Below are 117,598 nucleotides of genomic sequence, written 5' to 3'. Positions count from 1 at the left end.
TTGGGGGCAATGGGGGGGGGGGTGGAGACCCCAAAATCCTTCCCAGTGTCCCTAACGAGGGGGTGAAGACCCCAAAATTCCCGCCTTAGGGACAACGGGGAGGGAGGGACCCCAAAATTCCCTTTCTGGGGACATTGGGGCTGCCGACCCCAAAATTTCTTTTCTGGGGACATTGGTGGGTCGGGGAACCCAAAAATCCCTCCAGATGCCCCCAAGGGGGGATGGGGACCACAAAATTCCCTCTTGAGGACAAGGGGGAGATTGGACCCCAAAATTCCTTTTCTAGAGACACTGAGAAAGGGAGGACCCCAAAATTCCCTCTTGGGGACAGTGTGGGGGGGGGTGGAGACCCCAAAATTCCTTTTCTGGGAACGATTTGGGGCTGTAGGGTCCCCAAAATCCCAAAGGTGGGGGTAGGGACCCCAAAATTCCTCTTCTAGGGACACTGAGGGAGTGGGGACCCCAAAATTCCTTCTTGGGGACATCTGGGCTGTAGGGTCCCCAAAATCCCCACGATGTCCCCAAAGACGGGGGGGGGTGACACCGCAGCCCCGCCCCTCCCCCACACCCGGGTCCGGGTCCCTTTAAGGGAGGAGGAGCCTTGGAGAGGGGGAGGGGGGGGGAAAATCCCGGGATTTTTTTTTTTTTTTTTTTTTTTTTTGGGAAGGAGGGGGGGATGCAGAGGGGTGGGGGGAGGGGACGATGCTCCGCGTCTTCGTCCTGCGGGCCGAAAATGTCCTCACAGGCGACAGCGACATCAGCGACACCTACTGCTCCTCCACATTCCAAGGTGAGGGGGGGGGAAAAAAGGAAAAAAAAAACGGGATTTGAGGGGATTTTGGAGGATTTTTTTGGGAATTTTGGGGGGCGGGGGAAGGGGTTCGACCACGCCCGGCTCGGTCCTAAAAGCTGGGATGGGGCTGGAAGCGCCTCGGGTCCCTCCTGTCCCCGTTCCAAAGCTCCAGAGGGAAGGAAAAAAACGGGATTTGGGGGAATTTTTGGGGAATTTTTGGGGATTTTGGCGGTCCCTCCTGTCCCCGCTGTCGCCGCCACCCCTTTGGTGTCCCCTCCCCATTCCAGCTCCAGAGAGGGGGGGAAAAAAAATCGGGATTTCTGGGAATTTTGGGTGGAATTTGCGGGAATTTTGGCCGGAAAAGTTGGGATGGGGTCCTCGCTGTCGCCGTTGTCGCCGCCCCCCCCCTTTGGTGGCACTTGGGGACCCCCCTAAAGCCACCCCTCCCCCCTCGCGGTTATTTTGGGATTTTCCGCGCGGGGCGGGGGGGGGGGGAGGGGACGATCCCAAATTTGGGAATTGCGGCAATTGTCCCTTCCCGGGGTCACCGCTGGGGACAGAAGTGGCACTGAGGGGACAAAGTGCAGTGACGTCACGGGTTGATTGGGATTTTTTATTTCTTATTTTATTTTGGATTTTTTTTGGGATTCCTCGGGTGTTCCTGGATGAGGGAGCGCTCCCGGTTTTCCATGGAATTCTCCCGCTGTGGGTGTGGCATTCCCGCTGCTCTCGCTCAGCCCCAATTCCCAGGTTTTTGGGGATTTGTTGTTCCCGGGATTGCGACATTCCCGAATTCTCGGCATCCCGGGGCTGCGGCATCCTCAGGCCTTGGAGAATCCCGAAATTCCCAGGGATTTATTTCCCATCCCTGGGGTTCCCAGCATTCCCAAATCCCAGTTTTTGGGCATCCTTGTGATTTCCAGCATTCCTGAAATCCCAGAATTTCATTCCCCATCCCTGGGATTTGCAGCATTCCCAAATCTCGGTGCTGGGTCATCCTCAGGTCTTGGAGCATCCCCAAATCCCAGGGATTTATTCCTGATCCCTGAAGTCTCTAAAATTCCCAAATCCCAGTGCCAGGTTATCCCTGGGCTTTCCAGAATTCCTGAATTCCCAAGGATTTAATTCCCCATCCCTGGGAATTGTGAGATCCCAGAATCCCAGGGATTTTTTCCCCATCCCTGTCACTCCCAGAATCCCTGGATCTTGGGAATTTATTCTCCATCCTTGGGGTTTCCAACATCCCTGAATCTCAGGGATTTATTCCCAATCTCTGGCGTTCCCAGCATTCCCAAATCCCGGTTTTTGGGCATCCTTGTGATTTCCAGCATTCCTGAAATCACAGAATTTCATTCCCCATCCCTGGGATTTGCAGCATTCCCAAATCTCGGTGCTGGGTCATCCTCAGGCCTTGGAGCATCCCCAAATCCCAGGGATTCATTTCCTATTCCTGGGACTCTCAGAATTCCTGGATCCCAGGGATTTATTCCCCATCCCTGAGGTTCCCAGCATTCCCAAATTCCGTTTTTTTGGCCATCCTTGTGATTTCCAGCATTCCTGAAATCCCAGGATTTCATTCCCCATCCCTGGGAATCGCAGCATCCCTGAATCCCGGGGATTTATTCCCAACTCCCGCCCTTCTCATCTCCCCCCAATCCCAGCTGATCCCGGTTTTTTTCCCAGCCCCTCCAGGGGCGTTCCCGTGCCGGGAAGGGCTGGACCAGGAAAAGGGGGGTGGGGAATGGGATAAGGGAGCGGATCCTTGTCCCGGCTTTCCCGGTCCCGGCTTTCCCGGTCCCGGCCATGCTCCGCTGCCTGCTCCAAAGGGCTTCCCAACTTCCCAACGCGGAAAAGCGGGATAGACAAAGCGATCCCGTGGCCAGCCTGACATTCCGAGGTGAGGGAATCCCGATTTTTTTTAATTTTTTTTTTTTTTTTTTTTGGGAAGGGAGAGAGGGTTTGGAATATTTTTGGCTGCTTTGGAAGCAGCTCCCAGCAGAATTTGGGATCTGGGAAGCTCCTAAATCTTTGGAAAATCCTTCTCTTTGCACTTTTTATCCCCCTGTTCCCAAATTGTTTAAATCCACGCTGGGATATCCCTGGGAATTCCGTCCCTTTAAATCCTTGCATTCTGGATTGGGATGGAGGCGAATAATCCCACATGCAGCAGGGGTTATCCCATTCCCGAGAGATGGATTTCCTGGGAAAACGGAGGGGTTTGCACTTCCGAAATTCCCGCTGGAGGATGGGGCTGCCTTGGGATTTCCCTGGAGTTTGAAAAAAAAATGGGGAAAAAAATTTTCCATTTTAAATAAAAATTAGGGAAAAGCCCGAGCGGCTCCCGATGCCGGTTTTCCATTTGGAATAGGGGTGCTGCTGATCCCATTCCCACCTGGAATTCCTCTGGAGAATGCCGGGAGCTCCATCTTCCACTAAATCCCGAGCCAGGGCAATTCCAGCGCTCCTGAATCCCGGGAAAAAAATCAGGAATGAGATGGGAATAAATCTCTGGATGAGAAAAAACAGCGGGATGAGTTTTCCATATTCCCGGAGCCGGGAAATTCGGCTCTTCCCAATCCCAAATAGGGAAGGAGTCACTGAACGGTGTGAAAAGAGCCGGAAAACCGGGAATATTTGGAATATCCCGGAGTCTCCCGGGATTTGAGTCACCTCCATTGTTTTGGCCTTTTCCTTTTCCTCTTCCCGCGGGGGTCCCTCCCTTGGGATGCGGCGACATTCCAGGAGGGATGGGGGGGGTGTGGCTTTGGGAAGGGGGGGTGGGGATGGATGGAGCATTCCCAGGATTGGGAATGTTGGGTTTGGGGGAATCCCGGGATTCCCATCATGAGGCTTTTGGGGTTTCCTGGGGAAACTGAGGCACAGTCCTGAGGTTTGGGAATGGTGGGAATGGAAGGTTTGGGATCTCCCGTGGCTCTTCCCACCCCGAATTCCCAAATCCCTGGAAAGCTTTGGATGCTCCTGGGTAAACTGAGGCACAGCAAGGAGTGGATTCCGTGGGATTTTCCAGCGTTTTTTCCAACCTTGGAAGGGTTGGGGATCCAAGTGGGATCCTGGATCCAATCCCAGCCCGGCTTGGGAACAGGGAATGGGGTCTGATCCTCATCCGGAGAATTGTGGGAATTTTTGGAAGTTCAGCCCCACCTGAGATCAGGGAATGGAGCCTAATCCTGGTCCTGGGAATTGTGGGAATTTCTGGAAGCTCAGTTCTAGCTGGGATCCAGGGTTCTGATCCTGCTCCTGGGAATTGTGGGAATTTCAGTTCTAGCTGGGATCCAGGGTTGGGATCCAATCCTGGTCCCGGAATTGTGGGAATTTCTGGAAGCTCAGCCCCACCCTGAATCAGGGATTGGGATCCAGTCCCAGTGTCCTGGGAATTTCTGGAAGTTCAGCCCCACCTGAGATGAGGGAATAGAGCCTAATCCTAGTCCTAGGAATTATGGGAATCCCTGGAAGCTCAGCTCCAGCTGGGAGCAGAGAATGGGATTCAATAATTTTCCTAGGAATTCTTGGAAATTCAGCTCCAGCTGGGAGGAGGGAAAGGGCCCTGATCCTCATCTTGGGAATTGTGGGAATCACTGGAAGCTCAGTCCCAGCTGGGATTGGAGTTTCATTCTGGAATCCCAATCCCGGTTTTTCTCCTTCCAGGTGTCAAGAAGAGGACAAAGGTCATCAAGAACAATGTGAATCCTGTCTGGAATGAGGTGAGAATTCCCAATCCCTGGATTTATCCCTGTTCCCAGAAAACAGCCTCGAGCCCAGGTGATTCCCTGGGGCTTCCACCCCATGGAAAGTTTGGGATCATTCCCTTTCTGCTCCAGAATTCCTGGAAGAATTCCAACTTCTTCCTCTTCCATCAAGGTCCTATCCAGACTTGGCATGAACTTTACAAGAAATTTCTATGGAATGGGAATTTTTCCAGCACCTTTTCCCATCCTTGTAGTCCCATGGGCCAAAATAAAAAAAAAAAAAAAAAAAAAAAAGGGAAGTTGGTGGGAAAATGGGCCCAGATTTGGGGCTGGAGCAGCTCCTGGGATTTGCTCCTTCCTGGTATTCCATGGCCAAGGAAAACCTTTTCCCAAGGCAACTTTTCCCGGTGGATTTTCTTGGAAAATCCGACTTTGGGAATTCTGTGATTCTGAGGGGGTTTGGGATTTGGGTTCTCCACTTCCAGGTGCTGATCCTGATTTCTCCCTCCTCTTTTTTCCCAGGGATTTGAGTGGGATCTGAAGGGAGTCCCTCTGGATCCCGATGCCGAGCTCACTGTGGTGGTCAAGGACCATGAAACCATGGGAAGAAACAGGTGGGGAAAAAATCCCAGAGCTGGACACGACCCCTTTTCCCTTTTCCCTTTTCCCATTCCCGGGATTCATCCGGCTCTTCCCAGACTCCGAGGTGGCCGTGGGAGGCTGGAGCCGCATTTTTGGGCTTCTTTGCTCAGAATCCGGGGGGGAAATTCCAGCGTTGGAAGGTCGGGAATGCACGGGGGGGGGGTCCTTGTTTGGGGATGGACGCTTTGGACGCTTGGCCGGGATTTGGGAAGAGTTGCCAAAATCATTCCCAAGGCGCCGGCAGCGCCGGGAAGGGCGGTGGGAGCGGAGCCTCCGGTTTCCTTCCTCTGGCTGATCCCGGTGCCCCCCGTTCCAGGGGTTCCCCATGGATTGGGGGGCTCCTGCTGCGTGAGGAACCAGGGGATTCCGGTGATTCCAGGCCTTTCCCGGCTCCGTGGGGTGGGAGAGCTGCTTGGAAAAGGGGGAAAAAATAGAGGAAGGGATTTATTTTTAGGGATTGGAGGTCGGGAATGTGGCCCTGAGTGGGAAGGATCCTGATTTCAGGGTTGGAGCCAAGGCTGGAATTGCTGCTGGGCTGAAATCCAAGGGAGCTGGAATTTGGGGCTGCTCCAACTCCTGAGTGCCCATAAATAGCCACGGGAAAACTGGAGGAGGGTCCTGGATCCCGGAGCAGGAAGACTCTGGCTGACAAATCCCCCTATCCCAGGTGGATCCAACCTGGCCTTGGGCACTGCCAGGGATCCAGGGGCAGCCACAGCAAATCTGGGAATTCTTTTCCCAGGAATTCCTTCCCAAGATCCCAGCCCAATCTCCCCTTTCCCAGTGGGAGCCATTCCCTGGGTCCTGTCCCTCCAGGCCTTGTCCCCAATTCCAGCTCTCCTGGAGCCCCTGCAGGGACTCTGAGCATTCCCTGCAATTTTCCCTTCTCCAGGGGAACATTCCCAGTTCTCCTAGAGCAGAGGGGCTCCAGAATCCTGGAATGGTTTGGGTGGGAAGGGACCTTAAATCCCATCCCATTCCCACCCCATCCATGTTCAGGGACACCTCCTGCTGTCCCAGGTTTATCCAAGCCTTATCCAACCTTGGGTGGTTGTTCCCCCGATGGAAATCCAAGGAAAACATGGACACCACAGTCCCATGGGAATCCTGGCTCCGACGTGGGCGTGAGCTCCCCAAAATGCTGCACCTCACAGGGACCATCCCTGCTCCTGGCAGGAAAAAATCCCAAATTCCCAACATCCACACCAACCTGCAGCCGGCAAATCCCAGAGGATCCAATCCTGAGCCGGAGTCGCTGGTGGAGTTCAGGACATCTCCGTGGCCTCCTCCGGGCTCCCATCCCTGGCTCTGGAATTTTTGGGATGCCCTTGGATCAGCCCTGAGCCCTCTCCCTGTTTCCCGCAGGTTTTTGGGAGAATCCCGGGTGCCGCTCCGGGATGTTCTGGGCTCTCCCAGCCTGGCGGCCTCGTTCAGCCTCCCCCTGCTGGACTCGCGCAAGGAGAGCACCGGGGTGAGTGCCCGGCTCCCAGTCTGGGCCAGTACGAGCCATGGTATGGCCAGTTTGGGCTCCCAATCTGGGGCCAGTACGAGCCATGGAGGGACCAGTTGGGGCTCCCAGTCTGGGACCAGTGTGAGCCTGTCCCTCCCAGTTTGATCCCAGTTCTAATCCCTCTCAGTTTGATCCCAGTCCGAATCCCTTCCCTCCCAGTTTGATCCCAGTCTGAATCCTGTCCTTCCTGGTTTGATCCCAGTCTGGTCCCTCCCAGTTTGATCCCAGTCTGAATCCTGTCCTTCCCGGTTTGATCCCAGTCTGGTCCCTCCCAGTTTGATCCCAGTCTGAATCCTGTCCTTCCCAGTTTGATCCTAGTCCTAATCCCTCCCATTTTGATCCCGTCCCTCCCAGTTTGACCCCAGTCTGAATCCCTTCCCTCCCAGTTTGATCCCAGTCAGAGGCAATACCTCCCATTCTGATCTCGGTCTGAATCCTTTCCCTCACAGTTTAATCCCAGTCCTAATTCCTCCCAGTTTGACCCCAATCCGAATCTGTCCCTCCCAGTTTGATCCCAGTCAGAGCCAATCCCTCCCAGTTTGATCCCAGTCTGATCCTGTCCCTCCCAGTTTGATCCCAGTCCGAATCCCGTTGCTCCCAGTTTGCTCCCAGTCCGAATCCCTTCCCTTCCAGTTTGATCCCAGTCCGAATTCCTCCCAGTTTGATCCCAGTCTGAATCCCTTCCCTCCCAGTTTGATCCCAGTCTGAATCCCGTCGCTCCCAGTTTGCTCCCAGTCCGAATCCCTTCCCTCCCAGTTTGATCCCAGTCTGATCCTGTCCCTCCCAGTTTGATCCCAGTCTGAATCCTGTCCCTCCCAGTTTGATCCCAGTCCGAATCCCTCCCATTTTGATCCCTTCCCTCCCAATTTGATCCCAGTCCGAATCCCTCCCAGTTTGATCCCAGTCCGAATTCCTCCCCTCCCAGTTTGATCCCAGTCTGATCCTGTCCCTCCCAGTTTGATCCCAGTCCGAATCCCGTTGCTCCCAGTTTGCTCCCAGTCCGAATCCCTTCCCTTCCAGTTTGATCCCAGTCCGAATTCCTCCCAGTTTGACCCCAATCCGAATCTGTCCCTCCCAGTTTGATCCCAGTCTGAATCCTGTCCCTCCCAGTTTGATCCCAGTCTGAGCCAATCCCTCCCATTCTGATCTCGGTCTGAATCCCTTCCCTCACAGTTTAATTCCAGTCCTAATTCCTCCCAGTTTGATCCCAGTCTGATCCTGTCCCTCCCAGTTTGATCCCAGTCTGATCCTGTCCCTCCCAGTTTGATCCCAGTCTGATCCTGTCCCTCCCAGTTTGATCCCAGTCCGAATCCCTCCCATTTTGATCCCTTCCCTCCCAATTTGATCCCAGTCCGAATCCCTCCCAGTTTGATCCCAGTCCGAATCCCTTCCCTTCCAGTTTGATCCCAGTCCGAATCCCTCCCAGTTTAATCCCAGTCCGAATCCCTTCCCTCCCAGTTTAATCCCAGTCTGATCCTGTCCCTCCCAGTTTGATCCCAGTCCGAATCCCGTCGCTCCCAGTTTGCTCCCAGTCCGAATCCTTTCCCTCTCAGTTTGATCCCAGTCCGAATCCCTCCCAGTTTAATCCCAGTCTGATCCTGTCCCTCCCAGTTTAATCCCAATCCGAATCTGTTCCCTCCCAGTTAGATCCCAGTCTCTGGAGCTCTCATTCCCTGTTTTCCAGGCCTGCCTGTTCCTGCAGGTTTCCTACCTCCCTCCTCCGGGGGCTCTCCCGCTTTTCCCGGCTCCGGCCCCTCCGGATCCGGCCCCGGCTGCAGCCGAGCTGGACACGGTCACGGGTAACCAAAACCGACCCCTTCCCATCCCGGCCTCTGCAATTCCAAAAATTCAAAATTTAGCATTTTTTTTTTTTTTCTGTGCTGACAAGAGTTAACACGCAAAAGATAACTCCGCCCACCCCAAAAAAAAAAAAATCCAAAAAAATGGAAAGAGTAAATTTAATTTTTTTCTTTAAATTAAAAATTAAATTTTCCCGAGTTAAAGAAGAAAAGTAAAATATTATGAGCGTATGGGTGAAAAAAATTTGTATGATATCACATATAAAAGAATAGAAAACATATATAAATAACATAGAAAAGAATAGAAAACATATCGAAATATATATAAAATACAATAGATATATTTTATATATAGAAGATATAAAATATAAATACAATATAAAACAAAACCTTCAAAATTTAAGGTTTTAAAGTATATAAAGCAAGATTGAAGTTTTTAAGGCAAAATTTTGTCCTTTTTTTAACCTTCTTTATAAGTCTAAGTAGTATTTGATAATTAATTTATCATTATAAAATGATAATAAATTAAATATTAAGTAATTAATTGCATACGATATATTATATTCGTATATAGAATAAATTATATAAATATTATAAATAATTCTAAAAATTAAATATTATAATATTTATATATTAATAAGCTATATATTACGCACATCAATAATTTATATATTTATAATATTATAGTATTAAATATTATAGTATTAAATATTATAGTATTAAATATAATAATTAATTAAATATTATTTAATTAATTATAATATGTATTTATAGTTAAAAAAATTCTGCATTGCAAGCCACAAGTAATTAGTTATTGAGTTAAGAATAAAAATAATTTAAGCGTCATTTTTAAATTAAACTGTTTGCCCTTTAAAAGCCTTGCAAATAAAAAAATAAAAGTCTTAATTTTTGACTAGTTAGCTTAAAATAATGTACAACTCATTATAATACAGATATAAAATAGATAATCCATAGATATTATGATCTGTGTATTTTATCTATAATATAGATAAAAAATAAGAAACTTTTGAGCCGAACCAAAAAAATTCCGTCTCATGCATTTAAGCCCAGCAAAAATGAAAGAAATAAAAAGAAAAGAAATAAAAATGAAAGAAATAAAAAGAAAAGAAATAAAAAAATAAAAATAAATAAATAAATAAATGGAAAGAAATAAAATTAAAATAAATAAATAAAAATAAAACTAAAAAATAAATACATAAAATTAAATAAAATTGGGAACAAATAAAATTAAAATAAATAAAATAAATAAAAATAAATACCTAAAATAAAATTAGGAACAAATGAAAAGAAAAGAAAGAAAGAAAAATAAAACTAAAAAATGAATACCTAAAATAAAATTGGGAACAAATGAAAAGAAAAGAAAGAAAGAAAAAAAAATAAGACTAAAAAATAAATACCTAAAATAAAATTGGGAACAAATGAAAAGAAAAGAAAGAAAGAAAGAAAAAAAAAAGACTAAAAAATAAATACCTAAAATAAAATTGGGAACAAATGAAAAGAAAAGAAAGAAAGAAAGAAAAAAAAAAGACTAAAAAATAAATACCTAAAATAAAATTGGGAACAAATGAAAAGAAAAGAAAGAAAGAAAAAAAAATAAGACTAAAAAATAAATACCTAAAATAAAATTGGGAACAAATGAAAAGAAAAGAAAGAAAGAAAGAAAAAAAAAAGACTAAAAAATAAATACCTAAAATAAAATTGGGAACAAATGAAAAGAAAAGAAAGAAAGAAAGAAAAAAAAAAGACTAAAAAATAAATACCTAAAATAAAATTGGGAACAAATAAATAAAAATAAAATTTAAAAATAAATAAAAATTAATTAAATAAATGAATATATGGGGGGAAAAAAAGATAAAAATCAGCCAGGATCCGAACCCATTCCCGAATCCCACATTTCCCTTGTCCCGCCGGGCAGAGGCGGCCGGCGAGGAGGACACGGAGGATCCGGAGGCCGCGGGGGACACGGAGCCCTCGGCGTCCCCGGGAGCGCCGGGCTCGGAGCCGCCCTCGCTGCCGAGGAAAGCGCCCGGGATCGACTTCCAGGGGATGAAGAGGAGGAGGAGGAGCTCTCCCAAAAAACCGTTATCCAACAAACCGCAGGATTTCCAGGTGGGATGAGCTGATCCTGTCCTGGGGGTTGGCCTCGTGATTCCCTGTCCTCCGTGATTCCCTTTCCTGCATCCCATCCCAGATCCCCGTGATTTCTCATCCTACATCCCATGGGATGATCCTGGTGATTCCTTGTCCTCCATTCCGTGGGATGATCCTTGCAATTACCATCCTGGTGATTCCTCATCCTCCATCCCATGGCATGGTCCTGGTGATTTCTTTTCCTCCATCCATTGGGATAATCCTGGTGATTCCCATCATGATGGTTCCTTGTTCTCCATCCCATGCTTGCTCCCAGTGATTCCCTGTTCTCCATCCCATGGCATAATCCTGGTGATTTCTTTTTCTTCATCCATTGGGATGATCCCAGTGATTCCCTGTCTTCCATCCCATCCCAGATCCCGGTGATTCCCTGTTCTCCATGCCATGGGATGATCCCTGTGATTCCCATTCTGGTGATTCCCTGTCCTCATTCCCATGGGATGATCCCGGTGATTTTTATCCTGGTGATTCTGTGTCCTCATTCCCATGGGATGATCCTTGTGATTCCCATCCTGGTGATTCCCTGTCCTCCATCCCATGGGATGATTCCAGTGATTCCGTGTCCTCATTCCCATGGGATGATCCCGGTGAATTTTATCCTGGTGATTCCCTGTCCTCCATTCTGTGGGATCAGGGTGATTCCCTGTCCTCCATCCCATGGGATGATCCCTGTGATTCCCATCCCGGTGATTCCCTGTCCTCCATCCCAGATCCGGGTGAAGGTCATCGAGGCCCGGCAGCTTCCCGGGATCCAGATCCGGCCGGTGGTGAAGGTGACGGTGGCCGGACAAACACGGAGAACACGGATCCGGAAAGGGAACAGCCCCTTCTTCGATGAGGTCAGCAGGAATTCCCACTCCAAGGATTCCTGGGAGAGGCCAGGATATAGAAATCCAGAGGGAAAACTGGGATAACGCCTCATCCTGGTTTTCCACAGACTTTTTTCTTCAATGTCTTCGAGTCCCCATCGGAGCTGTTCGATGCTCCCATTTTCCTCACGGTGAGTGCTGGGAAATCCTGGAATTCTCCCCTTCCCAGGGAAGCACCCCCTGCTCCCCAGGATCCTCGGTCCCAGCAGGATTTGGGTTGGATCACCTATTTTTCCTCATTTTCAGGTCGTGGATTCTCGATCGTTCCGCACGGATTCGGTGATCGGGGAATTCCGGGTAAGATCCCATCCCCTTTTCCGGGCGTTTCCTGCTCTGGATGAATTCTGGAATCTCCTTTTCCTTTAATCCCACAGATGGATGTGGAGACCGTTTACTCCGAGCCAAGTGAGCTTTGGGAAACTCCTTTATTTTATTTTTTTTTTTTTTTTTTTGGGAAATGTGCCCACACATCCCCGCTCTTCCCATATCCTTGATCGCAGAATCCCGGGATGGTTTGGGTGGGGAGGGACTTTAAGGATCATCCAGTTCCATCCAGGGAAAAATTCCACTATCCCAGGTGGATCCAAGTCCATCCAGCCTGGCCTTGGACACTTCCAGAGATGGAGCATCCACATTTTCTCTGGGAATTCCATTCCTAAGACCCCTCCCTCTTCCCTGCTCCCTTCCCGGGAATAGAACTGAAATGTTCCCTTATCCCATTCCATGATTTTCATTTAAACCCCATCCAGGGGCATCCCTGACCTCCCTGTGCATCCAAGGACTAATTCCCAGTTTTCCATGTTTTCCTGCAGAGCACGCTTTCCGCAGGAAGTGGCTGCTCCTCTCGGATCCGGAGGATTTTTCCGCGGGAGCCAAGGGCTACCTGAAGGTCAGCGCCTGCGTGCTGGGGCCTGGAGACGAAGCTCCTGTGAGTATTCCTGCTGGGAATGGGGGCACATTCCAGCCCTAGGATATTCCAGTTCTGGGATATTCCAGCTGTGGGATATTCCAGTTGTAGAACATTCCAGCCCTGGGATATTCTGGCCAAGAGCCACCAACCCCCAGGGCCACTCCTGGCCTTGGGCACTGCCAGGGATCCAGGAGCAGCCACAGCAAATCTGGGAATTGCAGTCCAGCCCCTCCCCACCCTCCCAGGCAGGAATTCCTTCCCATGATCCCAGCCCAATCTCCCTTTTCCCAGTGGGAGCCATTCCCTGGGTCCTGTCCCTCCAGGCCTTGTCCCCAATTCCAGCTCTCCTGGAGCCCCTGCAGGGACTCTGAGCATTCCCTGGAATTTTCCCTTCTCCAGGGGAACATTCCCAGCTCTCTCAGAGCAGAGGGGCTCCAGAATCCTGGAACGATCTGGGTTTGGAGGACACCATAAATCCCATCCCATTCCATGTTCAGGGCCACCTCCCACTGTCCCAGGTTGCTCCAAACCCCCTCCAACCTCACCTCGGACACTCCCAGGGATGGAAAATCCCTCCAGCCTCTCTCTTTTGGGGATTTTCCTGCTCATTCCCGAATCCGGGGTGACTTTTCCCGTTGTCCTCTTCCCACAGCTGGAGAAGAAGGAGGCGGCCGAGGACAAGGAGGACATCGAGGCCAACCTGCTGCGCCCCACTGGGGTCACCCTCCGGGGGGCCCAGTTCTGCCTCAAGATCTTCAAAGCCGAGGATTTGCCCCAGAGTAGGTTTTCCCTTGGGATCCCTCGGAATCGCAACATTCCGGGCGGGAATTAGCGCCCGGAGAAGGGAACAATCCAAGGGAGAACCTCAGTCCAAGGATACCAAGCAGTTTTATGGGAGAGGAGTTTCTTACTGGTCCAAGCTGGTTTTGTCTTCCTGCTTTTTCCACCTGGAGAGCGCCTCCTCCATGGGAACCGCGACATTCCGGGCAGGAATTAGCACCTGGAGAAGGGAACCATCCATGGGAGAATCTCGATCCAAGGGAGAATCTCAATCCGTGGATACCAGGCAGTTTTATGGGAGAGGAGTTTCTTACTGGTCCAAACTGGTTTTATCCCCCTGCTTTTCCGCCTCCTCCATGGGAGTGCTCATCTCGCTGGTGGGACAGCTGGGAGCCTCTGGATGCTGCGGAATTCCAGGAATTTTGGCATCTCCCTCTTTTCCCAGTGGATGACGCCGTCATGGACAACGTCCGGCAGATCTTCGGCTTCGAGAGCAACAAGAAGAACCTGGTGGATCCCTTCGTGGAAGTCAGCTTTGCTGGGAAAACGGTCAGCGGGGCGGGATCCTCCGGATTCCGGGAATGGCAGCGGGAGGAAGCCGGGATTGGGATGGCAGTGGGGCGTTCCCGGGGCTGGGATAACAGCAGGATGATCCTGGGATTGGGAATGGCAGTAGGACATTCCCTTCCAGGTCCTTGGGATTGGGATTTCAGTGGGATATCCTTGAGGTTGGAATGGCAGCGGGATATTTCCTCCCAGATTTTTGGGATTGGGATAGCAGTGGGATATCCTTGAGGTTGGAATGGCAGTGGGATATTCCATCCCAGATCTTTGGGATTGGGATTTCAGTGGGATGTCCTTGAGGCTGGAATGGCAGTGGGATATTCCCTCCGAGATATTTGGGATTTCAGTGGGATGTCCTTGGGATTGGGATGGCAGCAGGACATTCCCATCCAGATTTTTGGGATTGGGACAGCAGTGGGATGCCCTTAGGATTGGAATGGCAGCAGGGTGTTCCCGGGGCTGGGATAACAGTGAGATGATCCTAGGATTGGGAATGGCAGTGGGACATTCCCTCCCAGATCCCTGGGATTGGGATTTCAATAGGATGTTCTTTGGTATTGGGATTTCAGTGGGATATCCTTGAGGCTGGAATGGCAGTGGGACATTCCTCTAAAATAACTGGGATTGGAATTTCAGTGGGATATCCTTGGGATTGGGATGGCAGCAGATATTCCCACCCAGATTTTTGGGATTGGGATGGCAGCAGGATGTCTTCAGGGCTGGAATGGCAGTGGGACATTCCCTCCAGATCTTTGGGATTGGGATGGCACTGGGATGTCCTTGGGGCTGGAATAGTAGTGGGATATTCCCTCTCAGATATTTGGGACTGGGATTTCAGTGGGATGTCCTTTGAGCTGGAATGGCAGTGGGACGTTCCCTGTGGATCCCCAGGCCTGGAATGTGGGAATTTGGTCCTGGAATGAGGGAATTTTCTCCTGGAAGGGGGTAAAATGTGATCCTGCTGATCCCAAGGTGGGAAGGTCCTTAGGAAATCTGAAACATCCTCTGCCTCCTGCACCAGGGGGTTTAGGAACCCCATGGAATGGAAGATGGATTTTGGGGAATCTCAGCCTGGATTTTAGGGAACCTGAGACTGGATTTTGGGAAAACTGAGGCTGGATTTGGAGGAATGTGAACCTCAAGCTTTGGGAATCTAAGGCCAAATTTTAGGGAATCTGAGGCGGGATTTTGGGGAATCTGAGGCGGGATTTTGGGGAATCTGAGGCGGGATTTTGGGGAATCTGAGACGGGATTTTAGGGAATCCAAGGCCAGATTTTAGGGAATCTGATGCCTCCCAACTCCACGGACTGGGCCAAGAGCCGCTTTCCTGGGACAACACCAACTTTTCCCTCTTCCCATCCCTCCCTTCCAGCTCTACTCCCGCATCCTGGAGAAAAACGCCAACCCCCAGTGGAACCAGTGCCTGACGCTGCCGGCCATGGTGAGCACCGGTGTCCCCAAGGCCCCCTCCCGGTGTCCCCAGTGCCACTCACCCTCTTCCCGTCTCCCTTTTCCCAGTTCCCTTCCATGTGCGAGCGGATGAGGATCCGTGTGACCGACTGGTGAGCGGGAAGGGCATTCCCAGTGCCTGGAGGGGTGGGATGGGCATGGGGACATCCCCTAGGGACATCCCCCTCCTCCCTCTGTGGTCCCCAAAGTGATGATGTCACCTCACAGGGACCGTCTGACGCACAATGATGTCATCGGCACCGCTTTCCTGGGAATGTCCAAGATTTCGGCCCCTGGCGGGGAGCTGGAGGGTAAGGGCGGGAAGCAGGCCGGGATTTGGGATGCATGGCCTTGGAGGAGCTGCATGGCGTGGCTGGAGGTTGGTGGTGGCCTTGGGGATGTCACAGCTGTCACTGCCCCAACCCGGGGACACGGGATGGGGTCCCACGATCGCTCTGAGCTGTGCGTGCTTTCCAGATGGATCCAATGCCTTTGGATTTAGGATTTGGTGATTTAGGATTCTTGGGAATGGGGCTATGGAGGAGCTGGAGGTTGGTGGTGGCGGCTTTGGGGACGTCACAGCTGTCACTGTCCCCACCTGGGGACACAGGATGGGGTCCCACAATCACTCCGAGCTGTGTGTACTTTTCGGATGGATCCAGCCCCTTTGGAATTAGGATTTGGTGGATTCTTGGGAATGGGAGAGGGAAGTTACAGGTCCATGGTGTGGCTGGAGGTTGGTGGTGGCCTTGGGGACGTCACAGCTGTCACTGTCCCCACCTGGGGACACGGGATGGAGTCCCACGGTCACTCCGAGCTGTGTGCACTTTCTGGATGGATCCAACCCCTTTGGATTTGGGATTTGGTGGATTCTTGGGAATGGGGGAAGGAAGTTGCGGGTCTGTGGTGTGGCTGGAGGTTGGTGACACGTTATGGTGGTGGTGGTGGCACCGCTGCTGGCAGAGGCCACGTCCCCCCTGTGGCCCCTCTGAGGTGACATTTAAGGGCTGTCACAGAGTGGGAATTCCCATCCAGCGCGTTCCAAATCCCGGGAATGTTCTGATTTTAAGGACCCCCAGGCATGGCAGGGCTCAGCTGGGTGTCACTGTCACCAGTGCCAGGTGGGAGGGTGGGAATTTGGGACACGGCTTTGGAGCTTCCACCTGCATGAGCTTTTCCTGCTGCCAGCGCTTCCATGGAATCCACGATCCCAGCGGGAATTCCGCACTTGGCTTTGAGCTGTGGGGACACGGGATCGCCACGCTGGAAAAAGCTTGGAGCACCCTGGGATGGTGGTTTGTGTCCCTGCCCATGGAATGGGATGAGCTTTAAGGTCCTTCCAAGCCATTCCATGATTCCATGGATCAGGATATGATCCAGTGGCTCTGCCTGTGTCCCACCCCCGGTACTGTCCAGTCCCCTCTTCCCAATCCCAACACAGATCCTGGGATGGGCTGGAGAGAGAGAGAGAGAGGCTGGGAGGGAGGATGGGAATGGGAGGATCCAGGATTGGCATCTCCCTTTCCACCACTGGGATCTGCTTGATCCCAAAGAAACGTCTGGGAATGCAACTCAGGGATGCTCCAATCCTGCTCCACCCCAATCCCACATCCTCTGGAATTGGCCAAGGCCAGGTTGGAATGACCTGGGATAGTGGGAAGTGTCCCTGGATGCACCTGAATGGGCTTTAAGGTCCCTTTCCACCCCAACCATTCCATGATTCCTTGATTCCACGATTCCATGATTCCATGACAAACCTCTCCCTTTCTCTCTCTGTCTCTCTGCACTAAACCCTGTGGGAATCCCCACCCTCATTCCCATCTCCATCCCTTTTCCATGCTCCCCTTCCAACCTTTCCCAACCTCTCTCCCTCTCTTTGTGCCTCAGATGAGTTTCCTGCTCCTGTGAAGCCTCTGAATCCCTCGGACCGTACGTTCCCAGTAACATCCCAGTTTTCCAGCGCTTCCCGGGACTGGTTTTACTGGTTCCACTCTCTGGACTGGGGGAGGATCAGCCGGGATGAGTTGGGCCCCTTGGGAAAAGGGAATGACTTCAGTTTGGCCCTTTGAGGATTCCCAGGATGCCGTCGTGTCTGGAATGCAGAGTCAGCCAGGCACATGGAGCTCAGGGCAGGATTCCCACTCAAAATTCCATTAAAACGAGTGGTTCTCCTCATGGAATCACAGGATTGGAAAATCCTTCTGATCCATTGGCTGCCGAGGCCACCCCATATCCGTGTCCCCAAGTGCCACATCCCTCCAGGGATGGGGACAGCCCTTTCCAGGAAGGAATATTCCCAAAATTCCAACCTAAACCTCCCTTGGCACATCCTGAGGCTCTTTCCTGTCTCCTGTCACTCTTACTCATGTCTGACCCCTCTCTGACCTCACCTTTTTCCATGGGGATTATTTCTGGGATTGGGAATTCCCAGGATTCAGCGCCACACCCTTTCTGTATCTTTCTGCTGCTCCAAGGTGAGGTCATGGGATTCAAAACGGGTGGAAATTCCAGGATTTTGGTGGCTTGTGTGATCCCCGTGATCCTACAGCGAGTGTGACACATTCCCAAGGTGCCTCCAGGAATCCCTAATCCCTCTTTTCCCTGCCATTCCCAGTGGATGACGGGCTGGGATTCCTGCCGACCTTCGGGCCCTGCTACATCAACCTGTACGGCAGCCCCCGGGAATTCACCGGATTTCCCGATCCCTACGAGACGCTCAATTTGGGAAAGGTGACATCGGCTGCTTCCCGGCACATCCCAAAATAACTCTCCGGCTCCTCTTTTCCCAAAAAAAGCTTCTTCTAACCCAACCTGGCTTTGTCATCAGGAGCCTGCACTGCGTTTCCCGCTCCCGCCTATTCCTGCTAACGCCTCCCGATCCCGCTCTGCTCCCAAAATTCTGCCTTGGAAGTGCCGGCTGGAATTCTTTGCCTGATCTCGCTGCTGTGCAATGAAGCTCCTGGGAAGCAAAGGCCTCGGGAAGGGAATTTTGGGATCCTGACTCCTGTTCCTGGTCTATCCCAAGGGCGAGGGGGTCGCGTATCGGGGCCGGATCCTGGTGGAGCTGGAGACCAAACTGGTGGAGCACATGGAGCAGAAGGTGGAGGAGATTCCTGCGGATGACATCCTGAGGGTGGAGGTATTGGAATTTCCAGAAAATCTCTGGGATCGGCACGTGGGACGCTATAGAAGGGATGTTGGCCATGGGTGGGGGTTGTCCCATGGTCTGTGAGCTCCTGGAGGGGTTTCCAAACCTCCCTGGGCAATTCCAATCCCTGACCACCCTTTCCATGAGGAAATTCCTGCTGGTGTCCAACCTGAGCTTCCCCTGGCACAACCTGAGGTTGTTCCCTCTTTTTCCATTATTCCCTGGGGTCAGATCCCAACTCCCACCTGGTTCCAACATTCCAGGGAGTTGTGCAGAGCCACAAGGTCCCTCTGGATCCTCCTTTTCTCCAGGCTGAGCCCCTTTCACATCTCCCTCAGCTTTTCCTGATTTTCCAGCCCTTTCCCACTTCGCTCAGCTTTTCCTGGTTCTCCAGCCCCTTCCCAGCTGTCTCAGCCATTCCTCAGGATTTACCCTCCAGACTCTTCCCACTCAACCTCCCGGAGATCAATCTCAGCATCTCCTCCACGTCCCAATTCCCGTTCACATTCCAGAAATACCTGCGCCGACGGAAATATTCCCTCTTTGCCGCCTTCTACTCGGCCACGATGCTCCAGGGCGTGGACGGCGCCGTCCAGTTCGAGGTCAGCATCGGGAATTACGGCAACAAGTTCGACAACACCTGCCTGCCCCTGGCCTCCACCACCCAGTACAGCCGGGCCGTCTTCGATGGTGAGCGCGGCACGGATTCCGTCCTTCGGGATGATCCAAACCCGGCTGGGGGGAGAGAATCCTGGAATCGTGGAATGGTTTGGGTTGGGAGGGGCTTGAAGGTTGTTCAGTTCCATGGGTATGGGAGTGTTCCATTGTCCCAGGTGGATCCAACCTGGCCTTGGGCACTGCCAGGGATCCAGGGGCAGCCACAGCAAATCTGGGAATTGCAGCCCAGGCAGGAATTCCTTCCCAAGATCCCAGCCCAATCTCCCCTTTCCCAGTGGGAGCCATTCCCTGGGTCCTGTCCCTCCAGGCCTTGTCCCCAATTCCAGCTCTCCTGGAGCCCCTGCAGGGACTCTGAGCATTCCCTGGAATTTTCCCTTCTCCAGGGGAACATTCCCAGTTCTCCTAGAGCAGAGGGGATCCAAAATGCTGGAATGATTTGGGTGGGAAGGGACCTTAAATCCCATCCCATTCCCACACCATCCATGGGCAGGGACACCTCCCACTGCCTCAGGTGGCTCCAAGTCCCAATGTCCAACCTGGCCTTGGACACTTCCATGGATCCAGGGGCAGCCAGAGGTTGTGTCCAGGTGATCCTGCTGAAGGTGTCCCTGCTTGGACCAGACAGCTCCAGAGGGTTTTCCCACCTCAGCCATGGGGAATTTGTGTCTGGGAAGGAGCAGGAAAGCCAGGACTTTTCTCGGCTCCATGAGTGGTTTTTTGGGGAGCACCTTTCCCTGGCCTTTCCCTGGCTCCCATCCTCATCCCACCAGGAATGCTGAGCTGGTTTCTGGCCTTGCTGCTGGAGCCGTGGAATCAGATCCCGTTGGATCTTGGTGTGATCTCAAGGATTTGGGGAACACCATTCCCATCTCTCCCCCAAACACCTTCCGAGACAAATTCCCATCCCAATCCCGCCCTTCCCCCTCCATCCCCGCTCCCGAGGGGCGTGTCCCGTTATCCCGACACGCCCAGGTGATGCCGTGCTGCCCCCCAGGTTGTCACTATTATTACCTGCCCTGGGGGAACGTGAAGCCGGTGGTGGTGCTGTCCTCGTACTGGGAGGACATCGGGCACCGCCTGGACGCCCAGAACCTCCTGCTCTACGGAGCCGAGCGGCTGGTGAGTGACCGGGACATCCCTGGGGACATCCCTGGGGACACTGGGAAGGGACAGAAGTCACCTCCAGGCTGGTGAGTGACCGGGACATCCCTGGGGACACTGGGAGGGGACACAGGCCACCTCCAGGCTGGTGAGTGACCGGGACACCCCTGGGGACATCCCTGGGGACACTGGGAAGGGACAGAAGTCACCTCCAGCCTGGGAGTGTCTGGTGGCACAGAGCTGTGCACCCACTGGATGAGGAGCTTCATTGGAATGCTTTGGGTGGGAATGGATCCTTAAATCCCATCCCATTCCCACCCCATCCATGGCAGGGACACCTCAACTGTCCCAGGGGGATCCAACCTGGCCTTGGGCACTGCCAGGGATCCAGGGGCAGCCACAGCAAATCTGGGAATTGCAGCCCAGGCAGGAATTCCTTCCCAAGATCCCAGCCCAATCTCCCCTTTCCCAGTGGGAGCCATTCCCTGTGTCCTGTCCCTCCAGGCCTTGTCCCCAATTCCAGCTCTCCTGGAGCCCCTGCAGGGACTCTCAGGATTCCCTGGAATTTTCCCTTCTCCAGGGGAACATTCCCAGCTCTCCCAGAGGAGAGGGGCTCCAGAATGCTGGAATGATTTGGTTTTGGAGAAAACCTTAAAACCCATCCCATTCCATATTCAGAGACACCTCCCGCTATCCCAGTTTTCTCCAAGCCCTGTCCAATTCCAGGGATCCAGGGGCCGTCCTTCAGCTCCTGAGCTATTTCTGAGATCTCCTGTTGGATTTCCCTGTTCATTCCCCTGGATCTCCAAATATTTGGATACAGATCCCTGGTGGGATCCAGAGTGGAATCTCTGATCCCAGGGACCTTCCCCAACCTCTTGCTGGCAATGTCCTGGAAGCGGGATTGGATTCTGTGGAATTCCACAGCTCCTGATCCCCATTTTTCCCCACAGGAAGCAAACCTGGAGAAGATCCAGGTGGCCCTGAAATCCAATCGCTCTCCTATCGAGCTGGAGGCCCTGGGATCCCAACTGCTCGATGATGTCATCGCTGACTGCAGGTGCTTTGGGAATTCGGGATGGGGAACTTTTCCCGATGTTTCTTCTTGGTCTTGGAAGAGAACACTGCCTCTGCCCCTCTTCTCCTTTCTTTCCCCCCTTTCTTTCCCCCCTTTCTTTCCCCCTTTTCTCTCTATTTTCCCGTTTTTCCTCCTTTTTCCTTCTCCTCTTTTCCTACCCTTTTTTCACTTTTCCCCCTTTTCATCCCTTTTTTATTAGTTCCCTCCTTGTTTCCCTTTTTCCCCACCTTTTTTCCTTTTTTTCCCCTGTTTTCTCTCTCCCTTTTCCACCATTTCCCCACTTTCCCGTTTTCCTTTTAATCATTTCTTCCTTTTTGCCGTTTTTCATTTTCCCTCTTTTTTCCCTTTTTTTCCTTCCCCCTTTTTCTTCTTTTGCTTTTTTCTTTTCTCCTTTCCTCCTTTTTCCTATTTCTTTATTTTTCCTGTTTTTTCCTGTTTTTTCCCCCTTTTGTCCTCTTTTCCAGCACTGCCTTTTCCCTTTTTTGTTTTTCCCCTTTTTCTTAATTTTTTCCTTTTTCCTCTCTCCCTACTTTTCCCCCTTTTCCCCTCTTTTCCCCTTTTTTTTTCCATTTCCCCCCTTTTCTTCCTTCTTTCCCTTTTCATCTCTTCCTCCTTTTTCCATTTTTCCTTTTCCTGTTTTTTCTTTCTTTTCATCTTTTCCCCCTCTTTATTCCCTTCCCCCTTTTCCCCATTATTTTGCCTTTTATCTCCTTTTTCCTTTTTTATCTTCCCTCCTCTTTTTTCTTTTTTTTTCTTTCTTTTCCTCCATCCTTTTCTCCCCCTTTTCCTCCTTTCCCCCTCTTTTCCCACCTTTTTCCTGCTCATTCCCCCTCACTCCAAATCCTCATCCCTGGAAGTGTCCAAGGCCAGGCTTGGAGCAACCCGGGACAGTGGAAGATCCCAAACCATTCCATAATTCCATGTTCTCCCTATTTACCACATAAAAATGTGATTTACATATCCCAATTCCCGAGGTGGGAATGTCATATCCTAAAAAAATCTCCTTCCAAACCTCTCCACTGCCTAAAAATAAATTTATCTTTCTCTCCATCTATTTTTTCCGGAGGAAATCCTGATTTGTGGCTCGGGAGCTGGGAGCAGGAAGTTCATTTATAGCAGTGCATCCATAAATCCTTGAATTTTACAGGAAAAGCTCCCAATTTGGCACCTGATCCATTTTTCCAGGAGCTTGGCTCAATGGATATTAAAATGTGGGTGTGGCTCATTCCCATCCTGATTCCCAGGGGAATTCTGGCTGTGGTTTGAAGCTCCTTTGCTCTTCCTGTTCCCAAATATCTTTATCCCCAGAAACTCACTGAAAATATGGAAAAACCGTTAAAAAAGGCCGGAAAATCCCACAAGAAGCTGGATGAGCTATTGGGGGTGGATTTGGGATGGATTAATGACCATTAATGATGATTATTGACCATTAATGATGACTGGTGACCACTAATGACCTTTAATGGTCATTAAGAAACATTAACAACCATTGATAATTGGTGTCCATTAGTGACCATTAATGATGACTGGTGACCACTAATGACCTTTAATGGTCATTAAGAAACATTAACAACCATTGATAATTGGTGTCCATTAGTGACCATTAATGATGACTGGTGACCACTAATGACCTTTAATGGTCATTAAGAAACATTAACAACCATTGATAATTGGTGTCCATTAGTGACCATTAATGATGACTGGTACCCATTAATGACCTTTAATGATCATAAACAACCATTAACAACCATTGATGATAATTGGTGTCCATTAGTGACCATTAATGGGCATTAATGTTGACTGGTGACCATTAACGACCATTAAATGATGATTGGTGACCATTAATGACCATTAATGATGACTGGTAACCACTGATGACCTTTAATAATCGTTAACAAACATTAACAACCATTGATGATAATTGGTGACCATTAGTGACCATTAATGAGCATTAGTGACCATTAATGATGACTGGTGACCATTAGTGACCATTAATGATGATTGGTGACCATTAATGACCATTAATGACGATTGGTGACCATTAATGATGATTGGTGACCCTTAAAGATCATTAATGACCATCAATGATGATTGGTGACCATTAGTGACCATTAATGATCATTAATGATGACTGGTGACCATTAATGGCCATCAATGATGTTTGGTGATCATTAATGACCATTAATGACGATTAGTGACAATTAACAACCTTAACGACCTTCTGGGTCCATCCCAATCCAGCCCAGTCCCTGATTCCCACCTGTCCCTGCAGCCTGAAGCTTCCCGATGTCCTGGCGAAGGCGTCCAGCACCCACCTGGATCAGAACCTCTTCCGCTTCCGGAGCACCCACCTGGAGCAGATCCTGAAGGTGGCCCTGAGGCTCAAGCACGACAATTCCGGCCTTTCCCAAATCCTGGATCAGGCGGAGGATTGGCTGTGCCGGCTCCGGGCCATGGCGGAGGAGGTGACTCTTCCTGGTTTTCCCATCGTGGTTTTTGTGGGAAGTGATGGTGGTGGTGGTGGGGGGATGTTCCATCCTAGCTCCCAAATCCATGGATTCTCCCATGGTGCCAGGTTTGGCTCCGATGGTTGAGGTTGGTCTGGCTCGTGGATGAGTTGAGGTCAACTCATGGATAGGGAACAGCACTGGGAGAAGGACTGGGAATGTGGGTGGGTGGGAAGCTCCACACGCTCCAGGCTGATCCCACAGCAGGAAAAGGGAAAATTCTGCCTCTCTGCAATGGAGCCAGGCTGGGAATGCTGGGAATGTTCCCCTGGAAAAGGGAAAATTCCAGGGAATGCTCAGAGTCCCTGAAGAGGCTCCAGGAGAGCTGGAGAGGGACTGGGGACAAGGCCTGGAGGGACAGGACCCAGGGAATGGCTCCCACTGGGAAAGGGGAGATTGGGCTGGGATCTTGGGAAGGAATTCCTGCCTGGGCTGCAATTCCCAGATTTGCTGGGGCTGCCCCTGGATCCCTGGCAGTGTCCAAGGCCAGGTTGGATCCATCTGGGATAATGGGAGGTGTCCGTGCCCGTGGAATAGGATGGGATTTAAGATCCATCCCATCCCATCCCAAACCATTCCACGATTTCACGATCCCATTCTGGGCTGTGCCGGTGGATCCCTCCCAACAGGATCTTATGGATTTGTGTTTCCCAGCCCCAGAACAGCCTCCCAGACATCGTCATCTGGATGCTCCAGGGGGACAAACGCGTGGCCTACGCCCGTGTCCCGGCCCACCAGGTCCTGTATTCCCGGAACATCTCCAACTGCTGCGGCCGGAACTGTGGGAAGCTCCAGACCATCTTCCTCAAGGTACCTTTGGAAGCGTGTCCAAGGTGGAATCTTGATTTTCCAAACAGTTTTTCCACTAAAAATAATTAAAAAGAAAAAAAAAGATGGAAAATTCAGGAGGGAAAGCTCAAATCCCAACACAGCGTTCAACCCCAGTTTCATGGAATCATGGAAAGGTTTGGGTTGGGAGAGACCTTAAATCCCAACAATTCCACCCCAATCCATGGGCAGGGACACCTTCCATTATCCCAGGTGGATCCAAGTCCATCCAAACTGGCTTTGGACACTTTCAGGGATCCAGGGGCACCCACAGCTTCTCTTGGAATTCCACCTGGCTGAAACTGCTGGAAAAATTCCAGGTTGTGCTTCTGATGGAGTCCAGCTCCTTCTCCATGGATCTGCAGCAGATTCCTTGGATGTCTCCCTGTATCCTGCAGTTCTAAGGCAGGGAAGATTTTTCCCAGTTTGTGTTTTTTTTAGGATTTTTTTTTTCTATTTATTATTTTAGTTTTTAATATTTTCACAAATTTCTGACTCTTTGCCACTCCAGAAAATTTTGGCTGCTGACTCCTCTCCCAGGCACTTCCCAAGCTTTTCCTGTCTCCAAGGATATTTCAGGTCTGGAAAATATCAGGAGCAGAAAACCAGCACAGAACAAGCTCAAAAAAAAAAAAAAAAAAAGGAAATGAAATACAAACCCAGCTGGCACAAAAAATGAACTCAAATCCTCAAATCTCAAAATTGGGATTTTCCCTTATCTGTGATTTTTGGATGGAAAACCAGCAGTGCTTGGAGTGGGGAAAAGCAGCTGGGAGAGAGGGAAAAGGGCTGTGAGGAAAAGTTCCTGGAGATTGTTCCTGGTTTGCTGAATGTGTGGGTTGGGTTCGGTGTCCTGAACCCAGAGGGTGTCCCTGTCCTTGTCCCTGTTTTTGTCCATGTCCCTGTCCTTTTCCATGACTTTGTCCCTGTTCTTGTCCTTGTCACTGTCCTTTTCCATGTCCTTGTCCTTGACCTTGCTTGTGTCCCTGAACTTGTCCCTGTCCCTGTCACTGACTTTCTTCCTGTCCCTGTCCTTGTCTCTATCCTTGTCTATGTCATTTCCCCTGTTCCTGACCTTGTCCATATCCCTGTCCCTGACCATGTCCATGTCCTTATCCCTGTCCATGTCCTTGTCTCTGTCCCTGTCCTTGACCTTGTCCTTTTCCCTGTCCCTGACCTTGTCATGACCTTGTTCCTCTCCTTGTCCCTGACCTTGTCCCTGTCCCCAACCTTCTCCATGTCCTTCTCCTTTTCCCTGACCTTGGCCTTATCCTTGTCCCTGTCCCTGTTCCTGACCTTGTCCCTATCCATGACCTTGTCATTGTTCCTGGTCCTATCCCTGATCCTGCCCCTGATCCTGTCCACTGGAATTTTGAAGCTCCTCAAGGTCGTCTGGGGACACATTTTAGGGATGTTGATGGTTGGGATGATCCTGAAAGTCTTTTCCAACCTCCCTTCCATGATCCCAAAGCGCTCCACCCACTCCTGACATTATCCCAACTGCTCCATGTCCCACCTGCCCCATCCAGGGATCTTCATTCCCACCCTTCCAGCCTCCAAGAATTCCCAATAATCCCTTCCTGGGATCTTTTCCTTGGCAGTACCCACAGGAGGAGGTGATGGGGCCGCGGATCCCGGCGCAGATCCGGGTGAGGCTCTGGTTTGGATTGGCCGTGGATGAGAAGGAATTCAACCAATTTGCCGAGGGAAAACTCTCCGTCTTTGCCGAAACCGTGAGCATTCCCAAGGGATCCCCATCCTGCCGGGAAAAAGGGGTGGGCTGGACCTAAATCCTCATTGTTCCCTAAAAACTGTGGGAAGGAGGAGATGTTTCCACCAGCTCAGCCTGGAATGCTGAAGGGGAAAGTTGGGAATGATCCATGGAGCTGTGTTGTCCCTCACAAAGGGAAAATCGGGATGCTGTGGAATGGGTTAGGCTTTTCCCAGGAGGTTTGTCCCTCTGCAGGGATTCTACGGGATTTTTCATGGAGTTCTGTTATTCCAACCCCAAATCCTTCTTTTTTTGGCTCTCTCAGTATGAGAACCAGACCAAGCTGGCGCTGGTGGGGAACTGGGGCACCACCGGCCTCACTTATCCCAAATATTCCGACGTCACCGGCCGGATCAAACTTCCCAAGGACAGCTTCCGGCCTTCTGCAGGATGGACCTGGGCTGGGGATTGGTTCGTCTGCCCAGAAAAGACGTGAGTGGGGCTTTCCTGCCCGGAATTCCTGGCATTTCTGCAAAAATCCTGTGGCAAAATCTGGGATGTCCCTGAGGTTCCTCGCCCACGATTCCCCCTCATCCAAATCTTGGGATGCTTCAAAACTGAGGAGCTTTGGGATGGGATTTTCATCCTGGTTTGGGTTTTTCCTGAGGGGAAACTTTGCTTGGAGGGGTGGGAGAAATTTGGGAGCGCTGAGGATGGCACAGGAGGAAGGTGGGTTGGAAATTCCCTGATTTTTGGGAATTCCTGGGGTTCAGGTTGTTGCACGACGTGGACGCCGGACACCTGAGCTTCGTGGAGGAGGTGTTTGAGAACCAGGTCCGGCTTCCCGGGGGGCAGTGGATCCACATGACCGATTCCTACACGGACGTGGTGAGGGAAAACTGGGAATTCTGGGAGCTGGGCTGGAATCCCAGGGGAAATCTTAAGGATTGGCTTGAATGAAAATTCCCTGTGTCCCACAGAACGGGGAGAAGGTCCTGCCCAAGGAGGAGATTGAGTGTCCTCCAGGCTGGAAGTGGGAGGATGTGGAATGGGACACGGATCTCAACAGGGCTGTGGATGAGAAAGGTACCAAAGATGGAATTTTGGGATCTGGGATTTGGGAACTTTGGGATCCTGGAATTTTGGAATCTGGGATTTGGGAATTTTGGGATTTCTTTCCGTGGTCTGTGGATGAAAACATTCCCACAGCTGTGGGAACTGTACTGGGAGAAGGGATCAGGCTCTGGGGATCCTTTTCCCTTGTTTCTGCCTGGAGCTGTGGGGTGGGAATTCCCAAAGGCAGTGCTGGGATAATCTGGGAAGATCCTGGTGGAAAAGAAATGGAAAACACTGAGCTGGAGAGTGCTGGGATGGTTCTGGGGGTTGGAATGGCTGGAGGGAGGGAGGGAGGGAGGAAAGAGTCCCCAGGATGGGATTTGGAGCCAAGGACACCACGCATCCATCCCTGGGCATTCCAGAGGGATGGATTGTGCCGTAAGGAAGGAAATCCAACTGGGAAATCTTGCTGGATTCAGCCACGCCTTCAATGTTGGAAATTCCTGCTGGGAACCAAGGTTGCTGGGGGGAGGCTCTTCTCCCACCTCCACCGGGGATTCCCTTCTTCCCAAGGTTGGGAATACGGGATCACGATCCCGCCGGAGCGCAAGCCCAAGGCCTGGGTGCCGGCGGAGAAGATGTTCCACACGCACCGGCGCCGGCGCTGGGTGCGGCTCCGCCGGCGCGACCTGGAGCACATGGAAGCCATGAGAAAGGTGGGAAAAGGTGCCACGGGATCAGGATGTGGCCCTGTCCCTCCGGGTGGGTGCCTGGCTTTGGCAGGATTTGCTTTTCCTTGGAGGTTGGGGTGGGGCTCGTCCCGGTTTCCAGTGGAAAACGCCGCATTCCCAGGGGTGGAGAATATTCCGGAGGGATTGAGTGGGATGGGGACGTTCAGGAAAATCCCAGAGTGTGGGAAATGGGGGAGGGCCGATGTCCCTAGCCTGTCCCTATCCCGCTTCCCTCTAGATGGTGCCATTGTCCCGGGAATGCCGCTTCTGCTCCTCCCTCCCCCCCGCTGCTTCCCAGGGCCACTTGTCTCCCTTCCCAGAAATTTCTCGGGATAGTTGTGGCCACTGTCACCCCATTTGCTGTGGGTGTCACAGGGAGAAAAACCTTCCAGGGCTTGGGGTGGATGATCCAGGGAGAAATTCCAGAGGTGGCAGAGCCATGGGGAAGTTGGGGATGATGGCAAAGGGAAAAGGGGAGGTGGTAAAAAGTGGGATGTGGAGCTGCTGGAGCTTCACAGGATCTGGCCCCAGTCCAGCGATCCCGCTCCAAGTGGGATTCACCCCAGGGATTGGTGAAGGGCTGAATTCCCAGGGGTGGATTCAGCAGTGTTAATGGTTGGATTGGGAGAATCCTGCTTCATCCTGGGAAGTGTCCAAGGCCAGGTTGGACACTGGGGCTTGGGCAACCTGGGACAGTGGGAGGTGTCCCTGCCATGGATGGGGTGGAATTGGATGGGATTGAATGTCCCTTCCCACCCAAACCATTCCAGGATTCTGGAGCTCCTCTGCTCTGGGAGAGCTGGGAATGTTCCCCTGGAAAAGGGAAAATTCCAGGGAGAGCTCAGAGTCCTGAAGGGGCTCCAGGAGAGCTGGAGAGGGACTGGGGACAAGGCCTGGAGGGACAGGACCCAGGGAATGGCTCCCACTGGGAAAGGGGAGATTGGGCTGGGATCTTGGGAAGGAATTCCTGCCTGGGCTGCAATTCCCAGATTTGCTGTGGCTGCCCCTGGATCCCTGGCAGTGTCCAAGGTCAGGTTGGATCCACCTGGGACAGCAGGAGGTGTCCCTAGAAGTGGCTTTAAAGTCCTTGTATCCCAAACCATTCCATGATTCCATGATGATCTCCAGGGCCTTTCTCAACCTCAACCAAATGACCTCCGAGATCTTTCCCAACCTGAATATTCCTATGATACTCTGAACAATTCCATTACTCCATTCCATGACTCCAACCTGGGGGAGGCACAGTGAAAACCTGGGGTGGAACAACCCTATCCAACAACATCCCGAAAAACCTAAATCCAGCTGTGGGGTCAATCCTGGAAAAACCTGATCCCTGTGATCCCTGTCTGGCAGCACAAGCAGGAGGAGCTGGATGGGGATGGTTGGGAATACGCTTCCCTCTTTGGCTGGCGCTTCCACCTCCAGCAGCGCCGCTCCGACTCCTTCCGCCGGCGCCGCTGGAGACGCCGGATGGAGCCTCTGGAACTCACCGGCCCCGCCGCAGTCTTCGCCCTGGAAGGGGCTCTGGTAGGGAACAGCTTCTCCCATTCCCAAATTTCCGCCTGGGAATGTTATCGGCCGCTCGTTATCAACTGCTCGTTATCGGCCGCTCATTATCTGCTTCCCGTTTTCCGCCCCGTTTGTTCCCGGCTTTCTCCACACTCTGGATTTCCCAATCTGCCTCTTTCCCGATGATTCCACATGAGCCAAAGCAGCACAAAGCTCCCATTCTGTGTTTTTATGGATTTTTTTTTTCCTCTCCTGTTTGGCTTTTTTCCCCCTCTTTCCTTGCTCTGTCTTTCCCTCCAATCCAGAGTTGATCCCTTTGGGATAAAAGTGGCTCTGTTGTGTTTTCCATGAGCTGCTCCCATCTCAGATCCTGCTGCCTCCCACCTCCAGAGCTCCCAGTGGGATTGTTCCTATTCCCCTTTTTCCCCATGGGATCAGCAGATGGGAATTCTCAACTTTGGAAATCACTCAAATATTCCAAGGCCAGCGGGGAATTAGGAGAACTCGGGAATCTCCAAGAGCTTTTCCAAATTTTAAATTCTAAATTCTAAAAAATTCCAGCATTCCCTGGAATCCTAAAATATAGAAGCCCAGACTCCTCTTGGGCAGGCACCCCGGAGAATTCCATCACATGGAGAATCCCAGCTCTGGAGGTGATCCCAGCATTCCCAACTTTCCATTGTTCTCCTTGCAGGGAGGAGTGACAGATGACAAGAGCGACGATGGAAAATCCGATGGAAAATCCGCATCCACCCTGAGTTTCGGAGTGAACAGACCCACGATCTCCTGCATTTTTGACTGTAAGAATCCCAGGGGAGCGGCAAAGGTGTTTTCCATCCTTATCCCAGAAAAAGATGGAAAATGAAAAGTGGGAAAAGGGTAGAGACGAGGACAGTGCTTATGGGAACATCCACAGGCTATGGGATCGGTGCTCGGGATATTCTGGGGGGATTAAGCTGGGATTCCCTCAGATGGGAGACTGGGAATGATGGAATGCCATCCCTGGGATCTTCTCCATGTTTCCTGTTCTTCTGGCAGCCGGGAACCGATTCCACCTGCGCTGTTACCTGTACCAGGCACGGGATCTCATGGCCATGGACAAGGACAGCTTCTCCGGTGAGTCTGGATCTGCACCGGGATGGAATTCCGGGAGCAGAGGGACATCCCATGGCAGGGACACCTCCTGCTGTCCCAGCTGGATCCAGCCTGGCCTTGGGCACTGCCAGGGATCCAGGGGCAGCCACAGCAAATCTGGGAATTGCAGCCCAGGCAGGAATTCCTTCCCAAGATCCCAGCCCAATCTCCCCTTTCCCAGTGGGAGCCATTCCCTGGGTCCTGTCCCTCCAGGCCTTGTCCCCAGTCCCTCTCCAGCTCTCCTGGAGCCCCTTTAGACTCTGGAATGTGCTCCAAGGAATCTCTGGAGCCTTCCTTTTTTCAGGCTGGATATGATGGAGCACAGGGAGAAACTTCCATGGCATATATCCAGGGAGATTTCCAGAGGGTGACAGGATTTATAATCAAGACCTCGGCACAGTCCGGCCCCTTCTCCAGCATCCTCAGGAAATTTCTTGTTGGATTTGAGCCAGGGGAAAGTTCCCAGCCTGTGGGGTTGGATCCGGATGGTCCCTAAGGTCCCTTCCATCCCAAACCAGTCTGGAATTCCACAATTCCATAATTCCTTAGCATTCCTCTTCTCCCAGCTGGGCAGTGGCAGTCCCTGGGGTTTGGGATTTAGGAAGGGGATTTCCCTGGAAAAAAGGGAATCCAGGTAGAAAACAGGGGCTGGCCTTTGTGAAGGAGTTTTCCACATCTTGCTGCTCCACTCATTCCCAGTATAACTCCAGGGATTTCTGAAATTCCCAGGATTGTGCTGGTGTGGTCAGGACCTTCCCACACTGGAGGTTTTTTTTGGGATAGGAAAGAAGTTGGAATAGGAGAAATCCTTTTATCCAAGGGATTTCCATACTGGAGGTGCTTGGATGCAGGTGGAACATCCCTTTGGAATGTGGTTGAGGGGGGATGGGATGCCTGGAATTATCTGGAAAATCCCACATCCCTCCTCATCCCTGGAGGTTGGGCCATCCCAGCTAGGTATTCCCATTAATGCTTCAGAGCTGGAAAAGTGGGGAAAGGGAATCAGAATCAGAATCTGGGAATTCAGAATCTGGATCAGAACTGGGATAATGTGGAATGTCCCAAATCCCAGGAGAAGAATCCACTGGTGGGAGAGATCCCACATCCCTCCAGGGCTATCCCTGCTCGATTCCCATAAGAATTTCCAGAAGGATCTGAGTGGGATTTCCCTCCAAGTTCTGGGATTTAAACACATCCCAGGAATGATAGGAAACAGGGACAATCTCAAAACTGGGGGAGCAGCTGGACCTTGATCCTAAGGGAACCCTGCTTTTCCCAGTCATTGGAATAATGTGATTTTTGGGAATAAACACCCCAGAGCATCCAAAAAAAAAAAAAAAAAAAATTCCCCAATGTCTGCTCCCACCTGGAATTCCCACAAAAGGCTCCTTGTCGGGATGAGGAGGTGGGAGCGAGGTGAGCTCATGGCCTGGGAGGGGAGTCCGGAATCGTTTTCCTTTGGAAAAATCTCGGCCAAGGACAACACGAGCAGCAACGTTCCACAATGTGGGATTGTGATTCCCGCTGCCGGGAATAAAGGAGTTCATTAAAGGGGCTCGGCAGTTGGAAAAATAAACATTCCCTGCTCCCAACAAAGGGGCTTTAGAGAGGCTTCCATGAAAAAAAAAAAAAAAAAAAAAAAAAAGGAGGAGAAGGGAGGGAAAAATGGGGGAAAAAAAAAAAAAAGGAAAGGCAATTCCAAATCCAAGGGTTTTTGTTTATTGTAATGGATTTGGCTGAGGAAAAGTGGGAAAGGCTTTTCCCAGAGTGGGTTGTTGGGAATGCCCAAGTGGTCCTGGTTTGTTAAGCATGGATAGAGGGGGAAATCCAACCCCTGGTGCCCCAATTCCTTGGAAAAGGGGGAATGCTGCTGGGATCAGCTGGTCCTGCTTCCAGGGAATCCTGGGATCTGAATCCAGTGGTTTGTGGGATAATCCTGAGATCAGAATCCAGGAATGTGGGATTTTCCTGGGATCTGAATCTAGGGATGCCTGGGATTTTCCTGGGATCTGAATCCAGGAGGGTGTGGGATAATCCTGGGATCTGAATCCAGGAGCATGGGATGTTCCTGGGAGCTGCATCCAGAGGGGTGTGGGATAATCCTGGAATTTGTATCCAGGAATTTGTGGGATAATCCTGGGATTTGTATCCAGGAATTTGTGAGGTAATCCTGGGAGCTGCATCCTTTGACTCCCATTAAAGCTCCTAGGGATGTGTGGGATGTTCCTGGAATTTGCATCCAGGGATGTGTGAGATGCTCCCCACCCTCCCAGACAGGAATTCCTTCCCAAGATCCCAGCCCAATCTCCCCTTTCCCAGTGGAAGCCATTCCCTGTGTCCTGTCCCTCCATGCTTTCCCCAAATCCCTGCTCTTCTGGAGCCCCTTCAGGCCCCGGAAGTGGCTCCAAGACTTCCCTGGATCTTTAGAACAATCCCAACTCTCAGGGAGAGCCTTTCCAGATGGCAAACCAACTGGAAAACCAGGCAATTTGGGCTTGGAATGCCGAATTCCAGGTGGGATAGACTGGGCAGCTCCTTTGTCCTCAAGCAAGACCTGAGGGACCTCAGGATGAGATGGAGCGAGCTGAGAATTCCCAAATTCTTTGGGAGCCGGTTCTAGATGGAGTTTGGAATTGTGGGAAGAGCCAAAGCTGGAATCCATCCCATTCCTTGAATCCCATTCCGACAGATCCCTACGCCATCGTGTCCTTCCTGCACCAGAGCCAGAAGACGGTGGTGGAGAAGAACACCCTGAATCCCACCTGGGATCAGACCCTGATCTTCTACGAGATCGAGATTTTTGGGAATTCTCGGGACGTGGCCGAGTCCCCTCCCAACATCCTGGTGGAAATCTATGACCACGACACCTACGTGAGTGCAGCAATTCCCGCCGGGGTTTCCCAGCCTCTGGAATGTGACGTTCAGGCATCTCTGGGGTTGGTGCAGGCTTTGGGGTGGACATTCCAGAGGGGAAAATTCCAGGGAAGGTCCTGTGGTGTCCTTGAGGTGCCATTCGTTCTGCTTCCTCACTGTCATTTAAAGTGGGAAAAATAATGGAATTTCCTCATGGAAAAAACTTGGGATAAAGTTGGAAGCGGTCATGGAAGTAGGGAAATGCCCTCTGCTGTTTGCTGTGTCCAAAGGGCTTGGGAATGATGGAATTTTGGGGGGTTGGTGGCAGGAACTTGAGGTTTTTCCCAGTAAAACCGGGCTGGGAAAAAAAAATCCTGGAAAAACAAAGTGCAGGAGGGAATGCTGCTGAAAAAAACACTTGGAATACACCTTGGGAGGGACTTGGGAATATCTCAGGAATCTTTTTCCCTCTCTCCTGCTCCTTCCCAGCAGGAAGCAGGAAAGATTCCAAAGATCCCAGTGCAGAGCAGGGAATGGGATTTTTAGGAGATGCCAAAGGCTCTGGAAAACCTGGGATAGGAATTCCACCTCCTAAGCCAAAACTCCTGAAAAAGTGTTTTTCCAGCATTAGGAATTCCAGGGAGGAGTTGGAAAACTGGGCATCAATCCATTCATTTTCCTGCCCTGATCCCATAACGGGATCACCCCTCGCTCCTGATTTTTGGCTGGGGGTGTGGGGTGATGGATTTCTCTGGGAATAGGGATGGGAAAGATGATCCCAATTCCGGTGGCTCCCAATTCCCTGGAATTCCCTTCCCAGGGCGCGGATGAATTCATGGGGCGCTGCATCTGCCGGCCCAGCCTGGAGCGCTCGCCCCGGCTTTCCTGGTATCCCGTCCTCAAATCCGGCCGGAATGTCGGCGAGCTCCTGGCTGCCTTCGAGCTGATCCAGAGGGAAAAGGTGAGATCCATCCCTGAGCCTGGAATGCTCTGGAATTCTGGTTCTTCCCCAGGATCCAGCTTTTCCAGGTGTTGGGTTTAATGCATCCATTGGTGCCTCGGAAAAGCGGGAGGGATTTGGGATTTGTCCCTTTTTGTGGGATAATTCCATAGGATGAGGTTTTCCAGGTGGGTTTAGGGTTGGCCTGATGGAAAACTGCAGAATTCCAGGTGGGATGGGCTGGATGGATCCTTCTCTCCTCAGACAAGTCCTGGGGGGTCTCAGGGATATCGAGGGAGCTGGGAATTTCCAAATCCCTAAGGAATGCTGCAATTTCCTTGGAATGATATCTGGAGGGAATTTAGGAAGCTGAAGCCATTCTGGCTTTTCCAATGGCTGCATCCTGGATGTGCCAGGAAAAAGGAATGGATTGAGAAGCTCAGTCCCTGTATCCCATTCTTCTTTCCCAGCCTCAAGTTTTATCTGGGAATGGGAATCCCACAATTCCCTCTTCCCTGGAAATCCCAGCCCAAACACCAGGACAAGGTCCCAGATATCCACACGTGGCCTCTTCCTCCTCCTCATTCCCTCAGAACCGGGTGGGAAAAGCCTTGGGAAGGCCTTGGAATGGGATGTGCTCCCAGAGGAGCTGTTTGATCCCAGTGGGAATCATCGGGGTGGATTTGGTGCTTCCTGGCTGGATGAGAATCCAGGACTTTTAGAGCTGGGAATGGAAGGGGTTGAAGTTTCCCTGCTGGAAAAAGAGGAATTAGCACTGGGAATGTTAATGGGAATTGTGTTCTCTCCCTGCAGCCGGCTGTGCATCACATCCCTGGATTTGAGGTAATTCCCGACTCCTCCTTGCAAATCCAGCACCATTCCCAGCTTTCCCAGGGATTTGGAGCCCATTTCCAGCAATCCCTCCATCCTGTCTTAGGGAATTATTTTAGGATGAAGGAATTTCTGCTTGGAGATCCTGCTTTTCCCCAGCTGGGAATGGGGCAGCTCGTTCCTGACAGGGCAAATTTATCACATTCCAGGATCCACAGGATCCCATGGAGATGCTCCAAAGGCTCTGGAGCCAGGCTGGGAATGCTGGGAATGTTCCCCTGGAAAAGGGAAAATTGCAGGGAATGCTCAGAGTCCCTGCAGGGGCTCCAGGAGAGCTGGAATTGGGGACAAGGCCTGGAGGGACAGGACCCAGGGAATGGCTCCCACTGGGAAAGGGGAGATTGGGCTGGGATCTTGGGAAGGAATTCCTGCCTGGGCTGCAATTCCCAGATTTGCTGTGGCTGCCCCTGGATCTCTGGCAGTGTCCAAGGCCAGGTTGGATCCAGCTGGAATAGGGGAAGGGGATGGGACTGGATGGGATTTAAGATTTTTCCTGCCCAATCCATTCCATGATTCCCTTCGGTTGTCAGCTCCAATTACAAATCTTGGGATGGGTTTAGGGATGAGAATTCCTCTAATTCTGTCCTCTCCTCTTTCCCAGAGTGATCTCTCCTCCAGCCTGGATGAGGTGAGTCTTTGGGAATTCCTTGGTTTTAATCCTGGACTTGTTCAGATTTGCTTCTTTGGGAAATCCTCTTTTTCCTGGATGGGTCAAGCCAGGAGCATCAGGATTTTGGGAATATGAGTGACCCCTGGCCAGATGGGCTTTTCCCCATGGCCAGGAATGTTGGGATCCATTTACCCTCTGGAATGAGGCATCCCAAACTTTCAACCTGGGCGTGCCAGAGCTGGAATGCTGGGCTGCCCTGGGGAAATCCCAGTTCCAAACATTCCATAGGGAATTTGCAGTGAGGCAAGGATGTGCCAGACTGTTCCAGTTGTTCCGAAGGAAATTTTCGTCCCTCATCCCAGGAGAAGTTCAGGGATAGGTTGGATGGGGCTTGGGATAGTGGGAGGTTTCCTGCCCATGGAATGGGATGAGTTTTCCAACAGGAAATATTCCATGATTCCATCATTCCCATGATTCTGATTCCACACCCAGGATCCCAAGACTTTATCCTCCTGCATCCCATGGAGCCGATCCCAGGCTGAACTAAGAGGTGGAGTTGAGATCTTGGAACACTGCAGGCAGGGAAAGGGAACAACTCTTGGAATGTTGTGGTGGCCCTTGGAGATGTTAATCCCAAAATCTAGGAGACAAGCTAGGAAAGACCTGAGCCACATTCCCAGGAAAGCCTGGATTGGATGGGATAAACACATTTTTCCAAGATTTTTTTCCCACCCAAGCCTCCTTTCCTTGGGAGCTCATCCTGCTGTTTTGTGTGTCCATAATCATCTCTCTCCTCTTTTTTCCTCCATTTCTTCCCACTGCTGGAATTCCGGGATGGGGCATTCCACAGCTCTGCATGCCTGCCTTGTTCTCTGAGGGGCTCCTCCAATGGGTATCACTCTCTTCCCTTTCCTTCCCTTTTCCCAGAATCCAAGGAAATCCCAGCAGAGCCTTTCAGGGAGAGCAGGATTGCAAGAACCCCATCCCAATAAAATTCCTGGAGCTGCATCCCAAGGATTGGTGCTGGCCGGAGTCTCCGGTGCCTCATGGATGCTCCTGAAGGATCAGGCTGGCTCCATCCTTATCCATTTTTTTCTTGGGAATGGCCTTTTGGGGGCTAAATTCCCACCAAATGCTGGGATTTATCTTTGGATCACATCCCAGCTTCCATCTAAACCCGGAATCTTTTCCAGCCTTTTTTTTTTTTTTTTTTTTTTTTTTGCCTCATCCATGTCGATTTTCACATTGATCCAACCTGGATCCAAATCCGGATTGGAATCCGTGGTTTCCAGAGCTCCCTGCCACCGGGATTCCCTCAGATTTATCCTTGTTCAACCCATCCCAGCTCCCAGTAGGATTTTCATGGATTTTCCTCCCTCCAGCCAGCTTTGTCTGGGAATTGCTTTTTCCTCACTCCCATCCCGATCCCTCCCTGCTCCCGCCTCATCCCCGGCATTCCCTGCTCGTTCCCATCCATCCAGCAGAACATTCCATCCTCCAGGATTCAGCTGGAATCCAGGAGAACGCCTGGAAAACCACTGGGAGAGCAGCAGGAAGGAGCTAAAAAACCCTGGAATGATGCAGGGCTGAAATCCAGGTGGATCCTGGAGACGATGGGTGGGGCAGGAGCTCCTTCCCAAGGATTTCCCATTGGATTTGCCAAAAGACTGATCACTAAAATCCCTTCCAACCCAAACCATTCCATGATTTTGGGCCTGAACAGCCTGAAAGGAGGTTTTTTTTGGGAATTAGAGTTCCAGAGGTAACCCAGGGAATATGGGAATTCTCTGCAGCTCTCGCTTCTCCTTTGGGTTATCCCAGATAAAATTCCCGTTCCCTGCCAGCACTAATCAGCTCTGGGAGCACGTGGATCATGGGATGGAGGAGTGGCTGCTCCATGTGGGAATCCCAGGCACCTTCTCCCACAAGGAATTCCCAAAAACCTTTGGCTAACGAGCAACTGGACTCGGGAACCAGCAATTCCTAAGGAAAGTTAAAGCCTGGAATTTTATGGGAAGGGGAGTTGAAATGGGATGATCTGATCCTTAAGGTCCTTTCCAACCATTCCATGATTCCATGTGGAAAATCCCTTTGGAGAGCCAATCCCTCACCTAATCCCGTAATTAAAATACACCAATGTGCCATTGAATCCAATAAAATTCCAGCTGGGAGAGAATTCCATGCTCCTAGGATGGATTTCCAGAGGTTTTGCTTTCATTCCAGCCTTTCTGGGGGCTCTGGGAGATGCAGGAGAAGAAAAGGGGAAGAATTCAGTCTCCCACTTTCCTCCTTTGGGAAGGCAAATCGGGAATTCCGTGGCTGCCTCCCAGATTTGGGATGATCCCAATGGAATCCTTAGGTAGTTTCACCTGAGTCCTATCCCATGGATTTCTGGATTATCCATGAAGTGTGGGATGAACCACAGCCTCTTCCCAGATCCAGAGGTGATGCCAATCCCCCATCCCACGGTGCTGCTCCCACTACATTTTTTTGGGAATCACCCAGCTACGAACCCGCTGCTGCTTCATCCCTTTCCTCATCCCGCCACAATCCCAGGATGGGATAGAGGTGGTTCCATCCCATCATTCCCTAAAAAGGGTTGAACCTTGGAGGTTCAGATCCTTTCTATTTTCCTGGGAAAAGCTCAGGAATGTTGGATCTTTTCCAGGATGGATTAAAGAGATAAAAACCATTTTTCCGGCGCCTCCATCCTGCCATTCCTCATCTCTCTCCTCGGGCTGTCCTGGATTTCCCGGGAAAGATGAGTTTGGCAAAGATGGAGATGCTGGGTGGATCCAACATGGAAAGGGGTTTGATGTCCCATCCTGGCTCTTCCTGATGTTTTCCTTCCCCTCTCTGCTCCCGCAGTCTGCGGATTCCGACCTTCCCTATCCGCCGCCGCAGCGGGAGCCCAACGTCTACATGGTCCCGCAGGGAATCAAACCCGTCCTGCAGCGCACGGCCATCGAGGTGAGCCACGGATCCGGGAATGGCATCCCAGATGGATTCCAGGGTGGGATTCCGGAAAAAAAAAAAAAACCAAACCAAAAAAAGGAGACTCCAGGGGGAACTTCTGGCTCCTCAGAATTCCCTGACAGGAAGGTGGAGCTGGAGGTGTTGGGGGTCTGCTGCCAGGGAATGAGGGATGGGATAAGGATGAAGTTCAGGGAACGGGGTTGGGATAAGGATGAAGTTCAGGGAATGAAAGATGGGATAAGGATGAAGTTCAGGGAATGAGAGATGGGATAAGGATGCAACTCAGGGAACAAGGTATGGGATGATGATGAAGCTCAGAGAACAGGGGTTGGGATAAGGATGAAGCTGAGTTTGGAAATCAGGAGGAATTTCCTCATGGGAAGGGTGGTCAGGCATTGGAAGTGCCCAGGGAGATCTGAAATCCCCATCCCTGGAAGGATGGAAGGAACTCCTGGTGCCGAGGTGGGGATCGGTCACAGGTTGAACTCGATGACCTTGGAGGTCTTTTCCAACCTCAAGGATTCCATAATTCCCACCACTGCTTGTCCCACACGGTTCAACTTCCAGGTTCTCCTCCAGAGCCGAGGAGCTCCATGGAATCTTGGAAACAGAAGTTTGCCTCAGGATTTGGTGTCCCTTCATCCCACAGATCCTGGCCTGGGGGCTGAGGAACCTCAAGGATTTAGCTCAGGATTTGGTGTGCCCTCATCCCACAGATCCTAGGGGATGAGGAACCTCATGGATTTGGCTCAGGATTCGATTTCTCCTCATCCCACAAATCCTGGCCTGAAGGAACCTCAAGGATTTGCTCAGGATTTGGTGTCTCCTTATCCCACAGATCCTAGGGGATGAGGAACCTCAAAGATTTGGTGTCCCCTCATCCCACAGATCCTGGCCTGGGGGCTGAGGAATCTCAAGGATTTGGTGTCTCCTCATCCCACAGGTCCTGGGGGCTGAGGAACCTCAAGGATTTGCTTAGGATTTGGTGTGCCCTCATCCCACAGATCCTGGGGGATGAGGAACCTCATGGATTTGGCTCAGGATTTGGTGTGCCCTCATCCCACAGATCCTGGCCTGGGGGCTGAGGAATCTCAAGAGTTTCCAGCTGGCCAGCGTGACCTCGCCCAGCCTGCTGGTGGAGTGCGGGGGCCAGCGCGTCCAGTCCGGCGTCATCAAGAACGTCAAGAAGAACCCCAACTTCGACGTCTGCGTGCTCTTCATGGAAGTGGTGAGGTCCCAGTGGGACTGGGGTGGTGCAGGGGGAAGGGAAAATCCTCAAAAATGAGGTGAAACACTTGAAAATCCTATAAAAATAGGTCTGGTGAAGGACCTCGAAGTCCCATAGAAGGGGATCTTGTGAAGGGCTTTGGAGGTCCCAAAAAATGGATCTTGGGGTGAAGGACCTCGAAATTCCATAAAAATGTGTCTTGTGAAGGACCTCAAAGACCCATAAAAATGGATCTTGATCAAAATGATCCGGAGGTCCCATAAAATTGGATCTTGAGGTGAAGGACCTCAAAGTCCCCTAAAAATGGATTCTTTGAAGGGTCTGGAGGTCCTATAAAAATGGGTCTCATACTGAAGGACCTGGATGTCCCATAAAATTGGATATTGTGGTGAAGGACTTCAAAATCCCATGGAAATGGATTTCGTGAAGGACCTAAAAACCCATAAAAACGGATCATGTGGTGAAGGACCTGGAGGTGTCATAAAATCGGTTCTTTTGGTGAAGGACCTCAAAGTCCCATAAAAATGGTTCTGGTGAAGGATCTCAAAAATTCCATAATGGATCATGTGGTGAAAGACCTGGAGCTGTCATAAAATCGTTTTTTCTGGTGCAGGACCTCAAAATTCCATAAAAATGGTTCTTCTGGTGAAGGGTCTCAGAATTCCATAAAATTGGTTCTTCTTGTGAAGGATCTCAAAATTTTATAAAATTGGTTCTTCTGGTGAAAGGTCTCAAAATTCCATAATGGATCATGTGGTGAAGGACCTGGAGGCATCATAAAATCGTTTTTTCTGGTGCAGGACCCCAAAATTCCATAAAATCGGTTCTTCTGGTGAAGCTCCTTCTTCCCTTGTTTTTTTGGGGTTGGTGCAGAACCTCTGTCCTCCCTTTCCAGCCTCATTCCATCTTCCCTTCCCTCTTCCCGCAGCGTCTGCCCAAGGAGAGCCTCTACAGCCCCCCCATCATCCTGAAGATCATCGACAACCGCCCCTTCGGCAGGAGACCCGTGGTGGGACAGTGCACCATCCGCTCCCTCCAGGAATTCTACTGGGATCCCTTCCAGCAGGACACGGGGGCGTCCCAGGAGCAGCCAGGTCCGTGGGAATATTTGGGTTTGTGTCCTTCATGGAGTCATGGAATGGTTGGGTTGGGAGGGAATTTAAAGGTGATCCTGTTCCACCCCATCCATGGCAGGGACACCTCCCACTGTCCCAGGTGGATTCAACCTGGACTTGGACATTCCCAGGGATCCAGGGGTGGGCACAGCTGCTCTGGGAATTCCAGCCCAGCCCCTCCCCACCCTCCCAGGCAGGAATTCCTTCCCAAAATCCCACCCAGATCTCCGCTTCTTTCAGTTCAATCCATCCCTTGTCCTGGCATTCCATGTCCTTGTCCCAAGTCCCTCTCCTGACTCCTTGGAGCCCTGGATGAGGTTGGGATCATGGAGATCAGCTTTGGATGGTGGGCAAGTGTCTGTGAGATGTTGGGATCATGGAGATGACCTTTGGATAATGGTGGGAAGGGTCTGGGATAAGTTTGGGATCATGGAGATGACCTTTGAATGGTGGGGAGGCTCTGGGATGAGTTTGGGATCGTGTATATCAACTTTGGGTAATGGGAAGGGTCTGGATGGGATTGGAATCATGGAAGTGGAGTCTGGGAGAAACTAGGATCACTCCTGGAGGTCAATCCCAAGGTTTCTGGGCTCTGAGATTCCCAAATCCCGGGATCACGGTGCTGCCCTGCTCCGGTTGCAGATGACGTCAGCCTCACGCCCAGGGACGACGTCCTCATCGACATCGATGACAAAGAGCCCCTGATCCCCATCCAGGTACGGAAAACGCGGCCGCGCCGGGAGAATCCCGGATTCTTTCCGTGCTCCGGTGGCTCTGGTGGTTGGATCCGAGGTGCCGATGTGGGGCCGGATCCGGTTGGATCCATCCTTTTCCAACTTCCACGTGATTTCCCTTCCTTTCCTCACCTGCACAACCCCAAACTCCTCCTCATTCCCTATTTTGGGAATGCAGGGCTGGATTTGCTTTCCTGATGGAGAGAAATCCGTGCTGGGCTCTTCCCAAGGAAAGCAAAAATTCCCTGAGGCTCCGTCCTCCTTGATCCATGGCCAGGTCTCCTTGTCCCAGTTTGGCTCCTGGAATTTTACTGGACTGGGATTGTGGAATCCTGAATCCCAAATCTGTGGCGGTGGGAGCATGGAAAGAGGGGGAAATTGCTGCAGTTCCAGTGAATTTGAGGGATCTCAGCATTCCCTTGGGAAGGGATCAGGATGGACACACCACAGGAGCTTTTGTTCTTCCAGAAAATTCCCATCTCCACAGCCCTCAGGTTCCTTCTCCAGGAGAAAGGATCTTTGGGACAGAGCTGTGTGTGGGATCCATGGATCCAGAGGCAATGCTGCCTCTGGAGCAGCTGGGAATGATGTCAGGAATGTTTGGTGGAGCTTTTCCTGGTCTCCCATCCCTTGGTGGAATATCAAGGACTGGAATTTCCCTTTTCCCTATTTCTGGATGCCACAGGGCTGGAAAAGCTGGAGTTCTTGGAAGGAATCTGCCTTCCAGGTGTTTCCTGCCTCAGTTTCCCTGGCTTTGAGCAATTCCAGGGATGGAGGAGCTGCTAAATCCAAGATGTCCAACTTGGGCATGGATCTTGTTCTTTATCCACGTCCTTGGTGGCTCCTGGGGGTTTTTATTCCCAAGGATTTTCTGATGCTGTTGGCTATTTGTGGTGTATCCCAAGGCAGGCTCGGGGTGGGTCCCACATCATGCTGGGAATCAGGAATTTGGCAAATTCCAAAAATAAGCCTGTGGACATGGCCCTGCTCATCCCAAATCCTCATCCTTGGAAGTGTCCAAGGCCAGCTTGGAGAAACCTGGAATAGTGCCCACAGAAGAGGTGGAATGGGATGGGATTTAGGATCCTTCCCACCCAAATAATTCCATGATTCCATGATCCTATTCACAGCTCCATTGGGATCTTGTCCTGAAATCCTTCAGCCTCCATTAGGAACCAGACAGGAGAATTGGGAAAAGTTGGCTCCGGTGAAAAGTAGCTCCCAAAAATGCTCCTGGGAAATTGGGAAAGCAGCCCCATTCCCTCCTTTTCGCTTCCCATTTAAGGATTTATCCTTAAAATTTACGGCTGGGCTTTGTCTCTTATCAGGGCAGTAATTGGAGCATGTCCATGGAAATCACGGAATTTGGGAACAGGAATGTTTGTACTAAATTCCCCCTTTCTTTTAGTCTAGGACTAAGGAACTTGGGAGAAAATGGAGGGAATAATGTGGGAATCTTCTGGGGGCTGAACCCACTGCGGGATCCCAACTTGGGATGTGGAACTTGAGCCCAGTTTCCCATGATCCTGATCTGGGGTTTCCCACAATTTGGAATTGGGATTTCTCACAATCCAGTGCTGGAAGTACCTGGACAATGTGGTGCTGGTCATTCCCACCGGGAATTCCGGTTTGTCCCATTTTTCCGAGTGGTCAGGATGGAGGGAACACCCTGGGATGCCCAGAGTGGGATTGGCAGTGCCCATGATTCCCTGGAATTCTCTGCTCAGATTCCCATGATTTATTCATGGGAAACCACATTGGTGGCAAATCTCCCATTTTTTCCTTCAGAAATAAAACCTCTGGATAGGGACAAGCCTCCTTTTATACCCCCTGGAGCTCTGGGAGCTGCTCCTGGGAATGTGGAATCATCCCAAAGATTCCAGAGGAAGGAATGAGACGGAGCTTTGGAATCCTGGAGCTTTGTTCTCTGGGATAATTTTATTGGAAACTTCTCCAAGCTCAGATCAAATTTAGGGAAGAGTTTAGACAGCAGGGAAATGGAGAGAGGGATGTGACAAAACCATTCCAAAGTGGAAAATTCCGGCTTTTTTTTTTTCTGGAAGAAGCATCTTCCAAACAATGCCCCTTCCAATGGAGCTCTTCAGTTTGAGCCTGGATTCGTCCTTCTCCATTTGTTTCTCTCCTTGTTTTTCCCGTTATTTCAGAAAAGGAGGGAGCTTCTTCCTGGAAGGCCAACCCAAAAATTCCCACCTCGGAATTTTGGCCCTGGGAGCTGCTCCTGTCCTGGAGGTGGACATGGATTGAGGCGTGGATGGACCATTGGGATCATTCCGCCCATCCAGGGCCAGATTTGGGAGGCCAAGGAGCAATCCCAGCCCTCAGGGACCATCCTGCTTCACTTTCCCGGGAAAAGAGATGGATACCAAGCCAGCAGCTCGTGCTCAGGGCTCTTTGGAAGCCAGAGCCAGGATTTTTCATGGATGTGTTTCCTTGTGTGGCTCCGGAGTTTTTCTCCCTCCTTGCCAAGCCTGGCTTTGGTCCCTGCTCCGAAGGATGGTTGGAACAAAGGATCCCTTTGTTGCTTTCCTTGGAAAATCGGGAAAACAACCAGAGGTGAAATCCCTCTGCTCCAAGGTTTAGGAGCGTGTTATCCATCTCATCCAAGCGGGATCAGGAGTTCAGCTGGAGTTCAAAAACCAGTTTAAGTGCACAGGAATCACATCCTGGTCACACAAAGTGAGGAAAATCCTCCTAAAAGTCATGGAAAAGAGACTTTTCCCGGCTGATCCTGTCTAGTTTGGTTCTCTGGGAGAAGGACACGGGGTGGAGTTTTGGAAAGGTGGAATTTTTGGAAGAAGCTGCTGGATCAGGTCTTGTCCTGCCTGCTCTGCTCCCGGTGTTTTCCTGGGGTTCATTCCCATGGGAAGAGACTCGGGAAGGGAGCAAAGCTCCAGGATTCCAAAACTTTGTCTCATTCCTTCCTCTGGAATCTTTGGGATGAGATTCCACATTCCTGGGAGCAGCTCCCAGAGCTCCAGGGGGTATAAAGGGAGATGTGTCCCTATCCAGAGGTTTTATTCCTGAAGGAGAAAATGGGAGCAGGTTTACCCTCAACGTGGTTTTCCATGAATAAATCATGGGAATCTGAGCAGAAAATTCCAGGGAATCATGGGCACTGCTGATCCTAATCTGAGCATCCCAGGGTGTTCCTTCCATCCTGACCACTTGGAAAAATGGGACAGATTGGGAATCCCACCACTGGGAATGACAGCCAGGATTGTCCAGGCACTTCCAGCACTGGATAGTGGGAAATCCCAATTCCAAATTGTGGGAAACCCCAGATCAGGATCATGGGATGAGCAGGGATTTGTTCCGTCTCCTCATGGAAATCTGCTGGAAAGGAGCAGTTCCCAGCAGCCTCTGGGAGCTGTGAGGGAATCCTGGTGGAAAATGATCCTCAGGGAATTTTTTCTCTATGGAGCAGCTGGAAATGGTGGAGTTTGGCCCAAGGGTGCTGCTCTGGATCTGGTGGGATCAGAGCAGGGTTTTGGGAACAAGCCTGTTCTGGATAACCGGGAATGCTGTCAGGATCCACAAAGCTGGCTGTTTTCTGGGAAGAACCTTTCATTCCTCCCCCTTTTCCACCTCCAAGGGATCCTTGGAATCCCAGCGCCACCACTTCCTGCCCATGGAAGTGATCCCTGGTTTTGGTTTGGCCAGGATAATCTGGGCTTGGACCACGACCTTGATTCTGAACATTCTCAATCCCACTCTAAATCCCCCTGGCTCAGATCTTTCCCTGCATTCTGGGATAATTCCCTGAGTTTACAGCCCTGGGTATCCAGGAAAAAGCTTCTCCTCCTCTGGGAATTACTAACAGCTTTTCCATATTTTCCCCCTTTAATATCCCATTTTTCCTCTACCTCATTCCAACTGTTTGTTAAACATCCCTAAAAACAAACCCTGTGCTCAACCCGAATTTGCCTCGTCACGGTTGGGAATATTAGTTTGGATTAATCCCTTTAATTGTTGCTCTCGCTGCTGTTTGTTCATCCCCGTTCCCGGCATTCCTTGGATAACGGATCATTTTAATTTGTAGCTTTCCGAGGGTTTGACGAGCTCAGCACTAATTAACATCCCGGATTCCCGGGCCCCGCCTCATGTAGGTATCGCTTCCTTTCTAATTGCTAATTAATCGCTTGATTAATTAATCGCTTAATTAATGACCCGAATCCATGAGAATACGTGGATAAAGATGGAAGGAGGTGTTTTCCTTCTGGGAATGATCCTGCTTGCTGCTTAGGAAAATGGAAATTCCAGCCAGTGTGTCCTGGGTTTTCCATCCATTCCAAAGGGAATGAGGGTGGTTTTGAAGGAATTCTGTCCCCAGCTTCGAAGATTTTGAAGGAATTCTGATCCCAGAACAGGAAGGACATGGAAATGTGGGAGTGATCCAGAGGTGGGACCAGGATGATCAGAGGGATGGAGCAGCTCTGCTGGGAGAAAAAACTGGAGAGTTGGGAATGCTCCCCTGGAAAAGGGGAAAATCCAGGGAATGCTCAGAGTCCCTGCAGGGGCTCCAGGAGAGCTGGAATTGGGGACAAGGCCTGGAGGGACAGGACCCAGGGAATGGCTCCCACTGGCAAAGGGGAGATTGGGCTGGGATCTTGGGAAGGAATTCCTGCCTGGGCTGCAATTCCCAGATTTGCTGTGGCTGCCCCTGGATCCCTGGCAGTGTCCAAGGCCAGGTTGGATCCACCTGGGACTGTGGGAGGTGTCCTTGGGTGGGAATGGGTTGGGATTTAAGGTCCCTTCCCTTTTCCTGCTCCCTTTGTGTCTTTTCCATGAGAAAAGCAGATGTTGGGATTTTCCTAGATTTTATAGGGAAGGCAGTGGAGCTGCTTTGCCTTGTCAGAGATAACGCTCCAGAGGGGCAATTCCCTGCATCCCAAATTCATCCCAATCAGTTTCCTGATGGAATCATGGAATAGTTTGGGTTGGAAGGACCTTAAATCCTGTCCCATTCCACAATTTCCAAGGGTAGGGACACCTCCCACTATCTCAGATTGCTCCAAGCCCATTCCAGCCTGGCCTTGGACACTTCCATGGATCCAAATATTGTTCAATTAATGGATTTTTCCATCCCACAGCAGTGGCAATGCTGGGATCCTGACTATGGAAGTTAAAATTCCTGAAATAGTCAACCCACCCCCATCCCAGTCTCCATTTGCATTTTTAATTTCCACGGATGTGTTTTTTGTTTAGGACAAACAAAATCCAGGGGGAAAAAAAAAAAAAAAGAGAGGGAAAAGCTGCAAAGCATTAATTTAAAATCAAACTATGGTAGTATTAGGTGGGAATAAACCATCCCACCATCCCAGTTTTTTCAGGATCCTCCAGTAATGGGAGCCAATGTGATAAAAAAAGTTTGCAAAAAGATGGGAATGTTTCCTTAGGAAAAGCATCCCAGTTTGGAAAAACTGTGTTCCCATCTTCCTTCCCGGCTCCTTCTCCTTTATGGCTTGGGAGCTTCGAACAAAAGCAGGAGCTGGGAATGAGGCCCAGGGGCTGCAGCTGGGGAAATCTTGGAAAAAAGCTTTTCCAGCCAAAAAAATCCAGCTCAGTGTGGAGCGTGTGAGGGAGGTCCTGGATTTCACCGGGATCTGGGGTGTTAATGATGAGGGGGAAGAGCTTAAACTGCCAAAGGGCAGGGATGGGTGGGATTTTGGGATGGAATTCTGCCCTGGTAGGGTGGGGAGGGGCTGGAATGGAATTCCCAGATTTGCTGTGGCTGCCCCTGGATCCCTGGCAGTGTCCAAGGCCAGGTTGGATCCACCTGGGAAAGTGGGAGGTGTCCCTGCCCATGGATGGGGTGGGAATGGGATGGGATATAAGGTCCTTCCAACTCAACCCATTCCAGGACTCTGGAGCCAGGCTGGGAATGCTGGGAATGTTCCCCTGGAGAAGGGAAAATTCCAGGGAATGCTCAGAGTCCCTGCAGGGGCTCCAGGAGAGCTGGAATTGGGGACAAAGCCTGGAGGGACAGGACCCAGGGAATGGCTCCCACTGGGAAAGGGGAGATTGGGCTGGGATCTTGGGAAGGAATTCCTGCCTGGGCTGCAATTCCCAGATTTGCTGTGGCTGCCCCTGGATCCCTGGCAGTGTCCAAGGCCAGGTTGGATCCACCTGGGACAGTGGGGAGGTGTCCCTGTCCATGGAATGGGATGAACTTTCAGATCCCTTCCCATTCCATAATTCCATGATTCCTGGGCTCCTCCCAGAGGAGACGAGCTCAGGACGGACTCTCGGACACCTTTGCTCCTCCGTGCTCTGCTGAGGAGCCCTACAAGGCTGTTACTCCGCTGTTACTCCACTGTTACTCCGCTGTTACTCCGCTGTTTCTCCAGCTCGTGCTGCTTTCCAAATCCCCCATCCCAGGACACGTTAACGGAGCCGAGCGGAGCCAATTCCGGCCGATCCATGTCTGCAAACTATTTGGGATAATTGGTTGTTTGCTGTGTTTGCTCCTTCCAAATCCAAGCCCACATTTCACGGCTTCTCCGGTTACTGCTCCTTGGAAGAGCTCTGGGTGTTGGATGGCTCCTCCTGGGAATGGTTCCCATCCCTGCGCTGCCCCCCTGGAATGTTCCTGATGGTTTTGATATTCCCAGTTGGGAGCCAGCCCATGGCACTGCCACCGCGGAGGGGGGAAAGTATTCCCGGAGAAAACTCCGGGATTTTCACAGCCGGGGTTTGTGGGGTCATGGAATGGTTTGGGTGGGGAGGGATCTGAAAGTTCCATGTTCAGGGACAATTCTCACTGTCCCAGGTGGATCCAACCTGGCCTTGGGCACTGCCAGGGATCCAGGGGCAGCCACAGCAAATCTGGGAATTGCAGCCCAGGCAGGAATTCCTTCCCAAGATCCCAGCCCAATCTCCCCTTTCCCAGTGGGAGCCATTCCCTGGGTCCTGTCCCTCCAGGCCTTGTCCCCAATTCCAGCTCTCCTGGAGCCCCTGCAGGGACTCTGAGCATTCCCTGGAATTTTCCCTTCTCCAGGGGAGCATTCCCAGTTCTCCCAGCCTGGCTCCAGAATCCTGAAATGGTTTGAGCTGGAAAAGACCTCAAATCCCATCCCATTCCACCCCATCCATGGGCAGGGACACCTCCCACTTTCCCAGGTGGATCCAACCTGGCCTTGGGCACTGCCAGGGATCCAGGGGCAGCCACAGCAAATCTGGGAATTCCAGCCCAGCCCCTCCTCACCCTCCCAGCAAGGAATTTTTTCCATAAAGCAGAAATTCTCCTTTACTCCAGCTGGGCTTTGTTCCCGGAGCTGCTGCAGCTCCTGGGATGATGGGATTGGGTGAAATGATCCAGTTATTCCCAGGATATCCAAATGAGAGGTCCCTCCTGGGGAAAAGATTGGAATTCCAGGGTGATGAGAGGGAAGAGGGATGGAACAGGGATATGGAGACAGGAAACCTTTGGATCATCACGGCAGCAGCTTTCCAGGTGGGAATAAGCTCCTTTTCCAGGAAACTTTCAGGATTTGGTCACTTGAGTTTAAATTTATCCACTGGGGGTTGTGCCCAGTGGGATCCATGAAAAAGCTGGAAAGGGAGCAGAGATCCCGATCCCAGAGATTGTCTGTGCCCTGGATAAACCCCTGGAGGTGCTTTGGGATACCTGGAGGGAATTTTATCCATCCCTTGGATAAACGAAATTCCTCAATCCATCCTTTGGCAATCCATTGCTTTCCATCGCTTTCCCATTCCCAAATGGAATCATATCCATCACCATTAGCGTTCCAGCCATTCCCCTTCCCTCCATTTTCACCATTTTTCATTGGAATATCAACCAAAATCCAGCAAAAACCTCTAATCCAACTCTTTTCCTTGGGGCTGCAGAAGATTCTGTGGGTAAGTCCTGGGATGATTCCAAGTGTTTTCCTTGTATCCCAATACCTGTGGAATGTCACCAGGTCCAAATGGAGCCCTTGAAAGAATAAAATGGGAAGTGCTGAAAGGAAAAATGGGATTTTTCTCTTAAAAAAAAAAAAAAAAGAAGGTGGCAGAAGCCTCAGAGTGAATTTCCAGAATATTCCAATTAAATCCAATGTCTATCCATTAAATCCCACACTGTTGGCTTCAAATATAAATCCAATAAAAATGTATTTGGAATACCCTGTGAGGTCACTGAGCTGGGATTCTGCAGCCTCCTAAAAGGAGACACCAGGATTTTCCAGGAATTTTTCATAGGTTGCCAACAAAGTGATTTTAGAAGTGGGATTCCTATAAAATCCATGGAATATTGAGCCAGCGTGGCCGTTTATCCTCTTGGAATAGCATCCTTGGAGCTGGAATGGTTTGCACCAGGAATGAGGCAATGGGAGATGGTGAGAGCCGAGGTTTAGTGGGATTTTCCCAGATTTTTTCATCCGAGGGTTTTGTCCTTCCAGAGTTCTGAGCACTATTGGGTTTTAATGGAAAGATGGGAATTTCATGGATTTATTCATTTATCCGCAGGTTTTCTTGGGATGGGGAGGTTGGGAAGTGCTGGGATGCAACCAGGGAGTCAATCCCTGTCTCCCAAATCCCAAAAAATTTCCAGGGAAAGCCTAAAATTGAGGCATTTCAAGCTGTTAACACCAGAATTAAATGGATTCATTCCTTGCATGGAAATCCTGGGAAAACCACCCTCAGAGTGGCCAAAAATTCCCTAAAAATGCTCCAAATCCTTGGAATATTCTTCTTGGGACTCTACCTCATCTTCCCATGAGGAATAATCCTTTTGGGAATATCCACAGTGGCTCTAACACCCGGATCTGGGCTGGGAGCATCCCAAAAAACCTGGAAATCAGGGATGGGGTTTATGCAGAGTTCACTTCCCAAATCTGGGAGCTGCTGCTGTTTTCCTGGGAATTTTTTTTTTTTTTTTTTTTTTTTTTTTTTTTTGTGGAAAATGAGTAACTTTGGGATCTCTGGCTGCAGGAGGAGGAATTCATCGACTGGTGGAGCAAATTTTACGCTTCCACGGGAGAGAGGGAAAAATGTGGATATTACTTGGAAAAGGGATTTGACACCTTGAAGGTGAGTGGCTTCTGTCAGGTGTGGATCCTTGGAATTCCACTCTCCATGATTCCCTTGGGATTTTTGGTTTTTTTTTCCATCCAGGTTTAAAAAAAAACAAACAAATTTTCCCCAGGTGTGGAAAATTCCATTTCCTTTGGAAAAATCCTTTCGAGGAACTTCCAGAGATTTTCTCTTGGGAAGTGGTGGAAGCAGTGGGGAACTGCCACCCTGGGAAGGGTTTGGGAATGAGGAAAATCAGGGATTTCTCAGGGAAGAGGGAGATTTAGGCACAAGAAATGTTAAATTTAATGCAAACTCCCAAACAGGGAGGATTTTCCTTGGTTTTAAGGAAAACATTCCCAGCTGGAAGATCTCCATCCATGAAAAACCCACCAGCAGAACTTGGCTTTGTCTGGGTCATTGGGATGGACTGGAATTTCTTGTGGGATTCCCAAATTCTCTTCTCACTGCCCCAAAGGGAAATAATCAGGGGCAAAATTCCCGCAAGTTTCTCCCCGTGGGATGAATTTTCCCAGGATGGAGGAATTTGGTTGGAATTTTTTCCCTGCTCCATCTTTTCCTCCTCAGGTCTACGAGACAGAGCTGGAAAACGTTGAGGAATTTGAGCATCTCTCCGACTTCTGCCACACCTTCAAGCTGTTCCGGGGGAGATCCCAGGATTCCAGCGATGACCCCTCGGTGGTGGGGGAGTTCAAGGTGGGATTGGCCCTTTCTCCATGGATTTTATCCATAGGGGTGGGAATTGGAGGAACTTTGAAGTCCTTTTCAGCCCAAGTCGTTCTGTGACTCCAGGAATTGGGGGAGTTGTGGAATCCTCATCCATGGAAGTGGTGGGAGGTGTCCCTGCCTATGGAAAGGGTGGGAATGGGATGGGATTGAAAGTTCCTTCCCATCCCATTCCAGGATTCTGGAGCCTCTCTGCTCTGGGAGAGCTGGGAATGTTCCCCTGGAGAAGGGAAAATTCCAGGGAATGCTCAGAGTCCCTGCAGGGGCTCCAGGAGAGCTGGAATTGGGGACAAGGCCTGGAGGGACAGGACCCAGGGAATGGCTCCCACTGGGAAAGGGGAGATTGGGCTGGGATCTTGGGAAGGAATTCCTGCCTGGGCTGCAATTCCCAGATTTGCTGTGGCTGCCCCTGGATCCCTGGCAGTGTCCAAGGCCAGGTTGGATCCACCTGGGACAGTGGGAGGTGTCCTTGGGTGGGAATGGGTTGGGATTTAAGGTCCCTTCCCTTTTCCTGCTCCCTTTGTGTCTTTTCCATGAGAAAAGCAGATGTTGAGATTTTCCTAGATTTCATAGGGAAGGCAGTGGAGCTGCTTTGCCTTGTCAGAGATAACGCTCCAGAGGAGCAATTCCCTGCATCCCAAATTCATCCCAATTAGTTTCCTGATGGAATCATGGAATAGTTTGGGTTAGAAGGACCTTAAATCCCAGGGAGTGTCCAAGGCCAGCTTGGACACTGGGGCTTGGATCCACCTGGGATCAGGGAGCGTATCCCTGGCCGTGGAATGGGATGAGCTTTCAGCTCCCTTCCCACCCAAACCATTCCACGATTCCACGATTCATTCCAGTCATTCCAAGCCCGTTCCCACAGGACCCATCTCCACACGTTCTTCCCTGAATTCCCGTGTCCTTCCCAGGGTTCCTTCAGGATTTACCCTCTTCCCGACGATCCGCGCGTTCCGGTGCCTCCCCGGCAATTCCAGCAGCTCCCGGCCAGGGGACTGCAGGAATGTCTGGTCCGGGTTTACGTCATCCGCGCCTTCGACCTGCAGCCCAAGGATTCCAACGGCAAGGTATCCCAAAATGGGGAGGTGGGAAAGATCCGGGTTGGCTCCTGTAGCGGATCGTTGGAACAGCTCAGCCCTTATTGGTCAAAATTTCGTGAAGGTTTGGTCAAAATTGGGTCAAAATGTTGTTAGAATTGGGTCAAAATTGGGTCAAAATTGGGTCAAAATTTTGGTAGAATTGTGTCAGAATTGGGTCAGAATTGGGTCAGAATTGGGTCAGAATTGGGTCAGAATTGGGTCAGAATTGGGTCAAAATTTGGTCAAAATTTGGTCAAAATTTGGTCAAAATTTGATCAAAATTTGGTCAAAATTTGGTCAGAATTGGGTGAAAATTTTGGTAGAATTGGGTCAGAATTGGGTCAGAATTGGGTCAGAATTGGGTCAGAATTGGGTCAAAATTGGGTCAAAATTGGGTCAAAATTGTATCAAAATTTTGTTAGAATTGGGTCAAAATTGGGTCAAAGTTTGGTTAAAATGGGGTCAAAATTGGGTCAAAATTTACATATTTCCTCTAAAATTTAGGAATTTGTTTCTGTTTTCTGCCTCCATTGAAATATCTGGGAATTCCAGGAACCAGCTCTTCCTTTGTCCGCTGGGATTTTTCAGCATTGGTTCCATGAGTTTTGGGTTTGGTTTTATTTTGGCGTTGTTTTGGTGCTGAAGGAAATAAAATCCTGTTCTTCCCAAAATTCCTTCTTGCAAAGGTTTGCTGGTCTGGGAGGGAAATTCTGGGAAAATAGGAATTGTGTCTATCCACAACTCAGGGAAGGGCAAAACCCTTTTAAAGTCTCTGTTCCACTGGAAAAGAGGGGAAAATTTAAGGAACACTGTGGGAAATAGATGAGGAAATATACAGGAAAACAGTAAATACACATGGAAAACTTATGGGAAAATAAGGAATAGATATGGAAATATATGGAAAAACATATACAGAATACGGGAAATATAAATGGGATATATGGAAAAGTAGATTAAGAAATTCCAACCACTTTTGAATTTTCCCCATTTTTAAAAATGGATTTGGAATGGAAGTGTTCAATTCCTTAGAAGTCTTCCATGAGTAATTCCTGAGGACTAAAAAGATGGAGAAAAAAAAAAAAAAAAAGGAGTTTTTCCATTTAAAACCCCAAGCCAACCCAAATTTGATCCCAAATTTCCTCTGGAATGGGAATTTTCCAGAGAAAAAGTCCCAGCCCAAGAATACCTGGGTGGTCATTCCATTCCCTGAGAGCCATTTCCCATCCATTCCTTAAAAAACAAATCAGCAGGAAAAGGAAAATCTGGGAGAAGTGATGACAAAACTTGGCCTGAGTGATTTTCCAGGGAATTCTTGGATGTCACTGGGATGATGGATCCCTGTAGATCCAGGTAAAATCTTTTGGGTGGAATTGGATCTTTCCCTTGAATTTTTTTTCCTTCTCCTGGCAATAAAACCAACTCGAATTAAATTCCCTGCTTTCCAAATGGATGCTGAATTCCCAGAATCATTTTATTTGGGAGAGGGATGGGGTTTGGAACAACCTATGGAAAAGGATGGGGCTGGAATTCCATTTTTGGGTTTTTTGTGTTTCTTTCCGTGCCCACCTCCAGTGTGATCCCTACGTGAAGATTTCTGTGGGAAAGAAATCCATCAATGACCAGGAAAATTACCTTCCCTGCACTCTGGAGCCTGTCTTTGGGAAGTAAGTGTGGATTCCATTCGACATCCATGGAATTTTTCGGGAATTTAATTGAGGGAATTGTGCTGGCCAAGTGGAAATTCCCATTCCAACATCCAATTCCAGGCTGGAGCAACCTGGGACAGTGGGAAGCGTCCCTGCCCATGGCAGGGATTGGGAATGGGATGGATTTTAGGGTTTCTCCCATCCCAATGTATTCCATGATTCCCTTGGCTCTCCTTCATCAATCCCTGGGATTTCTGAGCTGTGGATTGCAGAGCTGGAATTCCGTAGTGGAGGAGTCTGGATCATCCCATTTGATGGGAAAGAGTTTGGGGAACGTCTCCTCATCCAGGAACTTTAATCCAATGTCTGAAGGAGAAACCTGAGGAATGGAGAGGAATGGGACACCTCCAAATGTTCTGGAAAAGGATTATCCATGGATAATTGAGTTGTTTCTCTCAGAAGTGGGATAAAATTCCAAGGATTATGGTTTATTCCAGGAAAAGTCTGGGAAAAGAGCAGGGAAACTGAGGAAAGCTCAACTCCATGGTCTCCCAGAAAATCAGAGAATCATGGAATACCCTGGGTTGGACAAGACCCACAAGGATCATTGACCTGACTCCTGCCAGGATGATCCCAGCAATCCCACCCTGTCCCTGGGAGCGTTGTCCAAACACCCCTGGAGCTCTGGCAGCCTTGGGAATGTGGCCATTCCCTGGGGAGCTGTTCCAGTGCCCCAGTACCCTCTGGATGAGGAACCTTTTCCTGATATCCAACCTAAACCTCCCCTGGAACAGCTCCAGCCATTCCCTGGATCCTGTCCCAGAAATCAGAGCTGCCCCATGGAATGAACTCCAGGCTGCCAAAATCTGGGGCTGGGGGCACAAACAGGGATCAAATCGCACTTCCCGTAAAAGCCATCGGATTTTCCAAGGCTGCTCCCACCAGTCCAGGCCACCAATGCCGGGACACCTTCCCAACAAAGCAACATGGAGAGGGAGATGAATTTAAATGGAATATTGGGATGGAATTCCTGCCTGGGAGGGTGGGGAGGGGCTGGGCTGGAATTCCCAGATTTGCTGTGACTGCCCCTGGATCCCTGGGAGTGTCCAAGGCCAGGATGGATCCACCTGGGATGGTGGGAGGTGTCCCTGGACATGGATGGGGTGGGAATGAGATGGGATTTAAGGTCCTTCCAACCCAACCCATTCCAGGATTCTGGAGCCCCTCTACTCTAGAACCAGGCTGGGAGAGCTGGGAATGTTCCCCTGGAGAAGGGAAAATTCCAGGGAATGCTCAGAGTCCCTGCAGGGGCTCCAGGAGAGCTGGAATTGGGGACAAGGCCTGGAGGGACAGGACCCAGGGAATGGCTCCCACTGGGAAAGGGGAGATTGGGCTGGGATATTGGGAAGGAATTCCTGCCTGGGCTGCAATTCCCAGATTTGCTGTGGCTGCCCCTGGATCCCTGGCAGTGCCCAAGGCCAGGTTGGATCCAGCTGGGACAGTGGGAGGTGTGGAATGCGAAGGTCATTGAGGTCTCTCCTGATCCAAACCATTCCATGATTCCTTGATAAACGAAGCCAGCAGAGCCCTGGCCCTGCTGGATCGCAGTGACATGGAAGCTTTGATCCGTCCCATCACCGGTGGGTTGGGATGGGGCGTGGATCCATTCCCGCGGAATTCCAGGCGCGCCATCCTCTTTTCCCAAGCGTTCCTTTGCCTGTTCCCGTTCCCAGGATGTTCGAGCTGAGCTGCACCCTGCCCCTGGAGAAGGACCTCAGGGTCACCCTCTATGACTACGACCTGCTGTCCAAGGACGAGAAGATCGGCGAGACCGTCATCGACCTGGAGAATCGCTTCCTGTCCAAATTCGGGGCTCGCTGCGGCCTCCCCCAGACCTACTGCGTGTGGGTACCTCCCTCCCCGGGCTTGGAATGCCCCAAAATCCCGGGATTGGGATGCTGAGGTGGCCAGGGGATGACAGCAGAGTTGTCCTGGGGGAAGTGGCTGAAACTGCGCTTCCCAGAGTCCTGGTTCTCTTCCAGGGAGATCCTGTTCCGTCCCAGGGGTCTCCTGGTGGCCTCGTGCTGAGGGCACCTCCAGAGATCCCCTGGATCCCAGGAACGGGAGATTGGGGTGGGATCTTGGGTAGGAGTTCCTGGCTGGGGTGGATCCATCCATCCCTCCATCCATCCATGACTGTGTTATCCTGGAAAAGGATCATTCCCACCCCAAAAGTGCCAGAGTTCGGAAAGTTTTGGAAGTTTGGGAATGGGGGAATGAGGTCAGGGATGATGGGAGAGCTGGGAATGTTCACCTGGAGAAGGGAAGGCTCCAGGGAGAGCCCAGAGCCCCTTGAAGGGCCTGAAGGGGCTCCAGGAGAGCTGGAATTGGGGACAAGGCCTGGAGGGACAGGACACAGGGAATGGCTCCCACTGGGAAAGGGGAGATTGGGCTGGGATCTTGGGAAGGAATTCCTGCCTGGGCTGCAATTCCCAGATTTGCTGGGGCTGCCCCTGGATCCCTGGCAGTATCCAAGACCAGGTTGGATCCACCTGGGATAGTGGAAGGTTTCTCCTCCCATGGCACTGGATGAAGTTTAACCTCTTTCCAACCCAACTCATTCCATGATTCCATGATTCTGTTTGGTTTCAGCTCCGGCCCCAACCAGTGGCGAGACCAACTCCGCCCTTCCCAGCTGCTCCACCTCTTCTCCCTGCAGCACAACTACAAAGCTCCCACCTACAAATCTGACCGGATCATTTTCCGGGATCAGGAATACGTCCTCTCCGAGCTGGGTAAGATCTCAGGGATGCTTTGGGATAGCAGAATTTCCTTGCTCCAGAGAAAAGGATGGAGCTGGATGTCATGGAGACATCACCAAGAGTGAGCGATGGCATTGTCCCCATCCTCCTCCTCCTCTCTGTCCATGTTGGCTCTGAACCATTCCCAAGGTTGTCCGTGCCTCAAATCCTGGGATTGAACTCAGATGTCAATCCAGGAATTTTGACCTTGAGTTGGACCAAACCAAACACCCCTGGATTGGGAGTGACACACTCCAACCTGATATTCCAGGAGCAGCTCTTCCATCAGAATCTCATTTTGGGAATGGTCACTAGAGGGAGACAATGTCCCACAGGCAGACCTGGGAATTCTTTTTGGGATTTGAGGGAATTAAGGGACAAACTCAACTTCTACAAAAGGAGAAAAGTCCAGGACTTTTGGGGAGGAGTTTTTTTGTTTGCCTGTGGCACCTCCCTCTGACCCAGCATTCCTGGGACAGGAGGATTTTTTTTGGGAAAACTCTGCTTTAAGGCACAAAAAGACAGTTTTTAGTCCCAGGAGGAGGTGAAATCCCACCAGGCCTGGCCCAGGAACTGCAGTTTGGAATCATGGAATGGTTTAGGTTGGGATCATAAAGATGATCCCGTTCCACCCCTTCCATGGGCAGGGACACCTCCCACTATCCCAGGTGGATACAACCTGGCCTTGGATACTTCCAGGGGCAGCCACAGCTGCTATGAGAATTCTCCAGGGCTTCCCCATCCTCAGAGCCAAGAACTCCCAATATCCCACCTAAATTCTGATTGGATTTTTTAAGGCCACCACCCCAAGGATGTCACCAGAGACACAAACACAAGGCACAAGCCAGCTCTGATCCCTCTCTGCACTCTTGGGAAACAAAGCGCAGATTCCTTCAGGAATTCAGGCTTTCCCTCAGAGGAGAAGGGAAGCGAGGAATCCTTATGGAAAAGTTTTCCAGGGAGAGCTGAGGAGGTGTTAAAATGTGTCCCCCCCTCCGTGCTGTCACCTTCTCCGGCTTTCACGGCAGCGAGTTCAAACAGCAGAGCAGAGCCCGAGGCTTGACCCGGAGCAGATCTGGAATCCAGCTGCGAGCTCCAGAGCCGGACCAGGAATAAACTGGAGCTGTTAAACACGAGAGCTGGGATTTTACAAGCCCCAAAGTTATTCCATAACTCCCAGATTTTGTTGTTCTCCGAGAGGGGCTCGCTCTTTTCCCGGCGCGTGAAGCCGCACGTGTGCGCACACGCCGGAATCCCAGGGTTTGGGAAATTGTTGGGAATTAGCCCAGCTGACTGGAGTTAAGCGTTGCCTTGCCAAGGGAGGAGCTGGGATATCTCACCAGGATTTGGTGGAGTTGGAATAATATTTATGGAATAATATTTATGGAGCACTTTTTGTTTCAATTGTCCTGGAAGGTTCATGAGCAGAGTGAAATCCACCAACCCCAGCCTGGAATTTTGGGATTGCTTGGGTTGGACTCAGAGAATCAGGGAATCTTTTAGGTTGGAAAAGACCTTGAAGATCCTGGAATCCCAGAATTCAGATTGGAAAAGACCTCCAAGATCGAGTCCAACCTTGTCCGAGTGTCATGTCTGGTTGTTCATTGGAAAACTCCAGGGGTGGGGACTTCACCACTTCCCTGATATCCAAGGATATGACATCATGTCCAGGAATGGGATGGGGAGGCAGGACTGGGATGGACAGATGGATGATGGATGGATGGATGGATGGATGGATGGATGGATGGATGGATCCTGACTGGGAACAGAAAGCAGGACTGTTCATTATTGAGGAATCTTGGTCCATTTGTGGCAGGATCAGGAGATGTGTGGAGCAGGTGAGGAGGAGGAGATAATTCCAAGTCTTCCGTGGATGGAGGACCACAAATATCCTGGTGGGACTGGAGCAGGGACTTGGACAGGAGTAGGAACTTGGAACAACCCCCAGGCTGTGCTGGTGGTTTCTCCATGTCCTTCCTCCTCCTCCCATTCCCATCTTTCACCCCAAATCCTGCAGAGAAGAAATGGGTTCCCACCAGGAGCTCATTCCTGTCTACCCAGCTGAAGATCCTGGATGGCTTTAAACTCTGGGATAAACTCTTGGGAGTGGGAACAGAGGGTTGATGGGAATGCAGATTTCCAGGACTTTAGGAGAGCTGGATCCAGGAATGGGATCCATCACTGGATTCTCCTTTCCATGGGATCCAACTGGATCCTTGCCAAGTTTCCCTGGCTGTGATTTGTGGGGTGGTTGCATGAGGGTCTCCATTGGTTTTCCCGCTGGGAATGGTATCCCTGTGCCCAGGATGGTTTGTGGTGATGGATTTGGGAATGGAGGCTGTGCTGCTCCAGCTCTTCCTGGCCAAAATCCATTCCTGTGGGATTCCCTGTTTTTTTTTTTCCTTTTCCCTGTGGCAGAGGATGGAAAACCCCCGAATCCGCACCTGGGGCCGGTGGAGGAGCGGCTCGCGCTGGCCGCCCTCCGGAAGCAGGGATTGGTTCCGGAGCACGTGGAGACCCGGCGCCTTTACAGCCCCCTCCAGCCCGACATCGAGCAGGTGGGTCCTGGAATGTGGCCGGGATGAGCCCAGGAGCGGCATCTCCCGATCCAGCCGTATCCAGGGGGAGAATCCTGCTGGGAATGTTTGCCCTGGGATAAGGGATGTTGCCAGGGAGGAGAGGTGGTCATTCCCTTCAGCATCTGCTCCCATTTTAAAATTAATTTAGTTTAATTTAGTTTAATTTTACATTTTTGGTCTAAAAGTCCTACTTAGAATTCTTCTCCTGGAATCCCAGGATTACTGAGGTTGGAAAATCCCTCCAGGATCATCCAGTCTGAGCTGTGCCCAATCCCCACCTTGGCACTGAGTCCACATCCAGGAATTCCTTGGACACCTCCAGGGATGGGGATTCCAAACCTCCCTGGGCAATTCCAAGGCCTGACCACCCTTTCCATGAGGAAATTCCTGCTGTGTCCAACCTGAACCTCCCCTGGGCCAGCCTGAGGCTGTTCCCTCTTTTCCTGTTATTCCCTGGGAGCAGATCCTAAATCCCACCTGGTTCCAACATTTCAGGAAGTTGTGGAGAGCCAGAAGGTCCCTCCTGATCCCTGTTTTTTCCAGGCTGAGCTCCTTTCCCAGCTCCCTCAGCTTTTCCTGGTGCTCCAGGCCCTTTCCCACCTCCCTCAGCTGCTCCTTAGGATTTACTTCCATCAACACATTCCCAACTATCCTTAAAATAATTTCAAAATAACCTTTAATGCCACTTTTCCATTGAGGAATCCTCCCCCCCCACCCAAGGATCTCCCTGGGGAGGTTCAGGAGCTCCAGTTTGGAATCTCCCAAATTTTCAGGGCTCTGTTTTTCCATGCAGGGAAAGCTCCAGATGTGGGTGGATCTCTTTCCCAAATCCCTGGGACATCCCGGCCCCCCTTTCAACGTCACTCCACGCAAAGCCAAGAGGTAACTTCCCATTTCTTCTGCATCTTTTGTTTGGGAAAGGAGTTGGGAATGCTTGGAAGCCTCGGGTGGGGATGGATTCACCCACCTGGATAAGGGACAGGTGTGGGATCATCTCCAGGGAAAATTGCTCCCACGGGGAAATCCCTCAGTGGGACTTCCAGCTGGATGAGTTTCCCACCTTCCCATGGTTTTATTCCCGGGATTTTCCAGGTTCTACCTGCGCTGCATCATCTGGAACACCAAGGATGTGATCCTGGATGATCTCAGCATCACCGGGGAGAAGATGAGCGACATCTACGTCAAAGGGTGAGTGTCCCGCTCCGGAGTCTCCCAGATTCCAGGGGCTGGAGGTGCAGGAGCAGCAGGGAAGGAATTCAGGTGGTCCCTGGGTTGGTATTGCTGGGATAGACCTGGATCCCGCTGGGATGGAGGGACCATCACAGCTCTCCAGTTATGGATCTGCAAATTTCCAGCTGTGGATTCACATCTCCAACCATGGATCCACATGTCTACAGTCATGGATCCACCTCTCCAATCGTGGATCCACACCTCTCCAACCATGGATTCACACCTTTCCAAATATGGATCTCATCCCCGACCATGGATCCAAACCTCTCCAATCATGGATCCACACCTCTCCAATCATGGATCCACACCTCTCCAGTTGTGGATCCACTCCTTTCCAACCATGGATCCCCACGTTTTCAAATATGGATCCCATCTCCTATTGTGAGTCCATACATCTCCAGCCATGGATTCACCCCTTTCCAAGCCATGGACTCACCTCTCCAATCATGGATCCAAACCTATCCAAATACAGATCCACACCTTTCCAAATATGGATCTCACCTCTGACTATGGATCTACGTCTCTCTGACCATGGATCCACACCTCTCCATCTGTGGATCCAGATTTTTGGAAGACAAATTTCTGCTGAGCTCCCAACCTTTTTCTTCAGATCTCTGGGATGATCCCATGGCAATATTTTTCCTTGGACTACTTGGATGTTCCTATAGTGGGATAAGATGTGGGAGCAGCCTGGCCATGGGGAGAGGAGCTCCTTGTCCATTCCCAGCTCCTCTCCCAGAATTTTTCCATGCTCATAGATTTGATTATTTTCTAGCCTGCTTTCTTTGGAATTCCCTTTATTCCTGGAAAAAGCTCCTCCACCACCTTCCCTTCCCTTCCCTTCCCTTCCCTTCCCTTCCCTTCCCTTCCCTTCCCTTCCCTTCCCTTCCCTTCCCTTCCCTTCCCTTCCCTTCCCTTCCCTTCCCTTCCCTTCCCTTTTTTAGGATTTATCTTCTGGCAAACGGTGCAATCCCAGACACAGGAGTTCCATTTTTTTGTGCCATTTTGGGATTTATGGGCAGGAAGAGGCGGGATTTGGGAACAGACTGTAAATCCCTGGTTTACAATCCCGATTTTCCCCCTGTAAATCCAGAATGCTGTGCGACTTTCCTGGTATTCCCATCAAGTCCCTCGTTATCAGCTCCAGTTGAGCTGTTCCGTGTCTTTTGGGGCTCCTAAAAAGTTGTGCTGCTGGAAAAGCGGGATCATCCAGGGATTGCTGAGATCCCTTTCCCAATTTTTAGCATCCAAGTGCAGCTTGCAGGGCTTGAAATGAATAAAACCTTGCTCAGCTTCCAGATCTTCCATCCCAAAGGAAAGTCATCCTGAAAAATCCTATTAGGAAAGGATGAAATGATCCTTTTTGTGCCTAAGGATCTGCCCTATGGGTCGGGAATCCAGTGGGGGCTGTTCCATCCATCCATTGTTGTCTCTGGAAAAGGCACCTGCCTGTCCTAGACTGGATATTAGGGAAAAATTCCTCATGGAAAAACTGTCAAGCAGTGGAATGAGATTCCCAAGAAGTTATGGACAGGCTGGGAATGCTGGGAATGTTCCCCTGGAGAAGGGAAAATTCCAGGGAATGCTCAGAGTCCCTGCAGGGGCTCCAGGAGAGCTGGAATTGGGGACAAGGCCTGGAGGGACAGGACCCAGGGAATGGCTCCCACTGGGAAAGGGGAGATTGGGCTGGGATCTTGGGAAGGAATTCCTGCCTGGGCTGCAATTCCCAGATTTGCTGTGGCTGCTCCTGGATCCCTGGCAGTGCCCAAGGCCAGGTGGGATCCACCTGGGACAGTGGGAGCTGTCCCTGTCCATGGAATGGGATCATCCTTAAAACCCTTCCATCCCAACTCATTCCATGATTCCATAGTCCTGGAATTGTTCCCCCCAGCCCTGATTGATTTCCCAGCTCTGGGACTGCTGCCTTCCCTCTCCCATCTCCAGCTTTTTCCCACCCCCAGCAGCCACCAGGATCAGGAATATTCCATTTCCCGCTCATGGATGTGGTGACACCGAGCGAGATCCCAAATCCTTGCCGTGATCCCAGTTTTTCCATGGGCTCTGTTTGTCCCTGCAGGTGGCTGGTGGGACACGAGGAGAACAAGCAGAAGACGGATGTCCACTACAGATCCATGGGAGGAGAAGGGAATTTCAACTGGAGATTCATCTTTCCCTTCGATTATCTCCCGGCGGAGCAGATGTGCCACGTGGCCAAGAAGGTGAGTGGTCCTGGGTGGAATTCCTGCATCCTCATGGGAATTCTGGGGTGAAATGGGAATTTTAGACCTTGACAAGTAGAGCCATGCAATGCTCGGACTCTCCATGGTGTTGACAGTGAAATTTCGGGAATTTTGTTTAAAAAAATCTGCATTTGGAAACAAAATGTGGTAGGAATTAGAGGTGTTTTTTTTTGGAGACACTGATCCCTCTGGGAAAGATTCATCCAGGCTGGAGCAGGAAAAATACTGGAGCAAGTGTCCAAATGCTCTTGGACAACAGGGATATTCCAAAGCTGGAGATGGCCATTCCATGGGGATGGTTTGGTGGGAGCTTCTGTTTTCCAGCATGGAATAATGGGTGTCGTGCCGTGCAAAAACTTCCTGGAAAGGCTAAAAATGGGGAAAGGAAGGAGCTGCCTCCAAATCCCTGATGGGAACATGGGTTGGGATGAAGAAAAGCTTTGGATACAGGGAGAGGATTGGATTGGGAGTTGAAGTGGATGGGGTTTTTTTTTGGATGGGATTTTGATCCCCTCGTTCCTCCAGCTGCTCCTGGTGTCCCTTGGATCAGTTCATGGATGGAAGGAAACAGGAATGGGGTTGGGATGGGTGCATGGAATAATGCAGGGGAAAACTGGATGGTGGAGATTATGGAAATTAAGGGAATTAGGGAAAATTGGACACCAAACAATAGAGATCAATTAATTTAAATTTCCTTCACCTGGAGATTAAAAGGATTAAGAGGAATAATCCAATGGAAGATTCCATATCCATGGAAGGGGGTGGAACTGGATCATCTTTAAGATCCTTCCCAACCCAAACCATTCCATGATTCCGTGATTTTTGGCTTTTTGTGGTTGGTGGACAACAGGGAAAATCCCAGCTTCCTGTGGCACCTCCCTGGAGGCTCAAAGTCCTTCATCCACCTCATCCTGAGCCTTCATCCCTTGAGGATGCTCAGATTTGGGACACCAGCAGGAATTTCCTCATGGAAAGGGTGGTCAGGGATTGGAAGTACCCAGGGAGGTTTGGAATTCCCATCCCTGGAGGTGTCCAAGGAATTCCTGGATGTGGCACTCGGTGCCAAGGTGGGGATCGGTCTCAGGTTGTGCTGGATCATCCTGGAGGATTTTCCAACCTCAGTGATCCATGATCTCTGCTTTAGCTCAGCCTGAATATTCACGGAATATGAGGTGCCCAAAGATTCCTGCTTGCAATGGGATCATCCCTGAAACTCACTGGGATCCCCCAAAATCCCCTGGGATCCTTAAAACCCCTCAGGATTTCTCAAACCCTCTGTGATCCCCCAAACCCATTGAGATCCCCATCCCATCTTGTTTTCCATGGAAACAACACCTTGGCCAGGAAGATGCCGAGCGAATCCCCCACCCCAGACAATTCCCAGCTTCCGAAACCCTTCCCGGGCAGTTCCAATGATCGACAGAATCCCAGCCAGGCCCATTTCACGCTTCATATCCAACAAATCCCAAGTACAGGGTGTACTACATCCAATTATCCCTCTTGGAAAAAGCCAAGACCCCCCTCCATAAACCCCTTTTAGGCAAATCCATCCCGCTGTGCCGATCTGGAATCTTTTCCCACCACATGGCTTCCAACGCTGCATCTGAAAATAAACACCTTGTAAAAGTTCTCTGTAAAGGCTGGAATAATGAAGGAAAAGCCGGGTGGAGCATTCCGGCTCCGGGAATTTTTTGATCTCGCCATGTGCTGTTTGAACTCCGGCTTGGTTCCTGTGGCCGTAAAAATCCCGGCTGGAAAGGCAGGGGTGGGAAGGTGGAATTTCAATCAAAAGTTGGGAGTGACTTTGGGGAATTGGGAGCTGCTCAAAACCACCTGTGCCCATCCAGGCTGGGAGGGAAAGAGTTTTCCAATGGTTCTCCTTTGTTTGCTCCGTGCTGGAGCTCCCCGGAGCGTGGCCAGGTGGATTAGGAATCATGGAATTATGGAATGGTTTGGGTGGGAAGGGAGCTGAAATCTCATCCAGTTCCATCCAGGGACACCCAAGTGGATCCAGCCTGGCCTTGGGCACTGCCAGGGATCCAGGGGCAGCCACAGCAAATCTGGGAATTGCAGCCCAGGCAGGAATTCCTTCCCAAGATCCCAGCCCAATCTCCCCTTTCCCAGTGGGAGCCATTCCCTGGGTCCTGTCCCTCCAGGCCTTGTCCCCAATTCCAGCTCTCCTGGAGCCCCTGCAGGGACTTTGAGCATTCCCTGGAATTTTCCCTTCCAATTCCATCAATCTCAGCCCTCCGAGCCTTTCCCACAGCAGAGCTGATCATCCCGGTTCCTCCTCTGGATCCCTCCAAGAGCTCCAGGTCCTTCTTGGAGGAGGCTCAGGTTGGACACAGCAGGAATTTCCTCATGGAAGGGGTGGTCAGGCCTTGGAATTGCCCAGGGAGGTTTGGAATCCCCATCCCTGGAGGTGTCCAAGGAATTCCTGGATGTGGTACTCAGTGCCAAGGTGGGGATCGGTCCCAGGTTGGACTGGATGATCCTGGAGGATTTTCCAACCTCAGGGATTCTGTGATATCCAAGGGGAATCTCCTGCATGTCCAAGCCCCCCAAATTCCTGCAGGATGTGACTGAAATGGGACTTTTTGGGAGTAAACTTCCTCTCCTTCCCAAAAACCAGATTTCCTCCTTTGGAATGGAGTACATTCACAATCCAGGAGAAATGCAGCCCTGTCAACACTTTCCCGGGAACTGGAGCCGATTTTTTCCCTGCCTTCTCTGCTGCTTTATCCACAAAAATCCATAATATATCCCTGAGCCTCCCCTCGCTTGGAAAACAAACCCTCAAACAATAATTCCAGCCTTTTTTCCCCATGGCTTGGACAAGGCCGGGATATAAATTTCACGCTCCGGGTTGTTTTTATAGGGAATGTTCGGAGCTCGATTTAATCATGGAAGCAAATTTCACGCTGCCTTGAAAGGGACCCATAAACTTCACTCGGCATCAAATTCCCCCTTCCCAATTCCCTTTTCCTGCCTTTCCAGAGGAGCTCTGGGTGTCCCCAGCTTGACAGGGCTCGGGGCAGGGAGGTTTTGTCTCCACCAAAATGATATTTTATGGTGTTTTTCCCTAAAAAAAGGGGGAATTTGGAGAGATGGAGCATCAAATTCCTACCTGGAAAGGTTTGAGCCCCACCTGAGTTATCCCTGGAATGCTGGGATGTTGTTCTGAGGGATTGGGATGCAGAGGGTACAGAGCCAAGGTTTTGTTCCCTTTTTTCCTTGGATGCTGCAGTGGGAAGGAGGGAAGGTAGAATCCTAAAGTCTGCTGGGTTTGCCAGCAGTTCCCTGGAATCATGGAATGGTTTGGAACAGGAAAGATCTTAAAGCCCATCCAGGAACACATTCCATGATCCCAAGTGGATCCAAGTCCATCCAACCTGGCCTTGGACACTGCCAAGGATCCAGGGGCAGCCACAGCAAATCTGGGAATTCCAGCCCAGGCCCTTCCCAACCTCATAGCCTGGAATTCTTTCCCAGTATCCCATCCAACCTTTCCTTCAGCTTCATTATCCTGAGGGACACAGATCCAGTTGGGATAGGTGAGAGATGATCCCAAGTGCGAGGTTTTTCTCAAGTTTGGCTCGGTGTGAATGGCCTGGGGCAATGAGAAATCCCAACAAATCCTTGGGAAGTTGCATCAACCCAGAAGGGAGTGTGGGATGCACCTGGAGCATGGATACACCCATGGATATATGGGAATGATTAGATGAACCTCTGTGCCAGGAATTCACTGGGAAGAAGAAACACCTGGAGGACATGGAGCTCGTGGAAGTTTCCTTTCCAGGGAATATTCCAGCTGGGAAATGAGATGGTCTTGAAGGTCCTTTCCAGCCCAAACCAGTCTGGAATTCCATATATTTCCCCCTTTTCCAAGCCAAGCTTAGATGGGCATCAGATTTCTCCTGGAAAGGACAATCCACAGGAGCTTGTGGTGTTCACCTTGGGGATGGATCTTCCACCACCTGGGAATTTTCCCGCTCCTCTAGGGGTCATCCCAGCTTTGTTGTCCATGGATCCGTGGCTCTTGGATCCCAATGGATCCCTTCTTTCCCCAGTTTCTGGGAAAGAGAAGAATTAACATCAACTCTTCCCGCTTTTTAACAGTTTTAATTTAAAACGGCTGGAAAAATTGGGAAAAATCCCCTTGGATAAACTTCCCCCTGGATAAACATCCATCCCAACCCACTGCAGCCAGCAGAGGGGAGAGAGGTAATTTTCCATAGATTTCATTTGGGATTTCTGGATTATCTGATATCTCAAATGCATCCATAAAATGCTCCAATGCAAAATTCCTGGCAAGTTTTCCCAAAGCCGAGCAGGGAACGGAGCAAAATTGAAACAGAACCATCCAGAGGGATCTCTTAAAATGAATCCAGTGGGATTGGAGTGCCCACGGACTCCCAGCTGGAATATTTATGTTCCTATGGAATGTGACACTTTTTTCCCCCCCCTTTTTAATAATTTAATATTGCATGAAATAATGAATCCGAGTCTTGGGGTGAATTTATGGAGCGACGGATGAATAACGCTGGAGTTTCCTGGTTTTAATTAAATCCCGTCATTTCTTACACTTCCAGGAGGAATTGCCACCAGGACACCCTCAGAGGGGTGTCAGGAATCCCACTGGGATTTTCCCTCTTTTTGCTGGAGCCAGGAATAACAATCCCAACAATCCCGTGGCTTTGGGGTGGGATTTTGCTTTCCTCCTTTATCCCAACGTTTCTTTTTGGATATCAGGTGGAATTTTTTTTCGTGGAAAGGGTGGAAGTGCTCAGGGGGGTTTGGGGTCCCCTTCCCTGGAGTTCTCCAAGGAATTCCTGGATGCTGAGGTGGGGATTGGGCACTGTTTGAACTTGCTGATCCTGGAGGACTTTTCCAACCTCAGGGATTCTGGAATTCTTAGTCCTAACTCACAGGCATCCCAACAGTGGTGTTAGATCCCTGTAGGAGAAAATTCCTGGTTTCACATGTGGAAATGGTGATCCCCATGTTGCTTCCCAGGCAGTGGATATTCCTTACTCTGGGGTGCCAAAACCGGTGGATAACTTGGGAATGTTCCCCTGGAGAAGGGAAAATTCCAGGGAATGCTCAGAGTCCCTGCAGGGGCTCCAGGAGAGCTGGAATTGGGGACAAGGCCTGGAGGGACAGGACCCAGGGAATGGCTCCCACTGGGAAAGGGGAGATTGGGCTGGGATCTTGGGAAGGAATTCCTGCCTGGGCTGCAATTCCCAGATTTGCTGTGGCTGCCCCTGGATCCCTGGCAGTGTCCTTGGACACTGAGGCTTGGATCAGCCTGTGTGTGACATCAGCAGATTCCTGGGATACCATGGAATCTTCCTTTCCAGATCAATGTTCCATGAATAAATTCAGGAGCCACGGGTGGCCTGAACTGGCATTTGATGGTCTCTGATTGTCCCACAAACCTGGGAGCAGATTGGAGCCATGTTGGATCTGGAAGGGAAGGGATCTTTGGGAAATCCCTGCTGGAAGTGCTGTTTTAGGTGTCAATCCCATATTTTTCCCTGAATTAAGAGGAAAGCAAAGTTTGGCAGCGCCGGCACTCAATGCTTGTTGCTCTCTTCTCCTTGGAGAGTTGCCTTCATTGGAGTTGTGGGAATTCCTGTCACTCCTAAGGATCCTGTTTGGGATGCCATGGAGCCTTTTCCTAAACTAAATTAAATTAAATTATTTAAATAAAATTAATTGCATTAATTAAAATCATTAAAGTGAGGCATAAGTTGTTGCCAGCACCTTCCAGAAGCATCCTGAGTTTCCCACTGATTATCCTTATCCAAGAGTTTTCCAGAGCCTGTTCTCCTGCAGATCCAGAGCAGGACACCCCAGGAATTCCAGGATTTCCAGAGCCAGGCTCTGCCTGATTCTCCTGACGAATCTTTCATTTTCCCGTGGTTTCTTTCCCTGTGGGATTTTAGGAACACTTCTGGAGCTTGGACAAGACGGAAAACAAGATCCCACCCCAGCTGATCCTCCAGATCTGGGACAACGACAAATTCTCCTTCGATGACTATTTGGGTAAGTTGGGAATTTTGGGATCCATCCCAAAAAAGGGGAAACATCACTGGCAGAGGTTGTCCGGAGAAGCTGTGGATGCCAAATCCCTGGAAGCATCCAGGGCCAGGCTGGATGGGACTTGGAGCAACCTGGGATAGTGGAAATTGGGAGTTTGGATTGGGATGATTGGGATGGCCCAAACTCCATTGTGGGATCTGGGAACATTCCACATTTTAAAGATTCTCCCAAGGGAGATGTCTCACCTGGAATATTCATCCTCACAGGATCCATCCAGATGGATCTCAACAGGATGCCCAAGCCTGCCAAGACGGCGGAAAAATGTTCCTTGGATCTTGTGGATGATTCCCTGTCCTCCGGCCGCTCCGTGTCCCTCTTTGAGCAAAAAACCGTCAAGGGCTGGTGGCCCTGTGTGGCTGAGCAGGACCAGCAGAAGATCCTGGCGGTAAAGTGGCCTCTCCATGTTTTCCCTTGGATCCTTCACTCCAATTCCCATCCTGGAAAAGTCCAAGGACAGGTTGGATGAGGATTGGAGCGCCCTGGGATAGCGGAAGTTTCCCTGCCCATGTCATGAGCTGGGGCTGGATGGGCTTTAAATTCCTGCCCAATCCAATCCGCTCCAGAATTCCTTGAAAGCTTTGGTCAATTCTAGCCAGGGCAAGAAATTCCATTTCCAGTGGGAAATTTTGTGGATCTGTGGTTGGCTGGAAGTTTTCCGGCACGGTGCAGGTTTTGTGGGATTTTCACCGTGGTTTTTGGAATGTGCCGCCAAATTTGATTCCGTATCACGGCTATTCCCAACAATCTTGTGTCCTAAACACCAGAAAAAAATTCCACCTGTCCCAGGTGTGTGGGCTCCTGTTCCAGGTTTTAGTTAGTGACTGTTCCATGCAGGTGAGGGAATCCAGACAGGGGAATTGGGTCAAAAAAATCAAAACCAAAAAATCCTGAGCTGGTTCCAGGGAAATCGGGAATCAGGAAATCAGGAAAGATGGGATGTGGCACTCAGTGATGATCAGTCACAGTTTGGACTTGATCCCAGAGGTTTTTTCAGCCTCAGCGATCCTGGGATTCTGTGTTTGCCCAAATTAAGGTGCCAGTGGGATCTGGGATTTCCTGGAATATCTCCAGTGACAGGTGAGGGATCTCTGGAATCCTGGGATGCTGGATGGTCGTTGCTGGGAGTGGTTTGGTTCTGCTCAAAGGACATTTTCTCTCCCAGATCCCTGTTTTCCATCCCATGTTCATTCCTCACCTTTCCCCCTGTTTTTTGGGATAATAAATCAGTTTTTGTTTAACCCATCCAGGGCAAACTGGAGATGACTTTGGAAATCGTGGCGGAACAGGAACACGAGGAGCGTCCGGCTGGGATGGGACGGGATGAGCCAAACATGAACCCCAGGCTGGAGGATCCCAAGTAAGAACATCCTGAACGGAAAAGCAACAACCAGGGCATGGAATTCTCGAGGTCCAAGTGGGAATTCTGGGTTTCCAGCTGGAGGGAACTGGGCTGAACTGGGTTTGCACCTGGGTAGGATCTACTAGGAACTGGTGGAGGAATGGAGATGGTCCAGGGAAATTGGGATGGTGCTCTGGAACAGCAATCCACTGGGATTGGGAGGTTGGTCTGGATCACCAATCCAGTGGGATTGGGAGGTTGGTCTGGAGCACCAATCCAGTGGGATTGGGAAGCTGCTCTGGACCATGAATCCAGAGGGATTGGGAAACTGGTCTGGATCAACAATCCAGTGGGATTTGGGAGATTAGTCTGGACCATGAATCCTTTGGGATTTGGAAGCTGGTCTTGGCCACCCATCCATTGGGATTGGGAGATTGGTCTGGAGCACCAATCCAGTGGGATTGGGAGGTTGGTCTGGAGCGCCAAGAAAGATGTTGGGAGGATGTTGGTGGGACATCCCCAGAGGGATGGAGGAGCTGACACATTCCAGTGGGATTGGGAAACTGGTCTGGAGCAGCAATCCAGTGGGATTTGGGAGATTGGTCTGGACCATGAATCCTTTGGGATTTGGGAGGCTGGTCTGGACCATGAATCCAGTGGGATTGGAAGGTTGGTCTGGAGCACCAAGGGAGATATTGGTGGGACATCCCCAGAGGGAGGAGCTGACACATTCCAGTGGGATTGGGAAACTGCTCTGGACCATGAATCCAGAGGGATTTTGAGGCTGCTCTGGACCACTGAGGTGGATGGGATTGGGGATCCAGGGGGATGAAATTCCGAGGTGACCTCCCCTTCCCTTGGCTCCAGGCGTCCCGAGACCTCCTTCCTGTGGTTCACGTCCCCGTACAAGACCCTGAAGTTCATCCTGTGGCGCCGCTACAAGTGGGTGCTGATCCTGGCCATCCTCCTCTTCATCCTGCTGCTTTTCCTGGGAATCTTCGTCTACGCCTTCCCGGTACGGAGGGGCTGGGAGAGGAGGATGGGGATTGGCCGAGGTCTGAGGGGTCGTGGATTCAGGGGGATGGAAAATTCTGTGCTGAGGAACACAATGGGTTAAAAAGGGACTTTTTTTGGGGGGGGGGGTTGGGATCCTCATGGGGAAAAGTGTGGAGGGGCTGGAGCGTGTCCAGGGATGGGAATGGAGCTGGGAGGGGGCTGGAGCACCAGGGAAAGCTGAGGGAGCTGGAAAGGGGCTCATGCCAGAGAAAAGCAGGATCAGAGGGGGCCTTCTGGCTCTCCACAATTCCCTGAAAATTTGGAGCCAGGTGGGATTTGGGATCTGTTCCCAGTGAACAACAGGGCAAGAGGGAACAGCCTCAAGTTGTTCCAAGGGAATTTTAGGTTGGATATTAAGGAAAATCCCTCATGGAAAGGGGTGTCCAGCCCTGGAGCAGTGGTGGAGTCCCCATCCATGGAATTATTAAAAAAAAATTCGGATGTGGCGTTTGAGGACATGGATAATGATGAACAAGGATTGGGACTCTTTACCAACCTCAACAATTCCATGATATCAGGAATGGTGGAGATCCCAAAAAAACATGGAGAGGTCATTCCTGGAGTGTCCTCAGCAACACAAAGTGCTGGCACTAGGACAGATCCTGAGGTTTTCTGGGATGCAGAGGGAAATAATCTGGGATAGCTTTGATTGCCTTTGGCAAAATTCCGTGGAGCTGCTGGCTGGATTTGTCTTTGGAATAAATGAGGATGAGGCAGGGCTGGAGGAGCCTCCTCCTGCTGGAAGGCTCTGCATTCCAGAAAAACCCTGGCACAGCTTCAGGAATGCTCCAGGACCTGTTTCCAAAGGGGCAGAACAGGTGATGTCCCAGATTTTGTGGAGTCACAGAAAAAGGAGCTGTAGGGATACAAGGCCTGGGGTTCGGTGGTGAATCCATGAGATTTGTGGGAATCCCAGAGGATGGGAAGGAACAGCGGGATCCAGAGGAGAGGAGGAGGCTCCAGCAAATCAGGGAAAACTGGGAATGTTTCCCAGTGGTTGGACACTGGGATGGTGCTGGAGGAAGGGGCCAAATTAATTCCAAGGGTTTGAAGAGGTGGGAATTTCTCTTGAAAAGTTTTGGGAAGGGAAATCAAAATCCAGGAATGATGCCCAGGGCTTGTTAAATTCTCCCAAAAAATTCCCTTATTTTTCCAGTGATTCCCTCATTCTTCCAATGATTCTCTCATTTTTCCAATCATTTTCTTATTCAATGATTTCCCTCATTTTCCCAATGATTTCCCTTTTTTCCAATGATTCCCATGTTTTTCCAATCATTTCCTTATTCTTCCAGTGATTGTCTCATTTTTCCAATGATTCCTTTGTTCTCCCAATGATTCCCTTATTCTTCCAATTATTCTCTAATTTTTCCAGCAATTCCTTTGTTTTTCCAACGATTCCTGTTTTCCAATAATCCCCTTATTTTATCAATGATTCCCTCGTTTTTCCAATGATTTCCCTTATTGTTCCAATTATTTCTTTATTCTTCCAGTGATTCTCTCATTTTTCCAATGATTCCTTTATTTTTCCAATGACTTTCCTCATTTTTCCAACGATTCCCATGTTTTTCCAGTAATTCCCTTATTTTTCCAATGATTCCCTTATTCTTCCAGTGATTCCCTCATTTTTCCAACGATTCCGATGTTTTTCCATCCTTCCAGAACTACGCTGCTATGAAACTGGTGAAACCTTTCAACTGAAGCTGTTCCTGTGCCTGCCTGGGAATTTTGGGAAGGAATTTTGCCTCTGGAAGTAGAGAAGGAAGAACCTCATCCAGGCCTCCAGCTGCTGCCAAAGACTCCGCTTCCCTTTGGAATTCCACCTGGGAAGTGGAACCCAACCAAAGCCTCCACCAAAATATTCCTGATTTTCCAGCCTTTCTCTGTTTTGATTGAGTTTTCCTGCTGCTCTGGTTGGTAAATCCCAAATTCCAGTGGAAATCCGAGGAGGGAGAGGGGAAAGGATCTTTCCATCCATGAGTTGGGAATGTGTGGAGGATCCTCAGGGCAGGATTTGGGATCTGCCGGCCTGAGCAAATCCCACGGATTCTGAGCACTTCTTGCACTCTGATCCAGCCTCAGTTTCCCTTTTCCCTGTATTATCCCATTTCTATATTGTAAACCTATGGAAAAACGTGTTGGAAAACCGGAATCCCTGGGATGACACATCGCATTCCCAAAGCTGAAATCACGGGAATGGGAACGGCTGTGGTGCAAAACCTGGGATTTGGAGTTGGTGCTCTGCGAAATCGCAGTTTCTTTTGGATTTTGAGGCCTTGGCATTCCATCATGGATTTCTGGAGTTGGTTTTCCCTTGGAACTGCTCCACAACCCCACAGGTCTCCCATTCCAACTGGGAGAGGAATCCCAGGAGCAGCTGGGCTTTGATTTCCTCCTCTCCCACTGTCTCTCTGCCACTTTTTTGGGAATCCTTGGTCTTTTTAGTGTCAGTATTTGCAGAATCCCGGGATCACTGAGGTTGGAAAAAACCTTTGGGATCATCCAGTCCAAGCTGTGCCCGATGCCCGCCTTGGCACTGAGTGCCACATCCAGGAATTCATTGGAAATCTCCAGGGATGGGGATTCCAAACCTCCCTGGGCAATGCCAATCCCTGACCACCCTTTCCATGAGGAAATTCCTGCTGGTGCCCAACCAGAGCATCTCCTGGGACAACCTGAGGCCCTTCCTTCTTTTCCTGTTATTCCCTGGGAGCAGATCCCAGCTCCCACCTGACTCCAAATTTTTAGGGAGTTGTGCAGAGCTGGAAGGTCCCTCCTGATCCTCCTTTTCTCCAGGCTGAGCCTCGCTGATATTCCTTTAAAATCCATAGTTTTCCCTTCTATTCCCAAAGATTCTTATGGAAAACATCCTAACCCATACTTGCCGCTGCAGGGCGTTAATGGAAGGAAAATCCTGACCCAGGACGGGATTTGTTTTCCAAATTCTGTGATTTGTGAATCAGCCTCCCATGGATCTGATGGGAATGCTGGGACATTCCCGCTTTTGCTGTTCCCTGCTCCTGTCCTTGGAGTGGGATCATCCCGTGGGATGTGGCACTTGGGGATTTGTGACCTTGGCAGGGTTGGATTTGAGCTCAGAGGTCTTTCCCACCCTGGATGGATCCATAATTCCATGATTCCCAGGGTTTCCCAGTGCTGGGAGGGTGCTAATCCTCAAATTCTCATCCCGTAAGGAATCATCTCCCATTTTTCCACCAGAAAAATCCCATTAATATCTGGCTGCTCCAGCACCTTTCCTGATTCGGGTTCTTCCCGTCCTCCCTTCAGCAGGATGAGACTTATCCTTGATTCCATGTTTTCCTTGGAGCTTTGGCTGCTCTGAACGAGCAAGGAGCTGGGAAAAGTGATCCCGAGGGATCAATTTCCCAGCAAAAACCGCTGATGGCATCTCCTGCCCCACTCTGGCCTGTGCTTCAAAAATAGGGAAAAACTTTAAAATTGCTTTGTTGGGTTGGGATGTAATCCATGGGGGATTAAATCCCGGGATTCTCATCGGAGCAGCTCCTGGTTTGCACAGGGAAACTCCTTCTCCGTGTTTTCCACACGGAAAACGCACGGCTTTGGGATTTATAGGGATTTATAGGGATTTATAAGCCCATCCCTGCTGCTGAGCTTTGGCTGATCCATGGCCCTTTCCCAAAAGTTGGAGTGGAGGAATCGGCTCTGGATTTGCACATCCCAGGGCGGAGGTTTCATTTTCCGTCGTTAAATGCTTCGTTTTCCTTCGTTTTTTTTCCCTGAAAGCTTCCCAACCCCATCCCAGTTTATAGCCACCATCAAACCACCAGGATCCGCTCCAATTTTCCAGAGGTTTTATTATCCCTGAAGAGCCGACGACAAAAGTTGCTTCTGTTTGGCCCTTGCTGGGATTGAGAATTTGGGTTTTATGGGAATGTTGGTCCCAGTACCTTTTCCACGAGGATCCAGCTGTGCCAGAGGGAATCTGGAATTCCCTGAGTGCTCTCCTGGAAAACACAGTGGGAATTCAGGTCCAGTATCTCTTGGATTTGCAGAGATTCTGGGTTTTTCCCATCCTGGTGTAATTCCCCCTGATCCCAACCCAAAGTCTTGGAGCCAAGAGCCCTAAATGGATGCGTGATCCATGTTGGAATGCCAAACATGGGATGCTCATCTCCCATCCCATCAGGAACACTGCTGTTGATCCCAGAAAGACAAGGAATCAAAATCCATTCATGGGTTACCTTTGGAATGCCCAAGGCGAGCTTGGATAAGGGCTGGAGCCACCTGGAATTGTGGAATGCCTGGAATAGGATGAGCTTGAAAGTTTGGGATTCACTCCAGAGACACTTCCAGTAGGAAATCCAATTTTATTCCCAGCATTCCCCTGGCAAACCTGGATCTGCAGGGATTGGAGAGAAGGATCCAGGGCATCCAATTCCATAAAGATAGGAATTTCCAGAAGGAAATCCGTTATCCCAGTGCAATTTTCATGCCAAGAGGATCTCGTGGGATTCCTGTGGGTAAATTCAGGTTGGAGCATCTGGAAAAACCAACTCCATCCCATTTTTTCCCCCTGAACAGCCACATCCAGCTCTGGGCCTGGTTGTGTCTCCTCCAAATCCAGGTGGGAGCTGTAGAAACGATTCCCTGTGGCTTCCGGTTCTCCAGGGAATTGGCTGGAATTTGTTCTGGGTCACCCGTGCCTGCCTTATCTGCAATAATGCCCAAAGCACTGTGATTCCCAAAGAAATGCTCTGAAACATTCCCGTTCCCGGTGTTTTGATTGTGGGGATGGAACTGCGGCTCCTCTTGGGAGTGGGAATGGGAAAATCGGGATTGTGGAGAAAGGAAAATTCCAGGGAATGCTCAGAGTCCCTGCAGGGGCTCCAGGAGAGCTGGAATTGGGGACAAGGCCTGGAGGGACAGGACCCAGGGAATGGCTCCCACTGGGAAAGGGGAGATTGGGCTGGGATCTTGGGAAGGAATTCCTGCCTGGGCTGCAATTCCCAGATTTGCTGTGGCTGCCCCTGGATCCCTGGCAGTGTCCAAGGCCAGGTTGAATCCCCCTGGGACAGTGGGAGGTGTCCCTGCCCATGGATGGGGTGGGAATTGGATGATCCTAAAATCCTTTCCATCCCAACCCATTCCATGATTCCAGCATTCCCTACCCATGCATGGAAGTTAATTGCCAAACGTTCTGCTCCTCAAGCCCTTCCCTGATCCCAGATTTCCTCGGACTGATGCCAGGAATAATTCCAGCCTGGAATTCCGAAGTGGGGCAGCTCCTTTGGGACCATCCTCACACAACACCCCCGTTGTGTTCCCATTCCCTCCGGCAGCTGGAACTGGAAAACTTCCATCCCCTACTCGGGCTGAATTCCCTAAATCTCCAGCATCCATCCCAAAAATCCCCAGGAATGAGCTGGATGGATTTTGCTCCCCAATAGGAACAATTTTCCAGGCAGTGCCTGGTTTTATCCACTCCGAAGGGAGAGTTTTCCATCCACAAACGTGGATTTTGCTGGAGCACATGGAAAAGAGGGAGGCAGCACAGGGAGAGGGACGTGACAGGTGAGATCCAGGTCAAGGCGCTTCCATAAAATTTTTTGGGAGCTGGGATTTGTTGGTTTAACCCCTGTGGATGGGGCCAGCTGTGGGTCCCCCTCATTCCCAGGAACACGGATCCAATGGGAGCACTGATCCAATGGGATGTTCCCTAAAAAACAGCCTTGTGGCCTCCTGGCTCCCAAATCCATGAGTTTTCCGATGGGAAGCTGGAGATTTCCCAGGATTTGAGTGGCACAACTTGTTCCATCCTTGCCTTGAGGCCTGACCCCTTCAGGCTTTTCCACGATGGTGATTCCTGGTGCTGGAATTTCCCCCCCTGGAAAATGCAGTCATGGAAAATGTGGTGATGAATTTAAAGGTGGATTAATAATCTGAAATTCCTGAAATCTGCTTTTTCCGTGGCTAACCCTGTGTTGTGGGACAGCTGCAGTCAGGATTCATCCCAGAAAATCCCAAATCCCAGGATCGAGGGATGGTTTGTGAGGATCTGTGGGGGACTCCCAAGAAATGAGCCATGAAACTGCTCCAGGTTTGTCTCCATCCCAAACCTGCTTCCAGAGGAAAATGAGTTGAATTTGCTTTTCCCATTCCCATCCCAGCCTTCCCAAAGGACCAATCCCTGAATTGTGCTGGGTATTTTTATCCTTTCTAAAAAAAGAGAGGAAAAAGCTCTGGATGCATCCAGGGTTTTATTCCAGCTGGAGCAGCAGCTGTGGTTGGATTGGGCCTGGATCTTCCTTCAAGGCTGGAACCTTTTCCATGATCCTTCATCTTCCCAAGCTTCCCCAGAATCATGGAATAGTTCAGGCAAGCTCCTCCCATTCCATGGGATCCATGATCCTTCATCTTCAAGCCACCTCAGGCCATGGAATTCTGGCTTTTGGGAGAAGTTCGGTGGGTATTTGGGATATTGGCTTGAATCATGGAAATCATGGAATGGTTTGGGATGGAATGGACCTTAAAGCCCATCTAGAACCTTTCCCTATCCCAGGTTGCTCCAAGCCTTGTCCTTGGACACTTCCAGGGATGGGGAGTCTGAACCTCCCCAGAAAACAGGATTTTGAAGGTTGGATTTGGAGATCTTTCCCAACTTTTAGGATTCCCTGAGTGCTCCTCTTTGCCATTTGGAATGATTCCAGGGAGACTTCCTGGCCCTTGGCTGCTCCATCCTGTTGGCATTCCTTGTCTCAGGGGTTGAACATCAGGAATTTTCCATGAAGGAATTCTTCCCAATATCCAATCTCAACATCTCCCAGTGCCATTTCCCTTTGCTTTCCCTTCTTTTCTGGTCTTTTTCCACTTTTCCCTCTATCCTCACCACCTGGATCCTCCATCCAGGTCCCAAGTCCAGCATCCCAGGAAGGGATGGGAATTACAGCCCAACAAATCAGGGAAGCATCACCTTTCCCAAATCCAGCCGTTTTTCCCCTGTTTTTCCTTCTTCCCAGAACTGCTGGGAATGAAATTCATCCATTCTCCAGCCTCAGTGTTGGGATCTCCTGGAGGTTTTCCCAGGAAACAGCCTAATCCCATGGTTATAAAAATCATGGAGCTGGGGTGCTTTAACAGGATGGAATTCCTGGGGCCAGCAGAGGAGGGAGAAGCCTCTTCATCCTTGTTTTTTCCACCCTTTGGAGCAGATTCCAGAGGTTGTGCTTCTGTCCCAAGAAAATAAAGACAAATAGGATTTGGTGGATACGGAAAAGTGGGGAAAAGAAATCCCAGGATAAGCCAGGGATTTACAGTTCCTCTTTGCCAACGAAAACAGCGGGGAGAAACATCCATTGGCAAATCCGTGGCTGGAAAACAAAGCCTGGATTCATGATTTGCCTCTATGGATCACAGGGAACAATTGGGATGAGTCATTTCCAAAGGGTGGGAATGGCCTTGGAGCTTCCAAGAGGGACGGGGAGGTTTGGAGGTCTCTGTGCTGGAATGCCGGGAAGAGCTCATCCCTCTTTTCACCCCAGGGACTGGGAGAAATCAGAGTCAGGCGCCTCCAAATCATTCCTGGGTTTTGTTTGTTGTTTGTTTTTTTTGGGAATTATGCAATCTGAGGGAAAACAAACAGAACAATAACACAAAGGCAGGTTGGACTCGATTTCTGTTTTCCAGTTGTCTGAATAATCAGGGATTAGGAATTCCATTATTTCCTTTGCAAGGATAAAACCCTAAAAATACTCCTATTCCCATGGGATAGTGGAAATTTCCTTCCATTCCAGCGTCAGTTATTTTAAGGAATACCAGAAATCCCAAATTTTGTGGGTGATGGGGAGATCTGGGATCATCTCCCTCATGGTCTGAGCTCCAGAAATCCTGGAGATGTTGAAGAACTTAATTAATTAATTAATAATCCATTTATTATTAATTAATTGGATCAATTAATTTATTATTAATTAATTTTAAAATTATCAACTCAATCCTAAAAAATTAACCCGGAGAGGATCATTCCCTCTTTCCAACCTCTCCCACTTCCATCCCAGCCAGGAATTAGCTCAAAACAGGGATTTGTCCCAAAGATTTAATTTCGGGGAATTCCAGCCTTCCCACAGAACTGGATGGGAGGGAATTGGACGAGGAAAAAAGCTGGAAAAAAGACAGGGAAGAGCACTGGGATATCTGGGAGAAGGGATGAGATTGGAATTCCCAGGTTTGTTTAACCCATCTAGAACAAGAAAAGACCCGGGAATAAATCCTGGCCACCCAACAGGAAAAGCAAAAATTGGGATAAAACAGAGAGGAAAAAGCTGTGGATGCATCCTGGATTTTATTCCAGCGGGAGCAACAGGTGAGGTGGGGCTGGGCCTTGACCTTCCCTCGAGGCTGGAATTTTTCCATGATCCTTCATTTTCCCAAGTCACAGGATCGTGGAATCATGGAATGGTTCAGGGAAGGGACCTTAAAGCTCATCCCATTCCATGGGCAGGGATATCTCCCACTGTCCCAGGATGCTCCAAGCCCATTCCAACCTGGCCTTGGACAATTCCAGGGATGGGGAGCCACAATTTCATGGAGAACCAAATCCCAAATTCCGACGGTTCAGCGCTCTGCTGGTGAGGAAAATTTTCCATCCTCTCCTCACCACGGGGAAAATTCCACCTTGGACAACTTCTGGGCTCCATGGAAAAATCCCAAACCTTTGTGTCCAAGTCCTCACCGTGCCAAGGAAAAGCCGAGGCTGGAGAGGGTCTGGAGCAGGAATTCCACTCCCGGTGTGCCAGTGGGTGGATGAGACATTCCAGGCTGGCTAATTCCAAGAGTTCTGCTTCCCATTAAAGTCCCAGAGAGCAGCTGGAGCTCTGGAGTCCATTAAATGCCACTTTTCGGGAATGGGCTTGGATTCCAGCTGTTTATTTTTACATCCAGGGAGCTGTGCAATGGATGCTGGAAAAGGAAAAAAAAAAACCAAAAAAGGATGATGGGATGCGAGATGGAAAAAAACCATCGGAATATCAAACATGGATTCCCTGCTCCAACATCCCGGGCATGGAAAAACCTTTTTAGAAATCGTGGCATCTTCAGCAGGTAGAAGTGATGGAGATTCCAGAATTCCAGGATTGGAATAGCCAGGATTTGTACAGGGAAATGTTTGGGTTTTTTTTAAAGTAGTTTTTAATTTACCTGGAATGGAATGCCTGGGAATAGGGATGGGAATCTTTCTTCCAAAGGTGCCACCTGGGAAAAACTGGGAGAAATGGGATGGAATGAACAAAACTGGTTCCAAGTCCATCGTATAGGAAGGAATTCTTGGCTGTGAGGTGAGTGAGGGGCTGGGATGGAGTTTCCAGAGAAATTGTGGAAGTTTCATCCCTGGCAGTGTCCAAGGCCAGGTTGGACATTGGGGCGTGGATCCATCTGGGACACTGGGAGGTGTCCCTGCCTATGGATGGGTTGGAATGGGATGGGATTTAAGGTTCCTTCCCACCCAAAACCATTCCAGGATTTTGGAGCCTCTCTGCTCTGGGAGAGCTGGGAATGTTCCCCTGGAGAAGGGAAAATTCCAGGGAATGCTCAGAGTCCCTGCAGGGGCTCCAGGAGAGCTGGAATTGGGGACAAGGCCTGGAGGGACAGGACCCAGGGAATGGCTCCCACTGGGAAAGGGGAGATTGGGCTGGGATCTTGGGAAGGAATTCCTGCCTGGGCTGCAATTCCCAGATTTGCTGTGGCTGCCCCTGGATCCCTGGGAATATCCAAGGCCAGCTTGGATGGGATTTGGAGCCACCTCCTTCACTAGCTCCATGCAGCTCCCACCACATTCCCAAACCAATCCCTTGGATCAGGTGATTGTCTGATGGACCAAATCCAGCATTTCTCTGCTCCAAGGATCCCTCCAGCAGCCGGGAATTGGGACAGCTCCGCTTTTCCACATCCCACAGAGCCAGGGTGAAACCCAGCAGCCGCTTTTCCCATAACGCTTTATGGAAAATCCATGGATTAACATCAAAGGATTTCTCCCAGCCAGGTGGGAAGGCCGAGCTCGTAACCTTTTATTGCTCCTGCTCCAGGGAATTGTTCTCCTGCTGCCAGGCCCTGGACATCGGGAATTTGTTAAATCCAGGCCCCTCTGGAGCACCTTCCTCTCCCTACCCCACCATCCCATTTGAACAGGACACAGGGAATGGCTCCCATTGGGAAAGGGGAGATTGGGCTGGGATCTTGGGAAGGAATTCCTGCCTGAGCTGGAATTCCCAGATTTGCTGTGGCTGCCCCTGGATCCCTGGCAGTGCCCAAGGCCAGGTTGGATCCACCTGGGACAGTGGGAGGTGTCCCTGCCCATGGATGGGGTGGGATCAATGGGATTTAAGGTCCCTTCCCATCAAAACCATCCCAGAATCCCAAGTCAGAGATCTCCCAGGTGCAGAATTCCAAAACTGGAAGGGGCTTCAGGCACTCCCAGAGGAAACAGAGTCATGGGATCCAAGGTGGTTTCCCAGCCATCATTCAGAACCATCCGCAGGGAAATTTGGGAAAATCAAAGAATCCTAAAATCCCAGATTGGCTTGGGCAGGAAGGGACCTGAAATCCCATCCCATTCCATGGGACACCTTCCACTGTCCCAGATTGCTCCGAGACTTTTCCAACCCGGCCTCCTGAACTTCTGGAAGCCTGGATCCATCAGCTGACGGTGACATCACAACCCTGAGCCGTCAGGACATTCCCGAATCCCAAAAATATCCCTTCTCCGGAGGCTGGGAAGCAGCAGCAACCCATCCATCCTGTCAGCACGGCTATTCCCAGTTTTCTTCTGGCTCTGGGAACACAGGGAGGGTGGGAAGTGTGAGGGAAGGGGGGGGTGGTGGCACATCTGGATGCACTCGGAGCCGGGGTGGTGGCAGCTGTTCCCTCATCCCGGTCGCTCCGGGGCTGGAATCAATTTCCAAAGGGTTTTTCCTGCCTAAATTGGAGCCCAAAGTCTGCTTGGCTCCTTCTCCCCCAGTTTTCCAGCTGGGATTTTATTCCTTGGCCTCAGGAGGCTTAAAAATAGAAGTGGTGGAAAAGGAGACTGAGCTGCTCTTCCAGAGGGAGGGAAAGGAGGGAATTCTGTGCTCCTTGGAGTGGGGAAGGGGAGAAATTCCCAGCAGGAGATAACCTCGAGCCGGGTTATTCCTAAAGAGATTGAAAATCTGCCTCTCCCGTTCCTGGTTTTAGCTGGAAGCCACTTAAAGTGAGGTTGAATTCTGGGAGTGAGGTGAAATCCGGGATTTTCCTTGGAAAAAAGGCATTGCAGGGCCTGCTGGTGGAGCCCTGCGCTCTGGGGAAAAAAATCCAGGATGGGATTTATTTAACGACGCCAGAAATTTGTCCTTGTCAATCCCCTGGAATTCCAGGGCGCTCCCTTGGTAGAAAAACTGGGAAAGGGGCACCCAAAAGCAGATTTTTGGGAAGGTGGGATATGATCCAAAGGCAGGAAAGGATCTTTGTGTCCGGATTCAGGTGGAATGTGCAGCTTTATGGGAAAAGAGCTGATTTATGGGATTGTAACCAGTGAGGGACAGGAAAATTGGGAATGGCTTCCCACTGCTGGAGGGCAGAGTTGGGTGGGATATTGGGAAGGATTTTTGGGAAGTTTATCCCAAAAAAGCACCAAAACTCAGGTGATTTCACAGGTTTTCCATATCCCAGGTCAGATTCCCGCTGGGAATTCATTCCATGGGTCCTTCTCCAGCTCCTGGGGAGGGATTAACCCCAACGGGGTTGGGAAGGGTCACCTGGAGCTCGTCAGATCCAGAGCATCCAGATTTTGGGAACAGCTCCTGGGACAGCCACTCTAAATCCTAAAATATCCATGAGGAGCCTTGGGAAAAGTTGGGTTCTGGAAAAGGGTTTTTTGGAAGTGCTGATGGAGCTTAGGATGGATTTGGGATCTTCACATTCCCACCTTTAAAAAAGAATCCCAAACAAAAAGCTCTCCCAAAAATCCCAAATCCCAACAAAAAAATTAGGTGGAAGTTCTGGAAATCAAAGGATTTTCCACCTTTTCCAGCATTCCAGCTTTTCTCTAAGAGTTAGGGATCCACATCCCATTTTAGGGCCTGAGAAAGGAATTCCCAACAGCATCCAATCCTCATTCCTGCACTTCCAAGTGTGGCAATTCCATGGGAAAATAGAGGTTTCATCCCAAAATCACTTGGAAGGGCAGACAGGAGTCTTGCAATCCTTAGGAAAACTTGGAATCTGTGGGAGAAAATCCGTGTGGAACAAAAACTTATTTTTAGCTGTGGTCGGGCTCCATCTGTTCCTGCCAGATTCGGGATTTAAAAATCCAGGACCTCTTTCTATCCCTGCTCCTCTCTGGAATTCCAATTTTTTTTTTTTGGCTAAAACCCCCATTTTTCCCAACAAACTTTTCCTGCTTTTTTGCCCCCAATCCAGCTCCACTTCTTCCCCGGGAAGAGTTTTCCCATCTCTGCTCCGCTTTATGGGATTTCCATGCCCTGACGCGACCCCCATTAATTCCCAAATAAAAATCTGGCTGAAGACAAAAACTCCTCTGGTTTTTCCATCTTTTTTTTTTTTTTCCTTTCTTTCCCCCCTTCCAATCCTTCTGTTTCTGGGCTCATAATTTTTTATGAGCTCGGTGATTCCAAGCGATTTCATTTCCCAGCTCTCTTCATTATTTCCATGTTGGGAATTTTATTGGCGGGGAAGGTAAACAAATAACATTTGTTTTCCCTAAAATCCACATCCCCCCCCCTTGTTTTCCTGGTTATTCCCAGTCTGGCTTCTGTTTGTCTCATATCCTGTGGCCACGTGGAAAGGATGGAGATGTTGGAATATTTGGGATCCTTTGGTTCGTGTTTGGAATGAAGGAGGGAAAATGGGGGTTTGGGGGAAAAAATATATTTGGGGGATACATGGTGGATCATTCCCAGAGAAATTGTGGATTATTCATCCCTGGAAGTGTCCATGGCGAGGTTGGACAGGATTGGGATCCACCTGGGATAGTGGGAAGTGTGGATTGGGTGGAATGGGATGGGATTTAAAGTCCTTTCCCAACCCAAACTATTCTGGGATTTTATGAGGGATAAGGAAAATTCTCCCCCAGCAGCTGGACTCCCAAAAGGAAGCAGCACATCCAGGGAATTCCAGACTTCCCACACTGAGCCAGAGCTGTGTGCACACCCTGGAGCAGGACCTGTCCATCCCATCCCATCCCATCCCATCCCATCCCATCCCATCCCATCCCATCCCATCCCATCCCATCCCATCCTCTATCCCATCCCATATCCCAATCCCATCCCATCCCATCCTCTATCCCATCCCATATCCCAATCCCATCCCATATCCCAATCCCATCCTCCATCCCATCCTATTATCCCATCCCAATCCCAGGATGGGCAGGGAAAAGCTCTCCATGGGGCATTCTCAGCATCACCCTATCCCAAAAATCCAGATCCATCCCTGGGAAGCAGGAAGGGAAAACTTTGGAGCGAGAACCACTCGGAGCAGTTTCCAGCGAGCCGCCCTCATTCCTGTGGCTGGAAATAAATCCATGGAGCACGAAAAAGCTCTCAGGGACTCACAGGTGCTCGGAGCCTGTTGAAATTTTCTGGGAATTGCTTCTTTTCCGTAAAAAATGGGACAAAAATCCATCCAGGGCAGGGAAGAGCCCTTGAAAAACGCCCACGGAGCGGAGACATCCTGCCCTGAGCTTGGATGAAAAGTCCTTGATTGGCGGCTTCTTCCCGTTTTCCCTCTTGATCCATAGGAAAAGCGGCTCCTTTGACGTGTTTGTCAATGCCTCAGGAAGAGGGAATGAGCGCAATTAGCTCGGGAATTGTTGTGGAATAAAGGTCAGCTCATTAGCGCAGGGAATTAATTCCCGAGTGTTTTTTTTTTTTTTTTTTTTTCCAGGAGGCTCAGCCAGGTGAGGCAGGGGAAGGAGGGAATTGTGGCTTCTCCACGAAACGGATCCGGAATTTTCCTCTCGGAGCAGCTGCACAAGGCAACACCGAGAGCAGCTGTGGGGGTCCAAAAATATCCCTGTTTTCTCACAATCCCAGGAAAGTTTGGGATGGGATGGATTTAAAATTCAGACAGTTCCACCCAGGAATAACTCCCAGTATCCCAGGTGGATCCAAGCCCCAATGTCCATCCTGGTCTTGGGCACTGCCAGGGATCCAGGGGCAGCCACAGCAAATCTGGGAATTGCAGCCCAGGCAGGAATTCCTTCCCAAGATCCCAGCCCAATCTCCCCTTTCCCAGTGGGAAGCCATTCCCTGTGTCCTGTCCTGTCCATTCCTTGTCCTGTTGCTTCCACTTGGATCCTGCTTGGGATCTGATCCCAGTCCTTGGAGCATCCCGTCCTCATGGTCAATGGCTCCTGCCTCTGGAAAAATGAAAGGAGCTTTATTCCCTCCTGGAATTTCGAGCTGGAGTGAGCAAAGTGCATTCTTTTTTATTCCCGCCTTTCCCACCTACTATGACTGGGCTGGGCTGGGATCTAAACCCAGCCTAAAGCCAGGCCTAACCTTCCACTGGCCAGCGTGGAAATTCCATGAGCTGCTCCCTCACACCTGCGAAATTCCTCCTTGGAATGGCCCATCCTGGTTTCAAAGTCAGCTCCGAAGTGGGGAAGGTGGAATTCAAATTCCCAAAACACCCCGGGATTTTCCAGCCACAAGGAGGAAATTTAACCCTCTTTATTCCCCCTCCTGGGGAAGTGGGATTGGGAGCTGGGATAAAGCCCTCATTCCTCACTTCTGCTCCATGGATTTCCTTCCTGGCTTTAAGGAATTGTTGTTTTCCGACAGCCCACAGGGACAGCAGAGAAGAATTCCCTCCAAATTCCAGGGAATGTTTTTCTGGGATGCAGCTGAGAGTAAAAGTGAGCAAAGCCCGGCTCACACCGGGAGCTGCTGACCTCGGAATTACCCGGGAATGTTGTCCTGAATTCCACCAGCGACTCCGGCTCTGGATTGGATCCTCTGGGATTTGCTGGCTGCAGGTTGGTTTGGATGTTGGGAGTTTGGGATTTTTTCCTGCCAGGAGCAGGGATGGTCCCTGTGAGGTGCAGCATTTTGGGGAGCTCACGCCCACGTCGGAGCCAGGATTCCCATGGGACTGTGGTGTCCATGTTTTCCTTGGATTTCCATCGGGGGAACAACCACCCAAGGTTGGATAAGGCTTGGATAAACCTGGGACAGCGGGAGGTGTCCCTGAACATGGATGGGGTGGGAATGGGATGGGATTGAATGTCCCTTCCCATCCAAACCATTCCAGGATTCTCGAGCTCCTCTGCTCTGGGAATTCTGGGAATGTTCCCCTGGAAAAGGGAAAATTCCAGGGAGAGCTCAGAGTCCCCAAATGGGCTCCAGGAGAGCTGGAATTGGGGACAAGGCCTGGAGGGACAGGACCCAGGGAATGGCTCCCACTGGGAAAGGGGAGATTGGGCTGGGATCTTGGGAAGGAATTCCTGCCTGGGCTGCAATTCCCAGATTTGCTGGGGCTGCCCCTGGATCCCTGGCAGTGCCCAAGGCCAGGTTGGATCCACCTGGGACAGTGGGAGGTGTCCCTGCCCTGGGAATGGGATGGGATTTAAGTTCCCTTCCCACCCAAACCATTCCATGCATCCCGAGCTGTGCCTTCACTTTTCCATCCATCCAAAGCCCTGGGTTATTCCCTCCTTTTCCCAGAAAGGCTCCATGGGGGTGCTGGGCAAAACATTCCCTCCTAAAATAGCCGGGAAAGGGGCCTGGGAAGCCGCAGAGATCAGAGGTGCTCCAAAGGAGCAGCTGTTGGGATGGATGCATCCCAGATGTGGAAGAAAATGGCTCCATCCCAGGAAAATTCCTTTTTCCCCTCCCAAAACCAACCTGGCAAAAGGAAGGTTGGAGAATTCCCAGTGGATTTTGTTGTTTGTTTGTTTCAGCTTTTATTTATTTATTTATTTATTTATGTTATTATTATTATTATTATTTTTAAACGAAGTTTCTCCTGATTACAAAAGCAAATGGAAAAACCTGGAATTCTGGATGGGTCCAGGGAATGGAGCTCTCAGAGAAGTCTTGGAAAAATCCTGATTCCTATTTTATCTGGGCCAGGAGAAATGTGCTGGATGAGAACAAATTCCATAATTATGGCCATGGATGGGACCAGGATTTAAAGAGACAGGAATGGGATAATTCCCATGGATGTGGTTCTCAGGGGGATCCCAGGAACTGCAGGAGGGAAAAAAATCTTTCCTGGAATTGTGGAAATCCAGAGTGGCTTGGGTGGGAAGGGAACTTAAATCCCATCCATTCCCATCCAGAGACACCTCCCGTTATTCCAGGTGGATCCAACCTGGCCTTGGGCACTGCCAGGGATCCAGGAGCAGCCACAGCAAATCTGGGAATTGCAGCCCAGGCAGGAATTCCTTCCCAAGATCCCAGCCCAATCTCCCCTTTCCCAGTGGGAGCCATTCCCTGGGTCCTGTCCCTCCAGGCCTTGTCCCCAATTCCAGCTCTCCTGGAGCCCCTGCAGGCTCTGGAAAAGGTTCCAAGTTTTCCTTGGAATCTTCTGAGGACGCTTTTATTTGATGACCTTTTGCCAGACACTTCTCTTGTCCCTGCATCCCAAAAAAACCTTGGATAGCTCCTCATTCAGAGGGCAGGAATCTCCTCCATCCACAGGTTGTCCTTGGAGATGATCCTGTGGCCATGGAAGCAGCTCTGGATCTGCTCCATCCCAAAAACTCTCTTTGGAGCTTTCCCCTCATTTTCCAGAGGGGACAACTCCAGCTCCTGTTGGAAAAGGACTGGGATGGAAAAAAATGCAGGATACAGGGTTTGGTACTGGGACATTTCCCAGCTCGGGTTCCCATCCTGCTGCACATGGATAAAATTCCCTGGATGGATTCCAAGCACGGAATTCCATAACATTCTCTGAGGTGGGGGGTCACTGCTCTGCTTTTTTAGGGAATATTTCCCTGGGATTTTGGGGTTTTGAATTTTGAGATTCAAGATTTAAGCCTCTCTTGGGGTGCCCATGGATATTTGGGATATTCCAATGAGGAATTGGATTTTCCTGACTCTGGAAAAGAATCGGGATGAGCTTTGCCCTTCCCTCTGGAGCGGCAAAGGTGTTTTCCTGGAAAAGAAATGGGGGGAAAAGGAGGAAAAACGGGAAAAGCGGGAATTCCTGGCGGCAGCAGAGGGAGCTCTTCCATTGCAGATGAGGCCAGAATCCATCGAATCCTTAATCTCCCATTCCAAGCTTTTCCAATATCAAATCTCACCTGGAACAGCCAGAGCCCCTTCCCGATCCCTGCATTTGAGGCTCCCAAAAAAACTTTATCCCTAAATTCCTGGAAAATTCTTCCACCTCCAGCCCTTCAAGGATCCCCTCTCCATATTCCCTCTAAAATTTCCACTCTGAAGACATTCCCAGGGTTTTTTTTGCCAGGTTGGAAAAAGGCTCTGAGGCTGATGGGAGAGAAAAATTCTGGAAAATCCTGGAAAATTTCCTCCCAATGGGACAGCTGGAGCCAAGAGGATTCTGAGGAAAAATTCCCATTCCCGGCTGAGTTTGGGATATGGGATCATATCCAGGTCCCTAAGGAATGCTGAGTGCTCAGATCCCTCAGAGCTTTTCCAGGGATTCCCTTTCCATTGTGGAAGCATCCCATAATTCCTACTTTGCTATTTCCAAGGAATTAAAGGGAAGAAGGATCTAAAAAAGGAAGGAGAGGAGATTCCTCTTTTCCTTTAGGATTTGAAAAAAAATTGGATTTGGTCAATTTTCCCAGTGGCTCAAATATTCAGGAGCATTCCATGGATCTTTTTTGGAATTGTTTTCCAAAGAATTTCCTCAGGAAGGGATGATGGGGGATCCCTGAGCATTTCCTGTTCCCTCCGGAATCCCTGCTCCGTATAAAAGATTTTTGGATCCCTCCCAAATGTTTATCCAAGTGTGGATCCATCAGAGGAATATTTTTTTCCAATGATTTCTCCAATTCCCTTCATCCCAAGATCATCCCGAGTTCCTCTCTCCAGCCCTTGGCTCATCCCTGTTCCCAAAAGTCCCAATTCCTCCTTTCCACGTCCTTTCCCTGATCCCTGTCCCAGAGTCCTTTCCATTCCGAGTATCCCAGATTTCCTGGGCCTTTTCCAACCTCAAGAATTCCATGATTTTATTCCTCACCTGCTTTATCCATCCTCAGGCACAGCTGCTCTCCCTGGATCTGCTTTTCCTTAGCAGGGAATGTTGGGAATAATGAGCTCTACCCGAATTTGGGAATTCCAACAGATTTGGAGCATCCTGGGAAATTGGGAATGCCGGCCAAGAACGTGGAAAAGTGACCTGGAAGAGCAGGAAAAGGATTCCACAGTCTCACTCCAAAGGGAAGCTCCCAAAGAATTGCCTGTGGATGGGATCAGCTGGGAACAGATCCAGGGGGGATGTGGGACAGGGAATCTCTTTGTGGTTGGATTGGGATCATTCCCAGCTCGCTGCTGTTACAGCCCCTGGGCTGGGAATTCTCCAGGGAATGTGGGAAGCTGCTCTGTGAGGTTTGGGATAAGGGGAAGTGGGGTCACGTGATCCCCATAAAATTAGGGATGAGGGAGGGATTGGTCCCCAGATTCCAGAGGGAGCAGAGCTGGGATGTTCCCATTCCCATGGGAAAATGTGGCTGCCAAAGGGCACAGGGAATTCCAGGAGAGCTGGAGAGGGAATTTTAAATGGGATGGAGGGACAGGACACAGGGAATGGCTTCCCACTGGGAAAGGGGAGATTGGGATGGGATCTCGGGAATATCAGTTTTATCCCATTTTATATCAATTTCCCCCCACACTTCCCAAAAATGCTTCAAGGTCTCTTTCTCATTCCCAAAATCTCCTTCCCCGGAGCAACCACCGTCCCTGGAAATTAATTTCTCCCACTTGAATCCCATTCCTGGAGATTTCCCTTTCCCAGCTTCTGGGTGCTCCAAGGGAAAACTCTCTGGAGCAGCTGATCCTGATCAATCCTGACAATCCCGGGAGTGATTGGAAACAGGAAATTGGGGAGGGTATTTAAGGATGGGCTGGGAAATTGGGATTTTAAAGGAAGGGGGATGAGGAGAGGGAGGAGATGGAAGGAATTTGAGGAGCTTTTCCTTATGGTGGATTTTTGGGATAAGAACTTCTCCAGAGGGGGTTTGATCCTTGAATAGTGCAGAAAAGTTCTGGAAAAGGTGTCAATTCCTGCTATGGGATGGGAATGATCCATGGGTATGGCTGCACCTGAATCCCTGGATTTGGATCCCGTGCTGAAGGATGGAGCAGCTCCTGGAATTCTCTGCTTCTGGTATCACTCATTCCTGGCAGGAATTTTATCCAGTCTTATCCATCCATGTATCCCCAATGTCTGGGAGTGTCCAAGGCCAGGTTGGACTTTGGGTTTTGGAGCAATTTGGGACAGTGGGAGGTGTCCCTGCCCATGGATGGGGTGGGAATGGGATGGGATTTAAGGTCCCTCCCAAGCCAAAACAATTCCAGGATTCTGGAACCAGGCTGGAAATACTGGGAATGTTCCACTGGAGAAGGGAAAAATCCAGGGAACCCTCAGAGCCACTTATAGGGCCTGAAGGGGCTCCAGGAGAGCTGGAGAGGGACTGGGGACAAGGAAGATCCAAAGATTCCACATGGACCGTTCCCAGATGAATCCAAGAGCACCATTCCCTGCTCCAAAGGCTCCTGCAAACCCCAAACCGCTCCTCCTGGGAATTTCCACTCGGCCAGCATCCCAAACTGAATTTATGGGAAAAACTCCAGCCCTGGAAGCATCCAGCTCCTCTAGGACTTGGAGCACACTCCAAGGAGTCGTTGGGAAAAGTGGGATCTCAGGAGCTGGGATTATTTCCAAGCCACACTGGAATCTTGGATACAATGGGAAGCTCCTGGAGCAGCGCACGGTTCCTTCGGGATATTCCAGCATCCATCTCCTGCAGCTGACCCGGATCCCAGAAATTGGAGCTGCCCCTGTGGAGAAGCTCCAGATCCCGATGAGTCTTCTCTCCAGCTGAACATTCCAAGGAATCTCAGTCACTCATCCTCTACACCCTAAAATTCCCTCAATTTTTTCCCCAAAAAACTCGGGGGAAAAAGCACAGGTGATGGGAATTGCACTCCAAAGTCAGGCAGGGACATTTGGACCTCTTTTACCTCTTCCTGAGCAGCTCAGAGAATTCTGAGGGAGATGCTAAATCCAAGGTTTTTCCTCAGAGCAAATCCTTTCCTGTAGGATATTGTAGAATCCCCATGGGATTTTTCCAAGGAAAAACCAGGATCAAAAAGGCTGGAGCAGCAGCAGAGAAGCCCCAGGGATTCCGTCCATCCTCCTCTGCTATCTCCACATTTCCCAGTTTTCCAATGGCTCAGATTCCCTTCCAGCCACTGGAAATTCCACCTGGAACACAGGGATGGAGTCCAGGCCTCATTAGGATTTGATATTCCCACTGTTTGTTTTTCCAGGATCCTGGATCCAGCTTCGATGGAGCCGAGGGTTCAAAGATCCAATGAATTCCCTGGCAGATTTATCAGCTCCCAAAATTCCTTTATTTTCTCCCATCCCCCTCATTCCCACCAGGATTCAAATTCAAGGACACTAAAAATTCCAACATCGCATCCCTGGTTTGGTCACATCCCCGATTTTTTTTTTGTTTTTTTTTGGGATGCTGCTCCAGATCCTGTCTGTGCAGCAGGAAGCAGGAGAGGGCTGGAAAAATCCAGGAATAAAGCTGGTAGACGGAACAGCAGGGGAAAAAAAAATCCGGGATAAAAAAGGAATTTCCACTCCCCATCCCACTGTTTTTCCCAGAGTTTTCCTCCGGTTTTACACCTCGGAGTTGGAGTTTCCAGATGCCAGATCCAGGCAGCTCGGATTCCAGGGAATCATTAATTCCAAGAAAAGCTTTTCCTGCTGTTCCAGCTTCCAGCACGCAGCTGGATGGGGAGATTTGGGAATACATCCCTTAATCCACCCCTAAAATCTGTAAATGTGAGGCTTGGGAAGTTCCCGAAATTCAACCATCATGGATACAAAGGAGAGGAGCAAGGAATTTCCTTTGTTCCCAAATTTTTTGGGATGAAACAGAATCAAGGACAGACAGGAAAACATCCTCAGCTTCTCCCTCTGCCTCAGGATGTCTCGGGAATGTGCAGGAATTCCCTTTCCCCACCTGGAAAACCGAGCTGGGAACTCATCCTTTTTGCCTATGGAAGTTGCACTTCCAAGAGGAAATTCCTGGGGAAATCCTGATTCCCAGAGTCAGCAGCACCTGGAACATCCCCCAGGCTCTCCAAGGCCTCAATTCCAGGTGGAAAAACTTTGACTTGTGGAAAAATCCTCGGAAAAGTGGAATCTCCATTAAAATTCGGGATGAATTTTAGCGAGGAAGTTTCTCCCACAACTTCCAGAAATCCCTTGGGATACTCGAGGAGCAACATCTCCTTATCCAAGTTTTCCCTATTTCTCTCCTCGTTTTTTGGACTCCCAAACTAAGGAATTTCTCCCTGCCAAAATTCCCCTGATCTCTTCCTGCTGTTTTTCCCGGGATACAGGCTGGAGCAGGATAACACCGGACACCCCCACCATCATCCCAGCTCCCCAAACCTCCCATCTTCCCAGAAAACTGGGATGAAATTCCCCCCACCCCCCCCCAAAAAAAAACCCCGTATTTTTCGCATCGGCCACTTGAAAGAGCCCAGATCACCTCCAAGTATTTTTATGGAAGGAGTTTTCCTCTCATTCCCGACTGTAAATCCCGGATGTTTTCCAGCTGTTGGCTCCTCATCCCGGCATGGAAGGTGTCGGAGCAGCTGCACCGGGCAGGTGGTGACCACTGGGAAGCTCCAAAGCTGCTGGAATGGGAAGACCTGGAAGCAATTCCCGGTCCTAATGGAGACGGGTTCCTCATTAAACGGGAAGTTCCGCCGGCCTGGAGCGGATTTGCTTCCAGAGGCGATTCCTGCCCAAATTTTTGGAAGCTGAAAGGGAGCCAGGAGGATTTTGGGAGTCGGGAAGGGATGGGAGGCAGCACTGGAGGGAGGTTTCGGGGTGGATTTTTGACACAAATCCATGGATGAGGAAACGCTGGGAAGTCTTTTCCCAGCGATGGAGGATTGTGGAAGACAGAAGTCAAGGAATGAAGATGGGATTGGGAATGAGGAAGGGAAAAGGTTGGATGTGCCTGGAGTTTTAGGAGTTTAGAGGAAGGGAAATGTTCCCTCAGGTCGGGATAATCCAGGTGCTAAATTCCCTAAATCCCACCATGGCATGGGATGATCCCAGCCCCCACTAATGGCTGATTCCACTTCTCCTGCACTTCCTGATCCTGAGATTTAGGACCCAGCAGAATCCTGGAATGGTTTGGAAAGGACCTTAAATCCCCTCCATTCGCACCCAGGGATAATTCCCACTGTCCCAGGTGGATCCAACCTGGCCTTGGATGCTGCTGGGAATCCAGGGGCAGCCACAGCAAATCTGGGAATTGCAGCCCAGGCAGGAATTCCTTCCCAAGATCCCAGCCCAATGTCCCCTTTCCCAGTGGGAGCCATTCCCTGTGTCCTTGCCCTGAAAGGATTTTCCCTAATCCCACTTTTGGATTTGCTGTCCCACATAAGATGCTTGGAATGACCTTGGAATTCCCAACTCAGCTCAGTCCCTCTATTCCAAACTCCTTGAAGGAATTCAGCGATTTTTTGGAAAAATCAGAGGTTCCGTGTGGTTCTCGACCTCTTGGGAAAGATTTGGATCCTTTGGGAAAGGTTTGGCGCCTTGGCAGCCTAAACCAGTGGGAATTCTTTGGGAAATTCGACTTCCAGAGTTTATTCCTGCTCAACTCGTGCCCAGAAAAACATGGAAAAAAATGTAGAGAGTTGGGAGAAGAAATAATAGAGGAAGAGCGTCCTTTGGGAAGAAAGATTTCCATGGATCAAGTGCTGGATCCTGGATTTCTGGGATTTTGGTTGGATGGGAGATCCCAGATAAAGCTTGGATGTGGCAATGGTTCAAAAAGAGGGAATGTGAAGGGGAGCATCATTCCAAGCTTGGAATAATGAGTTTGGAATGATGGAGAATTTAGGCCATTCATGAAATCTGTTGGGCTTGGGATGGTTTCCAGTGGGGATGGAATTCATGGATAGAGGGATGGGATGATCCAATTTGGATGTGTTTGATCCTTAATTTTTATTTATTGATTTTTCCAAATCAGCGAATCACTGCAAGGATCTGGTGGGAATTTTATCCTGAGGTTTCCCAAACCACTGGGAGTTCTTTATATTTTTGCCTTTTTTTCCCCTTTTCCAGGTGGAAAAGTCGGGGATGACTCGGACATGAAGCATTCCAGCTTTTGGAAAACCGGGAAATTAAACCTGGATTTAATCAGCACCCACTGGAAGGGGGAAAAAAATAGTCCCAATTCCCACCACACTCCAAAGGGATGCATCCCTTTCATCATAGTGGGGGAATAATCGGGATGGGAGTGGGAAAATTCCTTCCTGAAAAAACAGGGATACCAAGGACAGAGTTTTTTGGGATGGGAGGATTTAATCCCATAATGGGTGACATCCCCTGCATTTGCATCCCTTGAGGGTTTTTTTTTGGGAATGCCTTTGTGGAATCCGACAGGTGCATCGGATTTGGAACAGATTTTTCCCATTATCTGTTGGAGGAGCTTCGAGTTATCCTGGAGATCCGTCGGAGCTGGCGGAGTTTTCCAGGGAGTTTCTGGATGGAATTAGCAGCAGACTGGGGTCAGTGCCAGTGGCCTCTCCATGAACTTGGAATCCCGGCCTTGGAGCAAAAAAATCCATGAGGAGCTCTCCCATTTTTCTTCCTGCTTCTTGGGAGATCCATTTTCCTGTCCCTTTTCCTTGTTTTTTGTGTTTTCTCCGTGGCCAAGGAAGAAATTAGGTGGGAAAGAATCCTTGGAAAGAGAAGGAGCTGGAATTCCTCTTTGGAGGCTTTTTTATCTCACGCGGAGCTGAGAGGGACTCGAAACAAATCCTGCTGAGAGATGTTGGGAATCAGAGGGAATTTCTCCATGGAAAAGGTGATTACATATTGGAATGGGCTGCCCAGGGAGGTTTGGAGTCCCCATCCCAGGAGGTGTCCAAGGAATTCCTGGATGTGGCACTCAGTGCCAAGGTGGGGGATTGGTCCCAAATTGGAGTGGATGATTCTGGAAGGATTTTCCAATTTTTCCAGAAATCTTTCTGGGATTCTGGGATATTTTTTCCTGTGAGAATGGGGAGGGGCTGGGCTGGAATTCCCAGAGAAGCTGTGGTTGTCCCTGGATCCCTGGAAGTGTCCAAGACCAGGCTGGACAGGACTTGAGTCCACCTGGAATACTGGAAGGTGTCCCTGGATTGAACTGGATGGGATTTAAGGTCCATTCCAACCCCAACCATTCCATGATTCCATGATCCACAGGCTGAGTTTGTTCAGCACCCAGAGATTTTTCCAAGATCAGATTGGGAATGATCCATCTGACTGAGATGGGAAAATCGTGGAATCACTCCGAATTCTGGCTCCTGTGGGACAACCTGGATTTGGGCTCGCTCAGGTGAATTTTGGCCCAGGGAAGCTCTTGCTGCATCCCTGTATCCCAAAATTCTGGGTGGGACTTCTTTGGGACCTCTCCTATCTCTTCCTGAGCTCAGGATGGCTTCAGGGTGTTTTCCATCTTTTCCTTGGGATGAAACAGCAGAGCCTGAGCTGATCCCTTTGTTCTGAGGCACCTCCACATTCCATGAGGATCCATCACAGGATCCGGAATTAAGGGTCAAGATGAACACGGCACAACTGGAAAAGAGGTGGAAAAAACTTTAATCCCATTTTATCAATCTAAAAAGCTTGTTTTAAATACTCCTGGTCCGTTTTATTTAGAAGGAATTCTCTGGGAGCGGCAGGAGCAGCTCAGGAAACCACGGATGAAGAGACTCCAGGATGGGGGGTTTGATCCTTGGGATTCCTCCAGCCCCAAATTCAGGAAAGGTCTCCTTCATCATCCCGTGACTTCATCATCTCTTCCCTCCTTTGCCAGATTCCAAGGGAAGCTGTGGATGTCTTCCAGCCCTTCGGGATGATGGAAGAACTGGCACGTCCGTGGTGGATCCATAAAATGAGCTCATCCCGGGAATGTTTGCTGTGGTTCAGAGGAGTTCAATTCCCTTTTCCCGCTCCCTTCCTCCCTCCTCCTTCCCATTTTGTGGCTTCTTTGGTGTTTCCCGGCTCCAGCTGGGATCAAAAGCAGGAAGGGGGTGTTGGAAGGATGGATATTTCAGCAGGACAAGGAAAAATGGGGTTCTTTTGGGAAATCTCAGTCAATCCTTTCCCTGCAAAATCAAAACCAGGGATGTCTCGGAGCAAGGGATGCTTCCCCTGAGCTGTTGTTTGGGAAAGATCCAGGAATTCAACGTTTTGTTCATTGATGAGCTGAAGGTTGGATTAATCTGTTCCAGACTGGCTTAAAAAAGCCGGGATTAGATCCAGCCCCCTTTGTTCCGGAGGTATCAGGAGATCTGGGGGGTCCTGACGGATTCCAAACACAAATCTTAAAGGAAAAGAATTCCAAGCAGAGATTGACTGGAACCTGTTAATGGCACCTCAATTTTCCCAGATTTGCTGTGGCTGCCCCTGGATCCCTGGGAGTGTCCAAGGCCAGGTTGGACACTGGGGCTGGGAGCCACTGGGATAGGGGAAGGAGTCCCTGAACATGGATGGGGTGGCACTGGATGGGATTTAAGGTCTTTTTTCCAACTCAAACCATTCCAGGATTCTGGAGTCCCTCTGTTCTGGAGCCAGGCTGGAGAGCTGGGAGAAGGGAAAATTCCAGGGAATGCTCAGAGTCCCTGCAGGGGCTCCAGGAGAGCTGGAATTGGGGACAAGGCCTGGAGGGACAGGACCCAGGGAATGGCTCCCACTGGGAAAGGGGAGATTGGGCTGGGATCTTGGGAAGGAATTCCTGCCTGGGCTGGAATTCCCAGATTTGCTGTGGCTGCTCCTGGATCCCTGGCAGTGCCCAAGGCCAGGTTGGACACTGGGGCTTGGATCCACCTGGAATAGTGGAATGTGTCCCTGGATGGAACTGGATGATCTTGAAGGTCCCTTCCAACCCAAATCGTTCCATGATTCCATGGATATTGCTCCATGGACAATCCAACAGCCAGGAGAATTTTTTTTTTTTTTTTGCTCCCAGGGTGGATCCTCTGCTCCTCCACATTCTCCCCAGGATCCTCATCAGGAATGAAACCTCACCTCACACCAATCCCTCTGGAGCCACAGCTCTGCCCAGAATGCTGGATCAGGGATAGACCCTCCATAGGTATTTTTTTAGCAAGAAAAGTTGGAAAAACTCCCACATTTTGCTGTAGAGCGAATCCCAAAGCAGAATTAAAAACCCCAAACTGAAAAAAAATTGCGAATTTATTTCTCTGTGTTCTGGCTGGAGTCGAATTTACCCAGGGGACACCTCCAGGACGATTAATCCCTGGATTTGCTGAAGACTCCGTGCATCATGGAAAAAGCTCCACGGTGAGATTTACTGGGAGTGAATCCGTTTTTTTCCCCTGGATGCCAAATTCACACCTTCCCTGGAGCAGCCACTGAAGTGGCTTCGCTCCTTTTAACAGCCGGGAGCTGGGAGTGTTTGGAGAGTGAGAAACAGGGAATTCAGGCCCGGAATTCAGCTCCTGGCAGCCGAGGGATCACCAGGAAGCGCTGAACATTTCTAGGAAAAAAAAAAAAAGAATTCTGTGGTGTTTTCAGCTCTGTTTCAGCTAAAAGGGTTTTGATCCAAACGGAGCTGATCCCAAGGAAAATAGAATTTATGGATGTTCCCAGACAGAGGTGGCACCTCTGTGCCCCCTAAGGGACATTGGGACGTTCATCCCTTTTTTCTCCTTGAGGATGGGCATGGAATCATGGAATGGGTTGGATGGGAGGGGGACCTTAAATCCCATCCCATTCCAAGGCCAGGGATTTCTCCCACTGTCCCAGGTGGATCCAACCTGGCCTTGGGCACTGCCAGGGATCCAGGGGCAGCCACAGCAGATCTGGGAATTGCAGCCCAGGCAGGAATTCCTTCCCAAGATCCCAGCCCAATCTCCCCTTTCCCAGTGGGAGCCATTCCCTGGGTCCTGTCCCTCCAGGCCTTGTCCCCAATTCCAGCTCTCCTGGAGCCCCTGCAGGGACTCTGAGCATTCCCTGGAATTTTCCCTTCTCCAGGGGAACATTCCCAGCTCTCCCAGAGCAGACAGGCTCCAGAATCCTGGAGAAGCTCTGGGGCCTCCTCTGTGTCTTTCCTCTCTCTGATCCATCACAGGAATTCCAAGATTGTGGAAATCCATGGAGAACTGCAGCCCAGTGGAGGAACTAGATTTGGGATGGTTCTACAGAACTAAAGGAGCTCTGGAGTTATCACTGGGAGCCCAAAATTCCAAAGGTGAGCTGCAGAAAAGTTTGGTTTTCCAGAGTATCTGGAAACTGGAAAATGCCTCGACTTGGAGAAGGGCTGAGGACAAGGCCTGGAGGGACAGGACCCAGGGAATGGCTCCCACTGGGAAAGGGGAGATTGGGCTGGGATCTTGGGAAGGAATTCCTGCCTGGGCTGCAATTCCCAGATTTGCTGGGGCTGCCCCTGGATTCCCGGCAGTGTCCAAGGCCAGGGTGGATCCACCTGGGACAGTGGGAGCTGTCTCTGCCCATGGCAGAGGGTGGATGGTCATTTCCAACCCAAATCCCTCTGGAATTCCATGACTTGGAGCTCTGTAGGTTCAGGATTGTTCAGACCAGGTACATTCCATGAGGACTCCACGGACAACGACGCTCCAAAAAACATGGAAAAACGGCAAAACCTTTCCCAGTGGGAAAACATTCAGGACAGAGGTGCAGGAACAGGTCAACACCTTTTCCTTGGAAAATAAAAAACCGAAGGAGAGCTCCGGGTGCCGTGTGGAGCCTCCGGAGCTGGGACAATGCCTTTTTCTGTCTCCGCCGTTTCTCCCTCTCGTTATTCCAGCGGCACATGGAATTCTGCCACCCATTGAGTCACCGACGCCACCTCCCTGCTCCCCTTCCCAACGTGCCCGGCTCCTTAATTATCCAATAAATCCACAAGCACTTTCCTGTCATCCCGGGGCCGCGCTGGGAACGGCTCAATTCCGTGTCTGAGTGCGCCTGTGGCTCCTGCCAAATTCCAGGGGCGGCCAAAACCACAGGAAGGCTGAAGTGAGAGGGAATAGGCTCGGAGCACGAGCAAATCCATGGATTTTATTGGAGGTGATGTTCATTGCTGTCTGCATGGTGGCTTTTCCGCCCTGGAAGAAGAGGGAATTTTGGGTGCAAACCCTGGGAATTTCATCCCTGGCTTTCCATAGGAGTTTAGGCTTGGGATTTGTCCCTTGAACCGGGAATGCTCCTCTGGTGCCTCTCGTTCTCTCTGATTTGCTGCCGGTTGATTAAAGGTCAGGAGAATTCCTGGATTCTGGAATTTTTCTCCACCAGGAACACATTCAGGGCCTGGGGAAGGTTGGAGGCTCCTGCCAGGTGACAGCTTCGATTGACAGCTCTTCATCCCACTGATCCCAAAGTCTGCCTCATCCCTGGAAGGGTCCAAGGCCAGGTTGGATATCGGAGCTTGGAGCCACCTGGAATACTGGATGATGTCCCTGAACATGGATGGGGTGAGAATGGGATGGGATTGAATGTCCCTTCCAACCCAAAAACCTCTGGGATTCTGGAGCCCCTCTGCTCTGGGAGAGCTGGGAATGTTCCCCTGGAGAAGGGGAAAATTCCAGGGAATGCTCAGAGTCCCTGCAGGGGCTCCAGGAGAGCTGGAATTGGGGACAAGGCCTGGAGGGACAGGACCCAGGGAATGGCTCCCACTGGGAAAGGGGAGATTGGGCTGGGATCTTGGGAAGGAATTCCTGCCTGGGCTGCAATTCCCAGATTTGCTGTGGCTGCCCCTGGATCCCTGGCAGTGTCCAAGGCCAGGTTGGATCCACCTGGGATAGTGGGAGGTGTCCCTGCCCATGGAATGGGATGATCCTGAAATCCTTTTTATCCCACCCCATTCCATGATTCCAGGATCCATCCTGATTTCTGGGCATCACTGAAGAGCCCCATGGGTGCAGCATCTCCAGGAGACGCTCTCAGGACCTTTCTGATCCTCCATGATGGAATGGAGGTTAAAAATCTCTGGAAGCGCTGGAAGAAGGTGGGATCAAGATCCAAACCCCTCCCCTCCAAACCTTTGGTGCCCCAGGATCCTGGACACTCCTCCAGAAGGAGAACAGGCCCTTCCCATTCCTCGCCCTTTTCCAACTCTTTTTCATCCTGAAGCGTTTATAGCAGGAACGTTTCTTTTTATAGCCTCTTCCATCACCGGATGCGGGAGATGTTGACACATCCAATTATCCCGTGGTTTGGGTGGCCCAGGGACACGGGGACGGGAGTGGGAACATTGGAGCAGGGAAAGAAACCACTTCCATCAAAGCTTTCCCGGGATCCTGCCGGCGGCACGTCCCTGCTGCTCCGTGGGGAATGGGAAGGGCGGGAGCTGGGAATGTTCCGAGGTGGCCTCGTGCTTCGTCCCACGTCTCCTCCTGACCTTCCCGCGGGTGCTCCCAGACTTTTGGTTTTTTTTTTTTCTCTTCTCCTCCTCGGTTGTTTTCCCTGTTCTGGCTGGAAACTTTGGAATTCGTGCCAAGGAAGTCTCTTTTCATGGCGTCCTGTGACTGACTGGTGCAGCCTTGTGAGATTCCCATTTTTATCCAAGAGTTTGTCCTGCTTTCAGGCTGGAATTAGGAATAACTCCGGGAATGAAAGGTTTTCCCTCTCCCCTCCTGCCCTGAGGATTCCCTGCTGATCCCACCTCTGTTTGGAGCATTCCCAGCAATTCTCTTTTCCTGGTGCTTCCCACCTGCTGCTGGACATGTCCTTGGCTGGGGTTTGTGGAATCAGTGGTGGGCATGGAATTATGGAATGGTTTGGGTTGGAAAAACTTCAAGGATCATCCCATTTCCACCCCATCCATGTTCAGGCACACCTTCCCCTATCCCAGAGGCTCCAAACCCCAATGTCCAACCTGGCCTTGGGCACTTCCAGGGATCCAGGGGCAGCCACAGCTGCTCTGGGCCGAGATCCATTTGGATCCATGGTGGGCACGATGCTTGGTACCTGGAATGAAGGAAGGTGAAAACAAGTGTCCAAGGCCAGGTTGGATCCACCTGGGATGGTGGGAGGTGTCCCTGAACATGGATGGGGTGGCACTGGATGGGATTTAAGGTCTTTTTTTCCAACCTGAACCATTCCAGGATTCTGGAGCCCCTCTGCTCTGGAGGCAGCCTGGGAGAGCTGGGAATGTTCCCCTGGAGAAGGGAAAATTCCAGGGAATGCTCAGAGTCCCTGCAGGGGCTCCAGGAGAGCTGGAATTGGGGACAAGGCCTGGAGGGACAGGACCCAGGGAATGGCTCCCACTGGGAAAGGGGAGATTGGGCTGGGATCTTGGGAAGGAATTCCTGCCTGGGCTGCAATTCCCAGATTTGCTGGGGCTGTCCCTGGATCCCTGGCAGTGCCCAAGGCCAGGTTGGACATTAGGGATTGGATCCCCCTGGGATAGCGGGAGGTGTCCCTTCCCATGGAATGGGGTGGGATTTAAGGTCCCTTTCCCACTCCAAACGTTCCATGATTCCGTGATCCTCTGGTGGTTTTGGCAGTAGGGAAAGAAAAACAATTCTCTTTTTAGTAAAACAAGGGGAATCAAGAAAATAATTCCATACAAAATCCCATGCCATGGGATCCAGACTATCCTGGTGCTCCTGATGCTGTTCCTGGGCTGGGAAGAGCAAGACCTGGAGAAAAATCTTGTCCTTGGGATCCTCTTATCCATGGAAACTGGGCAGGGATTGGCTTTGTGGTTTCTCTGGAGGTGCAGGACTTGGGAACATCTCTAAAACCCACTCTGGAGGGAGGGACGAGAGGAGCCACATCCAGGAAAAAACTGGAAAGGAGATGGCCAAGATGGCTCCAGATTGGATGGCAAATCCCAGAATTCCCTCTCCCTCCTCTTGCCCCCAGACTGACCTGGAGCAGAAGCTTCCCCTCCCAAAAAAAAAAAAAAAAAATCAAGGATTTGCTGACAGGCCCAGCCTGGAGCATGGATTTGAACCCTATCCCAGAGGATTTGTGGTGGCTCCGGGCAGAATTCCCAGCAAACACAAACACATTCCCCAGTGCCGACGTCGTGGATCCATCCCTGAGGAGGAACTGGAGGGAACAAGGAGAGATTTCTCTTCCCAAACACGGAGAAACGTCGGGAAACAACAGAGGGGGAATTGTGGCTTCACTTCAAGTTGTTGGGGGCACGGAGCTTCCGGTGAAAATGGATTTGTTGCAAAATTTGGGATTTGTGACAAGTTTACCTTGGAATGAGTTCATCCCGAGGTGGATCAGGTGGTGGCCAGACCTTTTCCAAAGGTCACTTTGGATTTTGCATTTCCATATCCCGGGAATGAGGAATGTCCCCAAATCCATGTTTAGATATCATTACAAAAAAAAAAAAATCCATGTTTGCAGACCTGATGATATCCATAGGTGGCCACAGCTTCCCAGCAATTCCAAGCTGGAAAAATCCAGGAAAAAAGGAATTAAGATCCCATGGTTGAGATTTCTCTGGAATTGGTGGGAATTCTCCAGGTTCCGTGTGGCAGATCCCATCTTGTGAGAGGAACCAAGAGCACTTCCATGTCCTTGGATGTTCTAGAGGTCTCCCAGAAAAAGGGAGTTGGGAATAATTCATGCTTCCAAGAGGGAAATGGAACAGAGTTGTTCCAAGGAAAAGCAGGAGGGAAAAAGGAGCTGGAAGTGGAGCTTTTCCAAGGGATGGCATTGCTGGAGCTCCATTCCAAGTGTCCAATAATTCCTGGGAATTTCCCTTGGGAAAGGCTGAGAGTGGCACAACCAAAACATGGAGTGGGAAAGGTTTTTCCTTTAATTATCCCAGGATGGGTCAAATGTTTCCTCCCACGGGGATTTCCTGCACTCTCCAGAGTTTTAAACCCTTGGAATTTGTTGTTCTCTGATTTTTCCATTGGCAACCGCCGCGTCCATGAATCCCAAATATTTTGTGGATGTAGCTCCAGTTCCAGGAAATTCTGCATCAAAATTGTCCAAACCCCTCTCCCCACCTTGAATTTGCCATTCCAACTTTTCCATTATTTTTCGGATTGTCCACGGGCTCATTCCTACTTTTTTTTTAGCTTTGTAGGAATTTTTTCACTTTTAGGTATTCCTTAAATATTTAATAATTTCTGAAATTTCAAGTATTGAATTTAATTATTTCGGAAATTTAATTATTTCTGGTGGATTTGGACGGAAAACATTCCCACCTTTTAAAAATCAAATCTCCAAAATTGTCCAAATCCAGTGCTACCAAATCCAAACATTCCCACCAAAATGAAATCAAACAACTCTATTCTATCCACAAGGAATATTCTGCTATTCCCAGCTGGAGTTTATTTGGAAATTCCATTTTCAAATTTTCACTTCCAGCTTCCAACTGGGAATTAAAACAGAAGGAAAAATGCTGGCATTTTCCCCAGGAAGGAAATGTAATTTCCAAAAAAATTTTGGGAATGGTTTGGGTTGGAATTATTAAAAATGAGTGTTCAGTCATAAAAATGGTAGGAAAGGAAGGGATTCCAATATGGATTTCCAGGGGTTTTATTTTTCCCCCCTCTGGATCTTTTTATGGATTTATTTCACCTTCCCAATATTCCTTCTTTGTTCCAAGGGCCGGAGTTTTTGATGGAGATGCTCTGATGGATCTGATCCCAATTATTCTTCAATTAACTGGGAAAAAGCTGCTCTGATCCCAAAAATGGAAAAGGATTCGGGTGGAAAACCAACCTGGAATTTGATTTCTTGGCAAAACACCGCAGCAAATTCCAAAACTGCATCGTTTTTTGGGATCATGGAATAACCTGCATTGGAATGAATCCACAAGGCTCATTGATCCAACTCCCAAAAATTCCAGGCTTGGATTTGTTTGCAGGTAAAAAAAAAAAAAAAAGGCAAAGAGGGATGAATCCACTGGGAATATCCTACAAATGCACAGCTGGGCTGTGTCCAGGAGCTCTGGAATTGCATTTCCAACCCCCTGGAATTGCATTTCCAGCCCTTGGAAGGATCCATCCCAGAGGATGCCAGAAGGCCTTTTAAATATCCCTTTAATTTCCCCCAAAAAAAGAGTGCTCCCAAAAAAATCCGGTGTTTATTTGACAACACCAACATTGGGAAATGTCAGCGGTCGGAGCTGGAAAATCCACGGGTGGAAACAAACAATGGATTTAATTCGGGATTTCAACACCCGGCTGGAATTTGATGGGGTCAGACCTGACCTTTTTTTTTTTTTTTTTTTTTTTTTTTTTTCCTGGGAATTAAACATTTGGGGTTTTTTGGGATGAGTTGGAGTGGAGCTGAACCCAGGCTGGATCCGGCTCCAAGAAGGATGGAATTTTGTTGATCTTTGGAATTCTTGGGGATTTAATGTTCTCTTATCCTATGGGAATGGCTTCTGGAGTGACTCCTCATCCAATGGGAAACGGGGATAACAGATTCCCAGATTTCCTCAGGAATATCCGGGAATTCCATCTCATGTTCCTGTGGGAAATATTCCCATCTGCCTGTGGATATTGAGGAAGATTATGGAAAACTGTTTGGGTTTTTTTTCCTTTTTTTTTCCTTTGGATGGCTGCAATTTTCCAAAGGAAAAGTTCCATGTTTCCCATGGATAAAATAAAATACAATTATAAAATACAATAAAAATAAAATGAAGTGAAAGAAAACCAAAATTAAATTAAATTTTAAGAATAAAAATAAAATAAAATTTAAAATAGAAAGTAAAATAAAATGTAGCATAAACCCAAGCCAAAATAAAATAAGATAAAATTTTAAAAATTAAATGAAATTTTAAATATATATAAAAAAATTAAACAATAACAAATTAAAAGTAAAAATTAAACAATAAAAAAATCAAACAAATTAAAGAATTTAAAAATTAATTACAATAAAATAAAAATTCCCAGTTTATAAATGATTTTCCATCAACTTCCAGACCCTAGAAAAAAGGTTTCATCCATGTTTTTCCAAACAATTCTGCCCTATTCCATGGATCTTTGTCCTTTTTTTGACAGGAAAAGGAAGTGGAGACGTTCACAAGCAGCCCCTGAGCTCCAAGGCTCAGGAATTAAGGAAATTCCATCAGCAAGCAGGAAAATTGGGATATGGGAAGGGAAGGTGAGGCACAATCCCATAAACCCGAAGGATTTTGGGGCAGGGATAAAACAGGAATTCTCAACCTGTCACAGAGGAGAGGAGTGGGAAGCAAAGAACAAATCCCAGGAGATTCCAATTCCTCCTGGATTTTCCAAGCTGGAGGCATCCAAACAAAATTCCAGCCCTGAGCTAATGGGGCTCTTTCCCATAATTCCAGAGGGAAAGGAGAAAGGAAAACCTCGGCTCCCCTCTGGATGTCAGAGCTGGATTTGAGGGAGCTGATGACATCATCCGTTAAAGGGATTTGGGATGTCACCTCCCCCTCCATCCCAGATCATGGAAAAATCTTGGATTGCCAGGAAAATATCCCGAGTTGGAGAAAAATCCGTCAAAATTCCTGTTTTATTTGGAAAGTGGAGAGTACAGAGCTGCAGAGTTCCACGTCACAAAATCTCCTGGAATTTCCTCAAGAACTACAACCCCAGTTTGGATTTTGGAGGTAAAATTCCCGTCTGGAATTCAATGAATTTTTCCCCATTTTGGTACAACTGGGATCAAAATTCCTTCTCCGTCTGTGGATCCCCAAGTCCGTAAAGGCAACGAGAAGTGAATTCTTTCCAGCACTTTTGTTGGAATCAAGGATGAAGAAAAGTCCCTTGGGAAGCTGAATCGACTCAGAAGACTCTTCCAGGAAAAAGGCGATCCCGGTGGGATTGATAAATGTCCGGAATGTCCATCGGGAATGTGACGTCAGTGACAAAATCCTGATAGTGGGAATTTTGGAGAGGCCAACTTAAAAGAGTGGGAAAGGGTCCAAAAACCACAGAGCACCGAGGTCGGCTCGGGAATGGCTCCGGAATGGGATGTCCTGGGCAGAATCCAAGGGAAATGTGGACAAATCCCATAAAACAGAGAGATTAGAAAAGGGGATTTCCCATCAAAGGCCTGGATGGGACAGAGACGGAAAACACCGGAACGTCCAGAGGTTGCTGTCGGGATCGAACCTTTCCGGGCACCAAAAAACAAATGGAAATTTGGGATGGGAAATACAGGTGGAGCAGGCAGGAGAGGCTCAGTGGGCAGAGCGGGAGGGAGCAAAGTCATGGAGCAAAGTCATGGATATTCCCAGAGAAGCTGTGGCTGCCCCTGGATCCCTGGGAGCGTCCAAGGCTGGGTTGGACATTGGGATTGGAGCATCCTGGGGTAGTGGGAGGTGTCCCTGCCAATGGATGGGGTGGGAATGGGATGGGATTTAAGGTCCCTTCCCACCAAAACCATTCCAGGATTCCTTGGATCCTGCTGGGATAAGCAGTGCTCAGTGTGACCCTGTTTGTTCTCCAAAATCCCAATTCCAGTATCCAAAATCCCAATTCCAGTATCTAAAATCCCAATCCTACTCTCCAAAATCCCAATTCCAGTATCCAAAATCCCATCAATCTCTCCAAAATCCCAATCCTGCTCTCAAAATCCCATCCCAATTCCAGTATCCAAAATCCCAATCCTGCCCTCCAAATCCCAATCCTACTCTCCAAAATCCCAATCCAACTCTCCAAAATCTGATTCTGCTCTCCAAAATTCCAATCCTACTCTCCAATATCCAATCTCACCCTCTGGATTTTTTTTCTCCCTCTCCTGACCACTTCCCCCTTTCCATTTCTTTCCCTTCCCATGGATTTTTTTTTCCCCAGATTTCCCCCCCCCGGGTGTTTTCCAGCCGTGTTTATCCAGGAGGAACAGCTCCGCCTCTTCCCTGTCCTGCCACACAAATGAATCGAACACTTTGTTCCCGGGAATGCTCCAGGGAGCAGCTGGAGCATTATTTTGGGAATGTTTGTCCATCGGATCAGCAGGTCCAGCGAACACCCACAGGCTGGAAAGCCCATCCCTATTTTTGGGAGGTTTTTAGGGGATTGTTGCTTTTTTATCCCTGCTGCAAACAAATCTGGTTGTTATTAATCCCGGGATTTCAGCAGGGATGGCTCTGTCGCATCCCAGAAATTGTGGGGAGAGGTTGGATTGTGGGATGGAAGTGAGATCTTGGCTCCGGGGATTTTTGAGGAGCTCAGCTCCTTAAAGCTCCTTGTTCTCCATGGATAAAGTAAATTTTGGAATGATGATCCCAGTGGGAATATTTATTCCAGATATTCCCGCCCACGTGAGTTCATCTTCTCCTCATCCTTCCAAATTCCAGGAAAACAAAGGGAATATTTCTGATAGAATGAAACCTGGAGAGAAAGAATTAAGGATTCATTTGGTGTTGATCATCTTGGATTTTGTCCTCTTTTCCCATTATTTTTATCACTCCACTGGCTGTAAAATATCATGGAATTGGAGATTCCTGGAATGGTTTGGGTGAGAAAATTCCATCCAGTTCCATGGGAAGGGACACTTCCCACTATCCCAGGTTGCTCCAAACCCAGCTTTGATGGAAAACTCAAACCTGGGAGACACCAAAATCCCTGTCCAGGCTTCCTCGGTGTTGATCCATCGGGCTCTCATCCCAATCCATTGGGATTCTCCTCCTGGGAGGATTTCGATTCCTTGTCTGGATCTGGTGCAGAGGAGTCTGAATTCTGGGATTTGGGAAAATGGTCTTTTCCTGGAGTTACATGGATGAGAGGGAAGGGAAGGGACACCTCCCACTGTCCCAGGTGGATCCAACCTGGCCTTGGGCACTGCCAGGGATCCAGGGGCAGCCCCAGCAAATCTGGGAATTGCAGCCCAGGCAGGAATTCCTTCCCAAGATCCCAGCCCAATCTCCCCTTTCCCAGTGGGAGCCATTCCCTGGGTCCTGTCCCTCCAGGCCTTGTCCCCAATCCCTCTCCACAGTTTCTCGATCCTTTGTCCCTGATGTCCCAGAAAAATGACCTGGACAAAATTCCCACCCTGTCAACAACCACATTCCATAAGGGGGGGTTTCCACCAGATCCAGATCCATGCTTGCTCTTATTAGTACAGGGCAGAATCCCAAATTTCTGGCGAAAAGGGGTAATTTATTAGGATTGGACTTTGTAAACAGCTGAAAAAAATGGGAAGATGAACTCTTCCATTGTATTCCTTCCTTGGATTTGGAGCCAAAGCAGAACCTGGGTGGTGTTTTTTCAACCTCCCGAATCCGAAGGTTTTCATTCCCTGTGAATCAGCTTCCAGCTGTTCTCGGAATTCCTGGGAGGGAAGAGGCTTCATCCGTGGGTGGGTTTTTTTTGGGATGAGTTTCTTATTTTGTTGTTTTTCTTTTCCAGGATTTTGGCCCGTGGATTGTCAGGGATGTCCCATAGTGGAAGGAGTTGAGGTGGAAGGAAAACGTGGAGTGGGAAAAGTTTATCCCAGCTTTTCCAAACCTGGAATGAGGTTCAGGATGGGTTCACTCCATGTTATCCTCAAGTGGTTCTTTTTCAGCTTGGAATATTCTGGGATTTTGGAATAAAATCACTTCAGTTCTTCTGGACACAGAAAGGCTTGGACCTGGATCCCGAAGGAATTGGAGATTGTGTTTCCCACCTGGAATTTCCCGGTCCTTGGAAGCTGCTCATAAGGCTCCCATAAAACAGAGACAGTCAAGACACCGAAACTCATGAATTCCTTAAATAAAACCTGGAAAAAGGAGAAGTCCAGGCCCTGCTGGATCATCTCGGGCTTCTGCTGGCTGAGCAAGGAATTCCCTTTTCTCGCAGTAAAACTGGAAGTTTTCCTTTTGTTTTCCAGATTTTTAACACCTGGATCCACATCTCAAGCACCCGAAATTCCAAAATCCTTAAAAAAATGGATAATTTCAAATGCTTGGATCGAATCATTTCCTATTTTTAAGGATTTATATTCCAACATTTATGAAATCCTTGCTTTTTTTCCTTGCTGTTTGTATCCAAACCACATCCCAGACACTCCAACCCCATCCAGAAAAAGAAAAAAAAAAAAAAATTCCGTGTCTTCCCTTTGATTCCTCGGGAAGCATCTGGCCTGCAGGAATATGGACAGGCTGCAAAATTCCCTTGGAGTGTCGGAGCATTTTATGGATTATCCGGACAATGGGAACCAGGAGGTTTTCGACACCTCATAAATCCCGAATCCAGCGGGGCCGCGTCGCGCTGACACATTCGGAGCTGGAAAAGGGGGAATTTTAATCACGGGATTGATGGCACGGCACCGCCATGGGAATTCACAGCTCCGAGTCCTGGGATGATCCCGCGGCGTGGGCAGCAGGAAAGGTGGGAATTCTGTCCCTCTGTCCCCTTCGGATGCACAGATCCTGCTGTTTCATGGATCAGGGATGTGCACGGATCCTGCTATTCCTTGGATCAGGGATGGGCACAGATCCTGATATTCCCTGGATCAGGGATGGGAACAGATCCTGATATTCCATGGACCAGGGATGGACACAGATCCTGCTGCCATTCCCTGGATCAGGGATGGGCACAGAACCTGTTCTCCCATGGATCAAGGATGGGCACAGATCCTGATTTTTCATGGATCAGGGATCAGTCCAGATCCTGATTTTTGGTGGATCAGGGATCAGTCCAGATCCTGCTATTCCATGGATTAGGGATGGGTACAGATCCTGCTATTCCATGGATTAGGGATGGGTACAGATCCTGCTATTCCATGGAACACGAATGGGCAGATCCTGCTCTTCTCCCATGGATCAAGCTTGTGCCCAAATCCTGCAATTCTCAGGATCACGGATGTGCCCAAATCCTGCCATTCCATGGATCAGGAATGTGCCCAGATCCTGCCATTCCATGGATCAGGGATGGGCACAGATCCTGATATTCCGTGGATCAGGGATGTGCCCAGGTCCTGCCATTCCCTGGATCAGGGATGTGCCCAGGTCCTGCCATTCCCTGGATCAGGGATGTGCCCAGGTCCTGCTATTCCATGGATCAGAGATGGGCACAGATCCTGCTATTCCATGGATTAGGAATGGGCACAGATCCTGCTATTCCATGGATCAGGGATGGGCACAGATCCTGCCATTCCATTAGCCAGGAATGTACCCAGATCCCGCTCTTCTCCCACAGACCCCACACCTGCCCGCCCTCTGTTCCATGCGATCCCGGGATTTTCCCCAGCCTGTTCCCAGACGAGCCAATTAAACAGAAATCTCCACTTTTCCCGGTCCTTTCCCACCCTGACACCCAGCCTGGCAAAGGATGGGATTTTCCCTCCCCCTTCCCACCCTTCCCTTTTCCCAAGGCCTTTCCAAGCCCTCATCCCGCTCATCCTGGGCGATCCCGGGGGCTCCCCGTGCGTTTGCCTGTTCCCCATTAAATCCCATCCCTGGCTCCTCTCATTAGGGAATGAGGGCTGGAATGACTTAAATTCCTGGAGCAGTTCAATCCCACATCCCTGGCTGCAGGATGCCCAGGAAAAGGGGGAATTTTTCCCATCCGTGGGAGAAGAGCAGGATCTGGGCACATCCCTGGTTAATGGGACCTGTGCCCATCCCTGATCCATGGAATTCCAGGATCTTCCCATCCTTGACCCATGGAAAGCAGCAGAATCTGTGCCCATCCCTGATCCATGGAAAAGCAGGAATATGAGGAGTCAAACTGTTCCAGGGATTCCTTCCTGGAATATTCAGATTCGGATTGACAGATCCCAGCCTTGCTGTCAATCCTGAGTCTCCTGCTGCTTTCCCAGCTGGTTCCCAGGATTATCCCAATTTTCAAGCCATCCTTCCCTGTTTTCCCAAAGATGGGAGCTGCAATCTCCCCTTTCCCTCATTTCCCACTCCCAACAGCATTCCAAGATCTCCCTGGAACCACAGGGATTTAACAAAACTTATTCTTTTCCATGATGGAATATTCCACTCTCATTTCCCTGTTCCCATCCCATTCCTGGGCTGCCACATTCCCAGAATTTCCAGACACCTCACATCCCAGACATTCCAAAGTTCAGGTGTCTGTGTGGGTTAAAAATTGTGTGGCTTTTCCAATGTTTCTGGCAGGAATTTCAGCTGGATCTGAACTCCTCTTCCAAACCTCATCCAGGGTTGCAAACAGCTGCTTTCCAGGGATTCACAGCTGGCCTGGGAATGGTTATTCCGGAAAATCAGATGGAAGGAAGTGATTAACACTTCGGAGGATCTCACGACATCAAGAGGAAATTCCCAGCTGGAAGAGGGAACACCGAGCCTGGAATCTGGGTGAGAGGAGGGAATTACAATTTATCCTGCCCTGGTTTTGGTGATGGAAAGATTTCTTTGGGACTGATGGAGTTTTTTGGGAATGCCAAGGAGAGCAGCTCCTGTGTCCATGGGGTTGCTCCGGCTTTCCTGGTACTCTATTCCTCATAAAGCTAAATATAAAATTCCAGGATTTTCCCCCAAATTTTCTTGCCTTCCTCTTTCTATCCTGAAATCCCACCCTGTAAGCTCCCAAATCCCAGGAAAATCCATGTTTGGGATCAAATTCCTGTGCTCCAAGGAAAAAGCAGTGTCCTGGATCCAGGCACGTGTAAAATTCCAATCTCAGAGGTCACCACCACCGGCAGGAAGAACACCTGGAATTCCTGGGACCTTCCACAGGAATCTCCTGGAGCCTCAAATGTGTCTGGAGATGGGGCTGGAATTTTTTCCCTGGGAATAGCAGCTCCAAGTCTGCTCTGATCCGGGCACCTTCTTGTTCCAAAGGGATGGAGGGGTCGGAGCCCCCAGGGTGTTCCTGAAAACCTCAGGAATCTGGGAGAGCTCCGAGAGCTCCCACTCTCCTGGAGAGGAGAGGGGATGAAGGAATTCCTGGCTGGAAGTGCAGGGAGACTCTGGCACAGAGAAGCTGTGGATTCCTCACCCCTGGGAATGTCCAAAGCCAGGTTGGGCATTGGGGTTGGATCCACCTGGGACAGTGGGAAGTGTCCCTGAACATGGATGGGGTGGGAATGGGATGGGATTTAAGGTCTTTTCCCACCCAGACCATTCCAGGATTCTGGAGCTGCTCTGCCATGGAGCCAGGCTGGGAATGCTGGGAATGTTCCCCTGGAGAAGGGAAAATTCCAGGGAATGCTCAGAGTCCCTGCAGGGGCTCCAGGAGAGCTGGAATTGGGGACAAGGCCTGGAGGGACAGGACCCAGGGAATGGCTCCCACTGGGAAAGGGGAGATTGGGCTGGGATCTTGGGAAGGAATTCCTGCCTGGGCTGCAATTCCCAGATTTGCTGTGGCTGCCCCTGGATCCCTGGGAATGTCCAAGGCCAGGATGGATCCCCCTGGGACAGTGGGAGGTATCCCTGCCCATGGAATGGGGTGGGATTTAAGGTCCCTTCCCACCCAAAGCATTCCATGATTCCACGACTCCATCCTGTCATTTCCCCTCATTTCTAAAGGATTTTGGCTCTTCCTGATCTCTGGATTTCTGTCACTCCAGTGGAATCATCCCCACCCCGCTCCAGCCTCGGCACCACCTTCAATGCCTGGAAAAAAAAAAATCTTCTTTCCAAGTTTCGTGGAACATTGGAATCAGAAATCAGGGAATGGTTTGGCTTGGAAGGAATCTTAAAGCTTCTCCTTTGTTTGTCCCAAGGAAAGTTTTCAAGGATATTCCATGGAATAAACACCGACGTCCTTAATCCCAAATTATCCACACCGGGGCATGATTGTGATGGGAATTCTGATTTTTATCCCGATATAAATCCTGGGCACTCCTAAATCTTGGGGTTTCTCCCAGTGAGGGAACTCTGGGAAATTTTTTTAGTAATAAATACTATTTTATTTTAGCATTATTAATATTCATTGATATTTTATTAGTTAATAATTTATTAATATTTTATATTTTTTAGTAATAAATCCCATCGGTTTCGTGGCTGCGTCACTGCCATGGAATTGGAATTCCTGATTTGCTGGGTGGCTTCTCCCATGGGAAAAATTCCTGAGGCTGGGATTTGAGGAGCCGGATCCATCTGGGAATAACAACCACGAAACTCCCGTCCTTGGGAAGAATCCTGGTGTGGGAATTTCCGTTTTCCCAAGATCTGGAGCTCACGGGGCTGTCAGTCAGCTGCAGCCCGGAATTCCCACATAAAACGCTTGGAATGTTTTGAGGAGAGCCATTAATCCTTGGGAAAATGATGGCCTGGGACACTTCCCACCTGTAACGGGATAAAAGCTCTCAGTGCCAGCCTGCGGCTGCTTCCCGGGAATAAATCATCCCAACCCCTCCTCCCAGGAATTCCTCCCAGGAATTCCTCCCAAGAATTCCGGGATCAGCCCGGAGCCGTAAATTAGGAGGAAGTGGGAATAGCTCTGCTCCCGAAAACCGGGACGGGTGTTGGATGTGGGAAATACCCCGGAGGGAATTGGAATTTTCATGGATCCTCCTCCTCCTGCTCTGGGTTTTAAACGGGAGCTGCTCCTGCACCGAACATTCCCACATTCCCCTGGAGAGGATTTGTCCCACTCAGCCCCTGGGGGTGTTCCCAGATCCATAAATTCCCAATGCCTGGGAAGTGTTCAGCCCATTCCCTCTGCAGGGGAGGCGAGAAAACACTTCCAGCCTTTCTTTTCCCTGTCTTTTCCCTTTCCTTTTCCCTTTCCTTTTCCCTTTCCTTTTCCCTTTCCTTTTCCCTTTCCTTTTCCCTTTCCTTTTCCCTTTCCTTTTCCCTTTCCTTTTCCCTTTCCTTTTCCCTTTCCTTTTCCCTTTCCTTTTCCTCCCTGGAATGTTAGGAAGGTGCTTGCAGTGACTGGTACTGCCTGCTTGGAATGCAGGGAGATTCCATGTTGAAAATTTCCCAGAATTGCTCTATTCTTATTCTTATTCTTATTCTTATTCTTATTCTTATTCTTATTCTTATTCTTATTCTTATTCTTATTCTTATTCTTATTCTTATTCTTATTCTTATTCTTATTCTTATTCTTATTCTTATTCTTTTACCACTATTATTACTTAATGTAATATTATCATATTAATTAATATATTAATTAATAATTGCAATAAGAATTATAATAGAATCACTGGTTTGGATGGGAATTTTCATCCCATTCCAACCCTGGGACATCTCCCACTGTCCCAGGTGGATCCAACCTGGCCTTGGGCACTGCCAGGGATCCAGGGGCAGCCACAGCAAATTTGGGAATTGCAGCCCAGGCAGGAATTCCTTCCCAAGATCCCATCCATCCTTTCCCTTTGTCTTCTCAGGGAATATTCAAATCCCATTTGACTTAACAATCCATCTCAATACGTAAAATTCCAGGAAAAAATTCCCAAAATTCAGCCACGCTGAGTAACTCCATAAGTTCTGGGAGCTCCCTAAAAAACGGAAAACTTTCATCTCTTCCTCTGAACATTCCCAACTTCCCTTTGCTCTTCCCAGAGTTAAAAAAACTCCTCACCCTTCCCTTTTCATCCCTCCCCCCTTTCCAAGCTCCGTGTCCCTGGAATATTCTGCTCCAGCCTCCCGGAACGTTATTAACAACCCCGGCAATGGAGAGAGCCGTAAATCCCGGCGTTCCCCCGGAATTTTACTGCTCTCCCGAAGGGTCCCTCTCGTCAGGTTCCACAAATCATCGGGATAAATCGGATTTCTGGGATGGCGTTTCATCAAAATGTTTTACGGCTCTGCCACTCCGAGCTTGGATTTACGGCGGCGGCGGCTCCGCGTTGAAATTCAGGGGAAAAAAAAAAGGGAAAATAACTCCGAGGTAGCTCCGAGCAGGAGAACTTTAAAGGATTCTTGGTTTTCTTTCCTAAACTTTGGTGGGAAAGGCGGGAGTTTGGGGATCTGTGCGGTTTTGGATCATCCTGTTTGGGTCAGTGCTCGTTACCCAAAGAAATCGGGAATTCTCCATCCTGGGAAGTGTCCATGGACAGGTTGGATCCACCTGGGACAGTGGGAGGTGTCCCTGAACATGGATGGGGTGGGAATGGGATGGGATTTAAGATCAATTCAAATATTCCAGGATTTTGGAATCCCTCTGCTCTGGGAGAGCTGGGAATGTTCCCCTGGAGAAGGGAAAATTCCAGGGAATGCTCAGAGTCCCTGCAGGGGCTCCAGGAGAGCTGGAATTGGGGACAAGGCCTGGAGGGACAGGACCCAGGGAATGGCTCCCACTGGGAAAGGGGAGATTGGGCTGGGATCTTGGGAAGGAATTCCTGCCTGGGCTGCAATTCCCAGATTTGCTGTGGCTGCCCCTGGATCCCTGGGAATGTCCAAGGCCAGGTTGGATCCACCTGGGATGGTGGGAGGTGTCCTTGGATGGGAATGGGAATGGGATTTAAGGTCCTTTAAGGTCCCTTCCCACCCAAACCATTCCATAATTCCATGGAATTCTAATTCCAAAACATTCCCAGGGATGGAAAGTCCAAACCTCTCCTGGAAATCTGAACAAATTCCTCAAAATAAGGGAGGGATTTCCCAATTTTTTTTTCTGATTTCCTTTCCTTTCTCATTTCCCTGGATCCCGGAGCTCCTGGAGACCAGCTCCTCATCCCAAGGAATATTCCAAGGAATCCCCAGGCTCTCTTCCCCCTCATTCCCCCTCATCCCACTTTTCCCTGCTGTATTTTACCTTCTCCTGGTGTTTGTGTTGGACACACGAGGCCCACAATTCCTTTTTTCCCATTTTCCCAGCCCCTGACGCCACTTTTATTCCCAGAAAACCACATTTCGGGTTTTTTTTAGGATGTCTTTTCCCTTCCCCATCCCATCCTTGTCAATCTCCATGATTTTCTCCTTTTTCCATAAATTTCCCTCCACTCTGGGACTGGTAAGGGCTAAAATCCCAATCTTACCCAAAAAACGGGATGGGAATTCCATGGAAACTCCACCTGTCGATTGCAGCCTTGGCTGGGAGATTCCAGAGGCAAATTCCAGAGGCAGATTCCTGAGGTAGTGACAGCACCTCGAGACCCATGATGGGAGGAATTCCAGCATCCAGCACCCTCTGGAATTCCAGAATTCCATGGGATAAGAGGGGAAAGGAGCTGGCAGAGCCTGGGAAGAAAATTCCAGGATTTTTCCAGACCTTTGAAGGGAGAGGATGATGGGAATTTTGACAGGAATTGAAGGCCAGGGTTGTTCTGAGATTTAATTAAATTAAAACTGGAATTTTCTGGGCTAAGCCAGACTTTAGTCCTGAGTGGAGCTGGGTTTAATCCACCCTTTCCCTTGGCTGTTTTCCCTGTTTTCCCACACATTCCCACTTTTCTCAGAGGCCGGGAATCTATGGGCTTAATTACCCTGTTAATTATCCCTGTTAATTATTGGGATATCCAACCATTTCTGGGATTCCCTGCAGGGTTAAAATTCCTGGAAATGGGAAAAAACCCTTTGGAAGTGGCACTCCAGGACAGGCCTGGATTTGATGATCCCAGAGGACTTTTCCAACCTTAAAAATCCTGGGATTCAGGGATTCTTCTTCTTTCAATCCCAGCTGGAGTTTGAGCACAGTTGGACAGGCAGAATTATCAAAAACCGGGTTTATAATTTAAAATGAGGTTTA

The 117,598-nt window shown here is 49.9% G+C and overlaps 1 protein-coding gene and 1 long non-coding RNA gene across 6 annotated transcripts in view; both read left to right on the top strand.

Annotated features, from left to right (window-relative positions):
* Nucleotides 1-680: 680 nt before the first annotated feature.
* DYSF (dysferlin) lies at nucleotides 681-76,623 on the top strand. Of its 5 annotated transcripts, XM_088162891.1 has the most exons (56): nucleotides 681-790; nucleotides 4,460-4,515; nucleotides 5,023-5,114; nucleotides 6,508-6,613; nucleotides 8,337-8,451; nucleotides 10,388-10,581; nucleotides 11,334-11,462; nucleotides 11,561-11,623; nucleotides 11,739-11,789; nucleotides 11,867-11,897; nucleotides 12,305-12,420; nucleotides 13,055-13,181; nucleotides 13,628-13,731; nucleotides 15,120-15,188; nucleotides 15,266-15,309; nucleotides 15,425-15,507; nucleotides 17,084-17,125; nucleotides 17,811-17,926; nucleotides 18,222-18,335; nucleotides 18,857-19,034; nucleotides 20,017-20,141; nucleotides 21,077-21,183; nucleotides 23,474-23,666; nucleotides 24,363-24,518; nucleotides 26,138-26,269; nucleotides 26,573-26,739; nucleotides 27,021-27,135; nucleotides 27,228-27,333; nucleotides 27,877-28,019; nucleotides 29,388-29,561; nucleotides 30,238-30,343; nucleotides 30,582-30,659; nucleotides 33,367-33,548; nucleotides 34,351-34,491; nucleotides 35,284-35,313; nucleotides 35,963-35,989; nucleotides 38,840-38,941; nucleotides 40,014-40,175; nucleotides 41,104-41,269; nucleotides 41,933-42,006; nucleotides 46,085-46,147; nucleotides 50,977-51,075; nucleotides 51,646-51,774; nucleotides 52,719-52,874; nucleotides 54,459-54,550; nucleotides 56,266-56,436; nucleotides 57,185-57,327; nucleotides 59,752-59,891; nucleotides 60,706-60,794; nucleotides 61,005-61,100; nucleotides 63,220-63,361; nucleotides 69,331-69,430; nucleotides 69,694-69,872; nucleotides 70,735-70,844; nucleotides 71,694-71,841; nucleotides 73,542-76,623. In XM_088162891.1, the coding sequence occupies exons 1-56, from the start codon at nucleotides 703-705 to the stop codon at nucleotides 73,578-73,580; spliced, it is 6,300 nt and encodes a 2,099-aa protein (XP_088019017.1). In that variant the 5' UTR covers nucleotides 681-702; the 3' UTR covers nucleotides 73,581-76,623. The 5 variants fall into 5 exon arrangements, with proteins under 5 accessions (XP_088019017.1, XP_088019018.1, XP_088019014.1 ...); XM_088162892.1 differs by lacking the exons at nucleotides 17,084-17,125; nucleotides 46,085-46,147 and having other exon boundaries at nucleotides 35,284-35,333; nucleotides 35,980-35,989; XM_088162888.1 differs by lacking the exons at nucleotides 681-790; nucleotides 4,460-4,515; nucleotides 5,023-5,114; nucleotides 6,508-6,613; nucleotides 8,337-8,451 and adding an exon at nucleotides 49,894-49,905 and having other exon boundaries at nucleotides 10,213-10,581.
* A 21,361-nt stretch (nucleotides 76,624-97,984) lies between these two features.
* LOC148223827 (uncharacterized) overlaps nucleotides 97,985-117,598 on the top strand; it is a 35,807-nt gene continuing 16,193 nt past the window's right edge. The window contains exons 1-8 of the long non-coding RNA XR_015802967.1: nucleotides 97,985-98,429; nucleotides 99,220-99,339; nucleotides 100,401-100,518; nucleotides 100,983-101,112; nucleotides 104,689-104,949; nucleotides 106,091-106,193; nucleotides 109,415-110,377; nucleotides 112,117-112,314. This is a non-coding gene — a long non-coding RNA (uncharacterized LOC148223827). The remainder of the gene's footprint in view (nucleotides 98,430-99,219; nucleotides 99,340-100,400; nucleotides 100,519-100,982; nucleotides 101,113-104,688; nucleotides 104,950-106,090; nucleotides 106,194-109,414; nucleotides 110,378-112,116; nucleotides 112,315-117,598) is intronic.

This window comes from Sturnus vulgaris, chromosome 4, assembly GCF_052056855.1.
Source record: "Sturnus vulgaris isolate bStuVul1 chromosome 4, bStuVul1.hap1, whole genome shotgun sequence".
Classification (NCBI taxonomy): domain Eukaryota; kingdom Metazoa; phylum Chordata; class Aves; order Passeriformes; family Sturnidae; genus Sturnus; species Sturnus vulgaris.
This window is presented reverse-complemented; position numbering and strand designations above follow the sequence as displayed.

Excerpts from the sequence above, each read along its gene's own strand:
- DYSF (XM_088162891.1), top strand. The coding sequence starts at position 703 with ATGCTCCGCGTCTTCGTCCTGCGGGCCGAAAATGTCCTCACAGGCGAC. Across the intron at positions 52,875-54,458 it reads CCAAGGATTCCAACGGCAAG|TGTGATCCCTACGTGAAGAT; the intron begins GTATCCCAAAAT and ends GCCCACCTCCAG. Across the intron at positions 57,328-59,751 it reads ATACGTCCTCTCCGAGCTGG|AGGATGGAAAACCCCCGAAT; the intron begins GTAAGATCTCAG and ends TCCCTGTGGCAG.